This window comes from Micropterus salmoides, unplaced genomic scaffold (genome assembly GCF_014851395.1).
Source record: "Micropterus salmoides isolate LMB-PRFRI ecotype aquatic unplaced genomic scaffold, ASM1485139v1 Ms_hic_scaffold_1, whole genome shotgun sequence".
Lineage (NCBI taxonomy): Eukaryota > Metazoa > Chordata > Actinopteri > Centrarchiformes > Centrarchidae > Micropterus > Micropterus salmoides.
Genome location: NW_024040040.1, coordinates 10561038 through 10705216, shown reverse-complemented (window position 1 = coordinate 10705216; position 144179 = coordinate 10561038). Strand labels below are relative to the sequence as shown.

Genomic DNA, 144179 nt, shown 5'->3' with positions numbered 1-144179 from the left:
TGAGTCATTTTGTGCATTTGAACTAGACTGTTATTGTGGCGCTGCAGCCCTCTAGTGGGCAATTAAAAGACAGCGCCGTTCTCAAACACAGAAGGCTGCCTGGCTTGCTTTATTTGACAAAGTATAATGCACAAATTCACCTCTTGATTACTGTATGTCATCATTATATAAACCCCCCTGGGCCCAAAACCAAATTCAAACCATGTAAAAACCACAGAAATATGTTGTCAATATGTAATCACCACTACTCCGGCTAAATCCTTCCATTTTTACAATCTTTCCGGAGTAGTATACAACCAGACCAGCCATATAAAGGCTTATGTATATAATTACTATCATTATCTCTAAAGTGCTCATTCATACAGTAGCCTAACGTCCCTATCCATGAGTAAAATATTAATATCAGATTTGCAGTAAATATATTGAAGTAATAAGCTTAATACACTATATGAAGAAACAGACTCTTTTTTTAAAATTCAACCAATTTAATAATAATCTGCATCAAGCCACCAAGTTCTTAAAAGAACCCCAGCACAGAGAGAGGAACAAAGAAATAAACACATGTAAATGCAGCAGTTTGGCAGTTCTGGACACAGAATGGGCCACATCAGGTCCGGATTCTGCAGACAGAGAAAAACACATGAGCACATCGCTCTCAAACACTGCAGATTGTTCACCAGTCACGAGCTTTGAAACAACAGCACAGCTCTGTTGGTAAATAAAAAGGAAAAGTTATGTTGCGTTCTCTGGCGGACCTGGATCAGCTGTTAGCTGCTTACAGGGTTAATGCTAACGTTGCTACGTGGCTGTGTTTTAATGTTTTATTGACCGGGTCTGTTTGTTTTGGAGAGGAGACGACCTCGGAGGTAATTCGGCTCCAGGTAGAACTCTGTCAGGGCTCTGAAGTGGAGCGGACCCAGAGCAACTCTCATCGGCTGTTAGCTGTAATGTTAAACACTAGCAGGACTAAAGTTACGGTACAGCTGTGTTAAAACTATAACTTAGCACAACATCACTACGCTGTAATAACGTTATGCTTTATAAAATGTGACATAATTAACAAAATAGCTATATAAGGTCAGTCCAGTTACCTGACAGCCGACCTGCCTCTCATTCTCCGGCGCTGGCAGTCACTCAGCCTACCGAGTGAACGAAAGACTGAGGAGGACCCATGTGAGCGGTGAACGAGTCGTTCATTCCTGCTCCACAGTAGGAGCTGTCACGTGACAAATGAACGACTCAGACCTAGAGACCCACAGTTGAGAGTCGTGAACTAATCAGTTCTGTTTCCTGTGCTGACAGTGCCCATGCAGCTGCCGTGTGACGAGTGAACGTTAGAGTCCAAGATCCTTCACGCATGCGTGAAAATGAACGAATCCCTCACTGAGACAACCCGTTCCGAGTCATACACACGATTAGGTCTTATGAACGAAACATTCTTTGAATGACACAACACTAGTGTTGTTGTGACCGTTTGGTTGCAGTGTTTTATATTATGTGGGTCACGTTAGTTACAGCGACAGAGAGGTGGAGAAGCTGTGTACCTGAGTATTGGTAAAACCACAATAAATATAAACTGAATGTTTACTGAAAGCAAACAGCGGCAGGTCCGAGCTATTGTAGCGTTAGCTGACTGCTCCTGGCTGCATCATTATAGGCTACCTTTAGTAAACAAATCGCTCCACATTTGCTTTTTGCCGTTACATACTTTCTTGCAGGCTAAATCAACAGTGGTACACGTAATAGTAACATGGGTGGCGTTAGTTGGTGAAGTAATGTGGAAAGCTAACGTTATATAACTTTGCACCGGATAACATAAATAACTGCTCGGCGTTAGCCTGCGAGCTAACGTGACTTTCTCTGTGTTTCTCCAGCTTTACTAATGCTCACTTTGTTCTTATTTGACATCATCTGAATCTATTTGGTCTGATGGGCTTCAGCACATAAACCTTTATTGTTGTTTTGGATCCTTACGTGGAGCCTGTGTTTTGCTGTGAGCTGGTTGTTTTATGTTGTTAGCTGCTGTGTTGCCGCTGTGTTGTAGTACGAGAGAGGCTCGGGAGCGCACACAGGACCTGGAGTCCTCACCTTAAAAGCAGAATAGTGGCTGATGCAAGCAACGGAGAAAACAGGCGTGTGCTTCATTTCTGAGTGAGTTTTGAGCCCACTGACAATAAGGCAATGACAATTTGATTTATTAAAATCAAAAACTTACATATAGCCCCTTTAAGGAGTACTAGCCAATCAGAAGCAGAGAATGGCGGGTCAGTGAGAAGCCGGTAAACAGGGCTTCAATTCAGCTGTAAGCTACATGTTGCCGACCAGGTGGGCAATTTGGACTGGAGTAAGATTTTCAGAGTGGTTAATCTGTAACAAAAGTATCTTTCATCCATAAAGTTTTAACTGAGCTCTGGCTCTACATCACAGTAACAACTTTATGTCCACTGACTGGAGGGTAGCTAGTGTTTGGAAGGAAGAGGAGAGGTGTGGGCTGGAGCTCAGTGTTTTTCCACTGGTATTTTTGAGGGCCTGTCGGACTAGTCGCTCAGCGAGCATTATGACATGTATTTTCATTGTGATACCACAAGAAAGGGAAGTAAAGGCTGGACTACAAACGAGCTGTTTTCAGGCAATGTTTTCTGTGGGAGATGGGAACTCCCTTTAGGGTGGACTTTGGACTTTTTGACTTTGCAAACCTACTACATGCACAAAAAAGATACAGTATATAACTCAATAAAGGAGAGGGAAAAAGCCTAAAACCATAATACCACCTATTTAAAGCTGTTATTTTAAGATATAATTACTACATAATGTTGCTTTAAATGGACTTCTGTTTTTAACTCCATGTCCCCAGCAAGTAACAACAGGTTTCTGTCAAATATTTGAACTCAATATCTCCTTCTCAGACAACACTGATAACATCAACAGGAATAATTTTTTCAGACTTTCTTCCAGCTCCCCTTAGAGCCACAGAAGACACGACACACGCTGTTTTCACAAGCTGAGTCGTACTATCCATGACAAGTGAAGAGACCTTTATTTGCAGAGTGACCCTTTTAAAGTTCTTCATAAAACATGGAGTTCTCTTTTAATCGCTGCATGAAAAAATTGGACTCCGGAGAGCAATTTTAACGTTAAGAAGCAAACTTCACGAGCAGATGGACGTCCATTCGCCAAGTCTGAGGCTGGCATCTGCTATAGAACATGTTTGTTTTGTAATATGCAAGAAAAGAATCTTCATTGGATGATATTTTATGTTTTTTACTCTGAAAGTCACCCACAACCCTGCATCTGTCTGCAGCTTGCTTGTTTCATTTCCTCTTGTATCTCTTTCTGTTCACCTGCCATGTTTTGTGGTTTTTCTGTTCATTTTGCATTTCTTTTAGAGTACTGTTCTGATGTTGAGGCCAGTTAATTCAATCACGCATGACAACTGAAACAGAAGTAACTTTCTGGGGGGGAATGAGCCACAGCACAGATGTAAAAAGTAGGGCTTGTACATCTTTATTTTGAGCAGTTTTTGGGGGAGGTATCCCTACTTTTAAAAAAAGGAAGAAGAATTAGAAGAGTGGCAGCGGACTGCGTGATGTTGCTCCCTCATGTAAACTGGTTTAAATAAATCATGTCTCTTCTGAAAGGCTCTGTGCTATTATCCAAGCTTCAGCTGGAAAGACACAAGAAGGCCACAGTTTTATTCTCTTTCTCTCTCTATTTGTGTATCTACATCCATATGCCTATCAACTGTATTTATCCGTATCCACATCAAATCCTCATTGCTGTTCAATGCCAAACAAAAGTGTCGGACATTCTGTCCCCCTAGTTGCCTCTCTGTCTATCTCCTTCTCTCTTATTGCCATCTCTGCTCTCTCTCCCAGTGGAGGAGTAAAATGGGAATCCTTCAACAGAGCACTGGCAAACAAGCTGCCCAAAACATCACAGAAACAATATGAACAGAGTGGGCAGCTTACTGAAGTCAACCTTAATAGCTGAGGCTGACTGGAGGACAGTTTTCATGTTCCTTTTGAAAGTTTCATAGCCAACACTTAAGTCTGCTCTGTTGAAGGATGTTGTTAAACTAACTGCAACACACAAGCTTTCAGGCCAGTAATCCACAAAAGACTTGACTGATCCATGTGAATCTGCCAATTCTGCAATAAACTGGAGGTTGTCCAAAAGGTTAAAGCAGGAGAATTTTGCAAAATGAAAAATGTTTAAGGAATAGGTTGAAACTCTGAAAATAGACTTATATGTTTCTTTAAGATGACAACACACAGAATCAGAATCAGGATCACCTTTTATTGCCAGGTATGTGTACACATACGAGGAATTTGACTCTGGACTGTATATTGCTCACAATGTGCTTACTCATACAAAAATACAAAATTACAACAATAAAAATAAAATAAAATCAGACACAGACTTGAATATCACTGAAATGGAGAATGGTGAATAAATAACTGTTAGCCAGTAAACAGGTGGCTGATTAGAGGCAGAGTTACTGGGTTATTGCTGGGTTATTATTACTGTCTGTAGGCAGACTCATCACCGTTCTGGATGAGGCAGATGACCGTTGTATCGTCAGCGAACTTCAGTTTGCCAGATGGGTCTCTTGAGGTGCAGTCGTTGGTGTAGAGGGAGAAGAGCAGTGGGGAGATCACACACCCCTGGGGGGCGCCAGTGCAAATTGTCCGGGTGCTGGATGTGATGTTCCCCAGCCTCACCTGCTGACCTCAGTCATTCAGGAAGTTTGTGATTCACTGACAGGTGGAGGCTGGCACAGTGAGCTGGGTGAGTTTGGTGCTGAGGATGTTCGGGATGATGGTGTTGAACGCCAAGCTGAAGTCCACAAACAGGATCCTTTCATATGTCCCTGGAGAGTCGAGGTCCCAAGTTGACTGCATCATCCACTGACCTGCCCTGTAGGCAAACTGCAGGGGGTCCAGCAATGGGCCTGTAATGTCCTTCAGGTGGGCCAACACCAGTCTTTCAAAGGACTTCATGACTACAGATGTCAGTGCGACAGACCTGTAGTCATTTAGTCCAGAGATGGAGGTTTTTTTGGGGACCGGGATGATTGTGGAGCGTTTGAAGCTGGAGGGAACTTCACACAGCTCCAGTGATCTGTTGAAGATCTGTGTGAAGATGGGAGCCAGCTGGTCTGCACAGATTTTCAAGCAGGATAGAGATACACCGTCTGGGACAGGACCCTTCCTGATCTTCTGCCTTTGGAAGAGGTGGCTCATGCCCTCTTCACAGATCTTGAGTGCAGGTAAGGGGGGTCACAGAGGGGGGATGGCAGTGTGTCAGAGGGGGAAGGTGACTGTTGGAGCGGGGGAGAGGTGTGACTGCTTTTCAAACCTACAATAAAAGCCATTCAGCTCGTCTGCCAGTTGTTGAGTACCAGCAGTGTTGGGGGATGGTCTCCTCAAGTTGGTGAGTGTCCAGGCCTCTCAACACTGACGTATGATCGTTGGCTGCAAAGCTCTTATTTAGCTTTTCGACGTAGCCTCTCTTTGCTGCTTTGACCTCCTTAGTCAGAGTGTTCCTGGCCTGGTTGTACAGGACTGAGTTTCACTGTGAACCAGGGTTTTTGGTTGTTGTACGTGGGAAGGTTTTTGTGAGGACACATGTCCTCACAAAAACTGATGTAAGATGTCACAGCGTCAGTTAGTTCGTCCAGGTCAGTGGCTGCAGCCTCAAAAACACTCCAGTCAGTGCAGTCAAAGCAAGCCTGTAACTCCAGCTTTGACTCGTTGGTCCATCTTTTCAGTTAGCTTAGCATGAAGACTGGAAGCGGGGGGAAACAGCTAGCTTTGCTGTGTCCAAAGGTCACAAAATTTGCCCACCAGCACCCTTTAATGCTTACAGTTTTTATCCATTCAATAACTGAAGTGTGAAGGCCTGAGGAGGCTGTACTGTACTGTGGCGTTTACTCCCACGTGGCTTTTTGTTCTCAGGATTGTACATCATTTCATTCAATAAAGAGTTTTATTGAAGAGGAGGGTGGAAAAGCAATCAGAGCAAATGAACATGCTAACTCAGTTGCTAACAGTACACACATACATAAAAATTAATACGGTTTTATTACAAAGACGTGTTTGTGCTATTGACTTCTTTCTCATAACCGTCTGTAAAGTCTGTGTCTATTTCTTTAAAAGAAAACATTTGCCATCTGTCAACAAAACGTATCCTTAAGAACTGTGGGCTTTGATTTACTCCTAGGTCCTAAGTCCCAAATCTTCTGAGGTTTTGCATTTATTGTAGAAGTCCAAAAGTTTGTGTTCCTACAAAAAACAGAAAAAGACATTTAGACAGCATTAGTGCAGTGGAGTACATTGTATTCAAAGAGCTGATGGGTTACCTTGGTTCCTTTGAAATGTATATTGCACTTTATGTAATTCCATTACAAGACAACAACATAAACATGAGTCGCATACATCTGCAGCAGACTCTCCATATGGTCCATTCAGTGAACTCTGATTCTAGGGCTACGCCAAACTTCTTCCCAAAACAGAGCAAGCGCATACCTTTCTGCCACTAAGTGTAGTGCATCAGCAAATGCACAATGTTGCTGCCCTGTAATGGAAGGAGCAGGAATAGCTAAGAAGCCTTCCTGCATTTTGTGTGTGTGTGTTTTAGACTGGAGGAGAGCTGGAGGACTTTTCAAAGTATAAATAAACACTCAGGACAGAACACATACCTGTAACATCTTCTGTGTTAAACTGTGTCAGAACATGAGCAGAAGATGGATTCCTTCATTTATCCCATTCTTGTGAGTGAGATTCTGCTTGTGTGTTTATGTGCTAAAGAATTAGTGAGTCAGAGAAACAGTCAAAAACAAAAAAAAGCACATACATGCACGTACACATGCTTGTATTTTTGGATTTAATGGGGTAGTGAGAGCTTTGAAAATAATTATTGGGAGCCAGGAGGGGTGAGCGAGGGTATGAGAGCAGGTGTTAATTGCTTGTTTTCTGAGGGTTGAGCCACAGTGTGTGATTTTTGCCAAGCGCCGCCTGTCGTCCTTGGGTGCAATATGCCTTAATTGCTCATTCTTGTTGGCAGGACAAAACATGCAAATCAAAATGCCATTTGGAAACCTTTGGAATATGGCGCTACGACTGGGTGCACTCCATGTTTCCGTCATATGCTGCTTTGGTGCTTGGGGAAAAGTAAATGCCAATTAATTTAGTTTCCAGTGTAAGTCTGCTTGCTTTACTAAAGCTTGTTTTTGCATTTTTGCAGGACTGACCTAGAATATTTAAAAAGAGCAGCCATATTTTGGATTTGGTAGTGTTAAACTCTGAGGTCTGATTTGAAATGATGTATCCATGGATAAATGTTGAGCTGTAAACACACTTCACAATCATATAAAGATGCTAACATGTTAGCAAAGCAGTTGCTTAAGTACTTGCTTAAGTACATCAGTTATGGACAGGGTTGGAGGGTTCCTTAAAAAATGCAATCTGGTACAATTACTAATGACTTGTTTAAAAATGTAATCAGTAACGTAATCCATCCATCCATCCATCGTCAACCGCTTATCCTGCGTACAGGGTCGCGGGGGTAACGTAATCCAAGTACCACAAAATAAAAGTAATGTAATCTGATTACTTTTAGTTACTTTTAGATAACTTCAATGCCAAATAGGCAAATGAAGACAAGAGAAGTATCAATGATGTGTTTTCTGCTCAGTGTATTTTTAGAGAAACATAGAATAACAAAATCTCCTATTCCCCAACTTTGTTTTGTAGGTATTCTTGATGATATTTAAGTTTGGAAAACCATTTTACAATTTTGATTACTCATTCTGCACTTGTATTAATTTAGCATCCCATGAAAACAATATGAAGCTGCTGAAGCACAGTGTTTCTGGGGCTGATTACTGATTACTGTACAAAAACACAACTTTCTTCACTGATTCTGGTGAAACTGAATCATATTTGATGGAGAAATATTAGGAATTTGCACGGGGCACGGGGGGAAGTGTTAGTATTTACCATAGACTGTAATGTTATAAAGGTGTTTAAGTTACACGTGGTGCAGTGCCAGATTGAGAACCATAGCCGGCGAGCGGGCAACAAAACCTCGCTCAGCAGCCTCCCAGTGAACACAGCGTGAACAGCACCGAACACAGCCTCAACGACCAACAGGGAATCCAGTAACTTACTGAGATGATTTACACAGACCTTCGGTGATAGCTTTACTTTTTGAAAAACTGCTAACTGTAGCCTGTCTGCCTGTATCTGTGGCTGGTTACTTCGGTCGGTTAGCCGTGCTGCTAGCAGTGCTGCTAGCAGTCCTATAAAATTACTCAGCCGGTCAAACTGACCTCTGTCGGTCTCGGAGGCTGTGCTCGATCCTGGTCCAGCTGCCGTGTTCACTCACTGGGAGCTGGAACCAGTCCGCACAGAGTCTGCATGATGGGGAGGGGACGTAAACACACATTCGCTGCTACTGGTGACTGTAAAAGCCAATCAATGTCTGCAACATGTCCCTCCCTTGCTTTGGGTTTTACCATAGACTGTATATAAAAAACATATATGGAGGCAAATAACAGAAAGTTTCTTCTTAAAGTAATCCCTATGAGTAATTATACAAAATGTACCTGTAATCTGATTACGTCTATTTTTCTGTACTGTAACGGAATACAGTTACATTTTATTTGTATCCTGATTACATAACGTCGTTATATGTAATCCGTTACTCCCCAACCCTGGTTATGGAGCAACATATTTGGAGTCATGTTTCTGGCCAAATTGTGAATGTAAGTCTAATATTCACTCTCTCTTAGCTCTGATTTTGTTCTTTACTAACTCCAGAGGAAAATATCTTGCTCTTTAGCTGCTCAGTGCTCCACTATGTTCACCAGCGAGTCACTGAATGTGTTTGTCTATTTGCTGGACAAGTAGACAAGTAGTGGGTTCATCAGAGCTTTTAGCTTTTGTTAAAAACTGTTTTCCGATGCTGCTATAGCTTTGAGAGTGAATCAGAACAGTAATGTTGTGGAAACAAACAAACAAGGAGCTGAAAGATGCTAAAACGCCCTGTAAAGCTCAGGGGAACTTGCAGCATGAAGTCATAATTTTCTGAAGTTTTTGTCACCATGAGCAACTACTTGCACATAACTTGTAGTCATTTGATCCATTGTTGATGTAAAAATATATAATAAAATATTGATAAATGCAGCTTTAACTTTCATAAGAAAACCTTTTCAGTTTGCCCTTTCTGTATCTTTTTCTACCTTCTGATAATGATTTAGTTAGAGCTGGGCAATATTTTATCAAGATAAAAAATTTCATATCATTCAATATCGCTCTTAATCACAATAAATGTCAAATCATTATTTCTTTCAAGCCTCAAGGCTGATTTTTACTCCTGAGTGAAAGTTGAAAAACCAGATTGTTAATTGTGGCTTTAAAATAATCTTTATGCGGTCAGAAGATGAAGAACACTTGTCAAACAGTGGTTAATTAACAAATCTGAGGTACAACATTCAAAACAATTGGGATAAAATATCTTTTCAATAAATATGCATGAGTAAAATTATGTAAAATCTGTTTTCAGTCCCTTTCCCTTAACAAAATAAATACCTTAATAGAAAAATTAAGTGCTAATTCGTTTGTGATTCAAATTAAATCAAACATTAATTGAACATTTATTGAACACTTGTTATATTGTTATTAAGGAAATTATATCCCAAAATAATTATCATTATTGTTTAATTGCCCAGCCCTAGATTTAGTTTATATCCAGGTCATTAAAGTGTTAAAGATCCCTTGTGTCTGGACTGGTTGCTCTTTTCCTAGAATGAATCCTCTAGCATACAGGAAGTGATGGATTTAACATTTTCAGTTTATTACTGACACAGAAGCAACAGACAAAGACATATCAGAATTTTTTTTTAAAGAATTCTTTTTTTTCAGCTGTCTAAATTTTATTCTTGTACTGGAGATGGTAGGTTATAGCTGCCAGCAACGCCTGTGCAGATCACATTTGTACAGCATTCCCCGTCTGCTCTATGGAGTCATGCACAAGTGCCCACAGGCTCAACTGCTGAGTAAATAACAACTAAATAAAACAGACTGTTGAGCTGATGATGATGTGCTTACCCACTTTATGCTGGGATTGCATCATGAAAACATCAGCTGTTGCGTTTCATTCGCCCACCAGATTCCACCAGCTGTCACGAGCTGCTGATCTGTAGCCAGCGAACAAGACTGAAAAGACTGATTGCAGTCATGACTTATATGCAGAGCCTCACTCCTGCACGACCAATTCTCTCAAAAAACTCCTATTTTGTCTCGAAAGCAAAGCCAAACTATAAATAGCAAGTGGCAAAAGGTCCAAAAGGAAAATGAGTGGATGTGAAAAAAAGAGAGGAAGAAACCTATCCCAGTTGACATTCAGGAAACAATTACTTTTGAATAGATCCCAGGTTTCACACAGAAGAGCAGATTATAATATAAACTCCTCTGTCCACTCCACAAAAGACTTTAAAATGCACATTAAAAATCATATAGTCTTCATATCCAATAATGGTACTGTGGTACATAAACGTACTCACTGTGCAATCGCTGTCAAGTACACGTGAAGATAATTGACTAGGTGCGGCTAAACCCTCCAAACAATAATGCATTATTGAAAATACAAGACAGTAAACAACATGCGACTCTATTTGACATGTATGGAACATCTGCATGGAAATAAATAAAATGTTAACAGGAAATGTTATCTAAGAAAACATGAGCTTGTCAGCTGACCCGGTGCCAGAGCACATTGTCCGGCTACCCTGTCATCCTGTCCTTTCCTCCCTCAGCAGAACGAACATGTATTTTCAGTTTTTGTCAAAAATAGCACGAGGCCTGTTCCACTGCATCCACCAGAGAACCAAAGAGTGGGATGCAGTTTCTCAGCTCATTACAGAACAACAGTCTGCCTTATTGGTGTCACAAAGTAACACCTTGGAGAGCTCACACTGCAAACAGCATCCCACACTTGAAGTGTGCACAGTCTACATTCATTTAAACTTTATATTTATCCAGGTAAAGGGTTTGTTAGGGTTTGCACACTTATATATTTCTACAGAATCCTTCAAAAGCTTGTGACAGAGCAGGGTTTATGTGTTCTGATCAAGGGTTTCTTGATTGTGGTTGTTCGGGTAAAGGAGAGGGTCACTCTCTCCTTGATCCTGATAGCTGACAGGGTCCTCACCAGACAATCGGCAGCACTTGTTTGTTCAAGCAGCTCAAAATGACCAGAGTATCAAATCAAAAAGTAGCATTACGTTTTGACTGCAAAGTTATAAGGAGGATGTTGGCGGTGTATGGGCAAGACTGGGCTTTGCATCTCATCTACCAGTAAAGTGTAACTGAAATGTACCCTGTAGATTTTTTAGTAAACATTCAGGGTTTCTCCTTAAAACAATATAGTCTGTTAGCAGCTAAGCTGGTTATCATCTAACTAGTTTAGCAGTTTGGAACACGTTAAGCTCAATTTACTAAACATTACTTACCTTAAATCTCAGTTACATCAGATTTAAGTTAAATCTCTGACACGGGGACTTCCAATGGCATTCAAGCTCATGTCTGCATTACACTCCGTTTTAGACTAAACCACAGGTGCAGTTTAAATCACAGCTGAGGACATAGCAATGGGGTTTAAAGCTGCTAATCAGTTTTTTTTGTATTAACAACAGATCAAATGACACAATGATTTTGAATAAATTTTTTTCATAGAGATGAACGCAGAAGAATTATCGCCCAACTCAGCAGTTCCCCTCAGTTCTACAGAACATTTTAGCATCTATCAGCTCATTGTTTTGTTTTTTTATGGCCATAACTTTACTGTTTTGGTTCACTGTCAGCGCTCTCAGCAGTGTCATTTCCAGACACAGCAGGTAGATGTATCCGAGAATGTGCTGTATACACTCACGACTCCAAATGCATGCTTATTTTGCTCCGTATCTGCTGGATGTGTAAATAAGCACATTTACATTTAAAGCCATTTCAACTTAAACTTAAATGGCTTAAAAACTTTCCGCTGCCTCCATGTGGTCGAAATTTAATTTAAAATCTGTTAAAAAATATATGGTGGAAATAATTAAGTCATAGGCTTATTCTTTAAGAGATTGCTTGAAATGAGATCTCTCTGCTGCAGTGTAATATTTGTGTACATGAATACTACATACACACTATATCTATAGGTATGCATATGATTAAATGATCATATATACTTGCTAAAACATAACAGTTATGTTGTATCGTTTGGGTCATTTTCAGCATAGTTGATTCAGGCTAGTTAACTGCTCCCATTGGAATCTGGATGTTCAGTACTGTGCAAAAGTTTTAGGCAACCTACCTGCCAAGTTCCTTCAAAAAACTATGTGCAAGCGTACCCAGAAGTGGTGGTTGAAGGCAAAGGGTGGTCACACCAAATATTCATTTGATTTAGATTTTCTCCTGTTATTTACTTTATTATATTTTAAACTCTATTATATTAGCATGTCTATTTTTGAAAGAATTCTTACTTTACAGTGATTTTTCCATGCCTAAAATGTTTGCACAGTACAGTATTGGTGCTATTTATTGACTTATCAACATATTGGTGAATTCAAGCCCAGAATAATAATAATAATAATAATAATAATAATAATCCTTATTTGTAGAGCACTTTTCAAAAACAAGTTACAAAGTGCTTTAACAAGTGTAAAAAATAATACAATAAAATAAAAGGGATAAAATAAAGTCAAATAAGATCGGGAAAGGCTCTCCTATAAAAGTATGTTTTAAGAAGGGACTTAAAAGAGTTCACTGACTCAGCCGACCTGATTTCCTCGGGCCGGCTGTTCCAGAGCCTCGGGGCCCTGACAGCAAACGCTCTGTCCCCTTTAGTTTTCAGTCAAGACTCTGGAACAGACAACAGACCTCTGCCCGAGGATCTCAAGGTACGTGCTGGTGTGTATGGGACTAAAAGTTCAGAAATATAACAAGGCGAGAGGCCATGAAGAGCTTTAAAAGTGATCAATAGAATTTTAAAGTCAATTCTAAAACATACTGGGAGCCAGTGTAATGAAGCTAAAATAGGAGTAATGTGGTCATATTTCTTTGTTCTGGTTAAAAGCCTGGCAGCTGAGTTCTGGACAGTCTGGAGTCGATCAATAGATTTTTGGGTTAAACAGGTGAAAAGGCTGTTGCAATAATCCAGGCGTGATGAGATGAAGGCGTGTGAAATGGTCTCGGTGTCCTTAAAGTTAACATAGATCGAATTTTTGCTATATTTCTAAGTTGATAAAACATGATTGAACAAGCTTTGTGGTGTGCTGCTCGAAATTTAAATTACTATCAAACCAAACACCAAGGTTCTTTGCCACAGGCTTAATGTGATTTACTAGGGAACCAGCAGATGTCAGTATTTGATTTGCCATCTGCTGAGACCCGATGACCAGGATTTCTGTTTTGTCTGAGTTCAGCTGGAGGAAATTATTTGACATCCATTTTTTAACTTCACAAAGGCAGTTGTTAAGTGAACTCAGCATTCCAGGGTCTGTGGATCTGACGGGCAAGTATATTTGTGTGTAATCAGCATAAATATGAAAAGAAATGCCATGTTTATGGATAATATGTCCAAGAGGAAGCAGATACAAGGAAAACAAAATGGGTCCTAAGACCGACCCCTGAGGCACACCATATTTAACTGGACAGAATGAGGAGACATAGTTGTTTACAGACACACAAAACTTCCTATTTGACAGGTAGGATGAAAACCATTCTAGGGCAGTACCAGAGATCCCCACCCAGTGCCTCAGTCTGTCTCACATGATGTTGTGATCAATGGTGTCAAAAGCAGCACTAAGGTCCAGGAGTACAAGGACTGAGCACATGCCTTCATCAGCAGTCATTGGTGACTTTAAGCAGGGCAGTCTCAGTGCTGTGGTACTTCCTAAAACCAGACTGAAACTTTTCAAATAATTTGTTATTTTCCAGTACAGTGAGCAGCTGTTTGGACACAATTCTTTCTAGAATCTTTGCAATAAAAGGCAGTTTTGAAATTGTTCTAAAATTATGTGGGAGGGAGGGATCTAAACCAGGTTTCTTTAAAAGTGGGTTCACGCAAGAATGTCATAATTTTTCTACCACAAGCCAGGACCACCGTCCAACTGACATTCTGCCGAGTTTTAAACCTTCAAGGACAAAGAGACACTGAACACTGAAACGTCCAGCAGTTTTGATAAACAGTGGACTGTAAATTAATTAGCAACCACTAGAACCAATAATATGTGATCCATAATGGACTTTAAAGCCAAACATTGTTCTCGCCTGTAGAACCAAAAGAAACAACTGGGAATTTTAGGCCATGCTGCACAAGGACAGAAATAAGCACGGCTGAATAGAGAAAGTGAAAAGAAATAAATGAGATATATATAAAACTAAAATAAGAATAATATAAAAAATGGAAACTATACAAGAGCATTTGGAGACAAAATTACAAGGTGAAGTGATAGTGGTGTGGTTAATAGAGGCAGAGTCAGCAAGTCTATTTAAATAGTGTTCATCAGACTAATATATGATATGATTAAGTAATGGTACTTAGTGTTTAACAATATAGAGATATAATAGAAATATAATGCAAATATGAGTACCGGTGCTCTATATATGGGATATGAGATGTAGTATAAGGTGAAATGTAGTAACACAGTATAACATATAGTATAGTTCAGCAATCGGTGGTAAGCTGGCTGGTCAGAGTGGTGTTAACCCGTAGTCTCTAATGCTGTTGCACAGCTGATGGCGGCATTTATGGCGGCACATATACTTTGGTCCTGACGCAAATACCTCAACATCTTTGTATGCATTTACAAATGGATTTTATTTGTCCAATACTTGATGAGCAAATTCTTGCCAAACTAATGAAATTCCCTTCCGCCTCAGCTGTACTTTTTGCTTGGTGCTAATTCGCAAATGTTAGCATCTAAACTAAAATGATGACCATTGCAAACATTATACATAGCATTGGAATGCTATGTATAATGTTTGCGAGCTTGTTAGCCTTCTGATGTTTGGCATTTAGGGCAAAGCACCACTGTACCAGGGTACAACCTTGCAGAGCTGCTAGCATGGCTGTAAACTCTTAGTCTTGTTGATGCACGTATAAAATGAGATCAAATGATGAATCCTTTCCATCCAGTTTCTAGCTGCCATTTAGCCTGGTTGTGGTGAAATTAGCAGCAGGCTGATGTTTCCCCCCAGCAACTCCCTCCAGCTCTTACGAGCTGAGTCCCAGGTACTGCCAGGCCAGCTGGGTGATCAACCAGCATGTCATGTATCACTCTGTGCAGAACACCTACAAAGAGCGCGGCACAGGGAGCTAACAGAAAACTACCAGCCCAATTTTGTGTCTCTGTGTCCTCTCCTTTATTAGCCTACTGCAAAAGTTATTGTGACAATGATAATGATGATGAAGCAAAAATAAGACCTTAACTTAGTCCAGCCAATGCAACGAGCAAACAGCATGGAGGGAGTGAGAGTTATCACCAAAACAAACAGCTCATTTCTTGAGCAACATGCAAATCCTCCTTACAGATAATCGCATCATCACACAAGCTGTGTGTGCACACAGCCAAATGTGGGTGCATGCAGCCATCCCTCCAACCACACAAACCCAACAAAATGTAATAAACCTACACACACAAACACACATACACACACACACACACACACACACACACACAACATTGGCGATACGTGCTTATTAATGATGTGTAAATTAATGACCGGTTTCACAGTGACAGCAGCGGTCAGAATAATATTAGTTGGCATGGTAGCTGTTAAAATTAAAACTGATCACTTTTTTGATTATAATAGGCCCTGACGGTTCCCCTCACAGTGGAAGGTGTAAATTTGTCAGAATGTGATGGGATCTGTCTGACCACATCTGGAGGTTGCATTATGTTCAGATCTAACGTCAGCGTGTAAACCACAGACGTACACAACAATCTAAAAAGTGCTGGCATCCTGCACAACATTTGTTTTTAGCTAATATAAAATATAGCAAGCAAAGCAAGAAGGCTGAAAGAGATGCACCTCTAATGACTGATAATGCATCTTTTCTGTGCCATGAACAAGCCAAAAGATGTGTTATTCAACAGAACTGTGTAAAAAAAAAATACAGCAATACAGGTGGGAAATGAAGGATATAAAGTAAGAAATAACTCTGTGTGTGAGGTGGTGTGTGTTGCATTCATCTCTGCAACTGATCTGCTGGCATTTAATTTATTTAGTACCGCAACACACAGGGACAAACTGACACTATCTACTTTTTAAAAAGAAAGGAATAACTTCATGTGTTATGTTTGCTGAATTTACAAGAGGGACTAATAATTAAGAATTTGTCATAGGCAGCATTTCACAAACTTTATAAAGTTTCCCTTAGCTGAACAACTCACAAAACTATGTGATTTTCTTAAGGGACTATGGGGTGGATTTTCCCCCACCTAAAATTATTCACATGCAGGTAGTGCTCTGGAGGACAGAAAGCCGATCTCAGTGTGGATAACGAGAATGCATTAAAAATACCAGAGGTAAACACAAAAGCAAGATCGGATTATTTATTATCCAGATAACTTTCCGGATAATCAAATTTAAAGGTTGTATCTCCCTCCCCTATTGCCAAAATACCCCCACCCCAAATAAATAGTCCCTAAGTCATGTTGTGATTACGTCTCATGTATTACATTCTAAGCGGAAACAGTCAGTCTGTAAACATCTAAGATTGAAGCATACACCATATCTCCGGTCCCCGGCTGCTTAGACAATGGCTCATTAATCTACCCAGCCGTCGCCATGCACATACAGAGAGAGACAGTGGCAAGACCTATTGCCTGTTCAGTGACCTGAACGTGACATGTATATGACCCATACCTCACCCTTTACCCACACTGAGCCCCCTAAGGAAAATTCCCCCACACACATCAGTGATCATGGTTCATTGAAGCCAGGAGGAGAGCGTCATCAGCAAAGAGCAGATAACACTCCAATATCAGTGAACTGGACTCTCTCCAGACCTCAGCTGCACCTTTTATATGCTTTGAATGTCACAAAGAGAAAAGAGAATGGTAAGCTTAAGGTGACTCTGTTGTCCACCTTAAATGTACTTTGCCTTTGTGTCAAGGAGGCTCAACTCTTGCTTACAGGGACCAAATGGCTTGCATTAGTGACACTTGGAGTCTGTACTCCCACAGGATGTGTTGGGCAGCACATTCAAAAGCCTTTTCCAAGTCCACAAAAAAAAAAAATGCGTAGGCAAATTCTGTGAGCCCGTTGATTCACCAGCACTTAATTCATAAAGTTTTGTGGTAAATACATTAGCACCTGTTTCCCAGTAGTGCTTAAAGTATAGTTAAACCACAACATTCCTTAGGATAAATGCCTCTTTCAATTTCTATTCTATGTGAAATTTGTAAAACATATAGAAACCAGTGATGAATTACTGCAGTCACCACACGCAAATCATTTTAACAGCATACTCTATGACTCCAGAGTACACAGAAGCTGTGACATCGGCTGTGAGGTTAGAGTTTTATTAGGTGGGAGGGAACATTGTGTAGGTGTTTGCGTGAGTGTGTGAGAAAGAGAGAGACAGAGAGAGAGAGAAGTAGGGAAATCAATATTTCATCTCATCAGGTGTTTATCTGAAGGGCTATGCAGTACATATCACTGATGGATGGCTAGAGATGAGGCGGGAGAATGCACATTACACTAACAGGTCAAGGTCTTTCACACACACACACACACATACACTTGCAGAGAGAGAGAAAGAAAGAGGGGCCAGGGCTAGCAAAATTGACAAACTGTAAATCCCTCTTCTTGTGAGGACATTTGGTCCTCATACAGATGGAGCCACAAGAACGCACACACACACACACACTCACAGTGGGTAACCCTTAGTAATCCCCAGCCTTCGCTGTCTCTCCCGAGCAGCTGTGTCGCTCATCTCTCGTGCCTTTGAGTGTACGTGCACGTGTGAGTGTGTATGTGATCCCAGAGGGATTCGACAGCAACATAGCTGATAGTGATGATAGTTGACAGATTATTACTACCCATGTGCTTCATGTACACATATATAGGCTAAAGCGACCCACTGTGTGCATTTACACTGCAGATAAGGAGGGCTGCCTCAGACTACCTGGGAGGGGTAAAATTCATTTTCAGTGATTTGTCGGCGGATTTGCCAATATTTTTAATGGTTAAATGCTTTTGAACAGTTCACTTGATGGATTGAAATGAAACAGACTCCAACCGCGCTATGATGACAAACCTGTGAGTGTGTGTGTGTGTGTGTGTAGGAGTAAGAGAAGGGATGTGGGTGGAATAAAAACATGTCATGTACGTAAGTGTCTGTGCTCATGTTAAAATCTGTGTTGCATGCAGTTCCACATGCATACACTGTACATGTAATCAAACCTGTTCTTATCCTGTGTTAACAGCATTATAATCTGCACTGAATAGTACAAAATTGCAATCTTGGCGACAACTAACTTCAAAAAATATATTCTTGAAATGTTTTTAGCTGCATGTGTTTTGTAGATGATCTATGGGCGGAGTATTTAAGAGTGGACTAAATATTACGGTCTACGGCCATGCTCACAGCTCTGCAAGGCTGTACTCCGCTACATTCACACTTATTTACCATTGCTATTCTTTGTTCATCTGTACTTTCTTCTTTCGCTGAATCTTCTGCAGCTGCGGAGTAGACAATCTGCTTCCTGTTTTACACCGGCACACACATGCACAGTGTACGTAAATGCCCACTACATGTGCGTTTTCAGTCGCTTCAATATAGACAGAGATCAATTCTGATAACCTTAGACACAGCAATGCTTTGAGCTAAATGTTAACATCAGCATGCTAACATGCAAAATAAATCTGTTACAAATAACTTCTGTATTAAAAATTTAAAAAAGAATCATCTACAAAAACTACTTTAGCAATTCTTCACAGAGAAACTACATAAAACAATAATGCACTAAAATGAAAAATAATCAATAATATAGCAATCACTAAATGTGTTATCCAAGCTTTGGCTTGGCAAACAGACTATTAGCTAAGCTTTCTGCTCATGCTATGGAAGCCAGTAGGTCAGCCTGCACTGAAAGCCTGTTGAGTACACTTCCATCCAACCAGCAAATCTCTATACGCAGTCAGGAAATAGACCGTGACTTGGGAGCCTAATGGTTGGAAAAGTGGCCTGGTGACAGGACAATTGCTGCTCTGAAGCCCTGGAGTGGCTAGGGAAACCTGGGCAGGTGGAGGGAATGAATAATACTCTGTAGTAGCTTAGCAACTATGGTTGATGTGTCTTTGAGCAAGGCAGAGCACAGACAGAATGCGGAAATAAAGAACGGCAGCTACAAGAACATGGATACAATATAAGAACAGTTATAAAAGCCTGGTGCAAAACAACCAACAAAATAATATGCATGCAAGTGAGGAAAAATTTTGGTACAGGTAAAGTCAGTTCAAGACTCAATAGGCAAGTGGCTGGTCATGGTGCGCAGCTCCCCGCTGCAAGTGTGTAAATGTGTGAAAATCTCCTCCTGTAGCTGTTGCAAGAAGTTGTTAACAAGGACGTGTTAATAAGAGTTAAATAAGTGTCGGGTTTCATGACGTCTCATCTCTTTCACTCCTTTCCTGTCTTTCTCACATCTAGGTGTTTGGTAGAAGAAAAGAAAGAAGCAGGAGGGATTGTTAGACAGAAATGGTAGAGAAATAATCCACATGTTTGGATGTTAAAAGCACTGGCCACGAATTAAAGGTAAGCATGTAGAACCCTGAATGTAACGGACATCCACTACCACTGATACTGTATCTGACAGTAGTGAAGCCTTTCGTAGAAACCCGAGTGATAATCTGTATCAGAGATTAAAACTGTGCATTGGGCCTTAATCCGTCCCGGAGAGCATACACACACACTGATGAAGCCCGGCAGCATAAATCCCACTTAGGCAGCTCTAAAGCACGCTTTAATTGAAAGCGTTCCGCATATTTAAAAAGGTGGCTGTTGCACAGCAGCCTCCTTCAATGGGGCGCTTCAGCACAGTAACACTGTGTGCATGCAACAGAAGTTTATCTGGGATCAGGATGAGACAGAGTACAGGATTCCATAATGAGCAATATTATTTATATAATATTAATATTCAGTGTTAAACTGGTACATGACATGCATGCACAGCTGTGTTGTGTACATTTGTGTCTTTAATTTCAGTAGTTAAACTACAGCATTGATGGCAAATTTCACACTTAAAGGTCCAAAGACACCATCAACACATTCACACTCTGTTCTTTGCCCTTTGTTACCCCATGTTGTCTTTTCTGACTTCTCCACGACCTCTCTAATCACTTTCTCTCTCGCCCGAAGTCACCCTTGCTGCACCGCTAGCATGTTTGCCGACAGTGAAATGTACCATTAAGTGTGTAGCTTCACAAGATTGAGCTCCCCGTCATCACCTGACTCCACATATTAGGTGATTGTGAAATTGAGTGCCAGGGTTAAATCGAGTTGTAGGCCAGTTTGGCTTGTTTGTAGCTGGCCGATGTCTGCCTGAGGCCACGAAGATGGAGCTCGTGAGTAACACCCGCTGTATCTTTAAGTAAATCAGAGAAGCGCTCTGAGCAGAATGGGATTTAATACACAGAAGGTAGAGAACACAACAGAAATACAACCTGGGCGCCAACTCTAAATAACAGTGTAATCGCAATGGTAGGTGTGTCATATTACACTGAAAGCTATTTAGCAGCATGTGACACCCTAAAAGAGGTGTGACAAGTATAATGTCCTAATATTTCACAGTTATATAAGCATTAAAAATGGCACGAAATATTATTTAGCTAAAACAGCTACAACCACATAGAAATTATTCTGTGTATGTGGATATCTTGCAAAATAATAAATGTGTATCTTGTTTTTAAAAGCAATAAAATACCATACATGCAACAAAATTGTAATGTTTGCTAAGTGAAATCTAAAGGCGCCTTGGTAGCTCACCTGGTTTAGTGCGTAGCAGCAGCCCTAGATTGTTGCCTTTGCTGGATGTCATCCTCTCTCTCTCTCTCGCAAAAATGGCTAAAAAGAAAAAAGTTATCTAATAAAAACAAAATAAATGAAATCTACAAAAAGGTGGTTTTGACATGCTAAACATCAGTATGTTTACCACTGCCAATCTAAGCATGTTGACATTAGCATTTAGCTCAAAGCACTGTGCCTAAATACAGCCTCACCCTTAAGGCTGTTCACAGTACACAACTTGCCGTCTTGTGACGGGAGACTTGAAATCGTTGTGGCATTCACACTACGTGACTGATCGGTGACAGGGGGTCACACACTACGCGGCTGTATCACCCAACGCTGTTCTCCAAACCACCTTTTGTGAAGAAAACACATGTGAAATGTGAAACGGGAAATGACGCGAACCTACACATGAAACAGCTGTTGTTTGTTATTATAAAGATAGCAATTATAAAGACAAATATGGGTGAAAGAATGGATTAGCACACGCAGGTAGTAGGGATCGTCTGAGCTACAGAGAGAGCTGGAGGCGAGTAAAAAAGTAGTTGCCTGTTCTGCCAGCTGCCTGCTCTCATTGGTTGGATGTGGATGTTGAGTTGGCCGACTCCTCCAGATATATGGCATGCGTCGGGGAGGCGTTTTGATGCGTCCTTGAGTAGTTCACACATAACCACTGGTAACCGCTGATCGATCGCTGATTTACCCCTGACACAGCCTGACGGTCGCCAAGCTCACCGACCAGCAAATTGGGCTTAAAATCATGTGTGAACTAGGCTTTAGAACATCTGCATGGCTGCAGATTCTGCATCTTGTTTCCCAAATGGTTTGTTTCTTCAACCTTTGATTGAAAAAAAACGGGAATCAATTCCCCCATGAAGAAAAAAAAAGATTTGTTCCCTTGAAAGGAGTGTAGAATATCCGAATAAAAAGTGGTAAACTCTGCCAGGCAGATTAAAGATGTATGGGCCAAACACAGCCTTTTCTCATCCCTCTGTACTTCAGCAACACACTCTCAGCTTGAGTACGACACTCTAAATCGGTTTAGGGCTGAACAAATAAACACATTTCCCACATATAGTATAATACCAAAACAAATCTATGAACCTCAAGTTGCGCTCTGTTGTCGACATCTCTGTCTTTTAAATTATTTTCCACAGTTTTTCCCAGTACTGCCATGTTTGGTCTCCCCTTTTACTCTCTCTCTTTTCTACAGACAGCCGGATCATTTCCAGAGAAGGACTGAGTCAACTCAACTCTCAAAAAGAGTTGGAAATAAATCAGTATTTAACCTGGTTTGTATCACTAGCAGAAGTACTCATTGTAATTGCTACTTAAGCTTCAATGAAGCATTTGCAGGTTATACTGTCTTGAGACTGTTTGTATTTCAGTGTGGTGAAAGGTTCAATTCCCACCAATATTATTCCCTATGTATGCACTTAATTAATTAACTTAATTAATTAGGTTACATATTATCAGCTTTCACTATATGTTGACTATGACTAGCTGCATTTGTCAGTAAGGCTTAATGAAGCTACTTAACGGTCTTAACTTAACACAAGCATTAAGGATTGGATGTTAAAAGCAATCCTGTGTTTGAAATCAGAAAAAAAATGCTTTTTTATAGATCTGAGTTTTTGCCAAATTGGCCCATCCATCCACTTTATAATATATTTGTCTTTAAAAATGAAAATGTCCATCATCAGCCACCTATCCTGAATTTCACTGAGAAATAGAAGATTAAATGTCTTTCTCTCTTTTCCCTGCTATCTTTGGTAACCTGACCAAGCAACTAAAACTAATAAAAGGAAATATCTACCATGTTGAAGGATATCTACACAATATTATAATTGATTTCAAGGTTTTACTGATTATTTGTAAGCCAACTTGTCTGGCAGAGTCAAAATCGTCTTTTAAATCTCATCTTTCATATCACTTTCATATCCCTTTTTTATTTTATTTTATTTAATATTACTGAATTTGTGCTTATTGTTATTCTACTTGTCTTGTCCGTCTGTTCACTGCATGAATTAATTTATTGCTGAAAAGTTGGATTAATCCTCTTGCATTTTATCCGGTCAGTGCACTTTTGTAACTTTCTTATGAAAAGTTCTCTAGGTCATTATTGATACTGTATACTATCATGGAGACAGGTATGGCAGAACAGGCATGTCTGCAAAGATTTAGTAGATACTGGGAAATATAGGTTTGTGGTGTTTGCCTGCGGTGACAGCATATGTGAAATAAGAGGGCAGTCATAATTTAAATGGAAACAGTCCAGATCCGGTAGCCTGAAGATGATAATGCACAGGCATACTTGCCCTTCGTGATGAAATCACCTGAGGGACTATCAATATTATATACTATACAGTCTTATAGGATTTTTCTCCAAATGATAAAGACATTTGTTAAAATCTCAGTAAACAGAATTTACACAGATTATTCTAAGATGGATATTCCTAATTCTAATTGCACTGATTAGTTAATATTCAGTGTGTCAGCCAGTGTAAAATTTACACATCTCAATAAAACTCTGCATTATTCATTATACCTTGTTTTGACTTTTAAAAATGACTTGGATTTCAAAAGTATCTTTCTAATGAACAAATCTGTGATCATGTTTTTATCTTAGTGTTATTTAATAAATTGGGTCTTCTTCTCATGAAACCATTTATCCATCCATTGCTTTTCTCTAGCTATTTCAATTTCAGTTTATCTGTGCAGCCTCTAAAGCAACGATTCCCAATCAGGGGTACTTGTACCCCAGGAGGTAACTGCAGGGGTATGTGGAAGGATTGTGGAGTAGCTCCATGCATTTGATAAAACAGAATTTACATTCACATTTACATTTATATCCACACTGAGTCAAGTGTAACACAGAACTATGTTGTGATTGATGGTATGTGTAAAGTAGTTAGCAAGTGAGCAGACAAGTTAGCTAAAAGTAACGGATTACATTTCCATTTACTCATTTGGCAGACGCTTTTATCCAAAGCGACTTACATTTGAGGAACAACATACATGCATCAACAGAGCATCAAATACAGATCTACAACTGACAATACATACTAGTAAGAGCAGCAATAAATACTAGTAAGAGCTCATAGTGCATATCACATCAATGGGGTAAATACCTAGGGACGGAAGAGTTAACAAAAAGTGCAATCAAAACAAAAAAGTGCAATCAATAAATACTAGATAATTGTAGGGGATAGAAGAAGAAGAGCCAAGGAAGTGCATGTTAGAGGTTAGGAGTTAGAGGTGTTATAAGAGGAAGTGTTCTTGGAAGAGATGTGTTTTCAGGAGCTTCTTGAAGTTAGAGAGGGACGCCCCTGCTCTGATGGCGTGTGGTAGCTTGTTCTACCATCGTGGTGTCACAGATGAGAACAGCCAGGACTGAGATAGATGGGTGCAGACCCAGTAGTTACTCTGTATGCAGCATTAGTGACTTGAATTTGATTCTGGAGGCCACAGGGAGCCAGTGGAGGTCACTGAGTAATGGAGTGACAGGAGTCCTTTTGGGCTGATCAAAAACCAGACGCGCTGCTGCATTCTGAACTATTTGTAAGGGTTTCACCGCACAAGCGTTCAACGGATAAACAATTGAAATAGCTAGATAAAAGCAATGGATGGATAAATGGTTGAAATAGTTAGATGTTAGGTTCTGTTATTCTTCTGGACCCTATTGCAAGGGTAAAGGGAGATCACAGTACAATTATTAACACCTTCAACAAAAATGTGCAAAAGAGTGAATCCTGCTGGCAGTCGCTGTGAGCGAGCAGGCAGGTGGCATGAGGCAGGCAAGTGGCGGAAAAACAGGCTAAAACACTAAGCAATGCTGACAGACTGCGTTCCTTCTGTCTCAGACCAAAACCTTTAAGCAAAAAAAGGCAAAACATCAGGTAACAAGATTAAACAAGTTCAAGACCACAACGTAAAGTGGATGGCCAATATGAGGAAGAATGAAGTGCAGACCCGGGGTTTAAATACTGCAGGGTTGAATTGTATAATGATCCTCAGGTGTGTAGAGGAGTCACCAGTGATCTTATAATTGATCCAGGAGGTGACAGGCAGAAACTCCAGGGAGGGAAAAATAGGATAAAACATAAGGAACTAAAAGCAATAAATAGATGGTTGAAACATCCAGCTTCTGCCACTGTGAGTGTAGTACAAATGCCAACTTAACCAAACTAACATTAATTGTATGGTCCATCTGACAGGGCTTTCGTGGGCATACGTCAAATAATGTTGGGAACCATTACTCTACAGTTGTGCAGTTCAGAAAAAAAAAGTTAAACTTCTATTTCCCACTATGTGCCCTCCTCTGAAACCACATTATGCTCTAAAGCCTCTCATTTTCTAAAGACAAACACCTCAATAATTACACATGAGGGAGTTATCAACAATTTGTGCTCTAATTAACTCTGATTTTGGCAGTTTTGATAGTAGGAACATTACGGCTGCTACTCAAAATGAGAAAACACGTATTAATTAAATTGCTTTAGTGACTGTAAAATCCATTATAGAAGTCCAGAATAAGGAATAACTCCTCCAAGTCAACAGTAGAGAAAGCTTAAAGGCAGAATGGGTAGGATTTACCTAAAAAACAATGTACAGACTCATACAAAAATAATCCCTCTCAATCATCACTTATGACAGACTAGAAGCGTGTGGTGGTGTCTGTATCTGCAGAGACCATGCCCTCTGCCTTTATTTTATAGTTTTTATTATTTTATTATTTTGGTGTGTTCAGGGAATTTCTGGGCTTCAACTTTTAGGCCGTGGGTGTGTGGTGCTCAGCCAATAACAGGGGTCTCTGCTCTCTGTCTGTGTCATGGATGTAGAGCTGCAGGTCTGTGGGTCAGATTGAGGGCCAGGCAGAGCCAGAGGCCACCAACAGACACAAAATCTGACAGTGCAGCACCTTCCCGCAGGGTTGTGTGGAGGCGTGGCTGTGTTTTTTTGTGCTTTAGAATGTAACTGCTGTGAAACAATCAGACAATAATGTTTTATTTCTCTGACACCCCTCCATCTATTCATTCACTCTCTAGCTCCCAACAGCAACAGACATTGAAACTGAAATCCTACTCATTCTGCCATTAAGTATCTAAGTAGGGTTTCACATCTGTAATTCGGTTCATTGGGTCCAAGGGCAAAAAATTATACACTCTAGCATTCTTCAGCCGTTTCAGACAGTTCTTTTTACTTTTTTTTTTTTTTTTTAACAAACCAAAATGCAGCAACAAAAGTCACGCGACAACATTCACTCACTGGCCAGATGTGTCTTTGAACGTATTTCCTAAACTACTCTTTCCCTGAGCTGTTTGCTAAACCATGCGAAGATTTTGCTGTTCTTGAGTGTTTTCGAATGTTGGGCCCTAATATGGTCATCAGACCAAACTTCTATTACGCTCTGCACCTACTCCCAACTACAAGTTTGTCCACGAGTTGACATGGGGCTATGTTGCTAAAGTGCAAAGTGTCAACAAACAGAAGGAAGACATGGCTGGTAGTGAACACTTCAGCGCACTGATGGAAGCCATCTGACTGTGTGAGGAGCAAGCTTGTTGATGTGTGCAGGTAGAGTAGGCCTAGAGCTCTCCCGTCTGACTGGTCCACCAATAGGAGAGAAGTTCACCCCTTGAGACACAGCCCCTCCTCATTTGCATAATGAGGCAGAAATGCATAGATAAATGTAAAAAGGACAGGCAGAAATAAACAGACAAAAATATTAAAACACACATAAATAAATACATTTAAAAAAGAAGTAATTAATAAATAAAGTTGAATATTATAACGGACAGTAAATAAATAAGGTAATTATTACAAAGGTGAATAAGTAAAGAAGCTAATTAAAATAGATACATTTATGTCTCCTTATATAATTTAATTACTGCCTACATTTATTTACTTTATTTTTTTGTGCATTTAATCGGATGTTTATTTATCTATTGAACATTTATTTATTTCTGTGTTTATTTCTGAATATCTCAGGATCAATCCTCCATAAGTAAGTGGTACTTTTGACTTTTGAGTTTATAAACTCAAAAAAATTGTGGCAACTGATTGCCTTAATTTTTTTGAGTTTATAAACTCAAAAGTCAAAAGTTTCCAGAACTTAAATATTTGGAGTTTGGTTACATATACTTTTTGATTACTGTTAGATAAAATTACTGATTAACATAACTCAAATATTTATCGTTAATGCAACTCTAAAATATTCATTTGACAGTGAAAACCCAGTGTTTCATGTTCAATAAACTTGATATTTATTAGTTTCTTGTTCAATATCTTCAATTACTACTAACTCAAAAACATTGATTTCCACATACTCCCCAATTTACCCCAGAACTTAAAATATTTGTGGCAACTGATTGCCTTAACTACAGTGAGTACTACTAACTTAAAAAAAAAAAAAAAAACATGTCAAATTAAAAGTACAATTCAATATTTTTGCCTATTTCCCAGGACAGATTGAAACATAAACAACATTTGAAAGAAAGAATGTTTATGTACATGAGTGCATTCAAACTTCTTTCAACAAGTACTTTTAGGCACAGCTTCAGTGGTTTGCTATCATCAAGACATTATTATTTGCTGAACAAAGCTTAATGTGTAAATTAGTTTCTTTGGATAGTCAATCACAATTTCCTATTCAATTACAACAGAAACGCTCTCAGGGTTGAAGTGGACCGCAGCAGGGGCGTCATCAGTGACCAGTGAGGAGAGCCACAGGCGTGTCAGATATATCTGGTTCATCATTGCACTGTAAAATACAAACAATCCAATTATGAGGATAATTTTAAAAGACAGGTTGCAAGTCAATGCATTGCTTCATTGGTGCTCCCCACAAACTGAAAGCACCAATAACTCTTTTATTGTACAAATCACATTTTATCATTTTATTGAGATAGACTAGAAGAAAAAATCTATGAATTACCCACAATCAGTTATCACCGCAGCAGGTGAGCTGCGTGCCAGCTTGTTAATAACATGCCTTTCAAAATAACCGAAACCAACATCTGCACCCTGTGTGTTGACTGCTGCTTTACCTGGTCTTAATTGTAAAATATCCACGGCGATTTGTAATGTAATAGGCTACCAAGTTTTTTACGGAGTGAAGTCTGTCAGTCTGTCAAATGCTGGAAGAGGCATTAAAGTTGGTTTCCCATAGTACATTTCATTGATATTGACATTGTGTGTGAGTATACTGAGGACTTACATTGCGGGTCTTGAAAAAATCAGTCATCCTCTCGCACGTCCACTGGGAGGTCACGAAGGGCCAGAATGCGTCTCACGTGTACATCATGTTGTTTCTAGATTGACATTATACAAATGTTTTTCAGTACATTAAGGCAAGGAGGCTTTTTGGTACGTCTGGACATGATACATGTGCCACAGAAATTTCATACATGTAGGTGAAACGTGCCACGGGGCTGCTTCGTGTTGCCAGCTGGTGGCACTGTGACTTTGAGTGAATAGTGGCATGTACATGTGTTCAGGGCAGGACTCTTATTAAACATGTAAAATTTGGTACAGATCTGACCTTGTACAGTCAAGTTACAACAACCTCCTGTGTCGTGGCGAAGCATGGAACTTTGCCGCCACTCTACCCTCACACTACCCAACTGCAAACTCACAAGTTTTACAACAATGTGTTATGGGTTTTCTGGGACATTTATGAAGTTGATTTGTCCAACCTGCTAGGAGTAGTACATTACAGCATAAAACGTGTCATTTCCTGTTGCCAGCAGGTGGCGCTACTAATTTGAGTGAAAATTGGCATATGGATGTATTTCAGGGCGGGACTCTTATTATACATTTCAAATTTGGTGCAGATGTGAGCATGTATACCGAAGTTATAAGAGCTTCCTGTTTCATGGCGAATCATGGATTTTTGACGAAAAAATTTTGACGCCCCAGGCAAGCTGGTCGACTGGTAATAACCGTTTGAATAAGTTTTCATCGTCAGTGCCTTTAGAAGGAACAGCAGAAATTTGAAGTCGGTCGGACTAAATCCCTAGGAGGAGTTCGTTAAAGTACGGAGTGTGTAAATCGCCAAAAATGACCATTAAATCCAAAATGGCCGACTTCCTGTTGGGTGTCGGGCATCGCTCCAAGAGGCTTTCTTGTACATCTGGCCATGATACACCTACCACAGAAATTTCATACACGTAAGTGAAACTTTGTCCGGGGGCTGCTCTGTAGGGGGCGCTAGCGAGCCATTTTGCCACGCCCATACGCGAAACTCATAAAATATGAAATTTTTCACCGCAAAGTTATGTGCAAAGTTTGGTGAGTTTGAGTATGTTTAGGCCCCCAAAATTGAGGTTACTTTGCAAAAAAAAAAAATCCCTTCAATTTCAATAGGGACCTCACACGTTTCATGCTCAGGCCCTAATAATAAATCCATCCAGCTGCAACTACCTATAAGACAAAACTTACAACATGACAAAAGTTATTTGGAAGCCAGTGCAGTAGGGCTGGACCCCAGTATTCTAGTTATTCACTAGGTAGGTTTTTGGTTTTAGATTTGGTGATTTTGATATTTGCACACGCACCTACACTTCTGTTTCTTACACACACAAAACGCACAACACTCAATCCCGCACACACACATCAGCTTCTGATTTTCTCTCGCTGTATCATACAGGGACAAAGGCTGACACGTGGTTTGTCAGCAGTATGTTTTATAGCCAAAAAAAACACAGCCCGCGTTTTGAACCTGTTTAGCCCAGATTCCATGTTAACAACTTCTGGATGGATCTGCGTGTGGAGGAGGCCTACACTACATCTCTCTCTGTCTGTAATAATCATCACAAATTCAGAATAACTGTATTTCAGAGATGTCCTAATCTGTCATGACCACACATTATGTGATCTACATTGTGGCTATGGCAAAATTAATCTTACACTTACCTGGAGGTCATAAATCCTAGGATCTCCGCAGTGCCTCTGCCGTCTTGCCCATCTGTGAGGCCCTCCATCTGGACAGGACAATCAGCTGTGGTGTCAAGCTCACAATTGAATTGGCTCTATAGCTTCAACATTAGTAATGATGACAATGGAACTCAGAAAACACCTGCAGAGATACAAACACAAACACATAAATGTATGTAGATTAATGTTGTTACCACTAAGGGAATTTTCTTTTAATAAGAAAGCATCCTAGTAAGTTCAAATGGTGCTTGTATGTTCCTTTAAATACCTTAACTCAAGTCTTTCAAATCTATGCAGTATAAAATGCATGAAGTCTATAATCTTGAATAATTGAAAAGAAATATACTAACTCTTATGCAGTGATGTGCAAATTGAAAACATACCTTGGATAGCTGTTGTGTCACTCAATACTTAATCCTGCAGGAGCAGATAAAACACAAAAAACTCCCATTAGTCCAGTCAACAAGAACATCATCAATTGCTGATTTTTTAAAATACTATATTTTATCATTTCACTTACTGACGCAAGTCAGGTGATTATGGCCATGATGAAATTCCTTTAGCAGCACTCTCTATAGTCATTAATGGGCACACAATATATGAACACCAACTTTTTATTAGTTTATAAAATAATGGCCATGTAAACACTTCTCACAAACATGTGATACTGTAATAGTTTAATGTTGTGAGAAATGTATTTAGTCTGTAAGAGTAAGTTACCAGTTCAATAGTTATATCTAGCTAAAACGTAATGCAGTAATACAACATTCCTGCTATAAATCCTCCATAACAATGATATGAATGTTCAGTTTTGGATGAAACTCTTTCAGAGAGTTGTTGATTCGACTGTATGATCATCTTGGAAACTGCAGTTGTGCTGCTGGTAATTTGTAACGTTATCGCATGGACAGGTGCTTCTGTTATTTTGTCCATCCCATTAATATCTGAGACTATGCTAAATAACACACACTCTTTTGTGTAATAATGTAGGGCTGCAGCTAACGATGATTTTAGTATTCGAAGCTTCAATAGATTATTTCAACGATTCATCAATGCGTCGTTTAAGAAGTACTTTTGCTTGGCGGCACACGAAACAGCTGTTGTTTGTTATAAAGATGGCAATTATAAAGACAAAGATTCTGGGTGAGGGATGGATTAGCACTTGCAGGTAGCAGGGATTGTCTGAGCTGGAGGGGAGTTAAAAGGTGCAGCTCCCCGACACCCAGTTAACACATGACTGTGAGGTTACAACTCACAGCCCAACAAACGCACATGTGTACATTTTCAGCTGAGGACTGCGGCTTACTTTGGCTAGCCTTCAACTCAGCAATCAATCATGATTTCAGTTAAATGCTAAAGTTGCTGTTACTGTTACCTTGTCTGTGGTCCACTGGCAGAACACCAGCTGCTTTCTGATCAGGTTGCCGAGGCGACATAAGTTTCGTTTTAAGGTGGACGGATGGTAACATTACAGAGTTGTTGTTTTCTTTAATTTGAAATAATCCGATACTTTGGACACTTTCTTCTTTGTCCCTCGCTATTTCCTCTCTCTTTCCTCTCTTCAGCATTTTATTAATCGATGTTATTGATTTAATCGATAAATCGTTTCAGCCCTATAATAATGCAACTCATGTCAACGTAAGGTTACCACAAACATCTTCCAAAATGAACAAATGCTAAAATAGTTTCAATGAAAACTGAGCATTCTTCACCAGTTAAAAGGTTTCATTACCACAGTGGAAAAATACTCCTTTACAAATACATATTAACGTTACAGCCACTTCAGACGAAGCAACTAGTTTCTGCAATAGAAGGGCTGAGGAGAATCATTAGGTTCACAGCTAATAAAACTAAACTTTTAGCCATGCATCAACACTATTTCAGGAACAGTTTATAAACAAACGCAGAGGTTGACTGTCTCCACAGTTAACTGACTGACAGCAGATCACAACAGTGCAAAGTTAACCTTACCTCAATGTGAGCTAGCTTACTTCTAATTAACGTTAGCCTTTCTGTAAACGTAACCTGACAACAGAGCCAAAATTAGATAAACTTTTTCACTCACAAGACCAAAGTGCATTCTCTGCCGACTGTCAGGCGAAAGCTTCAGACACAACGTTACGTTACTTTGGAGCTAACGTCCGTTAACGTTTGCATAACAGTAAAGCGCCAAACTGCCTCTACATCCTGAAGCGGTCCTCCCAGAGTACACACGTTTGTAAAATATAAGTTAAAGAACACAAAAACAGTTCTTTCACAGCGCTGCGAATAAATATTGGAATAAACTTTTGTTAAATGCTCCGTTAATTCGTCTCCCTCGCATCAGGTAGCCATCTTGAATTTTCTGAAAATGTGGTCTGTTTCTCAATGCCAAGTTCGCCATGTTCAAACTTCTGTACTTTAAAGCTAGGACTTGGCAAGTTCGGCTCGGGAGTACAAACTCCTAGGAACAGAAGCACGCAGTCAGTCATTCAGCAATTGGAACAGCAACGGACTTGATGACAGCTGGACCCGTTAGCGGGCGGGACCTCACATCTCCGAAAACATCGTAGCAACTTTTTAAATCAGCTCTCTCGTGAGAAATCAACCACATATTTGGAGTTTAAACAACTATATTCCTGCATAAAAAACTACTATATGTGACACAAGAACTGCAGTATTATAAGTTACAGTTGTGAGTTTTCTCCTCCGACATTTCCACTTTTTGGCGGCGAAATGCATTCTGGGATATCTGGCTATCTGAAGTCCACACAAGTCACCACCGATGCGGGCTCGGTAAAATGGGCGGAGCGAGAACACATCCGCGTATTTGACTGTACTTGGCTAGACGCGGACTTTTGAATTGGAACAGTACTTTGGCTGCGACTGATGACGTTTCACAAGTCCACAAGAACACAAGTACAGAAAAGAACGCCACTAATTTCTGTAAGTCTCAGTGGGGCAATGATCTCTGGCTCTGTCATGGTTCTATACATTCCGCTGGTGTTTCTATAATGAAAAATGTGCTTGATAGTAAACTTTTACACTCAACATATGATCCAAATGGCCACTTTGTAGGGCTAGTGTGCAGCCACAATGACGTTCCATTCATTATTATAAATATTTATGGATACAACACCAAACATGAGAATGACTTATTGATTGAGTACGTAGACAATTATGCCTGTCAATGGCTTTCTAAATTTTCCAATCCGATTCTATTGATTGGAGGAGATTTTAATATTACAATAGACAATGCTCTTGATAGATGGCTCCCTGGTGAGGCAAACAATTTAAAAGCTAGATGATTGCAGTTTATGGACAAATTCGGTCTTATTGATATTTGGAGAGAGAAGTTCCCATCTAGGTCATACACATGGAGCAACAAAACAGATTCTAGACGGTCCAGAATAGATTTTTGGCTCATATCAAACTCTGCAGATCAAGACTGCATCACTGCTAGTATTGTACATACTCCACTTCCTGACCATAAAGCAATTTGCATTAATATCAGGTTGTCAGCTGATTTTAATATTGGCAGAGCCAGCTGAACAGCTCCTTTTTAAATAGCATAATAGTTCAGTGTAAGGTCAGGGAACTCATTTTGCTTTATTGGGGAAAAGCTTGTACTGAAAGATTTTATTGTAAGTACTGGGAGCTTTTTAAGTTTGAATTTGCCAAATATCTTAGGAAACATGGTAGTACTGTTGCTAAAGCCAGAAGAGCTGAGGAAGATGTTGAAGTCAATATAGCATCTCTTTCTCAAAGATTGCCCGACAGTCTCTCTAAGGAGGAACAATTAAAACTGTCTGCATTGCAAAACAATGAAATGTTTTGCTGTATTTTACCTATGAATATGTGATGTTGTTTCATCCGCTCACGTTAAGCTTAATTAATATTGATAACATATACTCTTTTGACAGCCGCAGCTGGAAGCGGCAAACATCTGGCAGCAATCACATATTCATAAAATGCACACATTCTGTACTTCCAGCATTCTGGGGTGTGTATAACCACTTGAAACAAATTCCTCGCACATTCTCTGCCAGACAGATGAGCATCTGACGGAGCAATCTCTTATGGCGGACTAAAATGTGCAGCAGCAACATGCAAACTCTTCAATTCACAAGTCTGCAACAGCGGTAAAGAATGTAGAGTAAGGCGAGTAAACGATACACACAGTTTAAATGAAAGGATTCTGCACATCCCTTGGTATCTTTTAGGTAGCATTGTTTAAGTACTCAATAGAATGTGATTAACGGTATGAATGAACAGGCTGACATAGATTTTGGGATTCTGCTGTTACTAAGCTAATTAGCAATAAACAAGCAGCTGGTAACCACTTTTCTGATTCTCTTATGTTGTTTTGTGTCTTACATAAAAACAGTTTTGGTAACTATTCTGTTCTCTCTAGGCTCTCCACTGGAGCGATGTGAGTCTGTGACTCTTGGGCGTTATTGTGAACATGTGTTAGTGTTCAAATCATATGGCTGAACAGCATATGGAGTGAGGGTTGGCTTTAAGTGAAAGAACTCCACCAATGTTAAGACCACATAGGGTTGCCAATTATCTTACACTACAACAGCATTGAAAGCAGCACTTTCACACCAAGTGTGATGTAATAGAAGTATTTCTTTTTCCTCCCTCCTGGTCTTTTGAAAGGATTAACCCTGCAAGTGGCAAAGGTTTTGTGCCAGACATTACAGGTTCAAGTCTCTTTAATGACCCTAATTAAACAGACCTATCAAGGATATTACAGAAGCATGACAATTATACTGAAAAAAATGCATGTAATTATAATCAACTGTTATAATGGGCTTCCACTTTCCTTTTTCTGACTATTTTCCTTATTTCTACTACTACTACTACTTACGCATAAACTGACATTCAACTGCTCTTATCTCTTATCCTTCAATTTGACATTGTCAACCTCTTTCAGTGAGACAAGATATGATAAGATCAACTTTAGTGTCTCCAAGGAGAAATTTTCCTTGGGCACATTGCTGACATGACATGTCAGCACCAAACAGTGACATACCGGCAAAGTGAATGCATCAATAAATACAACAGAAGAAATGACCATTTATAAATCAATAAAATCACAGGATAAAATGAATAAAGTTAATATATAAACTCACATTTATGTAATAAATATCACTATTGAAAGTAAGTAAAGCTTAAAAGCAAAAAATGCTACTATCCAATATCAAACAGAGTGGGCATATAAGAATATCAAAGAAATTGACCTAAGACCTGACCCCTGCCCTCAACGAAGGATTTGTTTATTGAGAGAAGAAATAGAGGTGGGCAGGATGGAAAGTTTAAAGCGGTTATTTCTGCATCTGCTAGCTCTAAATCATCTTCCTGATGGCAGCAGCTCATAGTCAGAGAATAGTACACGTGAAGGATCATCTAAAATTTTGTTAGCCTGTCTAATGTAGCTGTAGGTCCTTAATGCTTGTCACTTTCATGGCAGTTTTTGTATTTTTCAGGAGTCTAGATTTAGATATATCTTATAATGCTTTCCATCACAGCCTTGAAAATGGTTAACATAATCTCAATAGTCTCTGAAGGAAATGAAGTCTTTGGGCTAGTTTAACACATAAATAATCAACCTGGACACACCAGCTCAGTTCCGTGCTTACTCTCCAACTGACATGTCAAAACCTTTTAGGTCTAGCTATTCGTGGATGAGTTGAGGGTCATTGGTTCAATCCTCGGCTCCCCCCAGGTCTGCATGTCCTTGGGCAAGACACTAAACCCCACTAAACTCCCAATGACTCGGTGTGTGAATGTGAATGAATGTTTATTTTTGTTCTGAAGAGCAGTTGGCATCTTAGCCTGTGCTCGTCAGTGTATGAAGGTGTGAATGTTATGTAGTGTAAAGCGCTTTGTCGCAACTAGAAAGGCGCTATACAAATACAGACCATTTACCATCAATTGAAAATAGTGAGAAATGTTGTCACAATTGCTGAGAGCCCAAAGTAACATCTTCACAATGCTTGTTCTGTCAATCCAAACCTCAATATGATTAAAAGCACATTAATTAATAAAAAAGAAAAGCAGTGATTCTTCACATTTGTGAAGCTGGAACCATGAAATGTTTTTACATGAAATACCAAAATAGTTGCCAATTAAATTCTATTAATTCTGTCAATTAACAAAAGTTGAAATTTCAACTGAAACTTGAGCAGTATGCATATGTACATTTTCTTTGGAAGATTCAGCCTTTTGTAGTCTTCGTCTTGATGCTACTTATTCGTATCATAAGGACTATAATATTTTTATTCTATTCATTACATCCTTGCTTATGTATTTCATCTGCCTTATTCCAAATCTGAATCCATGTTCTACAGTTTTACTTATCAGTTGTGTTTGATGTCTTTATAATTTGCAAATTTTCTCATGCACCAAGATTATTATTCATTATTTTTTAATTTTTTTCATTTTCAGTAGTCAATTCATCATTATCATTAGGTAATACGCACAGGTTCAGACATCAGGTACATAAACAGTTCCTGTGATTACGGTGAAATTTATAACTAAATTTATAACTAAAGGTGAATATAAATGTGGTTAAATATACATCAAAGAAATAAACAATGACTTAACAAACTGAATGCAAACAATGACAATGATGGGGTTCAAGGTAAATTGAGTTGTTCTATTGTGGGGAAGAATTTGATTCATAAGGAGCAAGATAACTAATAAAAGCACGTTATGATAATTCAGTTAAATTTGGTTAGGAGTTTGGCAAAGGATTAGACTAACGGACATCACTGATCACAGAATGCCGGGTTGGTTCTGCCTCACTGGGTGATGTCAGCCGTAGGCTGGGTTGAGAGGCCCCACGCCAGCTGCCCGATTCCTGGCTTGGTGCTAGGGATTTTTCCGGGGGTTCTTCGGGGATGAACAAAAACACTCGCAGTGGCAGGGCCGTCCTTGGCCTGGTAGTTAACCCTGGCTCTTTTCTGGTTTGATGTCCTTTTGTTACTGCTGGCGTAACGGGCCCGTGTGGCCAGGTCCGAACTTCGGTGGGAGCAGTATAAGTTAATTCGACTAAAATAAATCTTAAAAGAACTTGTTCTTGAGGTCAGAGTTGCGCGACTGAAACGGTCTGCTAACTTTAAAAAACAAAAGAAAAAGATAACTTCCACTAAAGGGAGCGAGACTTTGCGTGTGTAGCTTGAAAAGAACAAAGAAATCTTTGCGGCAATGCCGGGCCGAACTCCTTAGGGCGCTGCTGGGAGACGGGGCATGCTCCGTAAGCGTGTAGAGCAAAGAGCAAGAGTGAAGAGACAATAGAAGAGAGCGAGCGTGCTTGGCTCTGTGCTTTTGTTGTTTGGGGCGTATCCCCCAAGGGGGAGGGCTTTGTTTCCCCTGAGGCCTTGTGCCTTACTTTCTATCTGTGTGTATTTTAATCAAATACATTCCCACAATCAAAGATGAGGATGAAAGAAACTTAACTCAACATTTCCTGGATAATATACACGCTTACGGAGCATGCCCCGTCTCCCAGCAGAATATAAGGAGTTCGGCCCGGCATTGCCGCAAAGATTTCTTGTTCTTTTCAAGCTACACACGCAAAGTCTCGCTCCCTTTAGTGGAAGTTATTAAAGTTAGCAGACCGTTTCAGTCGCGCAACTCTGACCTCAAGAACAATTTCTTTAAGATTTATTTTGAATTAACTTATACTGCTCCCACCGAAGTTCGGACCTGGCCACACGGGCCCGTTACGCCAGGTAAGAAAGGATTTAACATTAAATTCGAGCTGGAAAATTAATTAAGTAGCACAGGATAACATTTCTGTGTCATATCATTTCTAAAGGAAGTGTCAGAAAGTGTTGGCATAAAGCATTAGTTAAAACATAAATTGAAGGAGTGTCAGTGATCATTGCTGAAAATTAAAGAGCACTGCAAAATAAACTTACTTATGGATTCTTCTTTTCAACAACAACAACAACAACAACAACAACAACAACAACAACATGGTAATATAACTACTCAAATGGAAGTGGAGAGACCTATTATAAGGAGACAATATTAATTTCTCCACACAAAGGAATTCGGGGCAGCGTCCTTCTCTGGCGTCTGGAGTTTCTCACACCTAGATGTGAAAGTGAGACGGCATGTTAAGAGGCCAAATTAATGGCTCTTTGGTGGGGTAGTGAGTCAAGACTGAGGAAGGGGGTCTTTGATGTCTGAGGTAATCTGAAAGAGGAACTTCATTACCATGGTTACCCTGTGTGGGGTCAGTTTAGTGTCTCTTGACCTTTCTTCAAAAGGGTTCTGATTGGCTGGTTCCAGATGAAGTTAGTCTCTGGGAAGTGTCGGGGTGACACTTTTATGGTCACTGAGGTCCTCACAGCCTGGTTCAGGTTGAGGATATTCTCTGGACAAGGTCAATATTGTCATTTTAATAGTCATGCATAGAGTGTGTTATCTCAACTTCACCGGACGTGGTAGGTTTTATGGCTGAAACTACCCAAGCAGCACTTGGGAGTGGAGCAAACCTTTAACCCCCTCCTTTGGGGTACTTCGGCTGTCTGTTGAGGGTTGATATCTCAATTTTTATATATTAAATTAATTGAATGAGGTGTCAAGAAACATTTTATAACCATAATATCCACCGATGCAACCTCAAAAGCTGCTGGATCTGTAACCAACCCTCGGCTCAGCCACTGTTTTTTCATCTTCGCTCCAGAAATACCCAGCCCAAGGTAAGGCCTGCCCACTGTCCTTGACAAAAAAGGAATTTATTTTTGCGGTTTGTTTTTGCAATCAAAAATAAACATTTGTATTTCCGTCTGCAGAAATGTCAGGGGGATTTATGTGGTCCCCGTTTTGTGTCGGTGGCCTATTTAATGCGACAGTGCACACCCCTCGCAACCTGAAATGAAAGCATGGCTCTTTATGTAGCCAGCCGTGTTCACTGCCAGTCAAACTGACAAGTATACCAAATTCAAAATCTTGGATAGTGCATCTTTGGAAATGCATTTCCAAACACTGATATGAATCATATTTCCAGTCTGTCATAACCTAAATCTGACCTGCTAAAGAACAGGAACAGAAAAAGGTGTGTGTGTGTGTGTGTGTCGGGGGGGGGGGGGGGGGGTATTAAGATTTTAATGTAAATGTCTTCTTTGGCACTGATTTTATTTTATTTTTTAAGAATCACTGTACTCTATTAGAATAGCTTGGATGTTACAGCACACATACAGTAGCATGAGTACTTATTTGGGCATCAAGAGCATTTATACAGAGAATAAACCCTTGGCCTTTTTTTAAATTGTACTTAAAAGAGCCTTTTTTTCTCAGAATCCAAAGTCTTAGTCCATCTGTCAGGTGGTTGTGTATTGTGACATCTGCCTGTTGGTTTTTCATATTAGCATCCTCCTGTTGTTCAGTCATCTCCACTTTCACATGTGATGTTATGCCAAAGAAACATCCAGCAGTAATCTCTCTGTGATCTGAGTTTCAGGTTCTTAGAGAAAGTCCTGTAACGTGAAGGTGCGATTTGAAAGAAACCATCTAAATAGTGGTTTTACTGAAGGTTAACTCATACACACAAGATCACCCACACACAGTACAACCTTGTTTGAGATTGACACCTACAGGGCATTTTTTACCTTTCAGCTGAGACTATCCCCCTCTGGCTTAGCTCTGTCCAGCGTTACTTCGATTAGGATAATCGGAGCTTGGTTTAAATCTTTTCAGGAAATTAAATTAAACATTTGATGGTGTCTTTTCCCCTTAAGACATCTGAGTGGGTGGAGAATCTATTCCATCACATCTCTGCTTTTCTGCCTTAAAGCCATAAATCCAGGACATTTTGATGCAATGGTAGAAGGAAATATTTCCTTGATGAGAGATGGAGAATAGTTAATGTGCGACTGGTTTGAGCTCAGCCCAGTCAGGTAAAGAACAGGACTTATATTTATTCAAGCAACTCAGAATCCACCGGAACGGCATCTGCAACTATGCTGCATTATTTGTAGCTTTTGCATATTTGACGGTCTGATACCAATTAGTAGAGGCTAACAGTAAGGATTAATACTTTTATAAAGCCAACAGAGACTGAGAGCACCACAAGCATTGCAACCACACCACTGAAAATACAGCAGTTTTGCAATGCTTCAGGTTACGCAGAGGCTTGCAGAACAGAGACATTTTAAAATATAACATATCAATACTTCAAACATAAGTGCATCAGCGCCATTAAGGTAGAGAATGTGTACTAATCAAGACGGAGCTTCAGAACAAAGTAGTAAATTATTACAAAGAAAAAGTTCAGGTCCTTTTTTTTGTAAAAGGCGTATGAGTAAATAAGCACATGAAGGTTTAGTATGATCAAGAAATAAATGTAAATGACATTTAAAGGATGTGTGCCTGCTTACAATACAACAGAAAATCATCATCATTCACATCTCTCCTTTTTTTTATTCAACACATAATAACTCGAGCTGAAGTGCATCAAACAAAGAAACCATAGCACGCCCATATAGCTCACTCAAAGGTGACTCATAATTTTCACAAGATTATAAAAAAAACCTGTAGCTTATGGAGAGATGACAACTCTGGCATTTCCAAAGGAAAAAAAAACAAAACAGGCTTTTCGCACCACAATGATAAGTGTGCAAGTGAGAAAAACGCACTCTGGCTCCTTATTTTCTCAAGACAGCAAAATCACTTTGGAGTTTGGAGAGTGAGTGTAGCATTTTCTTAACTGCAACTGTCAGTCACTGAATAATACAAAACCTTTTGTACTTTATTCCTCTTTTTCCACTCACTTTCAAGAATGTACATTTGAATGGGGTGAATATATCAATCGTTCAATCAAGGTTAAAGGCTCAACAGAAGTTTTATACAACTATCTTGTTTTAGCTTTCTTGTCAATTTTGTCCTTATAAAGGGTTAAGAAATTGGACTTTATCTTTATTATCCCATCCATACATCCATCGTCAACCGCTTATCCTGTGTACAGGGTCGCGGGGGGGCTGGAGCCAATCCCAGCTGACATCGGGCGAAAGGCGGGGTACACCCTGGACAGGTCGCCAGTCCATCGCAGGGCCACACATAGACGAACAACCACTCACACCTAAGGACAATTTAGGGTCACCAATCAACCTAGTCCGCATGTCTTTGGATGGTTGGAGGAAGCCGGAGCACCCGGAGAGAACCCACGCAGACACGGGGAGAACATGCAAACTCCACACAGAAAGGCCGGGGCAACCAGGGTCTGAACCCACGACCTTCTTGCTGTGAGGCGACAGTGCTAACCACCGCACCACCGTGCCACCTTTATCTTTATTATTTACAGAAGAATTAAATGTATCTGTTTTGCCAGGTCTGTCATTACTACTGTTAATATCTATTGAAATCATTATCATAAATTAACTTAATTTATTTAAATATGGGAATTAAATATAGCTTAACCACAGCTGAGATGGTAGTACCGCTACTCTGCTAAGCGAGTCACCATTAGCAGGTTTTGAACGAGGTTTTTTTCTCTGTCATGGTTAGATTTAGCTACTGTCTCATTAAGTTATGTGAACAGATAACGGATAAGGAACAAACTGTAGTAACAAAGTTTAAGTTTTAGCTAAGCGAGCATTGGCTAGTTCCCCAGCTAGCTTTCATGAGATGTGGCTCTGTTACTTTAGCTATATAGCTGGTTGTGGCGAAGAGTGCACTAAATGTGACGGCAGACATGCTCATTTGAGTATATGAATATAAAATGTATATAAATATATTTCAAACTCTCATTCTTGATGTCATCTAGTATCGGCAATTGGTTGCTTGAGGAAACATTTTGATGGAGTAAAATATATGTACAAGAAATCCAGTTAACACCTTTGTAGGTCTGAATTTGAGTAGGGGTAAAAGCAGCGGCAACTGCATGACCACCTATTACATGCTTCTTTGATCTACCTCCATGTTTTGCCCGCTTAAGAGGGCAACACACAGACAAGTCCGTGTTGTGTAGGCTCTGCCTCCCACTTAAATACACTCAATTCTGACAGAAGTAAAAGTGCGCCATTGCTTGATTTAGATGGGCCTTTCAGTAGTTCCGCTCTGCAAAGGGTTCAGGGTGCTGTGCCACTGCCATTACACCTCTGTATCATCAAGGGCAAAATGTTGAGCAGGCTCAACATTTTGCATGACCCTCAGCTGAAGTTCAGAAACAGTCAGTGAAGATGTCAGAGCCATTATTCTGAGCAAAGTTGTTTAAACAGCTGATATGGCATTAAAGCTGGGGATATTTTATGTTTGTACACAGTGACCTGACCATCCTCCACATTTTAATAAAGACAACTCGCCTTCTTTTCTCTTTGTGGTTGAAGGCAGAATGAAGAATAAAAATGAGGAAATAGGCCGTATTCCTTTTAAAAGACTCAAGAGTTTGTGCTTCATATTCGAGGTTAGACAAATCTCGCATTCCTGCCTTCTTGTAGCCATTGAAAGCTCCACTTGAAACCATTCCAAACACAGAGTATGGCAAATACTTTGTTCAAAGTCGGACCAAAATGTATTTCAGCTGTTCACAGAAGTTGCCATGTTGCCAGTCAAAGAACTTCAGGGAGAATGTAGTATCTCTGAGGGGCCATTGCTCTGAGGCAAAACCTACCAAAACCTGCGACACAATTTCTCAGGAAGTGGCAGGGAGTAATTCAGTGAGAGGTGTGGAGTGTAAAGCCGATGCGAGGAAGAGGGGCCACTGCAAGTACATGCCAGGGATGGAGTGTCTTCAGGAGGAGAGGGATGGACAGGAAAATAAGGTACTGTTAAAAGTCTGTTGCTGTAGATTATTGTTGGTTGTAAATCATGGCCAGCAGAGTTCAGAGGCAGCAACAGAGGCAGATTCTGTCTCACAAATGACCTCTTGATTTTATTCTGCCCCATTTGGCGAACATGTTAACTTGGCATATAAATTTTTCTGACAACGGGGTGACCCCCAACTTGTGGCTGTCCGAACTATTCCCGTTTTCACTGCTGTGTCTGTAAGTGTTCAGGATAGAGAAAAGATCAATAAAAACACCTGTCCGTGCATTCAAGGGGTGAAAGCTTGATGGTAAAGACAACTGTAAAAGGAACAAGGCTAGATAAACAATATTATTTTTACTGGAAATGGTGATGCTGACTGCTGGGGGAATGAATTATACAATCTGACTATAACAGGAGTATGCTGCTATGCCACAGCTCCTCATTTCCTCTTTCTCTCTCTGCCTCTTCACACACATCAAACATACACATCTCTCTTTCTCACACACAGTTCTGTTACTATTATTACACTGTCTATGACTTATTAAATGTATATTATTGCAGTGACTTTAATTAAATATGTTGCACTAGAATTGCTTCCTTTGAAGCATTAAATTTCAGGTATCAACTGGACAAATATAATTACTTATTTTCTAAGCTGCAGTGAAAGCAAGAGCTCTGTCCTATACCAACCAACCTCTACTGTCACCTCAATGTATTCTGACAGTGAAGTATTATGGCCATAGGCTTTAGTGGGTCCAACCCCATGTCTACAAAATGTAACCTTTTTTATAAAAACGTGTGTGCATGTGTGTGTTTGTGTCTGTAGGTGGGAGCTCAAATCAGCACTGTCCATTTACTGTATTTTTCTGAAGCACACTGCATTAAGTGAATACACACACACACTCACTGAGGGGCAAATAAATGTGGAAACCTCCTCAGCCTGTAAAAACTCATAGAGTTGGAGCTCCCTCTAGGGGTGAGAGCAGACACACACTGTGCTCGACTTCAGCTCACTTCGAAAATAAAATTCTGACTTAAGCAGATTTTTTTTTTTTTTTACAACCACATACATTTTAAATGTTGAATTGATGTTTCAAATAAATGTAGAAATAATACCCACTCCTTGGACACAAATGAGAAGAACTTACTACTTTACTTTTACTTTTTTTGACCTGGTTGACACCAAAATACATTTCTGACAACAGAAATATCTTGTAAAACAGCAATCAAGACTCCCCGTCATAGCAATGGAAAGCATGTAAATGACATTTCAATCAAAAAGGGTCAATCATATAAAACTGTCACCAAAGGTAGTTTGACACTACTGTATAATAGTAAAAAGCGCTGTGTGTTGCTCACTGGCATCAACACCATAAACTACAGTATAAAAACGCATCTATTATTTTGAACTGGATGCAGTTGTCAGTAATGTGATGTACCTTGTTAGAATATACTGTAGCTGTGATTATGTGTGGATCTGCGTGGGTGGAGGGAGAACGAATTTCAAGGCTTTGTAGGAGCATAGGAGTGGAGCTTACTGGTAATTTTGAGTGGGTGGGAGGGAGGCTTATAGGTGGGTGAGAAAGTAACCAGGTTTTATTTTACAGTGGCAGGGCAGACAATGTAGAGTCTTTTATGGGCGAGTAGGATGGGTATAATGCTTAGTTGTAGTCCTGCGATTGGGACTATTTATGCGTCAGTGTGTGTATATGTGTGCACAGACCCTGTTTTTGTGTGTTTCTGGAAGTGTGTTTGGGCGGTTTGACTATTCACAGTCGTCTCCTGGTGAATGAGATGTTTTGTCAGGGAATCCAAGTTGCTTCAGCCTGGTCATCACTCTTTTTCCCATCTGATTGAACTCAGACCTGTAGGTCGCCTCCATCTGAAGCTCCCTCTGGTGCCTGTGAGAGAGCAGGTTCAAAGATTGATAAACTACAGCCCCGATTTATCACCATAAGGCATCCAAAGCACTACCAATTTAAGCTATAATAAGCTATATTGTTGTAAAGTAGTTCAATCAAAGTAATCCTGGTCACTGCTCGTAAATAATTGTGTTATTAAATGTTCCTCTAAAATATAATAAATTTCTACAAACATATGAAGAAAACTGTAGCATAAAATCACATTAATTTTCTTTACAGCAGTTTCAAATCTCAATCTCATCTCTATACAAGTACGGAGCATCATTAAAAACCGTTATTTGTCAAAATATAATGTCTGTCAAAAAGGTTTAAACACATTTCAAATCAATGAAAATGTTTTTTCCCCAAATTTAGTTTCATTTAAAATAATCTCTTCATCGCTACATAACGAGTTAACTTGTTAAAAACAAACAACATGTCCCTCTAAAAGAGCTGAAAACATATCAAAGAAATCTTGAAAATGTAATAAAAATATCCTAAAACAAATCAGGCTGTAAAAAAAAGTGTCATTAAATATTAGACCCATTTGTCGGGACATTATTAATCACGTATTAAGTAGTGATCAAAGAATCCAGCTGTTACATGAGTTTACTTGATAAACTTTGCTCAAACCTCAACCAGCGACACAATCTTGATCAATGTTCAAAGTACTATGAAAACAAGCTTTCTTCTATGAAAAGTAGCATCATGCACTGTGTTCCAGCTCCCAGGAAGCACATTCATTAACTTCATGTTTGGTTTATCTTGAGAACTTCCTCTCTTAAAAATAAAAGTACGACATGTTTATAGCCCATTCCAAAAGGCACTATCTGTAATGTGTCTGTGTGGATATACTTGAACATTCATCCTATTTATTACAAGTGAAGTGCATCATTTGTGTAAATAAGCATTTAGTACGCCTAATACTCTAAATGTGATCTCTTGCATCTCTACTTACCTGGCTGTTGTTCCTCTGGTGAGGTTGCCACTGGAGGCCAGAGTTTTCCCAGACAAGAACTCTGCTCTGATCATCGCTGGTGTAAGCTGGACTCCTGAGCCTTCACACCTGCACACATAATCGGAGCGGTTATCTTCTCTCTCAGTTATCTCTGAAACCTGATAGAAAAAGCTTCCAATTTGAAGATCAATAGATGTCAATGTTGTCAGTGCTTACACTTTATCCATTAGTGGTGCCAGATCATCAGGAGGGCCAGTGAGAGGAGGAGGTGCTGTGAGTGGAAGTATATCTGTGCTGTAGTCGACAGACCTATAGAGGACACACACACTGCTTTTTCCACTTAAGAACCAGACCACACATTACCAAATCGAGATAATGGTCAGATATCTACTCCATCTTCCTCACATGAAAGGACTGCTTAGGGTTGTTTGAAATCTCAGTTTGAAATGAAATGATAAAAGTACTCCCAAGTGAAGAACAGAATTTAAACACAGAAAATCCACCCGTTTGCTTTTGGAGGCACCCCTGTTCTAGGCTGTGAATGGGAACACATGTTCACCTACACATACAGTATGCAACAGTGAGAAACACTCACATTGTGCAAATGTCATGACCTGGACTGGCCTGCAGCACCTATTTGAAAATCCATCACTTAGTTTGTGTGTTAAGTGCTTCCAAATTTCTTCGTTACTACTAGCTAGTTTCAAACTAGTGATATACAGCTACAGTAACAGTTTCAGGAGGCCAAACAATGTTTTAAAAATAACAGCCAATCCTTTGTAAATGTATATATGGTTTTGTTTTATCTATACACGCATTCATACATGTGTTTCAGAATTAGTAGTATTCATGCAGTTTAGAATAAGTGGGAAATATCTAGTGATGCTAACCTAATGGCGCTGTAGAGTCACGTAGTCTGATGTTACTAGCACAATAGTTTCTAATTTTAGGTATAGCCTATTGTGTCATTTTTGTGAAATGTAATTTAAAGCATTCCCAATGTACATCATAATTTAATTTAACAACATTTTTAATTTTCAGTTCAGATATGTCTACCATGATTCATACCACCTCTATTACCTGCCTCACTCTTCAATCTACACGGGTCATATATTAGCAAGCTAATGTTGCCAGTCAGCTAGCTCAGTTACACCTGGCAGCTACTGGGTGTAAATATTAAACCTGCAGTAACTGTCCTGTCTGTCCCTCTTGCTCATTCACACATCCAGCAGTTATTGAGAAACTTTGTCATTCATCTGGAGTCGTGTTTTTGGCCGCCTAAGTTACTCACCATAAAGCTCTGCTAAGTTGAGGGTTTAGTTTCTTTCAAGGTTCATCACTACTAAGACTGTTCTCTTTCAGTACTACTACTACTATAACTTGTCATTATAGAAATATTGACAATAGAGGCTTTAGGTAAAAGCTAATCTCTTAAGAGCTAGTCTGGGTGAGTTTGAACTGACGAGGAGTTGCCACCAGCACCAAGGGAATTACATTTTTCTATGCTATAAAAGCACAATGTACACAATGTGCTGTAATCAATAACGTAATACTAAACTATATCAAAAATAAGCATATTAATCAAAATCTCATGATTGATTGATTGATGTTTGGTCTCTGTTGTAGTTATATGAGTCTGTGTGGTTCACAGCAGTATGGCTTTAAGTTAAGTAGACTCTGTACCCACAGAGTTACTGCACTAAAGTGTGTTGGTAGTTGAGATACAGAATCTCGTTAACTGAATAAGGAAAAAACATACTTTTCTCTTTCTCCTGCTGTCAAGTTGCTGTCAAGTTAATTTTCATCTTTTATTATGGCCACCTGACATAAATCGTATTGTTTGTGTTTGTAAAATAAGACTGTGAATGTAACCAGTGAGGCAGTGATAGAAAATTAATAAGACTGAGCAGGGAGGCTTGGAGGGGAGTCATCTCTTGGATGAAAAAAAGAAGAATACATCTACAGTTATCCTGCAGATCAGTGCTGACAGGCAGAAAGAGAATACTTTGCCTTGTCAGGCATCTGATTATGTAACAGTGAAGGTGAGGGGAAAAGGGAAGTAGACAGAAAGGTGAAGAAAGAGAGTTGAAGCAGCGTAAGATTCAAACCCACGCATTCACAAGTACATCATGTGAACAGTAGCTGCCTTGTAAAATAAGGACTTCAAATAGTTTCAGATCTCACAGGGAACATTGCTTCATTAGCTCTGCAACTTAAAATTTCTATCATGCAAGACAAATTATAGTGTCCATGAAAAGGGTCAGAGTGTTCTACGCACACGAGCGGTATTCATTGTGACAGGGTGCATAGAGAAGCATACAGTGCACCACATGGGACAGCCCATTGCTGTGTTCACTAATACACTACATCAAAATATCATCATTTATTCACTGGCCATTTAGGCTAAAGACTGAATAAATCATTATTTCACAGTGTAAGTGAAGACAGCGTGTATGGCTACTTGCCTCCGTCTGACCTAGATTCTGCACACACAAAAAGTATTTCCCTTGAGTTATACGACAATACTACAGGAAAGAAGTTTGAGCAACCTACCTATCCATCCAAATGATAGATTTAGAATATGACTAGGTCATATTTGAAACAAACTGGCAATAAAGCAGATCACTGCAGTAGTACCAAAGCACATAATTTCAGTCCAAAACTACTGGAATGTGGTCATTTGCATTGCAGTCAAGTCAAGTAGAGCATTTTTGTCAGTGTCACCTGAGGGAGAAAACTAATCTCAACACTCAAGATTTTTTTTTTTTACAGAAGTAGTACTGATCAATGCAAGAAGTACACACCTATTATCTTATATGTCTAGCAAGTCCTAATAGGATACAAATATAAGCAGTTTATTTCACAAAAACTAAATGAAATCCCAAATGATAACTGCAAAATACTGTACAACCATGTAAGCAATTTCACATCCTGCAACCTGGCAGGTGCTGGAAGTTGTTTGGACATTACACATTTATTCTAAGAGACTGCGAGAAGTCTTGTTTCTGTAATACTGTATGTGAGATAACGAATGGAACCCCAAGCTATTAAAAACTACCGCTGTGCCTCTGCAATTTGACAGGGGGCGTTGAGAGGATAAATGTCTACTTTGAGTGACCACTTGTTAAGTCAGTAATATGAGTCTTATAAGTCTTTCTAATGTGACCAACGTGTAAAGGCTCTCAGTGTATATCAACAGATGAGCAGCTTTAGATCAGGAGGTTCAAGGTAAATTATTCATTGACTGGATGTATTTGGAAAAAATATCAATTGTTGATTTTACCCATCAGGGAGATGCACACTTGGGAACGTCATGCTCTTTTTAAAAGGGATGGACCTCACCCAAACAGACTGGGATCACAAATGCTAGCTGCAAACATACAGCATGTGGTGCAGTCTTCAGCACATAACTGACTATTTACATTCCACACTCACTGTCTTCCTCTCCCCCTTCCTGTTTTGCAACAGGCCACTGCCCTGAGCGCTAGCCCCCCCTACTGTTCTCCCCATGAATCTGTCACCTTTACCAAATTTCTTTCCTATTGAGACTGTGGTTACTGAAACGGCTGCTTTTCAAGTGAAAACGCTCTGTTTTGCGCAGCAGATCAGACCCTCACTTCCTGTGCCCCTTGGCCCGGGCTTCTGCTAGTGCTTGCAGAGGGCCTGCACCACTGAGGATGGCCCTAATAAATGCTTGATCCATCACAAATAAATTGTTTATACTGAACGATATTTTCACCAGCAAGGACATGGATTTAATGTTTCTGACTGAAACCTGGCAGAGAAGCATTTGAATTATGTCCACTGGATTGTTCCTTTATCAGCACTCTTAGGACCTCTGGCCGGGGTGGAGGTCTTGCGATGGTCTCCAAAAACTGCTTTCAAATCCGGAGGGTGACCACAGGGGTTTTCTCTTCATTTGAATTACATGTGACCAAAGTGGGATGTTCAAACCCATTTTATTACATCTTAATTTACCGACCCCCTGGTTCTAACAGCTCTATTATGTCTGATTTTAGAGATTTTTTATCAACTATTATACGGTTGGAGTAAGTGGTTATGATCTGGGATTTTAATATTCACATTGATGATGCTTCCTGTAATTTTGCTGCTGAGTTTTTAAGTATCACTGAATCATTTAATTTTGTTCAACATGTGTCCGGTCCCACACACATTAAGGGCCATACATTGGACCTTGTTTTTACCCTTGGGTTAAATATTGATTGTATTTATTCGGAGGAACTGCGTATCACTGATCATAACTGTGTTTTGTTCAACCTCTCCTTTAATTTGGACTCTGTGCCCATGTAAGTAGCTCCCGCATCATAAACAGTCTCTCAGCTGAAAAGTTTTCTGCAGCTTTTGACCAAGACGTAGTTCTGTCTGACCATACTGATATTAATAATCTTGTCCAATTCACATTACACTGCAGTCTTGGATCAAGTGGCTCTGAGTAAAACGAGACTTGTCCCCTCCACATACCCTTCCCCCTGGCTAAATGACACCATTCTGTGTTTTAGGCGTAAATGTAGGAAGGCAGAGCAATCCACTAAGCTTCAAGTTACCGCCTGTATTATAAGGACCTTTTAACTGAGTTTAACACTATGGTTAAGGAAGCGAGAGCTTTTTATTTTTCAAAATTTATTTCTTCCAGCAAACACAACCCTAAAGTCCAGTTTGACACAATTAACAACATGTTAAATCCTGCACCTCCTGAAGTTCCTGTTTTTTCAAACGATGAATGTAACACATTTCTCTTTTCTATCTTTCTCTTTGTGGACAAGATTAGAGATATCAGGGCTAGCATCATCCCCTCCACTACATCTGTCTCTGATTGCCCTTCGCGGCCACCAATCTTGTAACATTTTAATCCCATTTCCCAAAAAGACCTCACTGATCTGGTGGCCGGTAAGGAATCCTCCTCAAGCCCTGTAGATATTTTACCCACCGCATTTGCTCCAAAATGTGACTGGGACTGTTGGGTCATGTTTGGTCTCTATCACTAACAGTTCCCTCAACTTCGGTTTTGTTCCACTTTATTTCAAACATGCAATAATTCAACCTCTTCTGAAAGAAAACTATCTGGATCCATCCCTGTCCAAAAATTACAGGCCTATTTCCAAGCTGCCATTCATCTCAAAAATACTAGAGAAAGTTGTTGCCAATCAGCTCACTGACACTCTCACTGCCCACAATATACTTGACAAGTTTAAATCTGGTTTCTGTCAGAATTATTCCATAGAAACAGCACTTCTTAGGATCTCAAATGACATAGCGATGGCTTCTAATGCGGGGAAGTGCTCTGTTTTGGTGCTGCTCGATCTTAGTGCAGCATTCGATACAATAGACCATAGCATCCTGATTGATAGGCTTAGGAAGTGGGTGGGTATCTCCAGGAGTGCTTTGGACTGGTTCTCTTCCTACCTCTCAGAGAGGAGCTTCTCTGTGTCACTGGGAACTTACATGTCCAAAACTGCTGCTCTATCCTGTGGTGTGCCACAGGGTTCTGTCTTGGGCCCGGTTTTATTTATATGTATATGCACCCCTTAGGCAACATTATTAGTAATTTCAAGGGTATTTCTTATCACTGTTACGCTGATGATATCCAGCTGTGTGTCTCTTTTGGATGCAACTGCCCCACTGCCATTAAAAGCTGGATGGCTAAAAACTTCTTACAACTGAACACAGACAAGACTGAAGTCCTTATTGTTGCACCCGATATCATAGCTCCCTTGATCACTCAGCATATTGGATCACTTTCATCAGCAGTACAATCAAATCTTAGAAATCTGGGTGTAATGTTTGACACATTGATGCACTTTGATCGACATGTTAAAACTCTGACCAGCTCTTTCATTTAAGAAACATTGCCAATCTCAAACCTGCTGTCTCAAAACCAGAATTTGAGATGATAACCCAAGCTTTTATTTCTTCCCGCTTAGACTATTGCAACTCCCTTTTTACGTCTCTCAGCAAGTCGTCCCTGGAAATCTCCGACATGCTGCACCCGTATATTACTGCTAGGCCACTAAGATCCTCAGACCAAGGCCTACTAGCTGTACCGCGAGCACGTCTCAAAACTAGAGGTGACCGTGCTTTCCAAGTGGTTGTACCAACACTGTGGAATACTCTTCCGTCAGACCTACGCTCTGAGGTCTCAGTCGAAGCGTTCCAAAATCAGCTGAAGACTTTTATATTTAAACAGGCCATTGTCTCCATGTAAACTTTTAACTGTGAATATTCATGTTCTCTTTATAATACAAAATGCCTTAATTTTGATTATTTATGCGACTGTTAATATACACAAATACATTGATGCCTTTATAATGTTTGATGCTTATGTATGATCCACTGTTTTATGGTTGCTTTTATTATTGTTATTAAGATTGTTATTATTTTTATCATTGTAAAGCACTTTGTGACTTGCTCTGTGAAAGTGCTATATTAAATACATTTTTCTTACTTACTTACTTATTCTCCACATCTATATAGTGTTATTTGTATGAAAATGCTACTTCTGACCATGTTAAAAGCTGGAGGCGTTGTAATGAAGTGATTAGGCGTCTTACGACCACAAGGTCACATGTTCAAATTCCTCCAAGGGCTAGAAAGATACGGACAGGTAGTGTAAATATGCACCAGTGCTTTTTGATGCAACAAAGGTTCAGATGGAGCTTAGTGGTTTTGCATGGGAACCTCTGGGTGAACGTACCATTTCTTTTAACTTCTAGGTGGTTGCTGTCAGTATGAAGGCGTTTTTATTCCCTTGTTCAGTGAATTGGAGGCGAAATAAGAACTAGCACAGCTTGATACTGTACACAGTGACAGTTCTGACCTACCTGCGCAGTGCACAGTCACTCGTGAGAGGAGGTTGGTTGGACAAACAGTTTGAGGTAATCAAATCAAAGTTTTTCCACGTCATGAGCCCTGTGATCACCTCCTGTTGTTAGTCAAGACAAGAGAAGCCACATCTGCTTCAGACCAAACAATAGGAGCTAGTCGCATAAGATTAACTTCAAAATGAAAGGGACCGCTCATATTCCAAAAATGTCTGTTTTCATTATTAGAGTCTTGCAAAGACACAAGATGTCAATTGTTTCTAGTGTAAAATCTCTGAAAGGATATTACCTTGCGGTCCAGAAACTTCCTCTGTGTGTGTGGGGTCCTTATGCCACACATGTTGCTCTCAGGGGCTGTATACCTGCATACGGAAAGCAATTTCTTTCTGGGTTTGGTCAGGGAACAATCAGGCATATAGCCAGATTTACTGTATATTACTATAGACATTTATTTACTAATGTTTTGTTACCTGGACAGGGGGCAGAGGTGGAACTCCAGATCACTCTCCAGGTATTTAGGGGTCGGTTTGTAAGCCTGCAGGCCTGGAGCTGGGTTCTAAAGCAGATGATAACATAATCACAATAGTAGATTTACAGATCATGTATCATGTACAGAAAAACACATAATGTTGTATTTCAGTCTTGACCACCTTACAAAGATTCTGAGTGGGTTTGCAGGAAAAGGTCTGAGCAGAGCTTCAGGGGCGCTGAAGGTGAGACTGGCAGCCTCCTTTGCTTCCATATTCTCCTCTTCATGTCCATGCTGCTTTCTCTCCACCTCACTGGGCACCAGCTCGTCCTGAAAAGTGACAACAACACAATGAGAGAAATTTTAAAAAGCAATGAAAGAACAAATGCGAGTAGATCAGAGGAGATGAGTTAATAAATATACTATATATAGATTAATGATGATGAATGATGATACAAATGAATAAATATCAGGTTAAATTTGTTTGTTTTAGTTTAGGTGTTGCATCGTTACCGGAGCTCTAGTGCGAAGTGGTCTGGCCAAAGTAGTGGGTATATAAGAGTTAAATGCCTCCCAGGCTGACACAGGTCGGTAACCCATTAGCTTATAGTGCTGAGGAACCTAGAGTGACAACACAGTACCAACAAATTACATGGTTATGATAGCAACAGAACATAGACAGATACAGAAATGCCTTGATGCCTGACTCATAGAATGCCACCAGCAGATATGAGAAACACCCCAAGCTCCATCATTTTGTTCTACGCTACAGTATGTAGTAAATAGCTTGAACAAAGTTTTTGGTATGTCCATTTTGTAAAGCTTCAGGGCTTCTTCTTCTTTAAGATAAACAAAATCACACAATCTCATCTTAGATATTCAAATACGAGGTCACAAGTTTAAATTATAAAATGTGTAATTAAGATTGTCCGGGCATAATTTTTTATTAATTATGCCCGGTAGATGGATATACTCAGGTAAAATACAAGTGCATCAAACTTTTACTCAACTAAATGTACTTAACTTTCCACCACTGCTGCTTGTTACCTATCTGTTGATTTATAAGCGTGATGACCAGGTGCTGCAATATAAACCTACTTCAAGCTTGAAGAAAGGAATATGAGCTGTCACAGTCACATCGATAGGATCCACGGGCACTGGAGCTAAATCACTGAGAGCCTATAAATATCAAGGAGACAAATGGCAATATTTGTTCAATTGAACACGGAGACCTCTTGTCTGCAAGGCATCAGGAAAATAAAAGATTTAATCAAAGTGCAGGAACTGAGCTTCCTGTGTGATTCCACAATTAGATCAAAGACATCTTTCAAGGGAAATAATGAATGAAAATTGTTTTGTGTGCAGGACTATAGCTGGCACTCTCTCGTCAGTGGTTTCTCATCTTCCATATGGCAGCCGCCATTTAGGTCGTTTTCATTTCAATAGGCAAACTGATTTGCAAAGAAGGCTGCTGTGTTATATGTGTTGACAGCAGGTACGGTATATCTCCAGCCTAACTAACTTTGTGCAAGTGCAGTATACTGTATATTACTTAGCATGTACTCACCAGCGGGTCATCTTCATCAGAGAAAATGGGGAAAGCAAAGGGAAAGACTCTATCCGGCGAGATCATCAGATCACAAGTCGTCTCCTCTTTAACAAAAAAAAAGTCAATAAATAAAGTTTAAAAACTTATTTATTAGGGTCAGTGAGAAATATACGACTCCACACAGCACCAGAAATAGCCCTGAGTCCTGCAAACATGTTCTAAGAACCTCACAATAACCCTGAGGGGATTTAATTTCAATTTTACCTCTAGGAATAAATTCAATTAAGCATGCTTTGCTGACATGGCATAATGTGATTATTTCTGAATGAGGAGATCATAGGATTATCAAACCTGTCTTTGCCGAGGGCAAGTTGTTTATACTGTCTGACAGTTTCTTCAAACAGGTCAGTCTCCGGTTCATGCGACATCGGATCACCACCTGGGTGGGAGAGAAGAGCGCAGGGTGTTACTGGTCCATTCACATCCACCTCTTCCAACCTCAGAGTAGCAAACGAGCACACTGTGGTAAATATTCAATGGTTACTTAAAAGTCGTGATTATTGTTTTTACAAACTTCACAGGATTAGTTAGCTTTTTGGTATTCCGAGTGTTGAATCATTGTTCAAATTTAACAGCGCTATTGCAACTTGCAATATTCCTATAGTAATCTGTTTCTCACACCGTCAAAGCCAGGACAAACTAATACCTAATGATACCATAATCTTCCATCAGACACAAAGTACACGATCTTGGGATATAGTCATGTGAATATCTCTTCTTTGTAATTAGCAGATCATGATAACTACATCTAATTACAACATAGTTCTGTGTACTGAGCTAAGCAAAACAACCTGGAGTTACAACACTGAGGGTTATTATAAATCTCATCCTCCCAGATCTATATTAACATAATGTAATGTGTTCTGGATGGATATCTCCACGTTCGTGCCATAAATATGAAAATATTTTTAACTTTAGAAATCCATTTTGTCTGAGACTAACTCAATTTTCCTGTAACACAGTTCTATCTATCTTATATCTCTCCACCTTGAGGGGAAAGTGCATGATTAGGGGAACCCCATACCTCACCTCACCTCCTACAGTTCCAGGATTCCTACAGTATCAGCTGGTCAAATAACTCACACTGGCTGTACAGATAAGCTCAGTCTAAAGGATCTGAATATCAGAGCATTGCTTGATTGACTTATTTTGTAATTGCTTTATCAATACAGCCATTAGAATTAAATGTTATGCTTAAATATTCACAGTCAGAGATAACTGCATGCACTTCCTGTGGCTTTAAGAAGCTATGTCAGATTACTCTGTTTTTAATGGAATGCACTGTACCCAGGAAAATCAACTCTACTGTAAAAAAAAAAAAAAATATATATATATATATATATTCAGTGTGAGGGATTTACACATGGCTGGACTAAAGGGCTACAGGGACACTAGCCGTCTTCTGAGCGAAGAGGAAAGCATGTGTATGGGTGCAATGTCTGAATGCCCGTGCATGTGTGCATTTGTACTTCAGAGTCGTTACGGTACTTTGATGTGTTTACCTTGCGTGCTGCCTGCTGGAACAGTCTGAGGGCTCTCTGTCTCAGTTCCCACGGAAAACTGGAGTAAAACTGGAAGGATGGGGCTCCCTTGCAGGCCTAGAGGAAATTAGACATTTATTGCTGACTTTCATATGCTCATTTAGCATCGTTACATTTAGTGCATATGAAAAGGACCATAAAGTGAAAATTTCATGAGGTCTCAGCTTGGAGCATTTAAATGGCATAAGATAGTGGGACAGTTAAAGATGTTAGATTGAGATAAATTGCAGGAGGGGCCGTAAGCAATAGATTTGTTTAATCTAAGACAACGGAGAGCCAGGTTTTAATGAAACTCTTCTTCTGCAAAGAAGAATAAAAGAAAATCCATCATGCAGATGTATTATGACTAGGTAGATACTTACCCATACATTCACAAAGACAAAATATGAATCTATTACACATCAACTGATTTAGAGAGATACTGAGTGTGACACATAATTAAAGAAATCCATCACGACAAATCATACAGGAAGGTTCTTGAGTTTCACTTTATTAGAGAGGCAAGCTGCATGAAATGTAAAAGTTCTAAATCTAACTCGGAAATTAGTAAACACATGCAGTAGAAGTTTACCTGTCCTGCTTCACAAAGCACTCGTCTGGAGGAAAGTTTAGGTTGTCCAGCAGCAAAGTCCTCCTCATGCCTTACATCTCCCCTTTTTACCTACAACAAAATCAGTTAGCACAGCATGATGAAGGTCTGTAAAGCACACATAGGTATTATTTGTAGAGGAGTCAAAAAATATTGACAATGTCAGCATGCTGGTTTTTAGCAGGTATAATTCTTACCACGGTAACCACCTTAGTTTAGCGTGTATGAGCAAACACAAAGTATAATTTGCAAGTATAAACCAAAGTATTGGACAAATTGAATTGTCATATTATTCTATCCAACAGCTGTTGAGATATTTTAGTCCAGACCAAAGTGGTGGACTAACCTGATGAAAATTCCTAAAGCAACTGAATGCTATTGTCATTACTGTCATGAAATAGCTAACTTTGCACAGCATTTTTTCGAGTGTCACATCATGAAAATTGGTAAAGAATACTAAGGGAGATTGGTAAATGGAATAAAACCGAAAGAAGACGCTGTTCTTTCTTTTGCTAAACCATTCAGAGTTTTGGCAGTGACAGATGGTGCAAGGCCAATGGGGGGGTTCCAACATTTTTATCCTCTACAGTAGCGACGCCTTGAAATCCTTTGGCTGAAGAGGCAATATTTTCTTTGCTGCAGGAAGAAGTAAGCTCAAGGTGGTATGTCTTAATTTTCTGAAACAATAGGAACCTTGACTGCTAATCCTGCGGAACATTGTCTCATTTCTCTAGAGAAATGACATATCAAGGTATCACAAAATAATTTGACAAAGACAAAAGGTTTTTACAAAAAAAATAAATAAATTTTTTCACTATCCAAATGTTCCAACAAATGTACCACATTTATATAACCAACAAAGTCTGGGTGATGAAAAGATAACGGTGCAAAGCTGTAAACCATCACTGTGATGCAAACAGAGGAGGACACTTTATTTACGTTATTTAAGTTCTGGCCTGCAGTAAAGATTCCAAAGAAGATTCACAGTATAGAGTAAGATAACAGATCTTCCTATCATAAAATAAAATGTGTGGTGACATGAGGCTATAAATGCAGTGTATGGCAAAGAATGCATTTGCGTGCGTGGGTGCGCGCATTATAAACAGTGCAGGTGGAGAGGAGATGGGGGAGGAAGTCCGTGAGAGTTCTGTCAACTATTCAAATTATTAACTTTTCTGAGGAAACTCACACACAAACACACACACACACAGACTCAAACACACACACACAGACTCATATTTCAAAACTGATGTTACTTTGGCTGAGTATGCATATTTCCTCTGGGACTCTCAATAAAATCAATCACAGAGGCAGCAGGATTTTTTTAAAGGATGAAAATCACAGTGTGGATCTAATGTGCGACAACTGAATGAGGTTATGACATCGGTATGCATATGGTGTCTAGTATCAGTGATGAGCTACCAAAACATCCACTAAATGTCATGTTGAGTGAAAGAGGAAGAAATCTCAAAATGCCTCACATGAAAAGCCCTGAACAAACTGTAAAAGATAATACTTTCCAACTAATACTCAGATCTGGCCCTTGAGGCTCAGCATCCTGCAGAGTTTTTGTTCCTTCCAACTGTATTTGTTAATGAATGTAGACCCTGAAGGACCACAAGTCAGTCATAGAGGAACAGTTAATATGTAAAGCAGTTTGAGTTCCCACAAAGAGACACTTTGCATCAGAGGTTTTCAAACTGTGAAGCACACCTCCCCAAAGGGGGGCCGCTGATCTGGCCCGCTCACCGACATGTTCAGCATGTGGTGCTGCAGCAGTGGATGAGACACACAGCTTATGGATGCAGTAGCAATTTGCATTTAAATCGCAGTCTTTCTCAGAGTTCTAAATTAGTCAAATCTGAATACACAGACATGATACACATATTTTTTATTCAGTGTGATTTACACTTTCTGAGGATCCCATTATCTGTGAATAAACATCTATAAAATAGGAAAGTAAGACACTCAATAATCATTTCGTTTGTACGTTTCCCTCAGTATCAAAGTAATCCACTAACAGTTGTATGTACATCCCTGGGTACACTGCAAACAGGAACTGCTAATAGCTACTATGCCAAATATAGACAAATACAGGCAAAAAAAAAAAAACAAAGCTCAAGTTTTAGTTCTAAAACTCAGAGCATGATTATCACCCAAAATTAAAGTAAGACAAAGAATACTAACAAGATGGGTTTTTATAAAGGGCTGCAGTTGTCTCGCTTTTGTCTGAGTGGGGGCCCACATTGTCAGACTTTGAAAACCCCTGCTTCTCAAACAACTTGCATAGAATATCAACAAGCACAAGTTTCTGTGTCCACACTGAGGGATAAATCTTACCATGTATTCATGTAGTGCAATCTCTCTCTCCTCAGCTATCTGCCTCCTGGTGTCTTCTGTCACGGGGTCCTTACCAAGATGGACTTGCCTGAATGAATTTTTTTCTTTTTAAATAAAGTTTCCATTTAAAAAACAAATAGCTCAAACAGTGCCTTTTATGAAAACAAATTTATACACACAGATTAATTTACCTTTAAGTTCCCTCTTCAATTCCATTTAATTAGTTCCATGGCTGGAACCTCTTTTCAGTGGACATGATTTGAGTAAATATATACTGTTGTACTGGCATTCTACTAGGTCATACAATTTCTACATCCAAACAAGAAGCTTTCTGGTATTTTTTCGATGTCAATAAATGAACTCCTCTTCAGAATGTTATGACATCTGTATTTTTCATGTGTATTCTCTCCAGATACAGGATGCAGTAATTGTATCTACATATCTCCCCCCATTCTAAATAGCTAAGATTATACCTTCATTTCCTCCCTGTATACAATTTTAAATATGCTTTTAATTTAAATGTTTAATACTGGCACATAAGGAAATACGACCATACAGACATTCACAGGGATTTGAACAGACGTTTCATATTTTAGTCTGGCCTACCATCTCAGGTGGTTGGCTTGCTCTTCCTTCACATTTTGTTGAACTTTTTTTATGAAGAGGGCCTCCTTCATCTGCCCGTTTTGCAAACCAAGAATACTGCCACAAGATATGGCTGAAGTGAAGGGGATACCGTAAGTAATAGAGAAATACTTTGTCATGTGTATAATCTGAAATGCAATTTACTTCAAGGCAACAAGCTGGAAAAGATACTGTGCAAAAGGAGAATGTAACAGGTTCATATAGTTAATTTATAAGAAAGTAAAACAGCTGAAAGAGTAAAATCATTGGGTGGTGTCTACCTTCCCTCAGGTCTTTAGAGCAGAGTTTATTGGGGTCTTTGATCAGCATCTTTGCCACCCCTGCAGGGGTACACACATCTGCCGGAGGCTTCAGTCCAGGCTTAATACTATCCTTATCTTTCAATGTCTAAAAACAGGAAGAAATGTAGGATAAAAGAAATTGTCAGCAATTCAAAATAAAGCACTAAAGTATAGTTGTAACGCTGAGAATGAATGGTTTTGCTTTAACAAAGTATCAATGATTTGATAACTGATACAAAAACAAATGTGGAACCAAAATGAAAAATGTTCCTAAACAAAGCAGTTGTCATCCATAAAATAAAATAAAAGTTTTTAGAAAATAAGGTTTCTTTCTTCACTAGTCTCCTTAATCAAAAGTCAAAATGAATTAACTGAGGTAACCGACTAATAATTACATCTTGCATTACACTTAACATAGGGACCTTTAAATTTTTCATGAAGGAACAAGAAAGCTTGTTATAACTATTTTCAGCATAATAATGAATACATTAACCCTTTGATGAAGCACCCACCAACTACTTTCACTGCATTTCAAATTAGGCTAGAAGATAGATCACTGTGACTGATGAGTAAGTAAAAGTTTATTTATATAGCACTTTTTATAGACAAACAGGGGTGCTTTACTGTAAAAAGTAAACTAAAAGCAAATGAAATAACAATTGCACATATACTATAAAATACCACAGAAATTTGAAGAAAGCAAAACCATACTGCTAATTTTTAAAAGCTTGTCTAAAAAGATGTGTCTTTAAGTGTTTACTAAAAGTTTCCACAGAATCCATAGCTCTCAAGGCTAAAGGAAGAGAGTTTGAGAGCGTCAGAGCCACTACACAGAAAGCACGATCACTTCTTGTCTTAAATTGAGTTCTGGGAACAGTTAAAAGGTCTTGGCCTGAAGACCTCAGAGAGCGACCAGAGGTGTGTGAATCTAATAGATCCTGGATGTAAGAGGAAGCATGACCATGCAAAGCTCTGCAAGTAATGATTCAAATGTTTAAATGCACTCAAAAGCCAATCGGAAGCCAGACAGGAGTCGGTCCATGGAAGATTTGTTCAAACATGTGAACAGTACTTTGTAGTAAATGAAGAGTCAGGATTAAAACAAAAACTCAAATTTAAATGAATTAGAATATTTCACATAAGAAAAAAAAACTCCAGTATCAGACTGTTATTGAACCACACCGTACACTACCTTTGATTTGTCAGATGCCTTGGGTGACTTGTATTTGGTTTTACTTCGAGCAGGCACTTGGGTGGCAGGAGAAGGTCCTTTGTGTTCTGCAGGCACTGCGTCATAACACGACTTTCTGCCCAGCTCACTATCATGCAGGAAAATAAGTAAATTATTAAAGTACACCTGATATAAAAAAGGGCCAAAACAGATTCATCTTTATGTAACTTTATGTAACTAAAGACAGCAACAGACATTTTTGCAACTAATTTGAGGTTGCAAAGTCAATACTAGTAGAAAAATATAAATGAACAAACACAGCGGACGGGAATGAAACAGAGGGGAGGTGGTGGCGGGTTAGGGTTTATTTTTGAAATCATTCCAGGATCAGTTCTCATACCGTAGCAGAGGAAGAATGGCTATAAATTGGGTGTTTATATAATGATGATGGCTGGCAGGGAGGCTGAGCAGTGAGGTCAAAAGCCAGAAAATCAATGTTCATTGCATTTACATTTTTCCAGCTGTCAAGTTTTTTCAGTGTCGTTCATGTATGTATATGGGGGTGGGCAAAACATACAGTGGTATATGATCACATCTCGAAACAGCCTCACTAACCATGTGCCCAAATGACCACAAAGTTGACTCCACACTCCTCTGACACTGTATCAACAAGACCCTAAGATTATAAGTGTCACAAAGATTTACTAGGTTTACTCAAGGATTTATTGCAAGGTCATTGTAATAGAAGGTATTAGATTGATTAGATTGATGAAAAATGCAACAAAGTCCTTCAAGATATTAAAATGATTATCATCTGTTTGTTTTAAGAATAGCATGTCGGGCAGGGGGCACTTGGCAACAAGCCAGTGTCATTGCATTGGTTGAAGCTGGAAAAACATTGGCTCTAGCATAATATTCCTTAATCTTTCACTTGCGCATATCTCATCTTTTATTTGGTTCCACTGCGGGGAACAACAAATAGAGGGAGAATGTTTTATATGTTAAACATCCATCGGGAGGCATATCAATCTTGATATCACTGCACCAGCTAGCAAGCTATTTTCATGAATTATTAACTTTCGGCCGAGATAACACCAAGACAGTGCAGTGGATGGAGCTACTGCTGTGTGATGGATAGCATCCTCTTTCTCATGGGAACAGAATTAAACATTAGGTTTAATACTGGATGAAAAAAAAAACTAATGGGAACTTCTAATCAGCACACAAGGCCATTCTCTATGAATCATGTTTGGTTGCATGTTTGGTACCCCCAAATGAAGCACCTAGTTTGTTAGCTGGTTTGCACATACAACCTGAGAGCTGTTATCATTACTGGACAGCAAGTAGAGAAGGAACTCCAACTGATTATTTTATACTTGCAGGATTTTTTGTTGCTCATGAAGACTAAGTGAAGCACCATGATGAAGAACTAAGCGAGTTACATACATTAGATTGACTAGCGTATGTCTTAATTAAAGGTCCAAGCTGAAATACTATCCCACAGTTTTATGAAGTATTTTGATGTACTGACAAACCCAGAGAATGAGTGTGGAGTGAGCAAAAGCAATAGTATGAGATGGCACTGTCAGATAAGGAGCAAAATATCATGTGTTAGAGTGGAGGAAAAACACATCATGAAAATAAATTTCTGCCGGCTCCTCGTCAGCTGATATACTGTCGGGTGAGACACTGGTATCTGCAATTTTAATACCAGTGGTGAATCTAGAAAGAAGAGCTAAAATCTTAATACTGTATTTTACATTGCTGGAATATTTTATTTTTAAAAGTCAGTACAATGTCACATTGTCTTTTTGGCCAGTTAGTCCATTTTAAAGTTTAACACGTCTAATTACCTCAGGGCAAGGTGAGGGGCAGAGCTCCCAGTGATGGTACAGAGGTAGGGTTTGGTATTGAACTGTGAGATGATCAGCTGGATGGTGACCTGAGAAGTCTCATATTGGGATGGACTAAAGGTCACAACGATCTTCACTTCACCATTGGCTGGTATCACACCTAGAAGAGCAAGGAAATAGGAATGAATGCCTGATGTGTATGTACTTGGCCAAGGGCAGTGATTCCTAACCAGGGGTCCTTGTGCACCGCAGATTACATCTGCAGTAAGATACCAGCAACATTTGGGTACAGAAATCCCCCAAACTAAGTCAGTTGTAACACAACTTGCTGCTATTGGGCTTGCATGGAAACTAGTTAGCAAGGTGTACAGAACGTGTAATAGTTTTCTGAAAGTAATGGATACATGATATAAATAATAAGTAGCTAAAAGTACTGGATGTAGAGTGGAAATAATTAGCCAAAATAATGGAAAAAAGGTAAGAGTAGCTAAAAGAATTAGCTAAAAGTAATTTATAAACAGTTGGAATAGCTAAAACTACTGGATAAACATGGTCAAAATAGTAGCTAAAAGTAATTTATAAACAGTTGGAATATTTGAAAAGCTACAACCTAGAAATGGTTAAAATTGTTCATAGTAATGGATAAATAGTTAAAATAATTAGCTAAAAGTAATTTATAAACAGAGAATTAGTTACCTAAACATTGACAGTTGAGTTGTATTGAAAATTGCAATATCCACATCTATATAAGTAATAGTTTTAACTAATACTGATGGGTGGTGTCTGATCAGGATGTGGAGGTATATCAGACAAACTCTAGCTAACTGTGGTGATAAATTACATCTAAAAAACACTGTTGGCTGATGTGTGTGTGACTAAATTTTTTTATATTGTGAGCTGCAGTAGTGGCCATGGCCATGGTTTATGGTGTATGTAGCGAGGAAAAAAAAGACAAAACATAAAAGGCAGTTCCAAAATATGCAACTCATTTGTATCTCTTCTTCTCATTCCAGATTTGTACTGAGTTAAAAGCTGCAGCTGTAATTCAAACCCCAAACGCCGGTTCCGCCATGTGTTATGACGCTTCCCAGACCATGAATACTGTACTTAGTACTGCTGTGTGGAAACTGGAGGCATCCTTCAAGTTCTGTGGTGACTTGTTTAATACACAATACAAACCAGTCCAAGCTTTTGAGAAAACACAGTACCCATGTTCTCCCGATGGGTTAAGTTCTTAAGCTGGTAGGCTAAATGAGAACTATCAGTGGAATAAATAACTTAATGCATCTATTTTACCTTAAAGGTAAAGTTTGAAATGCATCACAGTGAAGTAAAGATTACAAAATAACGCAGAAAGCCAACATGTTAAGAAAACTAAATCTGTAGAATCATGTGCACACCATTTCTTTTGTTTAATTAAAGTATTTCACTAGTCCATACCTGTAAGAGGGTGGATGGAGAAGGCCTCATGGGGCTCAATAACATACACCTGAAACTCAAAGTCAATGGGACAGCTGCATCTCAGAGGAATAGCACGGCAAACACTAGAGGCAGATGGGGGGGGAAAGAGATGAGATTATTTTCTTTCATGATTTGACACCAACGGGTGAATGGAAGCATGGCTGGTTGTATGGAAAAATAGAAAGAGACAGGCAAGTCCCTTTGGCAATTAGGAGGTCACTAAACAGTCCATTGAAGATCCCAACACACATGCTGCATGGTATACACACACACACCTTTGTCCAAGTGGTACGGACGATAGGTCGATATGAGGAGGGATGTGCAGGTCATCGATGACAGGGTAAGCATGAACTGGAATTAACAGGTTCTCTTCCCCCTTGGAAAGAGCGCAGGTGGATTGAATGAACAAGACAGGGAGAAAACACGCGAGAGGATGAAAGGGTGAAAGAGAAGAGCAAATATAAGAGAGGTCTCAAAGTAAACACAGAAACGTATCATCAAAAGAGATAAGCAACTCGGAATTGTTCCTCATGGATTGTTTGCTGGACTTTATGACACTGTATGTTACATGAGCTAGCTTTAGGGTGTAGTGTCTTTCCAGTAAGTGCCAAAAGCTTTAAGTGTAAAGCAAACAGCATTAGCACACAGCAGGAAAGCGACCACAGAGGCACACAGTACAAACTGCAGGATACTAACCTTGCAGTGAACCCGTACGCAGTCATAGAAGTACCGCCACTCGTCGGGACAGAATCTGACCTTAAGTGTGTATGCGAGGCCTGGGATGAGGCGGTACTTGAGAGAAAAGAGATGGAACCAGGTTGATTCATCGGAAACAACATTGATTGCACTAATTCAAATTCATTCAGGTCAGCAATTTGTAATGAAAGAAAAATACCTTTTTGGTGTAAGTTGTTTGGAAGTGCTTGGTTTGGGTGGGAATGATATGAATATTCATTACCTCAGATGAGATGTTGATTAGTTTCTGAGGGAGAGGAAGAGGAGAGAAAAGGGTAATTCATTTCCATCCAATCATGTGCACTTGAGAAAACCATCTCCATATTCTTGATGCTTACATCCAGTCTGCAGCGCTTCATCACGCATATATGGGGTGAAATAAGTGTCCATTCAATTAAACATATCCTCAATGGAAACCAAACTAGAGGACTTTATGATGGGGTAGGATTGAACAATTATTTTAATACATTACTGCAATTTAAAAATAAATAAAAACTTGCTTTTGGTGGGTGCACAAAGTTTACCAAAGCTCTGTCCAGCATTTACTGTGCAGGAAAATTCCATATCCAAGATTTAAGAGAGTTTGCACTCATATACAGCACTGGATTAGACATTTCACCTGTACCTCTTCACCACTTCACCAAACATTCATTGTGAAAGACACCACCGTTTGTCTACAAAGACTTATGTTATGGCAAGCCTGTCAGAGCCCAGACACCTTGAAAATGTTTGCTCACAGACACTTTAAATCTCCAATAGCTAAACAAGCCATGGAGAGCTTCAGGGACTTCAACTTCTCCCTGCACCAGGCTGTTGTTGGTATTGTGGTTTGACACATCAGGGTCGCCAAATGTCTCAGACATGTGGATATGATGCACATAAATATGATAATTCATATCTTCATGAATTCATGTCTTGAGAGGGACTCTTATTAACCCAATGATCCAGCAGGACTTGATGAACAAACACTTGGCTAACCTTACAACTAACCTTGGCCACTCTGCTTTTTTATACAGCCCACCTTGAGTCAAGACAAAGCAGAGTGTTGGTTTTGCCTTTTATTTACAGGGCATGCTACTACCTGATAAGGTACTGACCTCTGTCACATTGCAAGGCAGGCTGTGCACATTCCAAAATAAACTTGTATTTGTCCTGTATTTATTGTACTGTATTATACTGTGTTTTCTGTATCTATTGTCATAAACTTTATAGTTCTAATTTATTTGTATTTCGCACCAAGCACTTGTGGTCACAAAGGAATGACATAAAAAGTGTACTACTATATTTTAGTGAATGACAGTGAAATATTAATGGTTAAAAAAAAACTACAGCAGTATTTTCCTCACCAGGACCTTTATGTAATCCTTCCCCAGCTCAAACCCACTGAAGTGGAGCACAGGGGGCTCTGCTTCAATCAGGCTGTTGCTTTTCAGTTTGGCATAGATTTCTATAACAAAAAAAAACAATTACTGAAATGTAATAAGCAATTTGCATATCAAAAAACAGTTTGAATGCCGGCTTTTCACATCTGCAAAGATGTTTTACATACATACAGAAATTCAAAAATTTTAATGTCAGCTATTTGGATGGTTCCATGATAACAAAGATGATTCAACCAACCCAATAAAAGTAACAACATAATAGTATTAAACAGTATTAAGGGATCCTATCAGAGGGTTTCAGAGGTCATACTTGATTCCAGTAGATGATTGGGAAGTTTGGTTCTGCTCCTGCTGTCCTCCACCAGCTGGCTCAGAGGCTGGGGAGTCCTCCTCCTGAGGGGCTCTGAAAGTATCTGCGGGGCAGAGAGGGCCACTTCCATCCTAAGAAAAGGTCAGCTCTGGCTCCTCATGAGAGAAATGACAGAAGGCTGGAAGACAGTCAAGGAGACAGCAGTGTGTTGGGAAATATTATGTTGGTAGACCTATGAATTCATAATCCAAATACAAAAGGAAAGGCATGGAAGGACAACTGATATTTTCATCCGTGCAATTAACAGTAGAGTTAATTCGGTGAGTTTACTTACATAGTGTATACAATGATATGCTCTGTGTGTGTGTGTGTGTGTGTGTGTGTGTGTGTGTGTGTGTGTCTCATACTGTTGATATGAAGATGAAGTAGATGGATTAGGTATGCATAATATTTTCATATAATGTTATATATATATTAAATTAGGGCGGGGCAAAGTGGCCAAAAATGTTATCATGATTAAAAATGTAATTGATAATTATCACGATAAACGTCAAATTATTATTTCTTAAAAGTTTAAAGGCAAATCTTTGCTTCTGTGTGAAGAAACCAGATGGTTAATTGTGTTTTTAAACTATTATTTATAGTCAGACTTTATGCCAAACAGTGGATCACTTCAGAAATCTGAGGTAGAATATTCAAAACAATTATGATTAAACCTTTTTTCAACAAATATGCATGAGTAAAAATAAGGTTAAAAAAATAGTCCCTTTTCCATAAGAAAATAAATATCTTAAAAACTACGTTCTAATTCGAGTTCAAATGATTTAAATCAAACATTTATTATATTGTAAATTATTTTGCTATAATTATCATTTTATTGTCCAGCCCTATTTTAGATGGAGTATAAGCAGCTGACTTCACCATCATTCTGAAGAAGACGACACTATAATAAGATCAAGTCCCTTTATAACATCAACAGTTGGCTATAATAATTGGACATGTGACAAATCACAACTAAGAGCAACGTTAATAACAGTTCAAGCATTGTTACTTAATTTAACTAACGTTAGCGTTTCAACGTTAGCGTAAAAAGCTTCTCATGAAAAAAAAAACGTTTTATATAGTGGGACTTCACAACTTACACAAGATTTAGACACTGAGTTGCATTCAGCTGTTCAAATAAAACAGCTATATTCCATCTATGTTCGTGCCAGAAGCACTTCTTTTGCACACCGTCTGTTGTTGATGGAAATGAACCCACTGTCAAACACTCGTTGCCATAGTGACGCTGGGGCTCTGACGGGGCGGGACCAACGCCCCATGGGGGTGAATATGATTTGTTAACTGCTTAAACTGCGTCACGTCGCCCAAAATGAGACCGGAAAATAGCAATTCCACCGTCAAAATAAAAGCCTAAACTACAAACGTACATTTCCGCATTTAGCTGACGCTTTTATCCAAAGAGACTTATAATTGTTATTAATTGTTGAGTTCGCACGCCTCGGGAGCAACTAGGGGTTGAATATCCTGCTCAGGGACAGGTGCGTATTGCTTGCTGTAACTTGTTTGCTACGTGTATTTATGGATTGACAACATATTGGACAAATTAGCAATTTCATTTTATTTTACTAAATATACAATTTCACACTGATTTACGTGTGTCCATGAATAAAGACTTTATTTTGAAAGTCACGACAGGACGTTTCCATTTCATGATAGCTACCTTGATGCGCTTATCAGATTGTCCTGAATGCCCAATTAGAGACACTCAAGCCTATGTTTGATTTTCAGAGCTCATGTACCTGCAGCATGGCAGGATGCTTGCTTTTCATTGTAATCAGATATGTGGCTTGAGGTTGGACGGAGGCACCTATCTTGATGGAAAAAAACGAACCTGTCTGACACCATGAAAAAAGCTGGACTTATTGGAGTTTTACTATTACCCCAGGTGAGAAAACAGATGCGTGTTTGAGTTGAATCTATGCAAAATCTTAAGATCAAGTGCATTATTGTCTCCTTTTTTACAGGTTAAATCATCATCAGGGTGTCATCCTCATGTTAATCTTGTGAAAGAGGAGGAAAAGTGCATTAAAGATCTGCTACTTTTGAAGTCACACAAAGTAACAGGTGAGTTAATCCAGTTTCTAAATTGTATATTTTAGGCCTATTGTGTTATCTTATACTTAAATATTTAGTAAATGAAGATTGCTGCTCAGTGAAAATATCCATTGAAAAAATATTGGTGATGTCTGAAATGAAGGAAAACTTTGAAGTAAGCCTTTTTAACCTACAGATTTGAAATGTTTTAGTGACACCTAGTGTTCACATAACATCATACACCCTGAAAAACAAAAAAAAAACTTTCAAATGCAGACAGAACGCATTTTATATTGAAGGATCAAGATCAGGCCTCTCTTAAATTTTTTATTGACTGTTTTGTGTGGAGTAAATAAAAAAAAGATACAATTTCTGTCCCATCTATTAAGAAAACAATATCAGTGTACACTGTAAGGGAATGTGGGATGACCTTAACTGCTGGCCACCTGCTTCTCTTGGGGAAACTGTCTCTCAACCATGTCCAGAGTTTTTCAATTCAGAAGGTGAGATACTACACATGCACACACACACACACACACACACACAAACATGACAAACATTAACAAACAGACACCCATTATCTAACACATTGCACTGGTTAATTATTTGCCAGGAAACTAATTTGTTTTCATAAGGAACTGAGATAGCTTCTCCCTCTCAGGGTCTCTATCCAAACATTCAGCCATAAAAATGGTTGTGTACACAGACACGGGGTAACACATTTTGGAGTAATACATTAACGATAGGAGGATGATAGATTTCATAATAATTGATCTGAGCTTGAAGAGAGAGTAATAATTTGCAGCTTTTTGCTGTCCAATAAATAATAAAAGTATGCGAACACAGATCTACACGCTATACACGGCAGGAAAAACATACTCATTAGACATAATTTTGCAGGATGTTTATTTTTGTGTCACATTCACACTCAGAGAACAGTGACAGGCTGAGGATTGCTATTTTGCAGGTAAAGTGCATCGCAACTGCACTGCCGATGGCTGGACAGCCCCGCTCGTCCCACATGAAGATGCATGTGGCTACCCTTTCAATGATACGTTCCACTTTCTTGGAGAGGTTGGTAGTAACTAATATGCACACAGTATGTGTAATTTAGGGCTGCACGATATGGTTAAAAGAAATCATATTGCAATTATTTTGACACCTATTACAGTTTACAGAAATGATTCACAGTTGGTGGGAATAATACTTTTTGCATCACAATTTTTATTTTCACTAAAAAAAACTATTACAATCAGGATGATGTGACATTTGTTGGGGTCTGTACCGAACAAACATGTTTTCTTATATCAGGAGAACAAGATTTGAAGGCAGGGGAATCTCTGCAGCACTACAGTACATCATTATAATGATGTCTTGTAACACATTTTACCTTCGTCTACAAATCACAGCTGCGAGATCAGAAATTGATCCATTTGGTCCAATAAAATTTGGCAAGTCTAGAAGAGCAGCACAGTTAAACCACATTATATTCATTCAAGTTAGTGGAGGGATAAATCGACATGACGCAGAAGCAATGTAGAAGATCCTGGTAATTTTCTACAATGGATGATGAACTAGTTTGGCTTAATGCGCCACTAAGCAACTTTCATAGGAATGAACAGGGCCCTACCCCTGATGCTCTCTTAATACATCCATGCTTGAGCCAGGAGGCAATCAGCTTAGCTTAGCAAGAGGAACAGCCAGGTTAAAAAAAAGAAAAAAAAGGAAAAAAAACACATACTACAGGTGCTGGCATTTAGATTTTTTTCATCTTTGGATCTTTGGAGTCAGGCTAGCTTTTTCTTCCTCCTCTCAACCTTTATGCTAAGGTAATCAGTCAAGAAACCTTTCTTTAATCATAACTTATTTTCTAGGCTTGCTTCCTAATTACCCAAAACATATGCTGCACACGCTTGAGCTGAAACACTGTATACAGTCACCAATTAAATCATGCGTGTGACAGGTTGCTATAGGCAAAAAACTTAGGCGTCTCAAGTCCTCGCACAGTGGTCTGTTTTAATGATTGGTAGTGTTGATATATTGTCAAATCATGCTGTTGGAGGCAATAAATTCATGCTCTCTTTCCCTTGTTCAGTCCTCAGATTCCCATTTGTATTTCTCCTACGTGAAGACCATGTACACAGCTGGATACACCCTCTCTCTTATTTCTCTCACCATTGCCATCACCATATTCTGTCTTTTTAGGTGAGATACATTCTTTCTTAACCCTTTTTTCTCTCCTCCAAGGATAAGACTTTTGTGAAATGCTATGACCCTTTGCTTTATTGCATTTCATAGATGTAGGCCTACATGGAATCACGGTTGAACCTTCCCTGAAAACTGCAGAATGATACAATAACATTAAACTGTGAATGTTGATGTTTCTTCAGAAAGCTGCACTGCACCAGGAACTACATTCACATCCAGCTGTTTATCTCCTTTATCCTGAGAGCTATCTTCATCTTCATCAGAGACACTCTGCTGTTTACTAATGAGGAGCTCTACCACTGTGAATACTATCCGGTATGGATGGACAGACACTTTCTTGTCATATTCACTTTTACATGTCTCCTCAGTCTATGAAATTATGCAGCAATCTAACATGAACACATGTAGGCTAAATCACATTCAGCATGTACATAATGCTCAAAGCAGTGATGGGAATTACGGCTCTTCGAAGCGAACCCGATCTTATGCCTCCCAAAGGGCTCATCTTTTAGTACCATATCTGTTGATCCCCTTCCTAAGTTACATTCTTATTTGTTGCACGAAATAAATATGTAAGATTTTTCATCCGCAATACACTGAAATATTCTCTGTCATATTAATGTTTAAAAAGTGCGGATCTGTGAGGCTGTAATTAGGTGTTAAGGTGCTTTGAGCTAAATGTGCTTTTGGGTGTTACTATATGTTCGAGACAAATTATAGCCAATGGGAATGTTGTCATTATGTCATTGTCATTAGCGTTGCAGGTATGTTGTGGTGACGCCAGATGAACTGTCATAGTATCTTAGGAAACATTCTTTGGGCACCATCCACTAGTTGTTGAGATATGACCAACCGCATAGCTAATAAGAGTATGCCATAAGATGGTGCTGTTTAACTTCATTAGGAATCAACAAAAAACAACTTTTTGGCTGCAAACAGAAAGGTGTTTTTTACATAGGAGTGCTTGATTAACACACCTTCCTTCCTGTGCGGCAGGCAGCATGTAAGGTTGTGCTGATGTTTTCCAACTACTCCATCCTGGCAAACTACAACTGGCTGCTGGTCGAGGGTCACTTCCTCTTCACCCTTGTGAGCCGCTCCTTCTTCTCCCTGAAGAAACACCTCGTCTGGTACATCGTCTTAAGCTGGGGTAGGGAGACTCATACACATATTGACAGTTCAGTATAGCAAATTCTGCCTTTTGACATTGATCCAAGATTTATTACAGGTTTACCACTGATTGTCATTTTCTCCTGGGGGTGTGCCAAGTATTTTTATGAAGACGAAGGGTAAGGGAGAAGTAAAATCAGTTTCACTCATTGTGCAGTTATGATCTATCAAAGTATGTTTTTAAAATGATTTTTTTTTTTTCATTGCCAAAGCTGTTGGGAAACCAGGAAACATGAATGGATTTGGTGGATACTTCGAGTGCCAGTTCTTCTGACTATATCTGTAAAAACTTGCTTAATCGTTTACTTAAATTTCATTCTTCTTTAAAATGTTATTAAAAAAATAGTTTGACATTTGGTTTGATGAGAAGATTTATACCACTGTCAAATATTTAAGCTACAGCCAGCAGTCAGATATCTTAATTAGCCTGTTAGCCTGCTCTCTCTAAAGGTGAAAAATCATCTTTTCAGCTAATCTAAAGGTCAGATTTAGTGTACATAAATGACATTGGGATCAATCTTTTCATTTAGCTCTTGCCAAAAAAAATTAATAAGCGTATTTCCCACAATGTTTAAACTATTTGCATTACAAACTAGTGTAACAATAGTGTTCACAGGTTTCAATCATTTCAGATGAATCTCATCTTTTTCATGGGCATTTTGAGGATACTGGTGAACAAACTCAGAATGCCAGATGCACAGAGGAATGAATTCTGCCAGTATAAGTGAGTACTGATCACCTGTGGTATTGTTGCACTGTCATACTATATATCTCGTATGTAAAGTTTAGGCCTGTTGTGTTTACAGTAAAACTTTAACAGCCATGGGCTTTTATTTGATTTAATCACTGAACTCAGCCTGCCTATATCTGCAATAAAACTTGCTCAGCAAAGATGGGAAATGGGAAGAAACATGTAACATGTAGACTAACCTCATGGAGGGAAAGAAAGAGACTTATGTATTAAAATACCAGTAGCATCTCTTAGAAAGGATTAAAGCAGAAGGTTACTGTGCCATGTCAATACTGACAAAAGTTTAAACATTTATATTTGTACGCACGATCTAAGCATCTTAGAACCAGCTCAAGTAGGCGACCCAGAGGGCTTTAAGATGGTTTATACATCCAAAGAACTTCTATAGAAAGCAGACCCGGCTTCTAATTGAGACCTGCATTTATTTGTCAAAACGTGTAGCCACACCTTGCCAGAAAAAGGGACTGGTGTCTAATTGAGACTAGGCTTTTAAATGAAGTGTTACGGTATATGTGAAAAGGCATTGTCTGAGGAATGGGCCATGTATTTTGCAGAGGATAAGGTAATACTGTAAAGATCGCTCCTGGTTGCTTTGTAAATGAGGGTAAAAATACACACACACACAAGCAGGTTAGTTTTACAAGGACAGACTCTAATACAAAGACATTATAGGTTAATGCCTGTTAGGGAGTATCTTACTATTTTACCAAATATTAGGTGGTTTCCATATCAATCACTCAAGCATTCTTGTAGACAGAGATTTATAGAGATGCTTCAGCAGATGGGAAAACTCTATTGTTTTTATTATTAATGAGGGAAAACACTTTCCTGTTTCTTTCACCAGGAGGTTGATCAAGTCCACATTTTTTCTGGTGGCTCTGTTTGGCCTGCATTACATCCTTTTTGTCTTCTTACCTGTTGAAGTCAGCAGCTCAGTGTTTAAGATATGGACCTTTGCAGAGCTGGCACTGTCATCCACACAGGTAAACTAGAGGATATGTATGAGAGAGACAGATGTCCAGTCAACTCTGAATAATGACAAATAAAAAGACACTCACTGACCTCTCTCTCTCTTCACATCTCTAAGGGATTTGTGGTCACTGTGCTCTACTGCTTCACAAATGGGGAGGTAAGAACTGGTTAGTCATTAGAGCCAAAACTTATTGCGCCAAAAGGTCAAAGGTGGTGTTTTGAAAGTGTGCACCAATCTCGGGTTCTGTGACATGTCCATTTCCAGGTGCAGCATGAGTTTCACAGGAGGTGGAGGAGGTGGAGGCTGACTCAGCACCTCCCCAGTCGGCCCAGGCAGCATCACAGCTCCATCAGCCACAGCGCGTCTCCTCACACACAGGTCTCCCTGCTGCCCTGCTCTCTAGGCAGCCTGCCAACCAGTGGACTCCCTGTAGATACTGTGGATACTGGCTCATATTCTCCCTTTCCTTGTCAATATGTAATGGATTCTAGCTTAGCGCTGACAACAAATTAGTCCACAACTGCAGCTTGAGTGTTTAATACAGCGGAATGCATATTTTTCAGATCCCTGGATTGTTTTTATTTGATGACAGAAGGATGTAAAATGCACCGTCGAGGCCCAATTAGTAAGCCGTCAGGCTTACTTGGCAATGATTTTTCATGTTCAAATGTCACAGATATTTAAACTTACCATCGGGGGCTTAAATATGCAGCAAACTTTATTCACCCATGTTCAGTTTAGTGTTGTTGTGTGATCATCTTGGAGGCTGCAGTATGAGGCACTGCTGAGTTGTTTCGGATTTTAGTTTTACATTATACTTACAGGTGTTTGTTATTTATATTTAAAACTCGTCAGATGCCTTAGCTGTTGTTTCTTGGAGAACAACAGAAACAAGTGAAGTCTGAGGTCAAAAGAACAAGTCTTTATTTTTGATAGCCAGTCTTGGACACAGATGCACTGTATTGAAACTGCTTTTATATAAAAACTTACATTGTATTTGCACTTAAAGGAATAGCTTAACATTTTAGGAAACACATTTTGTCGTTAGAAGAGAAGATTGATACCACTCTTAAATCTGTATGAAACTAGAGTCAGCAGACAATTAGCTTAGCATATAGGGTGGAGGCAGGGGGGAAACAGCTAGCCTGACTGTGTCAAAAGGCCCCCCACCCCCACCCCACTTCCACTTTTAAGTAGAGTAAGTAAAGCTAATTGCCTGCTGGTTCTCGCTTCACAATTAGCATAAAGACATATAAAGATGCTTTTTTCCACAGAAGTGTATTTCTCAAATGTTGACCTATTCTTTTACACACTTTATTTTAACCAATGTAGAGTACCAGAAAGTACTCCAAATTGCATCTAGCATTTTCATCAATTATATTTTACACAGTACCAGCAAGTGTAGCAGCATGTAAAATCAGTTGTAAAGCTTGTCAAATGTTATTGAGAGAAAAGTGGGAGATGTGGCACAGGCTCTAGATTCCATATTTTGCTTTCAGCTTCTCCACCACTTCAACATAGGCAGTCATTGCTTCATCTTTGCCCAGACCTGTTGGTTTAGAAATGGAAACAAAGCAAACCAATTGGTTTTATGATAAAAACTCTGACACAGCCATGCCTACATTTTTGCTATTGGGGAATGTAGACAATGTTCTTAACATGTGTTTCAAATCTGGCTTTGTTGAAGAATAACCTTGCCTACAACTTCATTTTAAGACATACATTATAAGTTTTACATATAGTTTTACAACTGTCTGAAGTTACATTTTTATATATATTTTTTAAAATCCTACCTTTCTTCTTATCCCACGCATTCCATTTTCCTCGTCCTGCGAGGTCAAATATCCCTGGACACTCTGTGGATGTAAAAGCAACCGTCAATAACTGGGCTTTCCAATAAGCATCACATTTTTTAGTATTTTTTACTACTGTCAATTGTTCTTATTCAAACTGTCAATGTCTATTCTAAACGATGCAACACATTTTCCCTCTTTTTAAGCTTTTAAGGGTCCCTGAAAACCTAGTTTCTCAGTGTCTTATTATGAGCAGTATTCTAAACGCACTAAGTTACATTCCACCACTCACTATGAGCGATATCCTACATCTAACAACACCCAAATTCAGTTATTTGGTTATTTGGGCACGGCTCAGGTAGAAAAAGATGATGTCACACCCAATCATGTTATTCGGGCTGAGTGAAATGATTTGCTGTGCTACCAGACTTTTTTCACTTTTGTGTATAAGCTTGATTTATTTGATTGCTGTTAGGATGTAAAGGGAATTTCAACAAATAACAAAACAACGCTTCTGAAATGCGCTTCTAACCCACCCTGTCTTTAAACTATAACGATATTTAATGTTAGAAATACTGAAGATCTGAAACTGTTTTCAGGGGGTATAAAATTCTCATACTGAATATTAATGTTAGTGCTTTGTTGTCAAATAATGTTTCTTCTATAAGAATGTAAGAAAAGAAATTACAGCTTCGTAAACTAATCACTTTTGGCATCATTTACCAAACCTGTCAGACCTGATTCTTTCTCATCCCCACCTTACTGGAAGTACAGGATAGGCTATCACAACAGTCTTTTTTTTTGTGTGTGTGTGTGTGTGTGTGTGTGTGTTTCCATGACTTGTTAAATGTTAAAAACTTTTACAAAAAGGTTGCCTATATTACTCACCTATGTTAATATCACCAACTGTGGCTTGCTTATATAAACCATATAGTACACCAATTTCATCATAGTTTGGTCTTTGTTTGAGCACCTTCACCTCCTCTACTGCTTTTTTAAATGATTCCTGGGGGGATGAAAGAAAATACAAGCTGAAACAGAAATCTTTTATCAAGTTATCAAAATGTCTTAACTTAAAAACCAGCCTTATACTTCACAAAATGTAGTACGACTTGTGTTATCATCAGACTTATCACCTCATTACATTCACGTAAGACTTTACACATGCAGCTCAGCAGTGATTCCTGCCCTATTCGTAACTTTAGTACAGCCTAGTCCAGTACAGACATAATCAACACACCTACAAGGTAACTTAATAACTTCACTAAATAAAAAACACATATCTTTATGTAATGTTGCAGGAAAGGACTCAATTCAGAAGAGGTAGTACTTACAGTCATGACGGCAGTGAGAGCACACCTTGCTGCTGCTGATTTCACAGCGCTTGTCCAACTAGTCCTGCAATACTGCTGTTTGTGGCAGTGGGGATTTGCTGAGGGAAAAGAATGTGGGAGGTAGTTTCTGTCACTGCCAGCGAAGACAGCAGGAGACTATGAAGGCGTATTATTCAGTTCTACCATTCTTAAATTAATAATAACAACAACAGTAGAGCTTGATATAACAACTTACAATTAATGCTTATAACATATATTATATTGAATCTTAAGGTTTAAGTATTTGATACTTGCCACTTACTCATGTTAGTTAATTTTGGTTAAAATAACATTTTTCACAACTTCACACACCACCGAAGGATATGTAGTGGACAGGTAACACTGGGGGTTTCCAGTTACAGTGCAATACTGATATTCTTAATAAAACGTCAAGGCTCTTTTACACATCTGACAAGAAATTGTCAGTTTTCTGAGACTTTAAAGCAGACTGTTTCCTTTTTTTATGCATTGCACCTGTTGTCTAATGTCTCCTATGACATCAAAATAATGATTTTTCATGTTTTTCCCCAAAGACAAGGAAAACCTTTTCAGCTTTGGGAGACAAGAGTAAAATTATTCTCCACCACAAGATGGCAGCATCCACATTTTTAATGATCTGATGGGTTCTTCGCTGTTGGTGGGCCTAAGACTAGATTGACCTTTTGTTTGATTTTATAATGGTGGCCATCCGTCTAATCTTTAAATGATTAAGATGGTTTTGATGTTCTATTTCAGAAGTCCTTACATGAAGCTGATGAATACATTTTTCACAATGCAATGGGCTCCACATCGACAAATATCAAATCATGATCTAGAAAAAATGCTTTATTCTGTTTCTGTTTGAGATCTTTACATTCATGCCTTTGTGGTAAGAGACACATCTTGAATGTCAGAACACTACTATGACATTTTAATTTAGAGTCAGAAAACATCTTTCAACAACTGAGAAAATACAAACTAATGTAATAACAAAACAAAAATAGCTGAAATCAACAACTGGTTTGATCACAATGAAAAAGTTCTGTAACAGCTTATTGATTTTTTTTTAAGTCAAATATGTACTGATGGGTGATTATCAGCAGGTGAGTTCAGTACATAAAAACAAAAACAAAAACATAAAGCAAACACACCAAGAAAACAATGCAAGCCAAAACATAGCAGTCGAGTGTGACAGCTGCTACAGTAGCAATGCTTTAGCCTTTAAGTTTTCATAAACACCTGAGTAAGGGACTGTACAAAGATTATTAAGGAGGAGGTGTAGTCTGAAATGAAAATACTTGGCTTTATTTTGTGCTGCGTCTTTTAAAGGATTTTGGCATTTTGCCATTTTCAGTCAAAAGCAATCATATTTCTGTACCAGGGATTTGAGAAACAGAATAGGCTTGGAGCTAGATTTAACGTTACCTCTAGCATAGAGCGCCTCATTAAAGCTTTCTTTTCTACAATATAAAGGAGATCACTGCATACACATGGTAATTGCCAATTTCACTTCTAATCTGTATAATAGCCTCTTTTAGTTGTTAACAGTTTCAGGACTTGAACCAGTTCAAGAATGGTTTGTACATTTTGAGATATTAGGGGGAGTTCGTTTTTCCCCCACCCCAATCATTTTCATACAGTCAATAATAGTTTGATGAATGACAGCACATCGAAAGTATTTGGAAAAGAAAATGTCAAAAGAAAATAAAACACTTACGCCAATGAAAAATATCATAAAACGTGAAACCATGTTTGGTTCAATTTAACACATGACAATACAGGATGATGGGCTATGTTGAAGGCTGGCTGACAAAAATCTGCGCAGCAGTCTTGAAGTGCACACAGAAAAAAAAAAAACCTTCAGCTGACAGGAATGCATATGCCAAGCAGAAGGCCAAGCATTTTCTGTTGATCAGTGAAGAAATCTTGTTAAAAAGACTCAATGGACTACAACAAAATTCAGTTGTAGTGCTTCAGTTAAAGCAAGTTCAGTAGAATTGTAACAGTGACTGCATAAATTAAACAAGACGCTAATATTGCTTTTCTTCAGTTCTGGGTTGAAGCTTCAAATAGAGTTAAAATCTCAACAATAAATTAAAATAAAAAGCATAAAAAAGGACCAAATAAACACTCATTATTGACAATAAGAAGTGCAATAAGATTGACGGCTCTACTGGTCAAATATCTCTAAAGAACAACCAGCTAATTTATTGAAAAGAAACATCTCTGAAATCTCTCAATGGGCTTTAGAGAGAAGCCTTCAATACATTCCAAGGGTGTATAAATCATTTATCTTCTGTGTGAGCGGTGTTTTTATTAATGAGTGCACGCATAAGGAGCTCTACTTTTATACCTTTTGTCTGGATCTTCATATGCATGTCTGTACAGTCACACATGACTGACATCCTCCATCCCGTTGCGGCAGTCATCGTCCGGCAGGGTGAAGCGGATGTGCCGGCTCTTCTCCCAGCCGCGTCGGATCTGTCCGAGCCGCCGGGCCACGCAGGGCACAAAGAGAGCCAGGCGGCCGAGCAGAACCACAAGTGGAAGAATCAGGACCAGCAGGAAGGTCGGGGGGAGGTGGAAGCGGTACTGGGCCGGGTCAAAGGCACGGTCCCAGCCATAGAGCATTGTGTGGAGGGTGGCCATGGACAAGGCGCAGTAACCTATCGTGGACTGCAGGAGGTGAAAGAAGGGCGTCACAGGTTGTATTTGGATGCGAAAACAATAGTTAAAGCGCTTTTACAATATAGTCAGGTCCTCCTAACACATACATAACATACACACACACACACATATATAAAAATATGACCCACACTGAAACTGAGATTTTACCTCAAAGTGACTCCTCTTCAGTTCATATTGTGGCAGTCCAGCCAGTGCACTAAATTAGCTCATTACGTTAGGCTAATGCAGACCCCGCAGAAACACACTGACCTACCACTCATAACCTGAATGAACCCCACTAATGTATGCATCTGTCTGTGTATACATCTGTCTATCTCTGTGTGTGTGTGTGTGTGTGTGTGTGTGTGTGTGTGTGTGTGTGTGTGTGTGTGTGTGTGTGTGTGTCATATTTTGTACCTTCAGGGCAAGCCAATTACAAAAACCTCCCAAGGTTGACTCCGGCAGGGGTCAGGGGTTAAAAATAGCCTCATTTAAACACTAACTGGGTAGAGTGGATCATAATTATTTCCACTTGACAAGATTGTGCCTGTTCTCTCCTGAGGAGTGGAGAATGTGTCCATTTATGCAGAAAAATAAATCTTGTGATATTTAACGTAGATATACCTGAATCTGTACTAATCCGCTGTTGAAAATGCACTTTTTCCCCTCTGATTTGCTAAACCTACAGTGCCCAGCTGTTTCAGGAAACTATTTAGCCGTAATTTAAAAAAATTCAACTAATATATTTGTGACCCATTTCTAAAGGTTTATATCTTCAGCAGAAGCAAATGGGTTTGGGGCTGAGAGCCATAGACAGGCAGGAAAATTTGTATTGTATTGTTGGTTTTGGTCATTTTGTAAAATTTGTTGATAATCAATCAATCAACATTTATTTGTATAGCACTTTACAGCCACCAATAAGTGTCCAAAGTGCTTTACATCAACCAAGAATAAACAACACAGCATTCAATAAAAGACAAGAAGAAAACACATGAAGCATAGAAAACAGTAAGTCAGATAAGGTTGAAGAAGAGGGAAGTTGTTGCACCACTACTGTGTATTAAAAGCCATTCTAAATAAATAAGTTTTAAGTTTTGATTTAAAATGAACAACATCAGCTATAGTGCGAATGTCAGGGGGGAGCTTGTTCCAGAGTTTTGGGCCAGCAACAGCGAAAGGCCCGATAGCCCCACTGTTTGTACCTGGACCTCGGGACTTCTAGAGTCCAAATGATTTGAAGACCGCAACAGTCGATTTTGCCCACCCAAAGTTAAAAGCTCGGACAAATACTCCAGGGCTAGCCCATTTAAGGCTTTGAAAACAAACAATAAAATCTTAAAATCAATTCTAAAACGGACCAGAAGCCAGTGTAGTGTAAAAAGAATGGGAGTGATGTGTGCACTTCTAGATGTATTTGTTAAAGCGAGCAGCAGCATTTTGCAGAAGTTGAAGATGTGAGATGGATGTTAGACTTAGACCAACATAAAAAGCATTGCAATAATCTAGCTATGAACTAATAAAGGCATGAATAGCCTTTTCTAGATCGTGCCTGTTAAGAAAAGGCTTTACTTTTGCCAGGAGACGAAGCTGGAAGAAGCTCATTCTGACAACATTGCTAATCTGTTCAAATTTCATGCTATAATCGAATGTCACACCCAGATGCTTGGCACATGAAGTCAAAGCTCCCAGACTTAAAGCGGGATTGTCTGACATGAATTTTGTACTGAAGATAATACACTCAGTTTTGTCTTCATTCAGATTAAGGAAGTTCCGAGATAGCCACAATTTAATATCATTAATGCCATTAAGCAGGCAGTTTAGTGCAACACTGTCATTAGGTTTCATAGGCAGATAAATTTGCAGGTCATCTGCATAACAATGAAATGACAGGTTGTGCTTGTCTATTATAGCCCCTAATGGCAACATATATAATGAGAACAGGATGGGGCCAAGAATTGAACCGTGGGGCACCCCGCAGATGAGGAGGAGAAATCACCCATTGTGACAGAGAAACTCCTATTTGTCAAATAGGAGCTAAACCATATAAGTGCAGAGCCTTGAATGCCTACAAAATGCTCAAGGCATGCAAGAAGGACTGCATGGTCAACTATCAAAAGCTGCTGTCAGGTCCAACAGCACTAATAAAGTAGGATCCCCAGAATCTACAGACAAGGCAATATCATTGTGAACTCTTAGCAGTGCTGATAATAACAAAAATATAACATAACCAGCCTCATCTCATATTTGTGTGAACCTGGGACCCTTAATGCACTGATCTGCTCTGCAGGTCTGAGATTAGGGCACTACTTAAGACTAATCCAGTGCACATTTTTGCCATTTCTGCAAAGTAAAACATGTCATATGATGGCAATACATGGTATGTTATGTAATGTAGTGACCACTGTGTTGATGACACACATACATTTTGGCGGCAAAATCTTACATGGCACTCAAAACGAAAACCCAACAATCAAATTAGGTCACTTTTACACCCGCAGTTTAATTTTGTCCAGATCAACGGGAAAGATTATACGTTGTTGCCTTTTAGTTCTTGTCCAGTTTGTGTTAATCTGTACTCCCCTCCCCATTTGGCCTTAGACTCTCACATGACACATAAGATGTGCAATTTAAGTCTTTCAAGTATTTGAAATGATGTAGAGTAAGGACTTCCACATACTTTAATATTTTATATTACTGTAAATATAAAGTCTAGAGCCTGACTGTAACTCTATATATATATATATATATATATATATATATATATATATATATATATATATATATATATATATATATATATATAAAAATATTTCACTGCATCTGCTCACTGTTTCTCTTCTGTATTGACCACAAAGTTTTATTCACAACACCAAACTTGAAATATCTGAATCACTGAAGTTTTCAGTAGGCTACAGTAATTCTGTTACGCATCGTATCACAATTTACACTACTGTAATATACACTCGATATATTCCAACATTTTGACAGTAATAAAAGGAAAATTTTAAAGCTACTACATACATTTAAAATGCATTGCCATGGTGAAGAGGTAATTAGCATTTATGTTGCAGTGATGCTCAAAAGAGCAATTTTCTGTAAGTGTTTTGTACACTGAAACTCTATTGCAAAAGCTGAACCAAAACAATGATAAATATGTAAATCTATTTCAAATATCACCTTGAAAGTCTCTCTCTCTCTCTGCACACACAGGCCCATAGACATACTACACAACACATCAGCACATTGTCCTGCAGCTGCAGGCAGCAGGTCGAGCTACATGTGCTGGGCAGAAAGTTGCCTTTCATCACGCCGGCTGTCGGCACATGACTAATCTGACGGCCACCGGATTAGTTTAACTGGGAAAATGCAGCACAGATGCACCACAAGTGTTGGGAGAAATGGAGGCCACGATGGGGAAAGTCAAGGAGGAGAGGAGGAAGCGTGTGTGCACTGAGTCACAACAGTCCTGATGGCTTTGTCACAGTCCAAGTTTAACACCATATCTGGGGCAGCTGCAGGAGTGCGAACCGTGTTTGTGTGCGCGTGACCACATAAGCATGTAGGAGCCATAGCATGCAACTGTCTGCACATGAGCGTGATGCTTGTATGTAAAGAAGTCTGCCTGTATGTTGATGTGTCAATTTTTGGCCATCATTCTGTATTAATCCTATCTGTCGTTTCCCCTGTTTCCAAGAAGAATATCCTCTTGGCAGTGTGTATATATATATATATATATTCATAGGAAAAGGGGCGCTTGGGGGAAAAACATTCACTTTTAATTAAACTAGTACATCACTGCATGTATGAGTGCATGTGTTTGTGTGTACCTGTATGAAGCTGAACTCCCTCCAGTTGACAGTGTTGGCCACTGAGGGCAGCGAGGTGACAGCCAGCAGCGAGAGCAGCCCAAGGGCCATGATGCCCACCGAGAGGTACAGCTCCATCCTCCACACCTCCCCGTCGTCCCACGAGTCCCCTTTCATCTGGACGACATGATAAACACCAAAATCCTTGTTGTGTCCAGGGTATATTTTCAACTCCAGTGATTCCATTTATATATTTTTTGCACTAATTTTTAACACTAACTTTTTCTGCATTTTCTAGCATCAATTTATGTTGGAAATGTTTATTTATGTGAAGGGAAACACAGAATTCAGGTGGCAGGTGACAATTCCTACTCTTAGTAACAAGTGCAGCACCTATTGTACACCTATATACAAATTGCACAATATTATCTCTTTAAATACTAACATACAATATTTTCTGATTCAATACTCTGGTTACTCTGTCCCAGTACTGTAGTATTTAAGGACTGTATCCATTCCACATCAGCTCTACCAGTACTCTTTATTACTATTAGTATTTTATTCAATTCACTACTACTATTTATCATTACATTTCTGTTAATACTGTTAAATACTGTCCATATCCAAACTCCTTATATTTAGATTTTAGATATATAATTGTTATATTTTCTATTTAGCTAGTTTCTATTATTATTATTATTATTATTATACCTTGATATGCAAGTGAGCAATTTGTAACAAAGATTTTCCTCATCATAGTATTTGTGATTCTGAAAATAAAAACAAAATACAGTATATAATGCAGTGAGGCTCTCAGGCATTCTGTATTGCTTTCAGATATGTTTTCTCATGCAACATGATCCCTGCTGAGTCAGCACACACACAGGCATGATTCAGTCTTCCCACCTCTTTTGTGTCTTTTGTTTGGGGAAGTAACCGTTTAAATGTACATGTGGCATCTTTTAAATCAGGGCGGCTGAGGCTCAAGAGGTAGAGCAGGTTGCCTGTTAATTAGAAGGTCGGTGGTTCAATCCCTGGCTCCTCCAGGCTGCATGTTGAAGTGTCCTTCATACACTGCCGCCAGTGTGTGAATGTTAGTTTCTGTTCGAGCACTTGGGCTCAGTGTGTGAATGCAGCTGTAGTGTAGAAACGCTTTCAATTGTCGTCATTTACCTTTTCCACCTCAATGATCAATTAATTCAGTTAGAAACTCTTGGACTTTAATAGCTCCTGTGTTCTGACATGTCCCTAATAAAAGTCATTATATTGCGAGACCAACATCATAATTTAATGAGAAATCATAAGTCTGCAGTTATACATTTGTTTTTCCCAGCATGAGTTAAAGTTTTTTCCCCGATGAGAAATATCGTCATGTTTTAATCTCGTGAGATCATCACACACCGAGCCAGACGTGGACATCCTTATAAATTTAACAGTTTTAAATAAATCCTCACACCACATGCAAATTCAGCTCTCATAATATCTTGGTGAGACTCATGGCGGCACTTTATATGGCCATAATAGCACAAAGCATTCTAATTGAAACTGCCAGCATCCAAATGTAGTAGGCTAAATAAAGCAGATAACTTTCATTATTATTAAAAACGCTGACTGTTTTAGTTTACTCGATTAATTCTACTAGTGTATTATTTCTCCAGTAACTAAGCGAAAATCTACCAAGTCATACGTATGTTGGATCATGACACTAGCAGAACTAACGTACAAAAATAACTATTAACAGCCGACAGGCACTAAAATATATTCTATTCTAGTATTGTGTCATCAGTATCAGTATGATACTGCTGTGTGGGTATCTGTGTGGAATATGTACTGCCTGTGAAAACAAATCTCCCTCTGGGACAATAAAAGAGTGTCTATGTATCTAAAAGTAGTCCATCAACCAAACCGCCGAAGTGAGCCTCGCCAAAGGGGAGAACATGTCAGTCAGTCTCCAACCACACGGCTTGAAGCTGACCAACTTTACACAGCACTCCAGTGAGTTTGTAACACTGTTTAAGGATGCTTTCATTTTGATCGCTGGCAGTTTGGTAACAAATCAAAACCAAGTAGGTGCAAGAAGGCGAGAGCTTTTGTCAACATCAGACTCAAGAGTGCACAGATGTGGCCATTTCCTGGATGTAGCAAATACCAAAATAGTTGTTTATTTTTCAGAGCTACTTGAGGAGAAATTCAGACCCTCAATGAGATTAGCCCTTAACACGTAAATTCTTTATGCCACTCACTCAGAAACACTCCTCTGCTTCTATCACTCACCTGTTGTGCCATGTTGAGCAGTTTGTAGCGGGCAGACTTCCTCATGGGAAGACACAGACTATAGATGGCGTGTAGAACCGCACACAGGAAGCTGCAGAGTCCAAACTGCTTCCTCGTGATGAGCCACCGGTCCAGCCATTTAGGGAAGCGGTTGTACTTGGTGCCCCGCGACAGCTGGAGGAAAGCGGCGCACAAACCAGGCAGGTAGACCAGGGAAAACATCACCAAGGCCACCGAGGGAAGTGTCACATTAACAGTCTCAATAGGCATTTTGTAGAAAACACTCTTCCCTTCTGTGATGTAGGGCTGCAGGACGTCACGGATGAAGTTGTACAGGTAGAAGAAGATGAACAGGGACAGGGTGCAGAGGACTGGGATGCGCCAGGAGGGAAATAGATAGAGGGGGAGGTTTTCAACCTCCAGAGAAGAGGAGAGGAGGCCCATATCAACAGGGACAAAGCCCATTCTGCGACAGAGCTGCATCACCGATCTCTTGGCCTTGCTGCTATCACTGCAGAGGAAAACCTGGAGGAATAACAAATGACAAAAAGATGAAGCTGAGTTCTGAATTCTGTCTCTTCTGAACTAGATCTAGAACTCCTCTTTTTTTTTTCCCCAAACACATTTTAAGTCCAGGGATACTCTATGACTCCGAACTATAAGGGCCAGCTGATGTCTCCTACCTGCCTGCTTCCATCCCGAGGTCCCGTCTGCAGCACCCAGGCTGATATGGTGTTAAACCCTTTAACTACAGAACTCTCTGGAAACAGGTCGGCCAGATGTTCGGCATTCGACGGCCCCTCTTGGTTGATTCTCAAACCATTGCTAACATCCACCAGTGTCTTTCCAGCTAGTGTCGGCTTCAGGTCCACCAGAGTGGAGTGATGCTCAGGGTACACAGCGACAAACACCAGGTCTGCCTGGCTGGCTGCCTCCATCTGGGATGTCACCTGGAAGACAAAGACAGGAATGGATGAGGCGTGGAAACAGCAACCTCTGTACATACAGTCTCCTTGCTCTAGCTTTATATTTAGTGAACAGACGTGAAAGTGGTATAATTCTTTATACCCAACTCTGTGCAAGAAAACAAATTTTCCAAAACACCTGACTGATAGTGATTGAGAATGATCATCAGAAAAGTGCCATGGGAAACATGCAGCTTTTTTAAGTATAATTAGTTTAGTTACATCTTATAGAGAGAAACCTTAAAAATATCTGATTAACTGCTTTTTTCTGTTTCCATACCACATATTTAACTTAGATTACCTGTTAGGTATCTATTTAGGTAATAACAATTATTATGCCTAGTGGATACAACCAGAGTAAATACATAATTATCACCATAGGGAGAGAAACAAAAGCACCAATTACATGGTGAGTGTGAATTTGAGTGTCAGTGTCACTGTGTGTGTCACCTCGGCCTCCTCAGGGAACAGAGCCACAGAGCGTTTGGGGGTGCGACTGCCCACCACCACTTGGTAGCCGGAGGCCACCAGCCTTCTCGCCAGCGAGCGGGAGAAGTCGCCCGTACCCAGAATGCCAACAACTGGATCGCCAGATTCAGACATGGAGGCTTCAAGATGTCTGGAGCCTCCTCCTTCACCTCTGCCTCGGATTAAAGGCCTGGCCATCTCATCAGGCATATTGCACTGAAAAATAAGTATATAGAAGACATGGTCATTATTTTTTATTTATGTTCATTAAAATCCCTAACAACCTTAACAGGTTGTTTTTTTTGTTGGGCCTAGACCTTTATAGAAAAGAGTACTATTATTCTCATTATCTTTGTGTCCCTATGTCCAAGATCTGTAACTCTGCAGAGTACAGAGCAATGAGTGGCCATCCAATATAACCGTTAGGCTATAACTATATTTGATATTACGCACCCTGAAACCAGCTGGCTCTGAAAATAAGTTTAACAAACACGCCTGCCATTCATCCAAAAGTTTATATCAAACTCATGAGCCCCTGCTCCATATACCACACTCTTATGAACGCGGTTATTGTGCGGGAACCATATGCTATAAACAGTAAAGTTTCCCAGAAACCCGGCAATATTCAGAAGCCGCATCAAGTAACGTTAAATACTTTATTTAAGCTGACCTATTAACCATAAAACATTAAATTGCCAAAAGATCCATAGTGATATTCTCTTCTCACAACAGAAAAGCGAGTTGAAGCCACCTTGCTTGTTGTCCTTGTCTGAACTCGTGGAAACTTTACCTCCGAATAAAGTCACTCTTCTTACCACACAGGCAAACATTCACGTACATTTTAGATAAAATAATAGCTTATATTACATCATTTAGCTTCTGTTGGAAGTAACAGCGACATTTATACTTGTTTACAGTTACTCACCCCGCGTCTCTGCTTTCTGTGAACTGGCACGTTTCTTCCTGATAAGGTGACGCAACGGCCAAAGCCCCGCCCCAGCCACGCCTCCACGTGTGTGCACAAGATAAAACAGAGCATTGTTCCCCCTAAAACATAAAACTATATGAATGTCATCCAGGAATGTAATCGGGTGCCACACCATAAAATGTTCACATTTCAACAAGAACAAAGCAAACTTTATTTTTATAGCATTTTTCAAAACAGAGCTTTACATGAAGTAGAAAATGGGAAGGAGGGAGATACAGACAGATAAAACAAACTCTTGGTCTTCTTTTTGTTGTAGCAGTTGTTTAGTTGTATGTCGCAAACCACATGGTATTCTACTGAAAAATGTCAAGAAGGAAGGTGTAATAATTTCCGTCCCCTCCATCACCCCATCTGGTGTGTGTGATGAACTGGCTTTGGGATTAGAATAAATAGCAAAAGCAAAAGCGTGTTAAAAAGATGTCTGACCGCAGGTTACACGCTGTCAACATGAGTTCATCAAGTCTGCCTTTGCCACTTGCAAAAGGTTGAATCCCCCTGGCTCGCAGCGATGCTTCAGTGTCACCACATGCAAACATATCCACACATTTGCACACACGCACACACACACACACACACACACACACACACACACACACACACACACACACACACACACACACACACACAGTGAATGCATGCCTCTCTTTTGCTCTCTGGCCTCATGTTCGTTTACAACGCTTAAGGTCACAGTCCTTGACATACATATCTGATTTTGAGATTTTTCATTCAGAGGTATCGATTACTGGTGTCTCCCGGTGTGGTAACCCATTAATCTTACAGGTCAAATCGTTAAAGTTATTCTGATCCAGTGGGGACAGACTTTACAGAGAGAGTTTACTACTCTCCCTAAAATAAGACAGGATATCTGGATTGAAAATGCTGAATTGGCAAATACAGCAGGGTCTTTTAAGCTTTTCCGGCCTTTGATGCTGTTTACGGGTTCATATATTATGCTAACCACCTGCAGTTAGCGAGGTGTCATGTTGATTTAAACATATATTTTAATTTTCTATTGTCAAGATCATGGAAGATAAACACGTGGATGACATAAAGTCAACCCTTCACACAACAAGTACTTGTCATTTTATTATTTACATATTTTTGGTCCATTTAAACAGGGTGAAGCATGTGTAATCATAATATGTAAATGAGTTGCATTGGAAATACAGCGGCCGAGAAGTAACGGCTTGGTCATAAACGATGAGCCTGAGGTGGACAGGTACAGCTATGTTAACGTCTGACAGGACTTCACTGTCAACAGGCTACATGGAGGAAGACATTTTGTTTATGTGCTTTCAAAAGCGGAGGTGTCTTCCGTGCTCTTCATCAGGGATTAGGGTCACATGTTGAGACAGGAGCTGATGTTGCAAGTTCTCATTGTTGTGGCTCAGTGAAGGTTTCCCACACAGATTTACAGTAATACCCTGTGACATTTTACTGTAACTACATACAGTTTTGCTAATCCCAATTAAATGGCACAGTTTCACTTATAGTTTATCCTGCAATAAAATGATTCAAGTCTTTCCCCTGGTCACTAACAGGTGACGTAGGTTTATCAGCATCATCGATTCATTAGAGAGAGTTGTTATGACTTATAACGGTGCTCAACTAAAGGAAACGCCTGCAAGTAGACAAAACTACTTTCCAGGGTCCATTTAAAAGAGCAGAACACACATTTCTGCCATGGTTTGTGCCCATGGATGTGCTCATGGTGTTACTTACGCCATGACTTATAGTAACATTATTTAGTATTTTTATTTTAAAATAACAGCTTCAAAACCATTTTAATGTTACACTGACTTGTAATAGAATAAATGACATCATTGTCTTTGCATCTCCGGGCCATGGAAGCTGTCTGTGGGTAGGATTTCTATCGCAACAACAGTTTAATGCTTTACAGTACAATATTTACAGTACATACACAGCAAAACTCTTCAGCAAACAAGCTAAAAAGAAGCAAAAATGGAGAGCAGCAGCGGTGTCAAGGCAGAGCCAGGCGAGCGGGAAACATAACCTGTTGTGTGTCTTTCTTTATTTTATTTGAATTAGAGTAGTAGAGTATTAAGGCTGATGCTACGTGTATAGCAAATATCTGTAATAGCTGAGTCATGAAATCAGAGTGTTTAAACTAAATTAAACGTAAATCATAGATCATTTTCTGTATTTGGTTTAGTTGGGCAGTGGCATCAATACATTTACTTAAGTACTGCACTTAAATACAAATTTAAGGAACTGTATTTGGATATTTCCATTTTCTACTTTGTACTCACCTCCATTTCAGTATGAAGATTACTTTTTACTCCACTCTGTTTATTTGACAGATATAGTTACTTTGCAGATGAATATTTGACATAAAAACCATATGATCAGTTTTTAAAATATAATTCATTCTTAAATTTTGAACTCCTCAACATGTTAAGTAGTTAAAATGACCTCCCTCTCTCCCTAAATCCAGCATGAGAATGGAGGACTCCGTCACTATACCAATAAGAACGACTATATAGAGAGATAATTACTGAATGTTAACACACTGAGTGGCTAGTGTCTAAAAAAGTATCAACCATAAATAGTGTCAAACTGGGGTTTCATTTCATGGAAATAACTTAAAGTAAATTCCACTGTTTATACTTTACTTAACACTGAATGCTGGATTACAAGTACTGTAACATGTATTCTGTATACAAGGGTAAAGGGTCTGAATATTCCACCACAGGTGCTATCTGGTTGTTTTCTGTATTTGTGCTGCAATTCATTATGCTCCACATGTGTTGTCAAATTGGTGAATGTGTTTCTAAATTTGCCCGTGTTTTATACTTTGCAGCATTAGTTCCAAATGGTTCACATGTGCTCTCAATTTTGTGAAGATGTTTTATTTTCCTGTGTTTTCTCTATTTGCGTGTGTTTTCTTGAGTGTCAGTGCTTTGAGCTCCCAGGACCACCATACTGGCCCCGTTTTAAATTTCCTTCTATGTTATTTTAAAACATCACTCAGAAAAGATGAGATACAGTTTAAAGTCTGGACGCTGCTAATGGTGGACTGATTCATTTGTCTCACCGTATGGTTTGTGTGTATGACACAGCAGTCCACTAACATGCGTCGTGATTAGAAGCATGGCAGCGCTGCAGGGCAGGGTAATCTCAGCAACTGCAGAGCATAATGTGGACAGTGTGTTGTGCATGGCTCATTGTAGCCTAAAGATACAGTTCACTGTACTAATCCTGAGTAAAGGTCATTTCGGTGGCAGAGTCAGGGAGCATAATGTTCTCAGCACGTCTTTCTACATTCTTATTTTTAGGGTTTTGTTTTGCAGATGATTATTGCATTGTCATTTCAATGAGCGGTGTTTTAAATATGGCATAAAATCTCCAGCTTTGTCGTATTCAAAATTTCAACATCAGTTTCATTTTTGAACCCAGCTCTCATGACTTCTCGTGCTCTCTCTCACCTTCAGACATGAGCAGCACTGCTGGAGCCATGTTCTGAGGAGTTAAATCTGAGCTGGGCACAAGTTGAAATTGCTTGGGGCTTGAGGGGTGGGGGGATGGGTAGGCTCAGTTAAGCCTTGTCTCCGGCCTCTGAAGATTTCTTCACGTCACCTTGAGCTCTAAAGCCTGTGCTGTGGATATGGGACCTGTGATCCAATTCCAGGTGCTTAGTTCCCAAGTGTTATTATAGTATTTGAGTTCCTTTGGGGGAACGTTTGAGCTTAAAGACAAAATCAATGGACGCTTATTTTCAATGAGCAAAGGCTCTCTTTACTGAGTGTCTCAAATGCTTGAAATAAACAGGCATTAATAATAGTCTTATTCAGTTGATGTGCTCATAAACCACATGGTTAGAACGAGTGTGGCCTCAGTGGAAAAGAAACAGCAAAAACTAAAGAGGCATTTAAGACAAATCTGTATGCAATAGAGTAATGATTGCCAGTGCACAGCAGGAATTTTAATATGTTGGAGAATCGAAATTCAAGGCCGGTGGCTCTCCACCTCGTGAAACAAGACATCAAATATGTCCCTGCAGCTGGGGAGCTCAGAGCTGAAGGTGTCGACAGTCGTCAGACATCTCTGGTCCATTCCCTGCATATATTATCTGCTTTCCCCCTCTGTCTGAATGTGTGTGTGAGCGTGCGTGTGTGTGTTAGTGACCAATGCCGTTGGTCATTTGATGTCACCATAATGAACCTGCCCCCAGCCACTGGTTCTGACTTTGAAAAGACCCCTCATGGTCTGAGTCAAATATCTGGCTGTGCAGCCTACTCAGCTGCTGCCGTAAACGTGACTTTAGCCTTAATTTTGTCACAGTAAATTTATTCATGTGGAAAATACAAATGATTTTAATTCAGCGATTTGGGGAGTCTAGTCTATGCTATTATGATGGACAATCTCCATTCACCAAAACTCACAGGATAAAGAGTGTTGCTGGATGGCATGATGTCCAAAAAGATTAATATTTGATGGGCAACCCCTAAGCTAGCCTAAAGAAGAATGATCTGTTTCAGAAACCTTTATTTCCAGAGGAGCATGGATGAATAAACTGTGTGGTCATTTTGGGCTGTAATGTATTCCGCATATTAGAATTTACATAAACAGCTCTGTACCGTTGAGATTTATGAAAATAAATATGCAATCGTTTGGCATTTTAGGCCTATAGGCTATGTGCATGGACAGACACATTCAAGTATAAGATTAAGATAGCCAATATATAAGATATCTAAATGTATCCCACATATTGAGTGTTCTCTGAATCATACTAAATAGCCTAATTAGTGCCATTTTGAATAACAGTTGCGCAGACTTGAACTTTACGCACCGGCTGTTGGTCCTCTTGTCAAGTCAGCCAGACCAAAAAAGAGGACTTCCTGTCATGCATTTAAAAATAAAATTCTTGTTGACAATCTGTTTTTGTGTTTAATAGTCAAGTCTCCAATCCAGAGTGGCCCCGGTCAGTGTTGCATTCAGAATGCATCATATTGCACTACTGCATAATGTTCTGTAACCTATGTAAAATGTTAATTTACAAAGAAACTACAGGACTTTTCTATATTTGTAAGCCAACCCATTCCTAGGCTACAGTTTTAATTTGAAGGTCATTTCTCGTCTCTTCCGGTCTTAGCCTCACTGACATTGACAGCTGGCTGCAGCTGGACGCAGTTGTTCGCCATCCATCCAGGCAAGACGCGCACCCGCTCCCCGGTCACCGCCGCTGCCCACGGGTTCGAAGCCACCTATTAAAACACAGCTGGACCGAGGGATGCGTACTTAATTAACTTATTCTGTTCTCTTTTTGCCCCTCCGTCCTCTGTCACAATTCCCCCCCGGAGCGGCTCAACGGGTTTTCTATCGTCCTTTGGTCCCCGTACCACGCGGAGGAAGTGGTTGGTGGTCTTAGTGACCGCCGTCGCGATGGTTTTGTTGGCTCTGGCCGTTGCTGTCCCGCTGCTGCTCCTCCGCACACCTGACACCTCCGCTCATTACTACGAGATGATGGGCACCTGTCGGATGGTTTGCGACCCATACACTCCAAAACCGGGAGGCGCCACCGCCATGGAGGTGATCCAGAACGTGAATAGTGTCGCTCCGCAGCCGCCAATGGCGCAAGGGAGCCGCGGGGAGCCGGGGCGACCGGGTAAACCGGGACCAAGGGGTCCGCCGGGAGAGCCAGGACCCCCGGGTCCGAGGGGACCAGCGGGAGATCGCGGCGACGGCAAACTCTCAATCCCCGCGTTAGCCGGAGCTGCGGGAGCAGAGGACGGCGACACAGAGGGTGCGAACTCCACGGCCAACAGTTTCAGGATCGCGTTTTACGTCGGTCTGAAGAACCCACACGAGGGTTATGAGGTGTTAAAGTTTGACGACGTGATTACAAACTTGGGGAACCACTACGACGCGAGCACCGGGAAGTTCACCTGCCATGTGTCCGGGATCTACTTCTTCACTTACCATGTGCTGATGCGCGGAGGAGACGGAACCAGCATGTGGGCCGACCTGTGCAAAAATGGACAGGTAATATTATCCTAGCTGAACAGGCAAAATAATGACGACCATGGTGTAGTTTGAACCCAAACCCAAAAGAGTTTGTGGAAACATCTGGAGGGATGCAGTGAAAACAAGAAAAAAAATCCCGACAATGGTGGTATAAATTTGGAACAAGATGACAACTAAGTAGCCTAGCATTTGAAAAATAAAATATTATAATTTTCTATAGAGGATAATAGAGTTATCAGAAGATGCCTTTTATGGTCAAAACTGATCTTCTATTCTCCTTAACAGCAGTTATATAACTGCATATTTTTATTATTCAAATGTAATGATTTCAAGGTAACATCAATGAAATGTTTGGTCAAATTCAGTGATGCATGCTCTGTTTGGCATTGATGCTTAAGTGTAAATTTATCCTTTTTGGATGAGTGTTTCCTCTCAGACATTAACAGCTCCAGCTCGATGAAGGGTCAGGTATGAGTCTTTATCAGTCTGAAAGGGGATAATATTCAAACTCCAATGAGCATCTGGGTCAAACTGTACTTCATATTTTTATTTTTTACTACTCTATAAAGGTGACTTTTATAGTGACTTGTACCTCTAATTTACCCAATTTTGCCAAATGCCATTTTAAAGGATGCACCACTGCTGTTTCACCATCCCTCTGAGGCATACATGAACTTTTGTCTGCTCAGTTTCTATTTCTATTCTGTATACTATCGTATCATATACTAATGCTTACAGGAAGTCTCATGCCCTTCCCCCCCCAGGTACGGGCCAGTGCCATAGCTCAGGATGCAGACCAGAACTACGACTACGCCAGCAACAGTGCCGTGCTGCATTTGGACTCCGGAGACGAGATCTACGTCAAACTGGACGGCGGCAAAGCTCATGGCGGCAACAACAACAAGTACAGCACCTTCTCCGGCTTCATCTTATACCCCGACTAAACACACAGCACACAGCAGGTCCATGGACAGTAGGCCTAATCATCACTGAAAACTGTTAAAAAAGTATTAAAGTATTGGTCAAATTATATATTTCTCCTCTTTTGAAGATAGGTGCCACAATGCGGGCTTATCTGCAACTATATGTTCTGTTTATTCAGTGAAATACCTTTTTGTATAGGCTATTTAATTTAACTTAAGTTCAACTATTCTACTGTCATCAGAGTAGCCTATATATCTTACTTCTACTTAGTATCAGAAAGATAGATCACAAACATAACACCCCGTAAATGCTCGGAAGTGATAATGTTTCATAAGTTCCTTTGAATTAAGGTTAATTCATTTCTAAAAAGCTTTTGGTGAAATGCTTACAGGCTCTTATGAAGCACTGTGTATTAATGGTGTGTAATGTTACAGGCTCAAAGGATGGAGGAAGTCCATTGAAATCAAGGAATAAAATGAACGTCAGATGAGCAGTTTTGAGCAGTGTTTGGACTTAAGGCCTGGTCACACCACCATTTTAAAAGACACAATCCAATCAATTCATCAAAGCTGAATCACCATGATCAGTGAATTCTTTTGAGAGGGGGAAATACGCGCACATTTTTCATGTCGGGTTTAACTTTAGTGAACTTTCACACACAACTTTCCGCCATTGACCAATAGTAAACCAGTTTGAGGGGAAAGCAAGTCCAAAATGGAGGAAGCCAAGGACAGTTGCTTATTAGCTGTGTTGCACCGTCCAGTTTTACTCTAGCCTCCTCTGTCGGAGTGTAAACTGCTCCACAAAAGAGACATGGTTTGCAGACAGTTATGGAATCAATGTACAGATACATCTTTTGAATAAACTGTAAACTTACTGTCCCTTTAGTGACTAAGCTAAAAAGCTTGTAAGTGTCAGTTAGAAAGCTTGCTAGCTTGAAGAGCTTTAATCCGTTCCACGTATTGAATGAAATGATGCACAATCCCAAGAACAAAATGCCAGGGGGAGTAAACCGTACAGCACAGAGAAGCTCGGAGAGCTATTGTGACAGGCTAAGGCTAGCATATTAGTGGTTAGCTTGCCAGCTATAGTAGCTCAGCGTGTAGCCACTACTTCATCAAGCTTCTACAAGATATTTGGCAAGGACGTACTGATGACGTACCAAAATATTGACACTTATAGCCACATAATAGTACTTACTGTTTTAAAAGCCCGTTTTTATCCCAGTTTTATTTATTTTTGTTACTGAAAAGCAAGCGCATCATCAGTATTCAGTACATCTTTCTCCCCATGATTCGCCTGTCACAAAGCTTAACTGGACAAGCCTGTTTTGGACAGTTGAAATGGTCTGGTGAGGTCAGTGTAAATTGCGCCCAAACTGACTTCACATTCTAAATGTATTAGATAGGATGCAAAAAAGATCTAACCTAGTACAGGCCAGTTTGATTGCAATAGCAAGCCAAATTGTGGTGCTTTGAGCAGTGTTCAGTGTTTCACAAAATAACCACACATGAAGGATACAAATGGATGTCTTGCATTAATATTGAATTATATTTTGTTCTCATATATACAATAAATAAATATTGTTTGACAAAAAGTTTGCTCTGTGTGAAAATCTCTGACCAAGTGAATCCAAGTGAACGCAATGACGCCGTATTACATTCACCCAGATACACATGCCCTTACACCAGGGCACGAGGAGAAATTTACTCTGAAGATGCTGCTGCCGAGCCATGAGCAAGTTTTCGCTGGCAAATGAAGATGCCCCAATCTTGTTGTTTCTGTAAGCAATCTGCCTGAAATTTGTCTGTTCATATTTTGTTCCACAGGCTTCCTGTCTGAATGTGTTGCATTGCCTTGTAGCCTACAGACTCCGGTTAGAGAGTGCACAGTGTGTCCTGCACTCCAGCTCGCAGGTTCCAGGTGCCTCTCTGAATGTCCTTTGCTCCACTTTAGCTTGCAGACATTTTTAGTCAGTGAGCCTAGAAACACCATTCTGCTCTCAGTTGGGGCTGTGTTGCACTGCAAACAGCTATAACTCTATTTATTAAAAAAAGGCTGCACTAAGATCTTCACATTTTTATTATGTATTGTGAAGGAATGTCACATGTTGTTTATTCGACTGGTGAGTGTCCAGAGTAAATTCATGCAAATTGAAGATGTCACCTAGATACCTTAAGATATTGTGAGGGGTGTTTTTTCCAGTCATTTATGACATTTCATAGACTAAATAATAAATGAATTAACTGAGAATGTAATCAGCAGGCTAATAATTGTTAGTTGCAGCCCTATAGTGCTCAGTTATAACATGGAACTGCTCTATAATACTAAATTCAAGACTATGTAACATTTTACAAAAGAAAGATTTGCAACATGCAACATCACTGTACTGTAAATGCTTTTATTTTGAAGGACAGCAAGATTGCCTACTGTCAATAAAGACCAGACCCACTCAAAATGCCCAAATGCAGCCTGGGTGACTCCTATAGTAAGAGGCATGGCGAGGAAACATAAATAACATCATGCGTCTCTTCAGATATTCTCAGATATAAAACTGAAACTGGTGGCTACCGGCCCCTGTGTTTCACTTTTGATTAACTTGTACTGAGATTTGCAAATGCTTACCAGACAAATATAGCTGTAAGCCTTCATTAAGATCATGGCTGTTTTGTGTGTGTTTGTTTTTGCTTTTTTATTATCCCATCCCCCCAGGAACACACACAAAGCAGCTGTTTACACGCCACTCCTGTCAATTTAAATGGAAATCATGGAAAACAAATATTAGCATGTCTGGTTAGATAAACCTCTATTAAGGTGTTGGCTTATTTTCTTGCACTCTGCAAACTAACACTGTCCTCCTCTGAGGGGACTGTGCTATTCTTGAGCTGCTTAAAGAAGAAAAAACTATATTATGACACAAATGGTACTGTTTATGTGCGTATATATGGAAACAGCGAACTGGAAATGGTCATTAGCCTACTATTAGTCTTTGATTTGAACATTTGATAGGAACTTACACCACTTTTTCATCAGGAAAGCAACCCGCAAGAATAAAGCTGTCATTGACTTTGCTTTCAATCACCTCCCATGCATCCTAATGGTCTACAAGTGTCAATGTAAGACTAAATTGTCCTTACAACATATTTTTTATGATGCACCTTATCTACAAGCAGCAGAATTCCCTCCCTGTTTAATTTCAGCCAGTTAGTATTTATTAGATTGTTGTTGTATTTTTCAAAAATTAAAAATCACATATTAGTTTTCAGAATAAAATCATTGATAAAATGTGTAGGGTTAAAATAACAATGGGAAGTATGTAGGACATGCAGGGTCATATTAATCGCGGCTGTGTGGGCATCTCCACCTGCTATTTTGGTCATGTACGTGCAGTAGCGCTAAGTGCAAAAGGGCTGGGTGAAGGATCGGGGGTTGTGGAGATTACTAAATATAATCTCAGCCAATACTGGTCTCATCGCTCTGACACAGCTGAGCCAGTCACAGTGAGGCATGACGACAAGAGCACAAAAAATAAACAATCGGCTTCTTCAGGAAAACATGTTGTTGTCTGGATGGTGCAGAGTTAACACAGCACCACAAATGTGCAGCCCGAGGCAGATGGTGTGGATTTTTCCCAGCCGCGACAGTGTGGCTGGTATTGCTTTCACATTCAAAATGTGTTCCTGGAGACATCTACTGTAGCAGGAACTACAACACAAGCGGCTTTTTTTGTTTGCCTGTCTTGACACACTGTCACAACGTTGCAAGATGCAGTCACAAAACTTGCCGTGGTTCGACCCATGAGTAGATACTGAGTACTCATGTAACAATTTAGTAATGACTACTAAATCTCATTTTGACAGGCGTCGCGGTGGTGTGATCCCATTGCAAGATGGTCTCCAGTTCATTTAATTTTTGCAACGATAGAAATAAATCATAAAAAATGTTGATGAAGCCTTTCGCCAGTCAGTCCCAGGCGTTTTCACTCACAGTCCACAAACCTTTATCAAGATGGAGATGGGCATTCCCTGTCTGACCAATAAAATATTGGAAAGATTTCCTAGTCGCCCTAAAAACTCCCATCATAAAAGTTCAGATGATCGGTGGGTGAAGAAGACGTTTCATCACTGGTTTACATGAGCAAAAGACGAACAAATGATCCCCTCAGAAACCTTAAAGACGACCAAGGTTGGACATTGTTTTGTTGAGGTCATTTAGGTCTTATGTGTTATTAGACTATAACCAAGCTTGAATCACTTTCTGCCTGTGATGTGAATGGCTCAGTGGGGTCTAAGAATGTGAATTGTGGTGATGATGTCCCCAGCAGAGGCCTTTTAAACTGTTAAAAGATCTAATCATGGTGGTCTTGAAAAGGCTCTCAGCCCCTACTGCAGACACATTTAGGATGAAAAGTGGAGCTGCTGACACCAACTGAGACATCAACAGTGGTAGGTGTCACATGCCGCCAGACGGATGCTCTCACTCACAGTCACACACACACACACACACACACATAACAGCACGATAGATGATCAGGCTGCTCCATCCCCCTAGTCTGTGTGACAGTGAGGGATTGCTGAGTGACAGACGGGGTAGTGAAATTCTCTGATGGATGAGATAAGTGGGACAAGGCCTCACAGACACACACACACACACACACACACATATTGTGTTTAAGGGAATACAGCTTGACAGCCAGCTGAGCAACAGGCATCTTATTGGAGTAATGATAGCATGTGTTGCTCTGGAGGTTTTGTGTGTGTGTGTGTGTGTGTGTGTGTGTGTGTGTGTGTGTGTGTGTGTGTGTGTGTTTTGCCTGTTGTATAAGCCAGTACATTTAACTATGAGAATCTAATTCAGTAATAGAGTTTACAGTGCCAAAACATACCAGCCTGCAGCCCAAACGCATGTCTCCAGCAGTAAAGAGCAGTCAGCCTCAGTCGAGTTCTGCAAGTGCCTGATTGCCGAGTCGACGTGAAAAATTGCAGCCGACAAGCTCTCTGCACAGGCAGCCAATAATCGGGACATTTTTAAAACCTCTCCTCATTCTTTCCCTCTGCTGATTTCCTCCCCGCGATGATGCATGTTCATGCCTTAAATGCAAATGCCAGCGGCATGAACAAAATATAAAGAGGGAGATCTGAAGGGACCCGCAGAGAGGGTGAAATCAAAATCAGAGAATTTCCACTATAACTGACACCTAAAAACCATCTGCTTGTCTTCTTATTTTGTCTGTTGTATAAGTTTTATTATACAAGCTGGTGTGCTCACAAGCCACATAGCTTTAGAGTGAGGAGTATCCTCACTGAAAAACAAAAGAAAGGTCTGCTTGGTCTGTTCTGTGTTTCAGTCCTGGTTTTAAGTCCTGATTTTTTCTTGAATTGTGTTCAGTCTGCCTGTTTCCTTTTCTGTTTAGTTTTCATATGTGGGGGTTGCCTGTGTCTGTGTTCTGTCTGATCTCCTCACGTGCTCCACCTGGTCTTGATCCCACCCTGCCCGTTACCTGGTGTTTAAATGTTTGCTTGTTCTGTTCAGTCTCTGTCCGGTTGCATAATCTGCCAAAACTTCTGATCAGTTCATATAATATGATTTGATGTTACAGACCAAAAAGCCGTTTCTAAAGTGGTTAGAATTAACTAACAGGAGGCCATTCTGCACAATGAATATTTCTACTTTGGATTCTTTTAGCATATTTAGCTGATAACATTTTTTATTTTACTTAAGTTTTGAATGTTTTGTTTTGAGGTTTTCAATGAGTATTTTTTTTTAATTGTGGTAATATTATTTTTACTTAAGTTAAGGATCTCTGGATTTCTGGAGGTACTGCATACTGCAGATTTGTTTCTTTTTAACAGGTCCAGACAGCAAGGCCAGCCGTCTATATGTCCCAAAGGTCTCCAAAGTGAACGTTAACAATAAGCAAACGCAAAAACTGACATTGAGACGCGTACATATTTTCCCTCAGTGGAAGCTCAGTATTACGATTCATATGCTGGATAATGATTCAGCCAAACGCTGACTCACTTCATCTGTCAGTCTGCAATTTGAAAATGACATATCTTTTGTGGTTTAATCGGCCAAACGAGGGAAATAGAAGTGAAACGGAGAGAAGAGAGGGAAACAGTGAGGGGATAAAAAAGAAGACTGGGCATGTTTTTTTCTCATAGAAGTAAATAAAATAATACAAAAAAGACAAATGAAGAAAACAAATGCACTCCCTGGAGGTTTAAACGGGTTAAGCTTATTTGGCAAATAATATAATGCTGTGGGTGCTTTTGCAAAGACAATAACTTTCCAGGTCCATGAACATTTCCTTTGTCAAATGCTGCACACAACATTGTGATACACGTGTTTATCCATTCTCGTGCATGCATGTCAGTGGCCTTATGTACTTTTTGTTCTTTACCTCTTTTCATTGACAGTCACCTGCACCACTTGCATGTGGGATTTCCAGAGATTGTATCACTGTCTTGAGAGTCATAAAAATGCACTGGATTGTCACTCTTGGATATCTATAGTGCCACAGCTCATTGTTGTTGCTGAAACTCTTGAAAGGACAAAAACCTTAAAGGCTGCACTGGCAGTCGGTGATTTTCATTGAAGCTGCTCTTTGAATCATTTTAACATCACTCGAAGAGCTACGCTAGGAATGCAACAATTTTAATAAGCAATCGATCGTTGAAGTAATTTTTTATGCAAAACAAAATGCAAAACATCTCTTTGCTTGTTTTTGTCCTCAAATGTGGATATTTGCTTGTGTCTTTGTCCTGATAATATGATAATAAACTAAATACATTTGGATTTTTCAGTGTTGGTTGGAAAAAACAAGAAATTTTAATAAATTATTTTGAAATTGTAATGGGAATTTGTTCATTTTTCTTATTTCCTGATATTTTTTAGACCAACCAACAGAGAAACTTATCAAGAAAATAACCAGCAGAATCATTGATAATGAAAATAATCATTAGCTGAAGCTCTGACGTCTGGGCCAAAATGAGACAGAGAGGAGCATCACATTCCATAATGACAATTAATTCTTTATACATTTTCACCCTGAAGCAGGGTAAGGAATCTTCTCTGTAAGTGATATTAAGGACCTGAACTCAGTTACTTGGGATTGTACCGTTTGAAATTTCTGAAGACTACTAATCTGAAGTATCACACTCATGAGGTTACCACTGCAACACTACAACCACTGTCTAATTTCAAACTTAGTGTTGTAATTGTATCTGAAATTGAATCTTTTATTGGTATCTGTAATACACCTCTATGAAAACTTACTGTATAAATTTGCTGAAAAATTGCAGAAGGACAAACCTTTTCCAAACCCTCTAATTATAAAGGAATACCATTATTCTCTTTCTTGCTAAATGTTAGATGAGAAGATTGTTACAACTCTCTTATCTGTACACTATATGAAGCTAGAACCACTATGGTTAACTTTGCTTAGCATAAAAACTTCCAGGGACAAACAGCTAGCCTGGCTCTTTCTAAAGTTTTAACAGTCAGCCAAAACTTCTAAGCTCACGAATAAACATTTTGTTTAATCCAAACACAAACAGAAAACAACCAAAACTAGCTGTTTCTTCCTGCTTTATGCTTAACTAAGCTAACCGTCTGTTGACGCTAGCTTCATAATTAGCATACATACATGAGATTGGTCTTCTCGTGTTACTCTCTGCAGAAAAGCATTTCCCAAAACGTAAAACAATTCTTTTAAATCTTACTTTTAAATGCCATATGACGCGGTCAGATTTCACAATATCATTCCAATGATAGCCTGGCAGATGTAGGCCACTGGCAACCAAAGACACTTTCATAAAATACAGTGTGCACTATCATCTCTAATTCCTAATTCTTATCATCCTCGTCAAGTTTCAAGTTTCAAGTTTCCTCTTGCTCATGTTGACTGTGAATTATGTAATCTGCGTCCAATAAAGCAGTAGTCAGACACTGTTGTTGGGGAAATGGGAATTTTTGGGAATTCCAGATTTAAAACAAATATGTTTATTGTGAAAGGACTCACAAAATACTTCATATGAAATAATAAACACTATATTGATGTAAAAATGTATCTCTACAATAACTAATCCCCAATTTCACTGTTCACTGCCTAAGCACCATGTGTTAGCTGACAATTACATAACATTTGTACATAGTGATGAAATGACAGGGTGGGCTCTCGTCTAGCTAACATCAGATAGTTCATTTTAAGTAAACTAAATGCTAATTATGAAACTCTGAAGGTAGGAAAGTTAAGTGTATTAAAGCAGCTAGACGGCTAACTACTGACATTCACTTGCAGCGTCTCCACCAGCGTGTGGTTGACTGTAGTGATGTGCGGATCGATCCTAAAGTATCGATATTTCTGATACCAACGTTTCCTGCTTCTAGGATCGATACTCATATAAAAGGATCGATATCTAAACTCAGCCATTTGGAGTGAGTGTGTGTTTTATCATAAGTACTGTCATCAGGATGGTCTAATTAAACTACATTGATAGGAACTACTTTTCCTTCCGCCTGTCAAAGCATGCTTGCGCTATGGCTCTGTGACGGAGCTTCTTTGAAGTGAGCCGCTGCAGCCCTTTACATTTCCCGCGATTAGGAATACTGACTCTGATTGACTGTAAAAACCATAGATATCCATAATAAAGGTTAAAAAAAAAAAACACTCACGTCTGGCTGTGTTTTAGCTGTGAAGGTAATAATGTTGCTCTGTGCGATGTGTGTGCAAAGACAGTGAAATACTTTGGCAACACCGCAAACTTCGCTAAACATCTGAGATTAAGTCTATCACAATAATAGGATGATGTTATGAAGCGGCAGTTCTGAGCAGGATATTTTGATTATAATTAAAGAATATGACAGTAGTTTGATGTCTTGTCATTATGCAGCTATTATTTTGAATTGGTAAGGCTACAGCCTACTCCTTATTTCTCTCATAAATACAGAAACGGGAGGGGGGAGGTCACATTAAACTAGAAATAAAATATGTAAAAAGTATTGGTATAGTTGTCGGTATCGGCAATACCACTAGTGGACTGGACTGGAGCAGCCGCCTCTGCCAGTGATGTGGACGGACAAGATGTTCAACTAACGTCAATGTTGGAAAATTGCACTGTCCATTTTAGGGTTGTCTGAAATTGTATTTCAAGATTCTTGAATATAAGGCATGAGTACGGGAAATATATTGTGATATTTACAATTACAGGCAAGAAAGACCCCCCTGAACTGTTGTTTTTACTTCTTTTGGGGGGGTCCAAACCTTAACTAGGGGGGTCAGACCCCCATAATTTGAACCATGGGCATGACATGCAAAAATGTTTGCAGGAGTCAGTCCCTAGCACCTCCACTTACCAAACTTAAACCTGAGACTAATTTTATTCTTAAAACGTCAAATCAAACCCTAAATCAACCCTAATTTTAACTATTTTTTCTATCTTCCACAAAATGTAATCTTAAATATTTTTGATCTATGCTGGGTTCAGATTCCACAATATTTTTCTCTGTCATAAATTTGTGCCATGGCCTAGAGACATGACACATAGACCAACCAGAGCTTGCCATCTTTCATGATGTGCATGACATCACCAGGAAGGAGTGCTTCCGGGAAAAAATATCAACAAACAATAATACTTGTGTTAGCCTAAAGCCTAAAAAAGAAAGAAAAAACGACTGTGACCTTTCCACTGTTTCACAGCTCCATGTCGCAGCAGCAGCAACATAATCCCTCTTTTGCTTCACCATGTTTACAGTTGCTCTGTGCTCATATTGGTCAGCATCAATGAACTTTCCATACTAAAAGGATGCAAAAATAGTTTGCCACGCTTTCTGTTGGGATGTTATGAGGCGGAAGCGGCATCAGTTCTCATCTGCTATGATACACTACATGGTATAAAGCGATCAATTGTTGCTCTTTACTCCCATTTTGTTCTCCACGCCTTACGTCTGTCGAGTTGGGCTTTTATCGGGCAGATATCATGTAGTCTGAAAAGTGCATTAGGCAATTACATTTCTATCTTTGTGAGGACATATAATAGTCAGAAATACAAGCACTGACACACATGCACACAGCTGATTTGCAGGCAGGCAGGAAAATGGCATAGCTGTCAGGAATACATCTGTCTTATTCTCGGGGTCAGGCCATAATGAGAGGCTAAAAGAGATCAATCACACACACACTCCTTCCCTTATCCCGTCAACCATTATCCACCTCTCCTTCCCTGCTGTCTTCTCCTCATCCCCTCTTTCTCTCACCCATTTATATTGTCATTTTTATGTACAGCCTCCTTCCTCAGCTTGTCATGACAGACAGAGATTTTAGAGCCTTTAAAATGGGTCAAGTATCCACATCATGCATATATATTTTAACTTATTTCCAAAGATCTTTTTTGTCTTTATGTTTATATCAAGCCAACAGCCTCATGTGGTGCTGGTATGAAGTTCACTTTATTTTAGTGTAATAAAGATTGCAGTTCATGTTCCTTTGGCGATTCTCCAGTGCAAAACTTTACCGTTAGCTACATTTTTTAATTTATACAGTCCTTCACTTGGCATCTGTCTTGCAGCCTTTTATGTTTTTACAGTGTGCCGTAAAGCATTACGCTGTTCTTGTGAATAGAAATTCTGCCTTGGATTTCAGCAAGCTTTCCCGGTCCATTCACAAGTCAGTGTATCATCAATATCATTCTGAAGCTGTTATTTTAAGATAATAATACAACATAATATTGCTTTAATGCTAATTAGCTAGTTAGCATGCTAACACATTACAAAGATGGCGAACATGGCAAAAATCTGCTAACGTTCTGAATGTCAGCATGTTAGCATTGCCATTGTGAATATGTTAGCATACTGCCATTGGCATTTACCTCAAAGCACCTCTGTGCCCAAGTCTAGCCCCATAGAGCCCTTAGCACAGCTGTAAACTCTTTTAAATTTGCATCATGTAGCAGATATGTGTTTTGTGGATTTAGGATATGATTGCAGACTCATTGTTTACTATTAAATGTTATACCGGGCTCACTCAGGAGCACAACAAAGAAGGGAGAGCCACACCGTAACAGCTTCAGTAGATGAATAATTTATTACAGATAACTCAACATAATCTAGGAGGTGTAAAGTCAGTAATTGAAGGATGGAGTTATTTGCTATGACACTGTATGTGCTAACCTAAACTATTTGCAACGTGAACCAATAATCTAAACAAAAACAAAGTGGGTGCATGAAAGGCACTAGCCTTCCAGGAGGGAGAGAGAGAGACAGTCATTTTGGAATCAGTCATGAAGGCTCCAAGCAGTCGACAGCAATCTATCAATGAGGTGGGAGGGGACAGACAATCCGGGGTTAATCTGGAAAGAGGGAAGCAGAGGCAGGCCAACACAGATGCTGCCACAAAGACTAGGGCCCTCACAAGTGATTGCAAAGAAGTCCAGTGTTGGGGCTCTAACTTGAGATGTAGTCACTTAGAGATAACACATTTCTTCTGCCTGGAGTATACACATTTTAACAGCCGATTCATTTGGATTTGCTTTTGCTTAATTATCATCTCTCATCTGTCAGGTTTCAAATCTGATAATGACTTTTAGGAGTTTTTTGTCATCCAATGTCATGCAATCTGTCATTTCTGAATATAGGTGAGTAAAGGTTAAGGAAATAAGTCATTGGAGCAGGCCGCTTTCATTGCAACAAAGCCAATGAGCACTATATCTTTCATCTCTCTTCTGGCTGATGGCAGTGACAGGCTGAGGATGCCAGATGAGAGAGGCGATCCTTAGAGAATCAACTGAAAGGTTAGAGTGGCCCCAAGCAGCATGGCTGATGAGGACACACACACAGCCCCTTCACCGTATGTATCACGCATACATACGGTGCTGCATACTCTTTAACGTGTCCCATTAAATAGGCCAGAAAAACACCCATTATAGTTATTAGGACACATGTTTAAAAAGGATGGGAATTATGGTGGAGAAAAATATTTTAAATAGTAAAATGACACAATAATCATGTATTCATGATATCAAAAGACACATGTTCAGAGATGTAATAGTAATTTCAATTTTAATGCAGGCCTGCTTTCAATCTGAATCATCACTAAGAATCTAAAGCAATGCTAGAAACCCTGTGAGGTTACTTATGGAGGTGTACAGATGAGATGGATGGGAATGTCTTTAGTTTTGCAGGTATTTGTTTGCAGGTTTATCACCATAAACCAAGGTACTGATGATGGTGCTCCTCAAAAAGTTTAGATTGTTACAATTCATTCTTAGAGGAAGATGAACATCTGCTTCAAATTTTAGTTGCAATCTATTCAATCGCTTTTTAAATTAAATGTCAATCTCATAGTGGTTAGGGTTATCCACTGGGACAAACCGTCTAATCCAGTAGTTGTTGAGTTGACCGACCGACCGACCTGCATTGCCATCCATAAAGCTATGCTGCTAGCATGGCTAAAAACACTTAATCTATATTTCTGCCTTAGAGCAATAACATGAAGCAAGATGGGTCATTTTGTTAACACAAGCCCGGCAAAGTGTCTCCATCGATTTAATTAGCCAATTACTCGGTAGCGCCCATTTATCATCACCTTAAGCTTTTACAAACTTCTCAGCAAGACGTAATAAGACTGCGGAGCAATCTGTCCCCCTCTTCTCATTAGGACTCTAAAGAGATCCCCCAAAGCTTAATTATTTATCGGCATTAATATGCCTCCAATTATTAATGATAGGTGAGTGTGTGTGTATGTGTGTGAAGGCCAAAGAGCAGCCCTCCTTTACCTCAGCCTCCCTCCTGATTAATGGATGAGGGAGAGGAGCCCTTCATGTATTATTACTGGAGAGAATGTGGACCTTCGAGAGTGAGAGAGAGAAAGACAGACAGACAGACAGAAAGAGAGAGAGAGAGGAAATTCAGTGAATGATAATCATCGTTTAGTATGCAAATATGTCCTCTGTACATTGCTGGCATTTCAATAGTTGAAGGGGCTTGTTTAAAAGAAAGTGGAGGGATTGAGAGATTCTAAATTGAAAATGCATTGTTGTTTGTGATAACTCTTTAACATTTGTCTTGTATTACCACACTTAAATTTGACACCTTTGGGTACAAGGTTGTGAAGTGTTAAACAATGAAAAAGTGGAAAACAGTATATTTGTTCATTATAAATTGTACAGTATTTTGTGTGTGATGTTTCTGTCTGCTGCAGTTTATTGCTGTTTATCTAGACTGGTTTTACAGCCTCACTGTGGCAGTAAAGACATCTTAGACATGTTGAGATATGTGACATTATAACGCTGACATTTTTTAAACCAACATTAGTTGTTTCTCAGCTGTTTGAAATGAAAAATGCATTTGTTGTGGGTTTTATTGGCTTTGTCTGCTTTTATAGAGGAAGACAAATATTTTTAAGTAATCCCATTCATCCTGTTTGTATGTCACTAAACTCCAGTGATTAATGTGTCTTTTTTGCCTTGTAACCTTTGTTTTGTGTCTTAGTTATTGGGAAATGTTTAGAACTGTTTATCAAGTTGTTCAGTGTCTTTTCTTCACCTGCTTTACTCTGACATCTGGTGGACAAGCACAGTATTGCAAGGAAGAAAAGTTTAATTGCTCCCCCCCCCCCAGATCATAAACTTTATTGCTTCAATATAACATACAAACAGTATAAGTACAGAGCGGAGAACTTGCCAGGGGAATAAAAACGTACCAATAAAATATAAAGAAAATATAAAGAATACATAAAAAAAAAATAAATGATAAAGACTAAACTAAAATAAAAGGGGTGGGGGTTATACATCTACAAATATACTGTGTAAAGTACATAAGTTCACCGTTTTGATAGCTTTCTTGTTTTGGGAATTGAATTGCTTAAAAGAGTTGATATACATGAAAAATTATATTTTTTGTGTCACTGTCACAAAATGAACATTTAAAGCATTTGGATGAAAAGCAGCATACGGAAATGCACATGTGAATGCATCTTTTCCCAAAAAAATAGTGTCCTTTGAACTTTTTATTCCTAGATATTTGTGAATATATTGATACCTACTGATATTTCAAAGATTTAAAATTACATTAAAATATATATATTTAAAATGTTCAGTTACACTGACAAAGGTTTTGATAATTTATTAATCACTCACAGTTCTCCCAATCTGTTAACTATAATTAAAACCTCTGCTTGCTTGATTAATTTTCCTGCAGTACTTTTTCATTTATTGAGTAGTTTGAGAAGGTACTATAGCTAAAAATAAATATTTGCCTTGTCTAAAGGAATCTTTAATGTAAGTTAAATGTATTTATTTTATTTAGAAGTTGCCAGGTAAAAAATAAATTAGAAGGTATGGGGAAATCTCTTTGAATAAACAGACCTAATCTAGAATACAGACTGGTTGGTGTATCATGTGTTGTGTCAACTACAGTTACAGTATCATGTTACAAAATACAAAATATCCCCCAATAAGTGTATCAAAATAAAACACTGGTGCCACAAAATGGATCAAGATAAAATTAGTATTTTTGTATTTTCAGGATATTTTGAATTTATACAAAATGGCAGTACATTAAAATGTTTATAACAAGGCTCTAGTGTTAAAACGTGAAAAAAGGGAGCTTGATCAGTGTATTAGTTTCATACAAGATCCAGCCATATACTGGGTTTTTACCAAGACTTGTTTCTAATGTTTTATGAATCATAGACTCTACTCTAAAGTATCTTGTTACAGATTACATTACATTTTTTTTCCAGCTCTGCTAAATACCAATTACAAAATACTCATAAGCAAATAATATGTCACAGACTTACTGCCCATCTCTGGTGTCTCTGCTGCAGCTAATGTGGTATGTCATAGGTAAGTGGTTCTCAAAGTGGGTCCCAGGGGTCACTGAAAAAGGGGAACTATTTATTTTCACTATAATTCCATTCATACAGTAACACATTGACAGAATGTATGACTATGTTGGTCATGGGTTTCATACACTTTCTGTAATAAAACATCTAAAAGCAAAACTTCTATCAAATCGGGGTCCGTGGTCGAACTTGTGTCAGTTTTGAGGTCCTTGATGTCTAAAAGTTTGAGAACCACAGCGAAACGCAGGTCAAAAGTGCACATGCCACTTACACATCTTAGTCACTAGATGTCGCCAAAGTCCTATATTTGCTTTTGACTTTCTGGGTTTCCAGATGTAGATACTTCAGCTCAGAGGTTCACGCTGTTCCATGCCAAGAAATTTTTTTCAATATATCACGTCAGTGAACTTGCTGCATTATCGCCATTTTATATGAAAGCCTACCAAAATACATGCACAGCGTCCTAAGACACAGATACGTTTTGCTTTAACAACAACTGACTGGTGTCTGTGAAGGTTCTCAGTCATCCAGGTCATAGTTATCCAAAGAAGGTTAAAGTCAAGGGCAACTGGACTTGGTTGAAGATACTAAAAGACGTTTCGTCACCCTAACCCTCATCCAAGACACTTCTTCAGCTCTGAAATGACTAGTAGACAAACACCTTTCTGCTTAGCCAACAAAACGGATAAACACGATCTGATGAGGCTGGCCATTTTGCTATTTAACCTGCATGTGCGTGGACCAATAAACCTAAATAGAGAATGTCATGTAGGCCCACTGTTCCAGACCACTATTTCCCATCTTCCTCCACCAGGTGACAGCACTTGGAGACAGGATCCATCCAAACCTTCACAACCTTCCTCAGACTATCACACCTTATTTTGCAGGCTATCTGAAACCTGAAACATTTTGAAGAAAACTGACAATGTGAAGAGGGATGATTAGCACACACAGACCACATTTACCTGAAACAAAAATAAAACGTAAAAAACACAGAGACGCATTCACCTATTGGAAATGAGCCAATGAGTGAATGAGGTTTGGTGGACATAAAAACGTTCCCGATCTTAATTTACACTGTTGCGGGGATGACCACATTGTTGATTATTAATGCAGCCATTTTGGTTGTGGGACGAAAATATAACACTTTGATCATGTATCCTCTTATTTGAAGGCCAAAGTGGACTTAATATTTTCGTTTACACTGTGGTGATGAAGCTGTTGTTTCTGTTAACTGGACATAGACTAAAATTAGACCCAACTTTTGTGTAATAAAAAATAACTTTGATGCACACAGTTAACATCACCCTTTAGAAAATTGGTTTGATTATTTGATTTTACTGAGACTGAGAAGTGTATTATTATTTTTCACAGTAAAGCTCATGCAGACCATTGAATGCCCCTGCTTAGTAAGTATATGCCTAATCTGATTTATTTTAATATCATACGGAAATATTTATTTCTACTAAAACAAAGTATCTTTTTAGAAATATCAAACACACTTTCTGAGTAGGCCCATCTATAGGAAAAACAAAGTAAAATTAAAGATAACTGGAAGCAAATAGCTTGCACTGTGTTACAAGGCTGTTTTAAACGCTTAAAATACACACCAGGCTATTCTTTATGTTGGCCTGTAATTCTGACTGGAAGCATGAAGGCAAAAACAAGAGCAGAATCTGAGGCGGAGAAAAGGCAATGAATCAAATGTAGAAGGCAGTGCAGTAGTTTGCAAAGATAGTTGTCCTTCATTTAGTGTTGGAGGTAGCCTACATTGTTTCATCTGATCCTTCACGCAGGAGGGAAATAATCAAGTGAACCGCGTCAAAGGTGAAAACATGATTTTCTTTTTCTGTGTTATAGAAACTGTTCTGGTGCTGTCATGCCTTTACTTCAGACTGCTTTTCAACGAGCCTCATCATAAAGCTTGAGTGTGTAGCCTGTTTGTGTGTGTGTGTGTGTGTGTGTGTGTGTGAGAGAGAGAGAGAGAGAGAGAGAGAGAGAGAGAGAGAGAGTATAGAGGCTACTCAATAAAACCGGGGCTGCGATCCGTCAGTGCATTCATCATCCTATTACGGCGACAAATCCGGCTCCCAATACATGAAAGGTAAAATGAATTACCAACGTTAAGCCGTCAATAAAGTCATTTCTGTAAATGGTGTCTCCGAGGGGCCCCGCTATTATTCAACAAGCTTTATCAGCACCTTGGAAATTGCGTGGCTTGTAGCGCGGCCCCTGCTTCACTTTGATTAAGGGCCCTGCCAGGGACCGGTGACAGCGCTTTTGACTCGGGTTTTATTCAGCCCGCTCCCTGTGATGAACACCGGGCTGATCGGGCAGAATGAAGACTAATTAAAAGCTATAAATTATCTTTTGCAGCCCCTCTCAAGGAGCCTCTCTTTGCGGCGCCAGATAAGAGCAGACTGAGTGCTCATTTACCCACAATGGCACTGCGGCTAAACAGCATATTGATACTGTCCTAATTGGAATTTAATTAAGTAGCCACGGCTTCACACTCCGGCCTGTTGGGATAAAGATTTCACTGCGGTGGTGTTAAACATCAACACGTCTCCACTTTCCTTTTATTAATATTATTTTTTCAAATCGCCAATTAGAGCCTGGTGGCAATTTTATTCTCATTCCGGAGATGTAAAAAAAACATGGCGTATTATTGGGACATATTCCTGCTTTCTAGGCCTCACTGTGTTTGTAAACTTCAATTTCCCCTCTTATTTTTTTCTTATTAATCGGAGATGATTGTAAAGTGTTGTTTTGTCCCGCTGCCAGTAGCCGGGTTTTCCAAAATATGTGTGTTTTAAATCATAAATATTGCCTAAATGTGTCGCACCGGAGCAGCAGATGCAAAGAAAAGACACGAAAATGCCAAAAGAAAGGGAAGGAAAACACAAAGATGACAATGACTCTGAATAGGCTAACAAGCAGACCTTTTTACAAGTTTAGGCCTACATAGTCTATTCTGTTACCTGTTCTTTCTTTAAAAAATTGACAATTTAGACACATTTTAGGATAATCGTCTTTTGTTAGTAGTCAAAAATAAGGCGATAAACAGGCCAAAGCCTGTGAAAGATAGGAAGGCTATTTCTTACAGAGAGGTAAAAAAACAACAACAACAACATAAAACACAGTAATGAGCATAAGTTAGTATGAACTAAAATTAAAATTACATTTGTCATAAAGTCCTTTAAATAATGTAGCCTAATTTTCTTGGAGGCCTAAATGAATCTCATTTTATCATAGCCTAAGTGGATTTTAGTCTAGAAACCCAAAATGTGATGTGTAGCCTATCTATAGAAAGCATACTTTCTGTCGCCGTGTAACATTTATAATGGTGGATGTCCCGCTGTTGTTTTTGTTTTCCTGTGTTATGTGTGTACGCACGTGCGCCTCACCAAAAAAAGAAACAAAAAAACGATCGAACTACGCGCGGGCTGGTGTGCGCGCGCGCGTGCTTGCTCGCGTAGCCTATCCCCGAGCCCTTATTGGACATCGTCAACTGTGACAGGGACGATCTCCGCGTCTGATTGGCCCGCTTCACGTGTGTACGCGCACACGTGCTTCCGGCTGGGTGTAAAGAGAAAGGGGGAAAAAAACACACACACGGGGGGGGGGGGGGATAACGGTTTTAGGAGAGTTTGGGAAGAGCGAATACACAGATATTATGCAGCACCGGGAAGAGAGGCAGGGACACTGGTTATAACGTGGAGCCGTTCGCTATGCCAGCTCTCGGAAGGCTATTAGGAGATGATATGTCGCCGCTGTAGGTGATATTAAAAATTAACACAGGTAGCCTATTTATTCGTTTTATTCTAGCGAAGACGCTCGTTTTTACATGCTGTCCGCCTAAATTGGATATCGAAGGGGGCGGGAGAGCAAGCAACAAGTGGAGTTTAGCGTGGACAGGCCGACATTTCTCACCGTCACCAGATATGGAAGAGCAAAAGGAGCCCAACAGCGCCCGGGACTCGACCGAGGAGGAGAGCATGTCCCTGTCGCCGAACCTCCCATCCCCTCCCATGATTTTACCCCACCAGGCCGCCCAGCAAGCCCACAGAACCACGAACTTTTTCATAGACAACATCCTCCGTCCGGACTTCGGCTGCAGAAAGGAGCCGAGCTACCGCGACCGCAGCCAGACGCCGGGCAGAGAAAACGTCAACCCGCTGGGGGCGAGGCCGCACACCGGCAGCCTCTGCCTGGACTCCAACTGCAGCAGTGACAGCACCTCGTCGTCGCCCTCCTCCTCGTCGTCCACGTCGCCGTCGTCCAAGCAGAACTCGTCGAAACAGGGCGAGCCGGCGGGCAACGGGACCGGCAGATACGCGGACATGGGCGGCAGCAATGCAGGATCTCCGCCCTTAACGAAAGAAAGCCAGGCGATGTTGTGGCCCGCTTGGGTTTACTGTACACGATACTCGGATCGGCCCTCATCTGGTAAGGCGCTAATAGTCCCCGAATTACAGGTCTGCAGCCTGGTGGGTTTGAGTGCTGGGGAACTTTGTTGGGCTGACTTCTCTGTCTTCCTTTACAGATTTTTTAAATCCTTCCTGGAGTCTGACATGCTTAATAGCCTATTTATTCCTAAATTATTCGTATGAGAGAGAATTTTAAGTTGGAATATCAATATTTTTTTCTCTTATGGTTCCCAGTGTGGCTTTAACTGAGCCAGTGAAAACCGAGGACCTTTTTTAAAACAGCCATTTTGAAATAAATATTGAACAGACCAAAATAAAAACCAGTATTAATATCAGAGTGTATAAAGGAAGCATAGGGTCACAATCTAAACAAAATGAAAGGTAGGCTAATTCATTACAATGACTCCCCTTTCTCTTTCTCTCTCACACACACATAAAGGCTAGGCTACATTATATTTACACACACACACACACAGATAGAAACATGGTAGGCTATTTATTTAAATCGGCATAATTTTCGATGCAATTCAATGTGTAATTTCACCACATTATGCAAACAGAATATTAGCCATTTAAGTTCGTCTTCGTTGGGCGAGAACAATAAGACTTATTTCGACCTTTCTCTCATCGTCAGCAAAGACAGCACATGTTCCCAAAAATGTACTGAAAGTGGATCATTATGGATCATATCATATAGATAAACTGGCAGCAAGCTACTCTATTTGGTTTGAGTGTGCACTAAAATGTGGGATTTGCATGTTTGGCGAAAAGTATTACAATGCTGAAATACCGCACTTCATGTAAAGGCCTAGGCTACTCAATGTAATATTTTTGCAGACCTAGTAGGCTCGTATCGCAACAAAAACATCAACCGTTTATGGAATATTAAACTATAATTGGATTACACACATATTATATTGACTTTAAAAGGCACCCTATTTGACCCAAATAAATTATAGCCTACCAGATAAGACTTATTTTGAAATGAAGTGTTTAATGTTTTCTCGAGGATTTTCTTCAGTATTCAGACTGGGTGGTTTTAAAACTATAGCGTATAAATAAAGGTGATGTAGCCTAAATATGGAGTGGGTCAGAATATCCACCATTTTTGTGCTTAAAAAAAATCATGAGTAGACACACTGTAGGCCTACCAAAATGTTGTTGTTGTTTTTGTTGTTGTTGTTGTTTTGTGTGTGTGTGTGTGTGTGTGTGTGCATCTACTCACTCCAAAATCCTGTTGCCCTTTACCCTGAATGGTTTTATGACTGTCAGCTGGTACTGGTCCAGAGGATGCATTCAGTGTTTGGTGACACAATTGGAGGGGTTAAAAGGACGCATAAGGTTGTAATTTGCAGCTGAAGAGGACATTGCGTGGTCTGAAATAATAATTAAAATAGGCCTAATAGCTACAGAGAACAGAATGCAGCCCGAATTCAAAGGCTTCTTCGTGTACACAATATATACACAATATTTATTTAATTTCATCATCGTTTATACCGATTTATGAAGAATAATAGAGATGAATGCTCTTTAAAAACGTTTGTTTTTGTGTGGTGGTAATCATTACAGTCCACACCACATCCCTGACGGTGGTTTTTTGAATGGGAGTGTACTTTCCACGGTCATAGTGTTAAAGTGATAAGTGATGAAGGTCAAAGGCCCTCCTGTTAGCTTGTAATTGAATTTATTGTGCTTTCCTTGACTTACAGTGTATCAGGGCGGATGTTATGCCGGCTTTAATCGTATGGTAACTGTGTGTTGGATAAAATTAACACTCGTCTAATGTCAGTCGGGTGTGACTGCACAGTACATTCACTGCAGCGTCTTGAAACCACCGCTTCCACTCAGACACTTAGCCTAACTACAGTGTAACTGACAGTTTGTGCTCTAATGCAAATCCTGCGTTTAGCTGTGTGACCAAGCCACCGTCACATTTTGTTTTACTTTTATTCGATGCCTGCGTTTCGGCCAGATTTGTCTTCCCCTCAACAACGCGCCACAGCCACGTTTGTGTGATGAAGTAATCATGGGCCTGGAAGGAGTCCATTAATTGCAGGATATGGGAGTTTTTGCAAAGGAAACTGTGATGATGTGGACCTGGGAAGGCTGCAGTGGGACTATTGTCAAAAGCAACTTATTCCATTTGAGCCGCGGCAGCGGGCTGCTGCTTGTTTTGGCGAACTAACAAGTCAGATGTTGCACGGGTCTGTGTTAGACTTTAGACAAAGGCCTGAATCTAATGCGTCAGGAACCGCAACTTCCAAACGTGTTAATATAAACAGCGAGAATCTAACTGTATGAGCACATTTCTTCAGTTTTCTATGATATGTTTCTGATTTCAGCCATTCTCTACAAACCTACATTTTAAAAAAAACTATAAAGTGTGACGGATAGAAGACATTGCTGACCTAATATTTATTCATGTCGTGGGATTGCCTACTATCTCTATAAAGGCCTTGTTTATGTCCTCCTTCTGATTATCTTCCACATTCAAGTCGTTGTCCTGAACACACAGCTGTCACCTGCAGAGACGAATATTCAGTGCAAATTCATTAATACACATGCCTTAATGTGTGGCTTTGCAACCTCACTGAGACCTTACCCACAAAAAAGTCAATAGGCTATATTATATTTTAAAATTATTGATTAAAAAAAAAGCTTCTAATGATCTAATTCCCCCGTTTCTGTTTCTATTGATCAGTTATTGCTATTTACAAACTACCAAGCCACTGCAGTGACTAACTGCCGTACAGCTTTACGTGTTTATGTTGAATGCTGATTATAGGCTAACTACATCCTGGTTTGAGAAGGATGCCAGTCAGAGTCACAAAAGATGGCGGGGAAATATTTAATAATCTCATGAAGACGAATCATTCATACCAGGACAGAGTGGTGACCTATTTGATCACAGTGAGCAGATAATAAGGCGCAGTCATCACTCAGCAGTGAGACGCCCGGTCGATATAAGCAGGAGCTTTGATGGGAGATATTAGAGGAACTGTGCTCGTGATCAAGCAGTAGAATAAATATTTTATTTCCATTGTTGTTTCCACACCAGGCCCAAGGACACGGAAACTGAAAAAGAAGAAGAGCACAAAGGAGGACAAGCGGCCCAGGACAGCGTTCACGGCTGAGCAGCTGCAGAGACTGAAAAACGAATTCCAGGCCAACCGGTACATAACGGAGCAGCGGAGACAGTCTCTGGCCCAGGAACTCAACCTGAACGAGTCCCAAATTAAAATCTGGTTCCAGAATAAGAGGGCCAAGATTAAAAAGGCCACCGGCTACAAGAACGGCCTGGCCCTGCAGCTCATGGCCCAAGGACTGTACAACCATTCAACAACCACCGTGCAGGAGGACAAGGAGGACAGTGAATGAGCGGCCCGGACATTTCCCCGCTGAGGGCCGCCACCTGACTCTTTTGGCTTTTGGAGATAATGAAAAACATGAACTGGAAGTGGGGGAAACGTTATTTAAAACACAGATTTCTGTTTATGGTAACAGTATATGGACATAATTATATAAATGAACGATCGTTATTAAAGTTTATATAGCCCAACAGTTATCATGTTGTATACAGTATGTTTAATTTCAGGCTCATCCCTCGTCCGGAGCTCTCCTGTCTGTTCTCACTGTTTTTAGGATGTCTAATTGGCTCTATAGGTTTTTGTGGTCCCTCCCCTGTCCCCCATATTTGCGCCACATTTTCCCTCAACACGTCAGTCTGCAGACTCAAACAAGCCAAAGATTTTAATATGTTCACATGTAGTCTGAAATAAAGAAAGAGAACGGTATAGATCGATGGACTAAATCTTTCTTTCATTCGTTTTCACAGATAATGCAGTAGGCTATAGTTTGGGGGATAAAAAAAATAAAACCTATTATTTAATAGGCTATACTTATTTGTTTTTAAGTGGAACTTAGTAACTAATTAAAATGTGTAAGGGTAAAAATATGAAGGAACCGAAACTATTGTTCATTATTATTATTATTATTATTATGCCACTTAAACCACACCATCATCATGGCGTTAACAGCAGTTGCCAACATCGTTATAAAATGCATGTTAAATATATAAGAAATAAAAATAATTAAACATAAGATATAAATATATATAGGCCTACATAAAATTCACACAGCACATTTAAAGGGGCAAGCCATAATTAAATACAGGGTTTTAAAATCTTTCTGACTATATGGTTATAGGACCTATATGGATAATTTACAAGTTTGATATTTAAGAGAGGTTATGGGGCAGCGACAGAAATGCAAAAATATAGCACACACACACACACACATACACGCCAGGACTCCCACAGTTTCCCAGTTCATCTTTCACTATAATCAGACACTGCTTGTTTCTCCATAATGGATAACATTTCACCTATTAATCTATTCTGGGCATCAACAAGATTGAACATCTCTGCCAAACTTTCTCTCCGAGAGACTCTTAATGAAATGAATACACGTATGGAAGGAAGCTGTCAGGGTACGGTGTCTTCCGCTTTAGGGAGAAACACTTCTTTCCTTCATGGGACACTTTGGCCTGTTTGGCCTTATGTGACCTCAGGTTCAGGTTTGATAGAGCCTGGCGGTGAACTCTGTCACATGGAGTGTGTGTTTGGGAGTATGTGTGTGCGTGTGTGTGTGTGTGTGTGTGTGTGTGTGTGTGTGTGTGTGTGTGTGTGTGTGTGTGTGTACTCAAAGGTCAGCAAGAGCAGACAATTGGTCTGATAATGTGAAATTTGTTTGTACAGTTTAGCAGCCATACATTATTTCACAGCTTCAACAGGGAAGGCTATGTTTAGGTTTTTTTTGTTATTTTTTTCTGTTGCATTTTTTTAATGGGAAGTGGGAAAACACTATAATCTCAAGGATATGGTAGAAGACATATATATTTCCTGCTATTTTTAGGCAAATGTGAAATCCCAACCGATCCTCCTGTTGCAGAAATCTCCATCACAACTAGTCATTTAGTGTAAAATGAGGCTTAAACTTTACCTGAAAACGGCCAGTGAGGCCAAGACTTATTTTCAAAGCTTCGATTTTTATATATAACCTAGTATAATCCAGTTCGCTTTCTAACACATAAAAACACAAAAAGAGAGATTTTATTGTTTATTTAATAGGGAAAGTGAATGATTTTAGCAGTGTCGTCTGATCCCCGTGCAAACTCTTGACTCGGACTGTGCTCTAAACCAGCAACACATGACCGGCGTGGTTTCTATTATTTCTGTTTGGTACGTCGCTTAAATGCATCTGATCGCGGATCGGATTATTTAATTAAGAGCTAACAAGCCTGCACAGGTCTGCAGCGGAGGAGTTCACGGCCTCCGCGTTTTCAGGCTTTTTTAATTATTTCAAGTGCTGCTGCTGCTTTTGTGTTCAGCTCTGCATAGAGCAGAGATTTAAAGCGCAGCATAGCGTGCTAATAATTGTTTTTAATGATGTCGAAAAGGCCCTCGATGTTAGTTCATATGTTATTCTGCACGTTTCAGATTCAATTAACGTTTCATCCTATGTATTAAAATTGTATTTAGAATATGCTACGCACACCTCAGTGTATATGTGTAACCATCAGCAGGCAGTGCTGTGCCTGTTAATAACTGCTAAACTGAATTTCATTTAATTTAATTCAAATTATTAATTCATTAAATCACAAAAGGTGAGCAGAATGGGCTTAAAATGGGCATAAACCATGGTTGTGCACATAATGTATAATGTAAATATTATTTTTTTTAAATAATAGTACAGGTGTGGATTCTCCTTGCAGACAGCAGCAGGGCGAAGCTTTGCACTGTCTCATAAAGGCTGTCAGGCTTCCCTGCAGCATGTGGAAACCTCCAGGGGTCCTTGAAGGGGTTTCCTCTGGGTCCGCAGCAATATTAGGAATAATTTAATGTCACTATCCACTGAAATATATGAATGAATATTCATAGGATTTGATTTCAGTTTGACACCAAATCTAATTTAATCTAAACATTATCAAATGCTTCTTTGTGGATCTAATGTGCAGCTCTAGGTATGCCACAGAAGACAATAGACCACAAAAAGTATTTTGCATCAGCTAAAGACACTTTAAAGCTATTTTAAGGCACTTTCTTGTTTTCAGGATGTAAATAAGAGGTTGTCCTTATATTTAGAAAACACTCACAGGCCCAGTGTGTTTCTAAATTCAGTCTCTTTGCCATCTGGCCTGCATGTGTGAACAGAGGTGATGAGACTGCCTGACTCTTCACGGTCAGCTAACCCTATAGCTCTAATATTATAATGATAGTTTCATTCCCTGCTGTGAATGCGGAAGAGCATCCTACGACAGTGTATTTAAAATTCATACAATTATGAAACAGCGAGAGGATTTTTCTCTCTCCCCCGCCCACCTTGTCATTTAGAAAGCCCAGGGTTTATCTGTAAAACAAAGAAAAGCCAGGGATCGTTTGCATAGTTAGCATAGTCTGCCTCGCAGGCACAATATGGATTTAATTTATATGCAAATGAAAGCAATAAAAGGAGAATACACACTGGAAATCTCTGCCGTTTAAAGGGGAGAGGGATGGATTCAGAGCAGGTAGCACACATGCACAAAACGAAGTATTATCAGCCTCAACCAAGAACAATGTTATATAACATCTAACAGCTGCATAGGTGTATAAACTATGCATCACTGCAACCCCCTAAAGTTAGCTAGAATTATTAGTGAAGGTAACAGCAGCAAGATCAAAAAGTGAGGACATGCTGAAGATGACACACACACACACACACATACACTGTAACAGATTAACCAACCCAACAGTATATAAAGTAGTTATTAGCTCCACCTCGACCAGCTACAATATTAAAATGCATACTCTTTATGTTAAGACATTAGCGAAAAGGTACAAAAAATGATAAAATACATAATAAAATGGTCAGTCTGCATAATAAAACACTGTAAGTATCTGTAACAATTCTATACTTTTACTTGGGTAAAATTCTGAATGCAGGACTTCTTTAACTGGCCTACTTTGTTGTATTTCTATTTTTACTGAAGTAAAAGCTCTGCATTACTCGCTGAATGGATCTAATGACACTTGTGACCTTGAGTTATATCAGAAGTAAATTGTACAACACATCTGTAGCTATGTTAATAATTATAATTTAATTTCCATTAGCTTTCCAGCACATACAGTGCAGTTACACTACCGTAAGTACATGTTAAAGGTTAAATTACAGGCATATGTGAGAAGAAAGGAACATCTCGATCAGTGCTCTTTTGTACATTTATCTGCCTTTTGTCGCTACACAAATATACATTAAACTTGTGTATTTTTTTCAAGCTGTAACAATATGAGATGTACAGGAGCACACAGTACACAAACAAACTGGGGTCTCCTTCAGAAACATGCTGGTTAACCACCTGTCATTCAAACAAAGGGGGTGCTGGGGGTTGGAGGGCTCACCAGTCCATGCAAATTAAGTGTTCAGAGTGTTGTTTATTTTGTGTGATACACACTGCTGGAAAATACGTGTCAACTCAGAAGTAGAAAAGCCTTTTTGGGGGGATAAACAATTATAGCTACAGAGACAAAGATACACAGTGAAATGCACCCATGCAGAGACATACAAGCATGTGCAAAAAGGCAGGGAAAGGGACGCTGGGCTTGCACACAGACACCCATTTATTAGCGCTTCCTAGATCACTGCCCTGTGACGGTGGTGGTGCTAAGTAGAGAAGTTTACAGTAATTCTTTCGCAGCTACCTCTATAATCGGAGGAGAGAAGAGGGGAGGGAGACAAAGAGAGGGGGCCATCAGGTTTCTTCTTCTTCAACTTTTTTCCTAAATGACTGTAGATGCCCCGTTGGTCCCACGTCTGATTGCCCTTTGGTTTTTGACTGTATACAAAATTGCCCAATTTGCTACGCTGCGCACAAAGTAAGCACACTATCCGTTCTTATTTTCTCCCTGGACTAACATCTAGAAAAAGAAGTGAGTCACATTATGCAGCTCATCCAGCTGTAATGATGCAACACAGTATTCATTTGTTTCATTAAACATGTTTTATTCAAGTGTGCCAGTGCACTTGTTTAGTCTTTGGCATCCAGTAAAAAGCCACTGTAATTTCAGCCTTTCAACTTTTTCCTGATTGTTTCTATACATTTTCTATAGTTTTTAATTGTACACTAGAATGACGCATGGAAACACAGGGTGTGCAGAGGACAGAGGTATGTACTGAGCAATGATACTACATATTAGGTTTGCTGTGCCACGTCTGAGGATTTAAATTTTAAGACATACAAAAAGTTCAAGCTGCATTTTTTTATTCATGAAAGAGCTAAAAACAAAAATACGTATAGTGAATAAAACTGCAGCAAAAATACAAAAATGCTTCCCCAAGTTATGCCTTTATTTTACCTAAAAAAAGAAAAATTGCAATACTGGGGGAAATGCATTATCTTCAAACAAATAGTGTTAGTTTCCTTGTCCATTTGAACTTGTTAGTTTAGGAAAATAAGCTTTATTTTGAATATTTTCTAGTATCTACTATTAAACATAGTGTTTTTCTGTCCGTGTGTTTCTCATTAGTATGTATATTGAAATCAATAGTGATAAATTCATTTATAATTTAATACATTTCATTTGCTTTAAACATAGCTTAACCACCAAATCGCATGAATTCCACCAGCTAGAGTAAAATCTTTGTTCAAACTAGAGGAAGCTACCTGGAGGTTTTGACACTGGAAAACTGAGATGGCAGTGATTGATTTTTAAGCTAGTCAGTGTTACTTTTAGAAGGAGTTTAGCCTCATTTAGTTATGTGGAATAACTAACTCAGTTACAATCAATTAACATGTCAGTTCATCAAAATGTATATTTTTAAATGACAAACAACAGCTGGGAAAAAATCTATCAGTACTTTCAGTTTTAGATTCCGCTAAGGCTTGTTGTGGCTAGCATGGAGCTCCAAATGTTCAATATTAACTAAATAATGAAATAATCACATTAGAAAAAGTATTTAAACTAGGCCTATAGAGCATAAACAATTTGTAAAATTATTTAAGAAAGTATTAAAATTCAGCTAAATAACATTCTTATTTTTTAAGTTTTAATAAGTTTATCATATGTGTAATACATATTAATAATTAAATTTTTGTTTCATAATATATGTTTTTATTTCATTTAATTTATTTGACTTTTCAAAAAGTCTGTTTTTATTTCATAATGGTCACTTTTCATTGGTGTTGTCACTGCCCTCTCACCTCTCTGCCAATCACATGCTTCGTGCTTTCTGAAGCAAGCAAACTCAACCACTTCTAATAAATTTAGCCAGTTAGCTCCTGTTAGCTAACAACAATGTCAAAGTAATTCTATCTGGCAGCTGCTGTAAATGAACACAGTATACAGAAACTAACACCTCCTTTTATTTATTTATCTTAAGAAAGCTGCACATGCTACCTATCTAGTTGACTAACTATCTTGGCAGGACTGTGTTTATTACTCAGCATCAAAGTGAAGACATTGTTAATGGCAGCATCTAACGTTAGCTGGTTTTCATCATCACATTCAAAAAAAATGTCAGAGAATATCTTCTCTGAGAAAGAAAACTCTGTAAGATCAAAAAGAAAGATGGTCTTTCTCTTTGGTCGTTCCAGCTACAACTTGGTTTAGCTAGTAAGCCGGCTAGGTAGGTAGCAAGTGCAACCTTAGCTAAAAGCTAAAGAGTTTTAGTTACAGCGGTTTATTGTGTTTATTCCCAGCAGCAGTTAGTTGGTTGATTCAGGATTACTTTGACATTGTTGTTGCTCTAGTTAACACGAGTTAAATTAAATTATGTAACATTATATAAAAAAAAAAATTATAGAGAAAATGTCCAATGAAATAAAAATATCTATCTATCGAACCCTGTTATTATGAAAATGGATTTTAAAATAACATTTCATAATGAGTTAAGTTTTAATAATTTAATTTATATATGACACAATTAATCATGATTATTCCTTCATGTGATTGTTCATGTGATTATGATTGTTCTTTTAATTGATTTCTTATTGAACATTTTGGGTTCCTAGCTAGCTCACCAGCTATCTTAACATGATATAGCGCTCTTGCTTTTGCTGTTTAGTTGATTGTTTCTCTGTGACAGAGAAAGTGTGATGGCGGCTTCTACAGACCACAGATTACCATACGAGTTTTACATGCTGTTTTCGCAGAAATAATACATTTCTATAGTTTTCAAAATGAAAAAATCACATTTTTTAATATGACAAAAGGTCAGATTCCAGACCAAATTTGTATTTACTAAATATCAACTTTGATGGGCTGAATGAACTATAATGAAATCAGCAAATGGAGATTGTATAATGTAGCTGACTTTTTCAAGAGGTTAAATACATGAAAGAGAAGTGTGAAAAATATAAATTATAGCTCGCAACTTAGGGATGAAGAAGAAGTGTTGCTCATCAGTGTGTTCAAAAATGATTGGCTTGTCTGTGAACCGATCAGAGGTCAAGTCCTCTTTGCACTTGACTTGGAATAACATTTGCGGTGTGTGAGGACTGCATGCATGTCAAACCAATAAGCGTTCAAAGAAACTCTAGGAGTGATTTTTTAAAACCATTTAACCTCCAGTGTTGTTGTTTCAGGAGTGCACGTATACTAAGATCGGTTCTCACCATGGGGAGGTTTACTCATGACTTATTGTGGGCTGTCAACTGGACTGTCTCTCTCACATACACATAGACAGTGACACGCACAAACAGACAAAGGTGGCATTGAGAGGGAACCTCCCACAATGCAGCCGAGCGTCCAGGGGGTTCTCTGCTCCAACAGCCGGGATCTCACCGAGCTAAATCTAGATTACATGGAGGATATACACAGCGCCACTTGTTTACTCTGCCCGTCAGGGGGTGATTTGAGGGTGTGTGGTGTGTAGAGGGTGGGGGTGGGGGGGCATCACTAACACACTACAAAGCAAAATGACTTGTTTGGGCCAAAAGTGAGGGGCTTTCTCAACATATATATATATATAGTAGTTTTATAAATTGGTTTATTTGTGACACTGAATTTGTGTGAAGAAATGAATTGTGTAAAAAACAAACACAAGTCTATGAATAATGCTTCTTTGCATCATAAAAGTCAGGCTCCGATCTCCCAGAGACTTCCTTTTCTAAGGATACAATGTCCATTCAATGGCTGGGCACTGTAAAAGCTAAAGTTTTTCTTGTACTAAAATGTTGAACTCCCTGTCATATAGGGAGGAAAATTTTATTTTTTTGGTTCCTGTAAACTCAGCCCCCTGAGCCAGCTCTGTATTTTTCTACAGAGGATCCACAACTTGAAGATGTAATTTTCCAATATAGAGCATGCTACTGAGAAGGCAGCAAAGTTAAGGACAGTTATTCCACTCTAATTAAAAAGGAAGCGTCAGGAAATGACAGTGCATCTCCAGCCACAGCTATGTGGCAGACAACACTTCAGTTCAGGCTGCTGGCGAATGTTTTTTAATCCGCTTCATCTGTGTCAAAAGAAGTCATCACATGCAGCACATTAATCGCGAGAAGTCTGACTGCAAAACAACATGAAGGTGCAGCAATACAGAGGAGAATATCTGTGTGTTAAAAAAAAATGTTCACGAGAAATGTACATCTTTTAAACAACAAGAGGAAAAACAATGGACATTTAAATGATTTTATTCCAAAAGGATGTATATACAGAAACAAAAAATCATATAACTTTTAAAAAACCACTTCAGTGTCTTTTGGTTGTTGTGTTCTTTTATTCTTTATTATAAAACTGAGCTCTTTCTGTGAACATTAAATGCGGGGGGGGGGGAAACACACGTCTTGCACTAATTCTCATGGTGAGTTTCTGATAGACACACACACACACACACACACACACACACACACACTCACACACAGTGAGAACAAAGGCAAGGACACCTGGGATTCCCCCGTTGTATGGGTGGTCACATGCACCTCTGCCTCTTCTTCATGCCTTCCACATGTGGAAACACTTTGTCTTCCCACTGCCTTTCTCACTCTGTCTCTCTTCTACTCTGTGTATGTGTGTGTGTGTGTATGTGTGTGTGTGTGTATGAACCACTTCACTTGGAGGAAACCAAAGCTGTTAGAAGAAGATGGTCCCTCGATGAGAATAGCGATTTGACTTACTCCTATCTGCTGCCCCCCTTGAGAGCAATTCAAAAAAGAGATCTGCTGTTGAAGCAACTGCACCACATTTTTTTGTTTGTCATGTTGGACAACTCAGCCATGAAGTGATGAGAACATAGACACCACAATCTTCCCAGTAGATCATTGACTCCAAGTGTTAGCAAAAGTGTTGTGGTGATTGACAGCAAGTCACTTGCATTAAGATTTTAGTATGTTTTTTTTTTAAATTAAAAATTATTTGTGTGGTGGTTTTGAAACGGCCGACTTATCTGTTGTCCGTCTGGTTGGCCACCCTATCACCCTCTTCTCACACTTCAAAAGCAGACGCGCTTGTGGAGATCTTCCCTCTCCTCCTTCCCCGCTCCATCTTTCATCGCGGCGGCCCGGAGGTGATGCAGGGAAGCGATTAGTCATATTCAATTTACATACGGCTGTCACGGGCTCCTCCAGGCTGAGCGCTGATGTCATCTGTGCGTGGGGCCCGCTTTGGCCACCCGGCGTATGGGAAGACTTCTTGCTGTCAGAGGGGGAGAAAACCTTTCCCCTGATGGGAGCACTATTACTGTTCAAGTGGTGTGATGAATGTGGGGCGGCACTTTCGTGTGCATATGTGTTTGTAGAAGCTGTGAAACTCGTGCATGTGCTTACACTGTGTTTGTTTTTTGTGATTCAAATCATGGAGTAACATATGGAGTCCCGAGGTCAAAGTACTACCATCGATACTTTCATATTCACAAGCTACTCATTTGGCATCAATTCCTTTTAAAAAATATCGATATAAAATTATATAAATACAAAATGTGTGTGGCTGCATCACTTCCAGAAGTTTTCAGTACTTTTGCATAATGTTTGTGCTACTACCCTGTTGTATCTAGCTGACCTGTGTCACATGACAACATGGAAACTTATGTGACATGAGAACCAAGCATGCAGCCACACAGTCTTTTAAAAGAATGTATTTTATCTTTATTCCAAAGTGTCAAAAAAATAGAATCGAAAGAAAATGTCCGAATCACATATGTATACAGATGAAACAATGAGAACGAAAACAAAACGAAAAGCAGTGTCAAGCAGCTGACACTGCAGTGTAGACACGAACGCATCCAAATGACATGCATCCTGGCAGTGCCTGGCTCTGGCGAATACAAAAATGGGCTAAGTGCTGAACCTGAGGCAGGTGTAATGAAGTCTGGCTGCCAAATCACCTAGCGGTAAGCCACCTGAGAGGGTACCCACCTGTCACTCAAAGTGGCTACATCCTTAATTTTTAATATATATAAATATAATATATAATTTATATTATAATATATAATATAATTTAAACGGGTGAGTTGCATAGAAATGTACCCCCCGTAAAGTTGTCGTGAAGGGGGTAGCTATCGAGACCAAAATCATTTTTCAACTTGGCTATAAACATGTTTATATCTGCTGTTAAGTTGAGCATTTTAACATGGAGATCTGTGGACTCGCCAGCCACAAGTCGCCACTGGCGGAACTGCAGTTTTTGGCACCTGCGTGTTGGCAGTCAGCGGTGGATGTTGCCGCATAAGTCGCACACTTCCACATCAAACTTGTGAGACAATGGCCGAAAGGAAACGTATACCTGTCAATAAAAATGTGGCAAGATACACTATTTGTGACAAGAAAGTCTGTTTAAGAAGATTAAGAAATCTTTAAAGTGCAATTTTATTCATAATAATTTTATTATTATTAAGTTATTCTATTATTATTATTTAATAAATACTTCTGTTAAATACCGGACAAGGCTTTTTACACTTATGTGAGATTTGAGCACACTATTAATTAATTGTACTCTTGCTTTTGTAATAAATTTGTTATTAATGGCTGGTGTGTGTCAACTTAAAGTGAAGTGCAATGATCTTTTTTTTTCTAAAAATGACCATTATTTTAAAAAATCACATCCCCATTTAAGAAACTTTCAGTATTGATATATTTAAAATTGTGAACAGTAGCTTGTTTTTGATTTTTCATAGCCTCATCCTACTATCTACCAGCACCTGATTGTTCTTGCTGTGCACAGGGAATTTCTTGTTTTATATTTAAAATTGTATTGGTCTAAAATCAAATTTTAAAAAGTTTGGTATCGGCCCTTCCTACTACCCAATGCTGTGAGTTGTGACTAATCCCCCGCCCCTTCAATAATGTGAGATGATTGTGATGTTCATTCCTATAGAAGTTCCTCGGTGGCACATGAAGCCACAAAAGTTAAACTCCTGGTTTAGCCCTCCTCTAACTTGAATGGGGATAAAATGATTTAATCTTGCAACTCTTCAACACTTTCCAAATGTTTTTGGACCAAATGGATAAAATTCTCATTGTGAAGAGATTCATTTTGTGAGGGTTGTGAAAAAAAGCATCCACAAATTTACAGCCACTTCTTTCACAATGTACAATGGGGGTCTATGGGGAAAAGTCTTTTTGGCTTTATAGCTCAGCAAATGTTGAAATAATAGGAACAAATTACTTTAGCAAATTTGACTAACTATAGTAGCTCCCACTTTCCAAGTGACGAGCTTCCATTTTGGATGATTCAGTCCAAAGCAACTTACAATAAATCCATTCAAACATAAAAAGGAACAATAACTAGATGTCCTTAAACATGTGAAATGCAACCTTCCCAGTAAATAGCTAAGAGCGTGTTAGAGAGCTATATCACAAGCTGGAGGTGCTAGCTAAGGCAGGGTACCGATTGCTGTAGCTTTTCCATACAGAAATATTAGCTCAAATATGTCTCTGAACTCTGACGGGGGTCAAGAGCTGGCAGTCCGTTTTGCAGTCGGCTGCTCAGAGAGAGCTGAGGGGCTTGTGTAGTTTATAGTAAAGAGCCACTGGCAGGAATCCAGAGGAGGAAGTCTAAGTTATTTATGAAGCCTCACTTGACAAAAGACAGTAAAGCTTCCCATATTCGGTGAGTCTGGCTGCTCCACCTCTGACAGTGAATCCAATTTGCTGCAATCAAGAGCAATTACTTTTGTTGACAATTAGGTTAGTTCATGTACAGTAAACATAAAAATGTCACTATTACAATTAGAGATTTATAAAAATCTGACCACACTTTCAATACAGGTTTAAGGTAAAAAAAAAAAAAAAAAACACAATTTTTTTTAGATCCATTTAAATTTTTTAAAACATATGTACTCTCAAAGACATATTGCATGCACAAAGGCCAGAAGTTGAGGTTACCAGGGCAACTCATCTCTGGATCTGGGCAGCAGAATGCGAGACCGTGAATAACTGTTTTAACACACAGCCGGCGCAATGTGTGGTCTGTGACATACCATCTAAACTAAATCATAACTCTGTGTCTGTCTGTCTGTCTGTCTGTGTATGTGTTTGACGTCAGTCTCTGTGTGCATGTGTTTCATCTTCATGATTTTGCTTTGCTGTCATGTACGTGTGTGTGCTCATTATTTTTCTTTACAGTAATGATTTCGTAAATGTGTGATGTTATTGTAGTAGGGCGATTGTGCACGGTGGCAATATGCACAAGTTGTCAAATCATATTTATTTGTACTTTTCCGTGATAAAAAAAGAACTGTGTGTTTCATCTGTTAATCTGTAGATAAAACATTCTGAGACATGCATATAAGTTAGTGGCATAACACAGTTCTATCTTTATCCATGTATGTCAAAAAAATATCTGAATTTGGGCCTACAACGGGAGAATCTAGATATTGTCCAGACTGCGTTGTTTTGTGTTAAATTGCTTTTGAGTATTAACACTCATCACACATACATGTTAAATGTTCACAAAATATCCAAAACAACATATTTAATTTGTGTACCTAAATCTGTATGTATTTTTATAATTATATAATAACATATATTCAATGTAAGTATGATTATACATGGAATAAATAGCCTAAATAGAAAGGAGGGTTTTAACAGTGGGCAAATACAAGTCAGAAGATCTTATTGGCATGCATTGCATGATTTTATTTTAAAAGGCCCAGGTGAAAATAAAGCTGTTTATGAATTTTTTATTTTTTTTTGCAAGATACTAACAAAAGGTAGTCAATTTTTTTTAGAGCACACACAAAAAGGAGAGCTAGAAAACCGTGAGGAAATATTTGCTGAATTTAACAAAAGGTGTACTGGATTACAATCACTTACTATCTAATAGCTCATTGTGTCATTTTACATAATTAAAAATACAAAAGGAAGTTGTGTGTTTAAAGTAGGGAGGTCCAGATGAAAATAAAGTTTGATGGGGGGAAAAAAGAGAAAGCTGTCTGAAAATCTCTTTTGGCCATTTTGCATGCACTTTTGAAACGGTACCTTAGCTCAACTTATGAGTTACTTTCAAGTTGGGCACAGTGCCAGGCTTCACAATCAGATCATAGGTATAAATAACACCTGTGGAACATGAGTCAGCTTTATTCTGCACTGTCCTGTCACAAGTCTGGTGACAACTGATAAAAAGTTATTGAGGATTAACCTTACAGACTGTCTGGGAAGCAATCCTTATCAAAAATGATTACTTCTGTTGTGTCTTTTCAAAATTAATTCAAAAACGTAAAAACATTTTTGATATTGGTGTCTGCTGCAAAAAGGTTTCTTTGTTTTGGATTGTGGTGATTGTTCATCTCAGATGTTGATAGTGTTCATGTAATATGGGAATGTTAATCACAACTGCTCAAATAGTGAGCCAAATGTTTAATGTTTCTTTGCTGTGGTTATGAATCACAACTAGTTTGATGCTTTCAACCAGATGAAATGATCAAACAGCCTCCAGTGTTTCGGTCTGACAACCATTTATATGTATTTTGTGCAGGTGTTGTTTGTTGTGCTTCTTTCTGTCTCCACCTCTTGCAAGCAGGTGTGAGGCTGGACACCTGCACGTTGGCTGTGACAAATCAAAGAGGTGAAAGTTCAGGCATGCAATGTGGAAGACGTGTTCATGTGAAAGACGTCCCCACGAACATAATGTCCACACAGTTATTCTAGTTCACATGTTCACAGTTATTCTTTCCACAATTTTGATTGCTTGAAATAAACGCCGCCAAACAATAACTAGAAGTACTTTAAACATTAACTGAATTTGTTTTCTTTTTGCCTCCGCCTGCTTCTGTGTGTTGAACTCAGTATTCCAGAAATCATCAAGAGCAGATGGTCGCGAGGCGAAAACAAACCGGGAATGAGCGAAAGGGGAGAAAAGAGAGGAGCATAAGGGAGCTGAAGTCCTGTTTTCCCCGTCAGACTGTGGAGATGAACCGCAGATGTTTGTCGACAGAAGATGAGCCATCTCTAACAGCTGGTCAGGGATCAGATTTGTGTCAGTGCGTGGATGACCTCCTGCAACGCTATAATACGCTAGAAACCAGATGCACTGAGCCAAAAATTGCACTTCAGAAGGGGAAAAAAGCCTGATTTTTAAAAAGAGAAAGGTTTCTTTTTTCACGTTGGGACCCAAAACATTTGCGGAAGTGCCCGGAGCAACACTCAAACTGCCAGGGCAAAAGAACAAACAGATCAATAAAGAATCTTTTTTTGTGATCGTTGCAAGTTATAAAAGTCACATCAAATGCCACAAGAAAGAAGTTATTACTTTAGTTTATGTTAGGAATTGACTGTTAAATTGTTCATCGCCACCAGCCACTGAGTAAGAAAGAGGCTGGCCCGCCGTTAGCATTAGCCAGTGGTCTCAGTAAGGAATGACAACAATACTCAGAGGCTTTTTAATAGCTAACTGCAGAGCCAGCAAAAGAACTTTACCCCAGTGTTATGACAAGAGTGTGGTCAAGAACCATCAAAGAAAAATGTAAATGTCAGCGTTTCAAAAATGCCAGCCATTTTTGGTTGGTGGATGGGAATTTAGAGGTTGTATACATGTGTACATGTGCTTTTCTCCACAGGAATTCAAAAATACAGACCTCAGAGCAATGTGATGCTGTATATAGCATATATATATATATATATATATATATACACACACAGCATATATATATTTATATAATACCTGTAAGCATGTCTGTGTTGGTTTTTGTATGCGTGTGAGTGGCTTGTATTCACAATCAAGCCAAGTCAAGTTCATTGGTACAGTGCTCAGGTCCTTTACCAAAGTAAAAGTATCAACACAACAATATAAAAACACTCCATTACAAGAAAATGTTCTGCACGTAAAAGTGCCCAAGTGTTATCAGCAAAATGTCCTTAAACTATCAGAAGTAGTCATTCTGCGGAAATACATGCCGTCAGTGTCAGATTACTTTATATGACACTGTTAGATTGTTAATACTGATGCATCCGTGCATTATTGAGGTATTTTCAGTCCATTTTCACCCAGAAAACGACAACATAGGTCATTAGTTAAAGGGCTTAAAACAACCAAATTTTACATTATGAGCAGCCTCTTGCAGCCGTTTGATGAAGTGCATGTGAAAAAACACCAGGTGTGGGATATAAATAACCACAAAAATCTTATTTTGTAGGTGGTGGGTAGGGTGAATGGTTAGTTATTTAGGTGGCCTTTACCCAGGAGACCGGGGATCGGTTCCCATGTGAAACAAAAACCCAGAATCAGTTTTTGTTTTTTGTATTATTATTAGTGTTTTGTAGCGTTTCATGTAGCCTTAGCATTTTTGTAACATTAGATACTGTTAGCATCAGTGTTAGCTAACGTTACTGTTAGCACTAGCTAACTATGTTACTGTTTAAGGCATTGACTGTCCCCCGAAGCCCTTTACCCTAACCCTAACCATCAAAGGGGTGAGTGCCTTAACTGTGACTGTATGCATGTTGACTGGTTACCCTTACAGCTGCTTGCAGGTAGGGTTAAATTCTTTGTGTTGCAATGGGGAACAGAACGCTCAAATATGTCGTTTTGGAGAAAACATTCAGATATGTTGTTTTGGGAGTCATTAAAAAAACTCATATAGGTAGTTTTGGAGGCCTCAACTACCGACCTATTGTTGTTTCTGTATGAGGACATGTTGGGTATTTTAGCCCCCCTACCAAAGGGTCAGGAAATTACTCCGAAAGGAACTGAGATGATTAATGGGGTACAAAAGATCTGTACTTTTCTCTATTGTGTACTTATATTTGTGAAATAACAACATGACACATGACATGTGAGGAGCAGCCCAGTCACATCCTCTATCAGTCGGTTACATGTTTTCAGCGAATTCGTGGAAACTTTGTCCTTATTTCACAAAATATGAAATGAATGAAAAATATAGCATGCAAGGCTACATTTGAAGCCACATTTCGCATTTGTTTTCTTTTCCTGCAAAGATCTTTTCTTGGTTAGAGCTTTATTTGAAGACAGATGTGAAAAGCCACAGTTTTTCATTATAGTGTTAAGTCAGGCCACATTTTGTCTTCTTTGGAGTTTCACTTCTGACTGAGCCACAGATCTGTGGAGAAAGGCAGGCAGGGCCGTCTTGTTATGTAGAAAGTGGATTTAAAAAATACACTATATTTCAGTTATTATTCAGTTGGAATAAGTCGGTAAATGTACACACTTAAATTTCGAATACTCCAGAACATAATAATAACATCCATCACTTGTGATATATATATATATATATATAGATATATGTGAATCACTAGTTATACCTGCTGGAAAGCTCTACAGAACCTCAGTCAGACACAGACTCAGATGAGGAGTCTGTGACTGGCAGACATATCAGAATGGTGTACAAGGTAGGTTTAATGGTCACATTACAACAGGGCAGTAAGTTTAAAATGTGGTTTGTAACTCTCTTCTGCTACATAGCAGACGATATACAGTATACGTAAACAGTCAAATTAAACAGAAGCAAACTATAAACTAGATTCTGGAAGGGTACTGTCCTTTAGTATCCTTTGGGCTCTGTGTAAGCCTTTTTTATCAGTCCTCTGGTCCTGGGCCGTGCACATCCAATGCCAATAAGTGATGTTTCCAGTCAGGATGCTTTCTATTGCGCCTCTGTAAAAGTTAGCTTGTAACGGGCAGCAGGCAGTAATACCTGCTACAATGTAACAGTGGGTTCACATTGTTATTACGTTGTAGATAATGGTAGAAAGCTTCAGGGTCCAGTTTACATCCCAAAACTGCACACTATCATGTTTGCTGTCAAAACTTTCACTACGCTGGTGCAAACTCTTGCTCTCTTTACCAACAAGTCTGCTCTGTGCTGGAGGTTTCAGGTTTCTTGGCGGGTGGCATTTGCTGGACAGCAGTTGGCTTTAGAATTGGTTACATACCAAATCTAGCTTGCCCGGGCTACGTTTGAATCTCAGATTTTAGGGAAGTATACAGACATCTCCCCCTTCAGTTGGAGAACGTGAAAACAACTCTGTAGTGACAAACTGCACAGACACAAGTCAGGTCTGATATTTAAGGGGACATAAACATTTTTGAGTGAAGGGGATCTTTAAAGTAAGGCACTGACAGTGGTCAGAATACTTCAACACATAAATCACCACATTCTATATATGTATGTTTGACAGGAAGTAAATGTAGGATGTAAAATATAAAAATGATGAATGAATTTTTCAGTATTTTCTTAGGACTTTAGTGGATTTTTAACTTTTATATAGATTTTTTTATTTTTATAATTTTTTATTCAAATGACTAAAATATTAAAGAGGGTTTATTTTTTTCAAAATAAAGCAGAGAACAAATACCCACTAGTTCCCTTTTACATACACACACCCACACAAACAAAAATTCTCTTTCCTATTTTCTCTCTAATCAATCGACTGTTATCTATGCAAACTCTTTAAACTGCTCAATGGGAAAAGCCGGCTGATTGTTTTTCCATTAAGTAATATTACTGCTACACATATAGCCACAGGTCGATACCGCCCTGATTATGGCTGCGGGCTGATAATAATTAACCACTAATGTGTGTAGAAACAGGCCCCTGGTGGGCTGATGGTAAAAGCAGGGAGCTCCCTGAGGAAACCAGCGTCGCAGTTCGCTTCGACTGCTTATTTGGCTCACTTGCTTCACAAAGAAACCAAAACAGGCCCCACAGACTCCAAATGGGATTAATCAGATGAATTAAACAGGGGAGTAATTGGAGGTGAATGTGGTTGTGGTGCTGTGAGATCTGCTGTGAGCTTTGCCTTGTATCCAACAGCTGGTTTATTAGGTTGAATTTATATTTTCTTGTTGTATGTCTCGAAGACAGTACAACATAAATCACTGTGCCATTTAAAAAAAAAATAAGGCACCCTTTATTAAGCATTTATAAGTTTTAACTAATAGATTTAATCTATTCTAATAAGGCATAATTTACTAATGCTTTATAGATTAGTTGTAGCCCATTAATAAGAACAAATGTTGAGGTGCCAGGTTGTGATAAATGTCTCTGGCTGTTTATTGTCAAGTCATTACTAAAGGGTATCAAGTCTGCATTTAAAGTTACAAATAAAGTCACTGTGAAAGGGTCAAAAACTCCTCCTTTTCTAATCAAGTCTGCAGTCATGTTCATTTATTAATCAAGATGGCATTTGAAAATGCTTTTCCAACTTTCTAATAAGCTATTAGCAAAAGTTAGTAAGTCATGTTTATAAGCCAAAGTTCTCTTACAATAATTTAAGTCTGCAGAAAAGTATGCTGCTGTATATGCTGTTAATAAGTGGTTAATAAATTCATTCAGGTCCAGATGCCCTGCAGAGGTTTTCCAGGAGGTCAGAGGTCAAACTGTCCATTGGAAGGGTCTGCATTATGAAATAAAGCATGTGAAGTAGGAGCAAGATAAACACAAGCAACAACCTGGCAACATAAAAGATGTTCTTATTTAATGGTTATGACTAGATGGCTTACTAACGTTATCCTACATCCAGGTAAGTCTTCAGGCACCTAGTTTGTTCGAGTTGGAGAGTTTGTAACCGTGCACTGCACTTCTTGAGAGCTGTGTGCTGTCACCAAGGCTAAGCTAGCTGCTGGATGCTCAGTAATCTCTTGTTTTCTGCATGTGTTACATACAGAATATGTAACGTGTGTGGGTGTGGAGGATTTGGAGTTGGTGTTAGCACCCTTTGACAGAGCCTGGCAGAAAAAACATAAGTAACATATTATTTTGCTTCTGAGTACTTAGTAAAGTACTGCAATAATCTTTCAATGTGTAATGAGTAATTGATTACAGTTTAAATAACTTATCCAACACTCCCTATAACGGATCTATAAAGAATAGGTACGATTTTGTGACTATTAGTTCAAAGGCCACAATTTATGAAATACAGGGGGAAAAGAGAAGGATACATTAATGAATATATCCACTAAATAACTTCTGTACATTTGCAAACCTTGGAAATCTTAGTTGCAGCGTACGAGTAAAGGAAAGTTGAATAAGACAACACTAAGTTTCAACATAATTTATACGGACTCTAAGTAGAGAAGAACCAGAAATGAAATGAGAGTCAGTTGGTTAAAAACAAGAAAAAGTTGATTCCCTGTAGGGGAAGTCTGGGAAGCCAGATGTTCATGAGCCTCACGCTCACTGGAGTGCACGTCTGAGTACCAGTGTGCCTTAATGTGTGTGTGTGTGTGTGTGTGAGTGTGTTAGAGAGAAAGACAGGGGTTTCCTGATGTTCTGGCCAGATGTTGCTGATCCCTGCCACTCATCACAGGGAGGTTTATACCCAGCTTTACAGTATTAGGTTAGTTAAAAGAAAATCTATATATATTTTTTTCTTTCCCAGAGAAGGTTTGAGAACACTATCATCTTGAAAACATCACAAAAAGATAAAGGCTCTGTGATTTTTTAACTATTGTTAGCCTGGGCTCCAGCTAGCCTGTACAATAGCACCACTTAGGATTTTGATTACTTTTTACAGGTTATAGTGGTTCCCACACCACCAAGTTAGACTTGATTCTTTTGCACAGACTTTAAAGTGTAAAAGAAATATATAAAATAGACATTTTGGGAATTTTTTTTTGCCATGCGCTAGATGAGAACATCAGTAACACTCTGGTGTCCAAATGCTAAATATGAAGCTACAGACAGCAGCCAGTTAGTTTAGTTTAACATAAAGACTAGGAACAGGGAAACAGTGAGTCTAGCTTGCAACAAACAAGATTCAATGTTTTTATTAATTTGCTTTAAATTTGCTGGTAGGGAGTTTTTTTTTTTACCTGTTGCACAGAGCCAGGCAAGTTGATTCCCTCGGCTTTTAGTCTATATGCTAAAGACTGGAAATAGGGGTAAATAGCTAGGCTGCCCAGCACTTCTAAAGCTCATTAATTAAGCAGGTTTTTTTTACCTTTACAGAGAGAAAGGCTAGCTGATTTATTGATTGCTGTTGGGACGCAAAGAGAATTACAAGAAATATAACAAAAATTGCTTCTGAAATAAATTGCTTACCCTAGGTTTATTTCTGAAAAAGGTCACTATCACTGACTACACTGTTTATTATTCTCTTTAGGATAAATAGAAAGAAAGGGCTGTCAAAATGTTTCTAAGTGAAATTATACTGAAATTGAACGACGGTGACTGAAGTGCTGATTGGTTGTAATCAGCTTCCATTTACTCAAACGCAATGACTCGATTCTTTAACTGCAATTCACTTTATGACACTTTATGACTGATTAAGCAAATCAGATTTTTATATTGGCTTTGAAAAGCAATTGAAAGACTGTATCCAAGTTTGACGGGTATACTGTCCACATTACATCATTCAGAAGTTTGAATCTTCTCCTTGTCCACTTGTGCTAGCTCAGTAATGTCTGTGTGGTATGACATACATCAGTCTGTCTGTCTGTGGAAAATGTGCATCTGTGTTGTCCCTCTGGTGTAAAGGTCTGTATTTACAGTGTGTGTGTGTGTGTGTGTGTGTGTGATTTTCAGCTGTTGTATGGTTGAGTATATATATGTGTGTCAGTCTTTACCCTCACATGTGTGCATGCACATGTGTGTGTTTCTCCATGTGTGTGTTCATCGCTGGCGTGGGGATCCATCTGTGTCAGGTTAACCCGCTGGGAGCCTCTCCCAGCAGGTAGTCCTGGAGGGCCTAAATCATCTGGACGGCCAGAAGCGTGAAATCCTTACAGGCCTGGACAGATGTCTCTCTGTTGAGCCCAACTCAGCCTTCAGCGACCTCACAGACCTTTAAAGACCTTCGGAGCAGGCTTTGGCTCCCAAATTGTAAACCAGACTGTATTACTTCACACCTCCTCCCCAGAAAAAGCCATTCCTTTTTTCAAATTTTATATCTGCAAAAAAATTGGTACGTGCATTTCCAAAATAAGATACACATGCAGATGAGGCTGGACTATTTTAACTTGAAAATTGCATTTGTTTTTCAGTAGAATTAAAAAATAAACTTGCTTCCATGAGTGCCACATGCTATATGAGCTGACAACATGCCATGGTCAGGTCAGCCAGAGGCTAAGCCAGCCTGCATTTGTGGGTGTGACGCTGCAGAAAGGCAGTGAAAGAGTGAGAGACAGACAACTGGCCTCTATGACCTGAAGACCATCTGCACAAACCTTGATCTTTCACACATCAGAAGATGAGCAATCCATAGTGATGGACTCTGACTCAATATCAGATTACGTGTTTGTATGAATGCATGTGGTTGCATTGGTAACATTTTAGCTGACCAGCAAGCAGGCATAATAATAATAATGGAGGATTTGCTGCCTATAAACACAACGTTTGGTGGCACTACTGTTCTGAAGTTACAAGAGTTGTAACACATTAAAAAATAATGCAATCTAATACAACACCAGCCAGCAGTACTGTTTTGTCAAGAGCAGGTGAAGACCAAAAAATAACTTATGTACAGTACAATACAAAAATGTTAATAATTGACAACAGTTATTAAACATCCAATTTTTTATTTACAATTCTACTAGGAGATAAGTTCACATACAACAAGCCCAGTGTCTTCGCTTTATCTGTCAAAACTCAATTACTCGTGTCCCGTGTAGACCGCTGGCAATAATATTTAGGAAGTATAAATTCCAGTGTGGCCCATTTTGATTAAAACGGTGGACGTCTATCCAGAAGCGACGTTAAAAACACTCGTGTTAGCTTCCTGTCCATTGGAGGCCTCCCATACCAGCTGATTGAGCTGGTGTTATGTTTTAAGCCTAGGTGGCTGAGCCATGGGCCTGATGGGTTCCAGCTGTGCCCGTGTGTCTGCATTAAGTCCTCAAGTGGAAAAGTGCCTGCAAAGTCAAACCACCTGGTGAAGCTGAGCTGCCAGGAAGGTGTGAGGTGGTGGACGAGGCAAACCCTGGAAAACCTCACCCCAGATTACAGACGAGGCCTTGGCAAAACACAACAGCCTTCTTAACCAATTTTTTGAAGCTACTGCCACTTCATAATTTGATGTTTATTTCCCTCGCAAGAACATGGAAAGACCAAAAAAAAAGACAAGCAGCTTACTGATATCCATACAGCTTAGCTGGCTGCAGGTACTATCACGGCTCTACCTCCTAGCCAAAAGAACATTTGCCAATTCACATGAACAGTTTGGACATACAAGCTATTTTTCAGGCTTAATCTGCTACATGTTTAATGCTCCCCCATTTGACCTTGGCCCATTTTCAACACAAAGCCTGACAAAAAGCAACAGGATTCACTCAATCCTCTCATTTTGTGTGACCGCCGCGGCTAACGACAGCTGTAATTTCATTGGCCTGATACTGCAGTCTTGTCACAAGTGTAGCTACAGACAAGAGTGAATAATTCTTTTACAAGCAGCATGACAGGAGAGACGGCAACCAACTCTAGGATTTCACGTTTGTCCAGGGAGACATCTCTGCAGCAAATACATTTTGGCACAAGCATGTAGTGGTTGTCACATTAGGATTCTCCGTTTTTTATCCTGCATTTAAACAGGGAAGTAGCTTAGAAGATATTAATTCTTCGCTTTAAGGATGTACCTGCACTGCACTTACGCCCTGGAATTTCTTGCTCAAGGGCTTTGTGTTGGTATTTTTTTTACAGGGAGGGACAACCATGTCTCATTCCATAGCCCTGTTCTGAATTTCTCAAGCACAGATTCAAACTGGCAACCCTCCAGTCCATTATGTTACTGCTGCCAAACAGTGAAAATTTGCATGTTTTTCATGTGCTGGGTTCATGATTCCTTTTAAAAGTAATTCCATATGATAGTATCAAAGTACGGACATTTTTTAAATCTGTTTGGAGAAAAATAACTTTCAGCTGGTAACAACGGCATGCACATACAAAGCCTTAATGCACTTAATACTGTATGTTAGAACTGAAGAAGCAAAAGTTAAATAATCACTCACTTTCTTGACAAAAGAACTCACTTTCTTGACAAAAGTTAGATAGGAAGATTGATACCACTTTTATGTCTGTACGCTTGATGAAGCTAGAGCCAGCAGTCGGTATATTATCTGAACGACACAAAGCAGGGGAAAACAGCTAGCTTAGCTCTCTACAAAGGTTAAAATAAAGTCTTACTAATTAACATTTTATATCTCATTAGTAGAAAGACCAAAAAACAACTTGTGGTTTTATGGGAAGTTTGGCAATGGAACAATTTCTTAGCCTGCCAGTGCGCATAGAGAGAAATAGTTTCAACTCTCTGGAAAACCCCTTTTTACATTTACAGAAAAAACACAAGATAGAGCATGTTAATCAGAAAAGTTTAGAGGTGCAGTAGTTGTATTTTATTCCCTTTGGACACAAAGTAAGCTACACACTGCTTACAGTGTGTAGCTTACAGCCTAGCTAGCTAAGCTAATCGTCTCCTGGTTCTAGCTTCATATTTAGCGTAATCACGTGAGGTATGATCTCTAGGCAAGAAAGTGAAAAGCTGAACAGAATATCCACATATGTCAAATTATACCTTTACAGATAAAAAAAAAGACTACAGTAGAACTGTCCTCGGCATGCACACACACACACACACACACACACACACACATTCACTCTCTAATATCTGTGTGGCCCTCAGCGCTGCGAGCGACTGCGCCACACTGCATCAATCACGGCTCGTCTCAGCCAGCTCACAGCTCAGGCCCTGGCTGGAAAATGGTGCACAGTGCAGCTGATGAGCTGGTGAGAGATATTTATGAGGATCCTCGTAACCAGCTGAACAGATCCCGGGCAGATGACTCTGACTCGGGGCGCTCCACTTTTTCCACGATCGCACTTAACATGTTACCACCAGCTGTCATGCAGGGAGGATGTTTTACCATGTGGAGCAATCTAAAGCAAGGCACAGCTCATCAGTAATAAGTCAGTGTACTTTCTGAAAAGAGAAAAGTAACTATTTGAGCTTAAATATATTTTTAAACTAGAAGTGACCGCCCCGTGATTTTATGCCTCCGCCAACCAGTCAAATTGCAGTTTACATCCATGCCTGTCCAGATTCATAATATATGTATTGAATATATGTAAAGAATGAAAAGGTTTAAAGTGTATCTTTTGGCTAAATGGAAGTTATCACTATATTGATGATGCATATGTGTGAATCCCATAAATATACATTGTTGAACTGATTAATGAAGAATCATCATGTATGTATTGGCTAAACAGTTACACATGTACTTGATGACTATGTAAAGATGGATTCCTATAGAGTATAGCTACAAAAAAATGTGTTCCCTTTCATCCCTGTGATGACACATGGAAGAAAGCAAAATGCGCGTCATAATGCTCGCTAAGCGGCTAGTCCGACATGCCCTCAAAAACAATGAGCTGCAGCACACACCTCTCCAAACACTAGCTACCCTCCAGGCAGTCAATGGACAGAAAGTTGCTACTGTGATGCAAAGTTATAACTTTATGGATGAAAGATACTTTTGTTATAAATTAATAACTCCCCACTCTGAAACTCTTGCTCCAGTCCATGTTGCTAAGGGGGAACGTGTACAGCTGAACCAAAGCCGTGTTAACCGGCTTCTCACAACCCGTCCTTCTCTGCTTCTGATTGGTTAGTAGTCCTTAACTAGGAACAGCGCATGTGCAACTCCCAACAAAGATCATGTAGAGGCAAGATGTATCACTTAGCTAAAACAAGGGCAAAAATATGGTGTTTTTTGAAAATGAAACCACGTAAACATGTTCTGGTACAACCCCTAAATAAAATGATAAACCAGAAAATGAGCATAATATGACCTCTTTAAATTATGGCTGCAAAACCTATTTGGAGGTCACAGTGACCTTTGACCTTTGAGTCAAAAGTGTCAGTGTCTGACCAACTGTGAAATATGGTCACAGTCTCCCTTCTGTTCCTGAGTTATGGTGCTGAATAACGGCCAGAAGGGTGTTTTCCAGGACAGAATGATGTCAGAGTGAAGTTCACCTTGTGGGAGATTTTGTCATAATTGCTGCATCAACTCTTGAGTTATGACTAAAAACATGTTTGACCACCAAAACCTAGTTTATCCTTGAGTCTGAATGGACGTTTGTACCAAAGGCATACCTGAGGTATTGTGCTCTCGAGACTGGGACAGACGCACAAACCTAAAAAACGAATGCCCCCAGTCAAGGCTATCACCGGCGCAGAGGCATAAAAAACTGTCAAGAAAACCTTCACTGGAACATCAATATTACTTTATTTTGCTTCAGTTCTTATTCGCGAGCTAATGGGGCTGGCATTAGCTCAGTCCACAGGGACTTGGCTTGGGAACTGGAAGGTCACAGGTTTGAGTCTAGCAGAGGAAACTGCTGAATGTGCCCTTGACCAATGCCCTGAGCCCCAAACTGCTCCCCAGGTGCTGCACAATGGCTGCCCACTGCTCCTAATTAGGATGGGTTAAATGCACAGAACAAATTACACAGGCATTGTACTGTGTATTAAATTGTATGTGGCAAATAAAGTAGATTATCATTATCATATGGGCACAAATGCATTGCAGCAGTGGAATAGCTTTAATTGTTTTCAGAGGAAATGTTCCTCCATGGTTGATGGCAATGCCGGGCAGCCTTTACCTATAATGGAGTTTGTGTGTAAAGAGAAATAAACCCAAGAACCCACCGGGTTTCCTTTTCTTTGGCTGGTAACACTGAAACACCGAGTGTTATGTCTGAGGCATTGGTATTGACTCCTGCTGTTGCATGCATGTCATTCATTATTTAAAGTTAATATTTAGAAAGCACTTGAACTGAGCAGAAAACCTACACAATAGGAGCTTAGAAGATGAATTCAACCGTAAGAAATCAAGGTTGCACTGACCAGGGCCATCCAACCTGGATTGTACCATAAAGCATGAAGAACTTCTGTTTTTCATGAATTGAACAAAAAGAAAAAAGTCTAATAGGAACCAATGGTAGCGCCCTAGCGATTTTTTTGTCATCCTTTTCCAACGACTGCTCAAGCAAGCCACTATGTGGAAGAGGAAATCAGTTCAGCAAGCTCCATGAGGAAAAAAAAACAGACATGTCAGAGTAAGTTACTTTGAGAAAAGAATAGAGTGACAGTGAGAAAGAGCCAGTGTGATTTGGTCTTCTGTCATCTGCCTTCTGGATCCCTGTACACAAAACATGTTGCGATTGAAAGAGATGGAGAGAGGGAAAGAGAGAGAGACAATCCCTCTAATCCATCTGGCATCCTTATGCTGCTGTTTA

General features: G+C 39.4%; 6 protein-coding genes and 1 long non-coding RNA gene across 9 annotated transcripts; 3 read left to right on the top strand and 4 right to left on the bottom strand.

The window, feature by feature from the left end:
- Nucleotides 1-43878: 43878 nt before the first annotated feature.
- On the bottom strand, nt 43879-68077 carry cfap221 (cilia and flagella associated protein 221). The gene is made up of 25 exons (XM_038718063.1): nt 67971-68077; nt 66829-67006; nt 66483-66583; nt 65297-65383; nt 65098-65193; nt 64677-64777; nt 64381-64484; nt 62941-63100; nt 61109-61235; nt 59896-60022; nt 59597-59708; nt 58991-59078; nt 56633-56722; nt 56023-56118; nt 54812-54899; nt 54479-54564; nt 54010-54090; nt 53425-53532; nt 53098-53241; nt 52913-52998; nt 52732-52804; nt 52443-52543; nt 45820-45912; nt 45604-45711; nt 43879-44645 (listed from the first exon to the last, which is right to left on the bottom strand). The coding sequence occupies exons 2-25, from the start codon at nt 66956-66958 to the stop codon at nt 44510-44512; spliced, it is 2523 nt and encodes an 840-aa protein (XP_038573991.1). The 5' UTR covers nt 66959-67006; nt 67971-68077; the 3' UTR covers nt 43879-44509.
- A 557-nt stretch (nt 68078-68634) lies between these two features.
- Nucleotides 68635-74591, top strand: LOC119902101 (secretin receptor). Its single transcript, XM_038718040.1, has 13 exons — nt 68635-68776; nt 68856-68955; nt 69315-69428; nt 69893-69999; nt 71021-71130; nt 71316-71448; nt 72130-72283; nt 72362-72422; nt 72516-72585; nt 72936-73027; nt 73899-74037; nt 74142-74183; nt 74292-74591. The coding sequence occupies exons 1-13, from the start codon at nt 68735-68737 to the stop codon at nt 74538-74540; spliced, it is 1413 nt and encodes a 470-aa protein (XP_038573968.1). The 5' UTR covers nt 68635-68734; the 3' UTR covers nt 74541-74591.
- A 338-nt stretch (nt 74592-74929) lies between these two features.
- LOC119902110 (acyl-CoA-binding protein homolog) lies at nt 74930-77305 on the bottom strand. The gene is made up of 4 exons (XM_038718052.1): nt 77155-77305; nt 76709-76826; nt 75821-75883; nt 74930-75576 (listed from the first exon to the last, which is right to left on the bottom strand). The coding sequence occupies exons 1-4, from the start codon at nt 77158-77160 to the stop codon at nt 75503-75505; spliced, it is 261 nt and encodes an 86-aa protein (XP_038573980.1). The 5' UTR covers nt 77161-77305; the 3' UTR covers nt 74930-75502.
- Nucleotides 77306-77997: 692 nt separating this feature from the next.
- On the bottom strand, nt 77998-88391 carry LOC119902091 (metalloreductase STEAP3-like). Of its 2 annotated transcripts, none has more exons than XM_038718019.1 (6): nt 88278-88391; nt 87335-87568; nt 86603-86869; nt 85920-86444; nt 83667-83822; nt 77998-79848 (listed from the first exon to the last, which is right to left on the bottom strand). In XM_038718019.1, the coding sequence occupies exons 1-6, from the start codon at nt 88389-88391 to the stop codon at nt 79561-79563; spliced, it is 1584 nt and encodes a 527-aa protein (XP_038573947.1). In that variant the 3' UTR covers nt 77998-79560. The 2 variants fall into 2 exon arrangements, with proteins under 2 accessions (XP_038573947.1, XP_038573955.1); XM_038718027.1 differs by lacking the exon at nt 88278-88391 and adding an exon at nt 88104-88243.
- Nucleotides 88392-93338: 4947 nt separating this feature from the next.
- On the top strand, nt 93339-96842 carry LOC119902082 (complement C1q-like protein 2). The gene is made up of 2 exons (XM_038718008.1): nt 93339-94343; nt 95090-96842. Exons 1-2 carry the CDS (start codon nt 93744-93746, stop codon nt 95267-95269), a joined length of 780 nt encoding a protein of 259 aa, XP_038573936.1. The 5' UTR covers nt 93339-93743; the 3' UTR covers nt 95270-96842.
- Nucleotides 96843-106313: 9471 nt separating this feature from the next.
- Nucleotides 106314-110116, bottom strand: LOC119902080. The gene is made up of 3 exons (XR_005444286.1): nt 110047-110116; nt 108023-108094; nt 106314-106597 (listed from the first exon to the last, which is right to left on the bottom strand). It is a non-coding gene; the product is annotated as an uncharacterized LOC119902080 (long non-coding RNA).
- A 3632-nt stretch (nt 110117-113748) lies between these two features.
- On the top strand, nt 113749-118317 carry LOC119902072 (homeobox protein engrailed-1-B-like). Of its 2 annotated transcripts, none has more exons than XM_038717977.1 (2): nt 113749-114540; nt 117568-118317. In XM_038717977.1, exons 1-2 carry the CDS (start codon nt 114036-114038, stop codon nt 117897-117899), a joined length of 837 nt encoding a protein of 278 aa, XP_038573905.1. In that variant the 5' UTR covers nt 113749-114035; the 3' UTR covers nt 117900-118317. The 2 variants fall into 2 exon arrangements, with proteins under 2 accessions (XP_038573905.1, XP_038573913.1); XM_038717985.1 differs by having other exon boundaries at nt 113750-114540; nt 117580-118317.
- The last annotated feature ends 25862 nt before the right edge of the window (nt 118318-144179 follow it).

Coding starts and splice junctions, on each gene's coding strand:
- cfap221 (XM_038718063.1), bottom strand. CDS start 66,958: ATGGAAGTGGCCCTCTCTGCCCCGCAGATACTTTCAGAGCCCCTCAGG. Junction 65,194..65,296: donor AAACAACTTACACCAAAAAG/GTATTTTTCTTT, acceptor TTTTCTCTCAAG/TACCGCCTCATCCCAGGCCT. Junction 54,091..54,478: donor CTGATGAAGATGACCCGCTG/GTGAGTACATGC, acceptor TGATATTTATAG/GCTCTCAGTGATTTAGCTCC.
- LOC119902101 (XM_038718040.1), top strand. CDS start 68,735: ATGAAAAAAGCTGGACTTATTGGAGTTTTACTATTACCCCAG. Junction 68,956..69,314: donor GAAGTCACACAAAGTAACAG/GTGAGTTAATCC, acceptor CCATCTATTAAG/AAAACAATATCAGTGTACAC. Junction 72,423..72,515: donor TATTTTTATGAAGACGAAGG/GTAAGGGAGAAG, acceptor TCATTGCCAAAG/CTGTTGGGAAACCAGGAAAC.
- LOC119902110 (XM_038718052.1), bottom strand. Junction 75,884..76,708: donor AGTTGGTGATATTAACATAG/GTGAGTAATATA, acceptor TTACATCCACAG/AGTGTCCAGGGATATTTGAC. Junction 75,577..75,820: donor TGCGTGGGATAAGAAGAAAG/GTAGGATTTTAA, acceptor CTAAACCAACAG/GTCTGGGCAAAGATGAAGCA.
- LOC119902091 (XM_038718019.1), bottom strand. CDS start 88,391: ATGCTCTGTTTTATCTTGTGCACACACGTGGAGGCGTGGCTGGGGCGG. Junction 87,569..88,277: donor ACAGAAAGCAGAGACGCGGG/GTGAGTAACTGT, acceptor CTTATTTTTCAG/TGCAATATGCCTGATGAGAT. Junction 79,849..83,666: donor GGGAGTTCAGCTTCATACAG/GTACACACAAAC, acceptor CACCTCCTGCAG/TCCACGATAGGTTACTGCGC.
- LOC119902082 (XM_038718008.1), top strand. CDS start 93,744: ATGGTTTTGTTGGCTCTGGCCGTTGCTGTCCCGCTGCTGCTCCTCCGC. Junction 94,344..95,089: donor ACCTGTGCAAAAATGGACAG/GTAATATTATCC, acceptor TTCCCCCCCCAG/GTACGGGCCAGTGCCATAGC.
- LOC119902072 (XM_038717977.1), top strand. CDS start 114,036: ATGGAAGAGCAAAAGGAGCCCAACAGCGCCCGGGACTCGACCGAGGAG. Junction 114,541..117,567: donor CTCGGATCGGCCCTCATCTG/GTAAGGCGCTAA, acceptor TTTCCATTGTTG/TTTCCACACCAGGCCCAAGG.